At 44.0% G+C, this 144,179-nt stretch overlaps 2 protein-coding genes across 3 annotated transcripts in view; one reads left to right on the top strand and one right to left on the bottom strand.

Moving 5' to 3' along the window:
- EDEM3 (ER degradation enhancing alpha-mannosidase like protein 3) overlaps positions 1 to 46,861 on the top strand; it is a 48,438-nt gene extending 1,577 nt beyond the window's left edge. The window contains exons 2-20 of the mRNA XM_069967439.1: positions 2,449 to 2,494; positions 8,370 to 8,470; positions 15,401 to 15,440; positions 15,834 to 15,946; positions 17,287 to 17,440; positions 18,198 to 18,332; positions 21,542 to 21,647; positions 22,737 to 22,834; positions 25,672 to 25,797; positions 26,552 to 26,635; positions 26,910 to 26,993; positions 27,081 to 27,205; positions 27,600 to 27,765; positions 28,142 to 28,296; positions 28,521 to 28,674; positions 31,918 to 32,112; positions 32,774 to 32,939; positions 33,944 to 34,129; positions 40,761 to 46,861. Coding sequence (XP_069823540.1) covers positions 2,449 to 2,494; positions 8,370 to 8,470; positions 15,401 to 15,440; positions 15,834 to 15,946; positions 17,287 to 17,440; positions 18,198 to 18,332; positions 21,542 to 21,647; positions 22,737 to 22,834; positions 25,672 to 25,797; positions 26,552 to 26,635; positions 26,910 to 26,993; positions 27,081 to 27,205; positions 27,600 to 27,765; positions 28,142 to 28,296; positions 28,521 to 28,674; positions 31,918 to 32,112; positions 32,774 to 32,939; positions 33,944 to 34,129; positions 40,761 to 41,146 — 2,620 coding nt within the window. The 3' untranslated portion in view covers positions 41,147 to 46,861. The remainder of the gene's footprint in view (positions 1 to 2,448; positions 2,495 to 8,369; positions 8,471 to 15,400; positions 15,441 to 15,833; positions 15,947 to 17,286; positions 17,441 to 18,197; positions 18,333 to 21,541; positions 21,648 to 22,736; positions 22,835 to 25,671; positions 25,798 to 26,551; positions 26,636 to 26,909; positions 26,994 to 27,080; positions 27,206 to 27,599; positions 27,766 to 28,141; positions 28,297 to 28,520; positions 28,675 to 31,917; positions 32,113 to 32,773; positions 32,940 to 33,943; positions 34,130 to 40,760) is intronic.
- Positions 46,862 to 59,403: 12,542 nt separating this feature from the next.
- Positions 59,404 to 117,005, bottom strand: C4H1orf21 (chromosome 4 C1orf21 homolog). 2 transcript variants are annotated; one of them, XM_069968975.1, is made up of 7 exons: positions 116,785 to 117,005; positions 102,368 to 102,432; positions 77,102 to 77,298; positions 71,762 to 71,856; positions 63,670 to 63,746; positions 61,703 to 61,763; positions 59,404 to 59,969 (listed from the first exon to the last, which is right to left on the bottom strand). In XM_069968975.1, the coding sequence occupies exons 3-7, from the start codon at positions 77,193 to 77,195 to the stop codon at positions 59,931 to 59,933; spliced, it is 366 nt and encodes a 121-aa protein (XP_069825076.1). In that variant the 5' UTR covers positions 77,196 to 77,298; positions 102,368 to 102,432; positions 116,785 to 117,005; the 3' UTR covers positions 59,404 to 59,930. The 2 variants fall into 2 exon arrangements, with proteins under 2 accessions (XP_069825076.1, XP_069825075.1); XM_069968974.1 differs by lacking the exon at positions 102,368 to 102,432.
- Between the last annotated feature and the right edge of the window lie 27,174 nt (positions 117,006 to 144,179).

Genomic DNA, 144,179 nt, shown 5'->3' with positions numbered 1-144,179 from the left:
GTTACATACTCTATTAGGATATAGTATTAGCAGCATGTCACATGTATTGTTATTGGCTTTATGTTGGTCACAGATATCTGTAGTATAATAAATGGCCGGGGATCAGCGCTGTCAGGAGTCCTCGGGGTACCCCTGCAGAGTACAGACCCCCCTGCACAGTGCTGAAAAGGGTATTTGCAGATCTGGCATAAAGCTGATCTCATCCTCTAATTAATATATGTTCAGTATGACAGCTTCCCTGCCGTCATTGTCACACAGCGATTTCCCCCCCCCCCCCCCCCCAGGTGACTAGTCACAGGTATGATAGTTAAGATGAGGTTTGAAGTAATCCTAGAATTACTATCACTAGTCTGTGCCGTGTCCTGATAAAAAAAAAAGAAATTATTCTGGTAACGGCACCAGACACCATAGGTGAGTGAGTGAGCGGCCGCAGCCATCACTGTGTACAAGGATGGTGGCCTGTCTAGTCCAGTTCTCTTTCAGGCTACATAGTGAGTGAGTCGTCCCGGAGAGATATCACTGTGTAAGTTCTTATATAACTAATCCTTCCGCCCGTCTTGTAGCTAATTTATAATTCCAGACAAATCCCAGGAGCCAGGTAGTCGCTGCACCGTGAAGTTTCGCTGTCGGAGTCTGACTTTTTTTTTTTCTGTTTTACTTTTTTCCTATAGAAATTGTTTACAGAGGGAGAAAAAAAAAAAAAAAGAGTTCCTGGCGTCCACAGTCCACAGTCTCTCGTCCGCCCACGTGTAACTGTTTTGCAATTTTCCCAGGAATTGTAACCTCTCTATATAGTAGACAGCGCCAAAAGGGATTTAGCAGAGGGCAGTGTGTATGGACTCCACATGGGTGGGTGGGGGGGGGGTCCGCAGCAGATTAGACCAGCAGGAAAGTGAATGAGATTTTACAGATCTCACCCATGTGCCTTATGAGCAGTGCTGACCCCCAAGGACCTCTTGATATAGGGCAGGGAACCTTGGCTCTTCAGCTGTTGCAAAACTACAACTCCCATCATTAAAGCTTTGGCTGTCCATGCATGATGGGAGTTGTAGTTTTGCAACAGCTGAAAAGCCAAGGCTCCCTGATATAGTGGATAGAGCCGCCGCATCCAATCCAATACACTGCAGGAGTCAGGCACATAGACTTACCATGCAGAGTGAAGCGCACTGTGACGTGCTTCTCCTGTCCACACTGAGACCACAACCAAAACTTTTGATGTCCGTGTGATGTGTCAAAAGTTTATCTTTTAATGATACGAACACCTCTTGGTGGTCACACAACCTCTACACCCAAACTGCTTCCACATCACTAATGGTGCGTTTACACAGAACGATTATCGTTCAAATTTTCGCAATAACGATCACATTTGAGCAATAATCGGCTCGTGTAAACACATCGACCGATCAAGCGACGAGCGAGAAATTTTTCATCGCCATCTTTGAACATGTTCTCAAAACGTCGTTGGTCGTTCGCTACAATTTCGCAGATCGCTTCGTGTAAACAGTCTTTCAAAGATTCACCCTATGTGTGAGATGGGCTTAAGCGATCTTAAAAACCATCGCAATAACGCTTTTTCTAAGGAATTTTCTAACGATTTTTCTACCGATTTGTCTAAACGCTAATCGTTATAAAAACCAAATTGTTGCTTCAAAATCGTTAAACGATCGATTCATGTAAACGGACCATTAGGCAGCCGTGACCCCTTCTTATGGTCCGTTTACAGGGGGCAATGATTCACCCAATCGATCGTTTAACGATTTTGAAGCAACAATTTAGTTTTCATAATGATCAGCGTTAAGACGAAAAAATACGTTAGAAAAATTATCGTGATCGTTTTTAAGATCGCGTAAGCCCATCTCACACACAGGGTGAATCTTTGAAAGACTGTTTACACAAAGCGATCTGCGAATTTTTAGCGAACGACCAACGACGATTTGAGAACATGTTGAAAGATCACAATGAACAATTTCTCGCTCGTCGCTTGATCGTTCGCTGTGTTTATACGAGCCGTTTATGGCTCAAATGGGATCGTTGTTGCGAAAATTTGACGGATAATCGTTCCGCGTAAATGCAGCATTAGCAGTGTCTGTAACCCCCCCCCCCCCCGGTTACCTTGTGAGTATCAATAATTCATGGGTCACTATGGCGCTGGGATTGTCCATGAGAATGTCATGCAGTGGTCACAGCTGTGCACCGACTATGTCAAAGACAGGCCCTCCAGCTGTTGCAAAACTACAATTCCCATCATGCCTGGACAGCCAAAGCTTTAGCTTTGGCTGTCCAGACATGATGGGAATTGTAGTTTTGCAACAGCCGGAGGGCCTGAGTTTGACACCCCTGTGCTATAAGATGGGCAATGTGTTGATCTATGATTTGCAAGATAGTAGTGTATGTAGATAGTGCTGTATGATGACGACGGTCACAGTCATGTCTGCTATTCTCTTACAGGATACAAGTGCAGGAAATGTTTGATCACGCCTACGGCAATTATATGGTGAGTACAATGATCTTATATTAAAGCGCTTACATCTAGGTATAAAACAATGTGAATGTACAGCTAGTAAAACATAATAGTATAGGATGGTCAACCTAGAATACCTGTGTAATATATATTGTGTGTGTATATATATATATATATATATATATATATATATATATATATATATATATATATATATATATATGTATAATATTTTAATATGAATAGTTCCATGCAGTGCTACTATTCCTTGTGTCCATAGGGTTGGCTTCTGATGCCAAGTCATCTGCATCTGCATATGTGTAAAGTAAAAGAGGTTTTGCTGGTCTTTGAACATTGCATTAGATTGGCTGAAGGGGTTACGGTGTTCATGTGATTCCTGCAGCCTCTTAGCTGTTTATTAGGCACAGCTCCATACATTCTGTAGTGGATGCACCTGGTATTGCAGCTCAGTCCTGTTCACTTGAATAAAAATCTCTTACTGAGGCTATTGGACGGCTTGACAATTGTGTAGCAAAGATATAGATAATACAGTGAAACCTAGGTTCCAGAACACCTCGGTGTTCGAACGATTTGGTATTCGAACTAAATTTCCCCCTGATGTTTTGCTTGGTACTCGAACATTGCTCTGTATCCGAACTCAGCTGACAGAGGTGTTCGGGAACAGTGAGAGGCAGGAGCGGGCGGCTATTTAAACTTGCGGCTATTTAAGCTGCAGGGGGCCACCCTGTAAAGAAGCGGGGATTCCCCTCATTATGATGGGATTCCCCGCTTCTTTACAGGGTGTCCCCCGCAGCTGAGTGGAGCAGGAGCGCGGCGGCAAGTTTAAATAGCTGCCCGCTCCTGCCTCTCACTGTTGCGGGGAGCATGGAGCGTTTTTACGCCCTGTGGGCTGGGTGCTCTGCACCTGACCCACGGAGTGTAAGAACCAATTTATCAGTTTAACATTGATCCCTATGGGAACTTAAAGCTCAGTTCTCGAACTGCTTGGTTCTGGAACAGCCTTCCAGAACCAATTATGTTCGAGAACCGAGGTACCACTGTATATGTGCAGCAATGTACAGTCAGGCTGCTCATCCAGTTGTTAGCTGAAACAGGAGAGCGCCAGAGGAGAAGCTAGGAGGACACCAGGGAGATTTCTCGTCTGTCAGCCATGCATTGCTTTGATGCCTGGCGATGCGCGGTCAGCGGGAGCCGATCTCGGCTCTTCGGCCAATCATTGTCATTATTACACAAAGCTGTAATTTGCCAAATCAGTCTCCACCAGATGTACAGTTATGGCTTTATAGAATGCCTGAAGAATAGATGTTGTTCAAGCGCTGTACCCTTCGTATGGATCCCACTGTCATGTGATTAAGCAGAACCCTACGATGAACCTTTTTTACAATAAGAAATAGTACACATTTAGCTGATTCCTTAGCCTAAAAGCGACTCTGTACCCACAATCTGCCCCCCCCCCCCCCAAACCACTTGTACCCTCTTATAGCTGCTTTTCTTCCAAGATCTGTCCTGGGGTACGTTCGGCAGGTGATGCAGTTATTGTCCTAAAAAACAACTTTTAAACTTGCAGCCCTGTGTAAAATTGGCGTGGCCTAGAGTGTCTGTTCTTTAGGCCTGCACCACCCCTCCGCCCCTCCTCCCCGCCCTCTTTACCATTAGGAATGCCTTAGGCAGGAATTCTCCTAGTCATCACTTGTCTGAACACTTTGAACACTGCACATGTACTGGATAGTTAAGGCACCTGTGCAGTGTTCAGACAAGTGGTAAATAGAAGAAATCCTGCCTGGGGAATTTGTAATGGTGAGGAGGGATGGAGCCCAATTTGACACAGGGCTGCAAGTTTAAAAGTTGTTTTTTAGGACATTATAACTGCATCACCTGCCGAACGGAACCCCAAGACAGATTTTGGATGAAAAGCAGCTATCTGACAGTACAAGCGGGAGGGGGGGGGCAGTTTGTGGGTACAGAGTCGCTTTAACTCTGCTCACCTGCTGTGTCCCTTTAATCCTTATGGGCGCATAAAATGTACAGTGTTCCTGGTGAACAGAGCAGAGGCTGCAGTGATCGCCTGAGCATTACAACCTCTTACTCCGCTATTAGAACTAGGAGTCAGACCTCAACAATCGCTTACAATCCTCTAGGTCCAGAGATTGATATAACTTGTCATGTCTTTTTAAGTAGGGTTTTAGCTCCAGTGGGGCACTAGTTCTCATTGGGGAGATCCAGGGGGCTTAGGGAGTCTTACAGAATAGAAGAAAACATTCTCTCCAGTCCAATCCATAACAAAGAAGCCTAGAAGCATCCCGTCTATGACTGGGCACCAGCTCCTCAGAACACGTCTATAGGCCGAGTACCCGTCACTCCGTCCTGTACTGTGAAATCCATTGTGCGCGGTATTGTTAGTGCAGAGGGGAAAGGTGAATATCAGTGATCGGTGGAGACGTCCCTGTAACGGTCACGCTCCATCGAGTGTGTATTTCATGTGTTTATTCTTAGGGTGTTGTACTGACCGTGACTGTACAGTAATTAATTGCCGACTACGTGGTTCCACGTGCATTGTGGAGAGCTGGAGACATTTACGGGCACTGATTCCGAGGTCTCATTTGCTGATGTCTCACTCTGTTTGGCCTGGTCCTCTGCTCTCATACAGACGCAGCTGCTCTCCTCCTGGGTCCTGCTTCTCCCATGAGAGATCATGGAGGGTGTAAACGTTTTGTGATATTCAGCAGCTGAATTATTCACTTGTCAGATGCTATCATGGACTCTTCCATCTATGCCACAGGTGCCAAACTTGCGTCCCTCCAGGTATAGCAATACTACAATTCCCATCATGCCTGGAGAGTCAGAGCTGTCTACACTGTGCACCTGTATAGGCTATATCTAGCTCTAAGGGTACTATAACACAAAGCAATTTTTTATTTTTTTTGACGACTAACGATAAACAATCTTAAATGACCCAAAATCGTTCACCCAATTACACAGAACGATGATCGTTATTTATGATCGTTCTTGCGGTTGTTTAGTCATCGCTATTGCGTACGTTTTAGCTATGACTTCTTATTCCACCGAATGATGTGCGAACGATCAAACTTATCGTTTGGTCCAGATCCTATTAACTTATCGTTTGGTCCAGATCCTATTAAACGATCAACAATTTTTCGTTGGTCGTTTAATCGTTGCCTGCTATTACACGAACGATCTAACGATTTTTCTGAACGATAATCGTCCCGTGGAATAAGGCCCTAAGCCTGTGCATGCTTGTTTTAGTTTAGTGTTGAAATATTTTCAGTTTTTACAGGGAAACGATAGCACACTCTGGTCTGTCTGAGCCCCAATGCCTGGTATTTGATTACCGATGGCTGAAGAAGTTGGATGCAGCCCTAAGATTACCTAAAAACCATGGATACAGCCATAGGCCACAAGCTGTATCCATGTTTCCCAGGACTCCCTTGGTCAGCATCCAACAACTTCAGCGGTATCCAAGTTTTCCTGGCAGACTTGGTGGCGGCTGAAGTTGGATGCAGCCCTGCTAATCAAATGCTGCACGCTCGAAGTTTGCTCAACTATATTGGTTATCTGGATACTGGGACCCCCAACTTGTTTCTTAACTATCCGGAGCTTATAGGTAGTCTATAGAGTTAGCGCACTGCTTGCTCAATTTGCTGAGGAAATACGAACAGAAACAGAAAGGGTCCCATGCTCCTCGTGGTTTCAACACCTGGAAACCCTCCGGAACCATCACTATGAGGTGTCTACGGTGTGAGGAAGTGACAGGTGCCCTTTAGGGTTAACAGGTAACGACAGCGACAGCTACATGAAATGAAAGGTATGCTAATAGTTTAGTACAATAGAGCTAGTAATGTATACGGAGGCAGTGTCAGTGTGTACAGACACACAGTAGGTTACAATGGCCTCAGGTGACGGTATTTTTGGGATACAGTTTTCTTCCCTGGAGCGGTGTAATGTAAAACCACATTCAGCGTACAATACTGCTGAGTTTGCCAACCTGCGGTGTATGTCATTCACTGGCGGATCCGCATGGTATATGGCCGGTGTTATGGAGGTACTTGCACTTGGAGTCTTGTATCTATTAGCGCCCCCTACAGTACAGTATGGTACTACATGCCCTCTGCTGCCAAGAAGAGCGACACAAAAGAATGATCTGTACAGAACGCTATAGAAGCTCCTGTCCTCTACATAGAAAGTGGTTTATAACTTCAAGAAGCTCTTTCTGCCTTATACGTAACAACGCGCTTCATTCCTATCGGTGATCTACGTTTATTTTTGTAAAAATGTTGCCCGAGAGGTGTAAAAATTAACCTAGTAAAAACCACGTGTATAAACCACATAAAAAAACAGCCTGCAGAATAGCTAGGAAATCAACATTGTCTTAACACGTGTTTTTTTTTTTTTTGTTTTTTTTGTTTGTTTTTTAAGTATTGGGGATTTTTGGATGCTGTTGTGTTGTTTTTTTTTGTTTTTTTTTTCTTTTCATGTGTTTTTTTTTTTTTTCAAGTTCCCCTTCATTTCAAAGGGTCTAGGGTTATCGTAAAAATAAAAGTTATGCCTTATTTGTATGATTGGAAATAACTACCGTATTTTTCGGACTATAAGGCGCACCTTCAATTTTAGCCTGCTAAGCCATCTAGGTTCATATATAAGGCGCACCGGACTATAAGGCGCACCGCATTATAGTGTAAGTTTGAATGAACGAAAAACGTAAGTCAACTGCTGATCACAGTACTTACTGAGGCTCCTTACTATGTCACCTGCTGATCACAGTACTGTATTTACTGAAGCTCCTTACTATGTCACAGTACTAAGGGTTCCTAACTATGGTGGCCGTAATGCACCATGCAGGATAGGCAGAATTCTGCCAGCGAGTCCCTTTGGCAGAATTCTGCATGGAGCATTGTGGCCACCATAGTTAGGAGCCTCAGTACAGTACAGTGTTGCTCTATAAACTCCGGCCACTAGGTGGCGCTATTGAATGAAAGTCTATGCCTGAAGCCTATGCCTGGCCTGTATCCTGGCTGCGGAGAGCAGGGAGAGTGGGACAGAGGGAGAGCGGCACAGCACTACAACGGGAGAGTGGGACAGGCCTGTGGAGCCATGGGCCAGGAGTCCAGGTGAGGGAGCGCTGCTCTGTGCTGTGCGGCGGGGAGATGTGAGCTCAGCAGCCTATGTGAGCTCAGCAGCCTATCTGCGCCATGGAGGCCGGAGCTGTCCTGGTCCATATATAAGGCGCACTGGACTATAAGGCGTACTTACAATTTCTTAGAAAATCATAGTATTTTAAGTGCGCCTTATAGTCTGAAAAATACGGTAGGTTATCGGCGGGGACCTATCCGGAATTAAAGGGGTTATCCAGCGCTACAAAAACATGGCCACTTTTCCCCCTCTTGTCTCCAGATTGGGTGGGGTTTTGAACTCAGTTCCATTGAAGTAAATGGAGCTTAATTGCAAACCACACCTGAACTGGAGACGAGAGGGGGGAAAAGTGGCCATGTTTTTGTAGCGCTGGATAACCCCCTTTAAGGTCAGTTGTCCCCTGAATAAGTTGAGCAGTGGTGAGCAGCCTCCTCCTGGTTTAGTGTATGTGGCATGTCCACCAAAGCCGCGTTCAGTGCTCCCATAGAGGGTGACTGGACGGCTTATCGGTCAGGCTTGTTCTTTTCACTCAGGAGACAATTGCCCTCTGTTCTCTTCTCATGATCTTTGATGCCCCAGCAATCAGACTCCTTATCCTCTGTTCTAACCCATAACTTTCATCTCTAAATATTGCTCATTTTGGAATAAATTCACTTTGTAACTTGGCCGTATATGTGTGAAAATTGTAAATCTGACTGTATTCTATATGTATGGTAACACTTTCCTCTTGGCCACCCAGCAACATGCGTATCCTGCTGACGAGCTGATGCCGCTGACCTGTCGGGGTAGAATACGTGGCCAGGAGCCGAGCAGAGGGGATGTGGATGACGCTTTAGGAAAGTAAGTTATCTTATATAGTGGTAATAATATATAATTTTTTTTATGATTTTTTGGGGGGCTTTAAAAATTGATGTCCTGTCCTCCGCATAGAAAAAGTGTTTAGATGGCACTTCTGTGTCTATGGGTGGTGCACGGAGTAGGAAAGATTTCCAGCAATACTGTAAAAGTTCAGTCTCGGCACTCACCATTTATGCTTCATAATTTTATTGCAGAAAATGTCATATTCATCACAAGTACAACAGGACGTTTCAGCTGAAAACGTCTAACGCTGAAAAGTCCTGTTGTACTTGTGATGAATATGAAATTTTCTGCAATAAAATTATAAAGCATATATGGTGAGTGCCGAGATTGAACATTTTACTGTCCTCCGCATAGACCATGGATATTAGATTAGTAGGGGTCTGACTGTCCGCACTCCCCATTAATCATCATAAAGTGACTGTGGCGCTCATGTGGGTGCCCCACCCTCCTTAATGTTTGCCTCTGCTGTACTCTTCATAGGGATGAAAGTCATTGCAGGGTTGTCCCTTCAAGTGGATAGGATGAAATTGCTATATTGTGCACCGCTGCTACAGATCGCACAGCGATTGTAAGTAGAGTTGAGCAGATCTGTCAAATTCTGAACCTGAAGGCTCGCCATTTGACTTAGAATTTGGATGCCGCCCTAGGGAGTCCTGGAAATCATGGATACAGCCATAGGCCATAAGCTGTATCTTTGTTTTTCTGGCAGTCCGAGGGCTTTATCCATCTTCTGTAGCCGCGGGGAATCAAATGCTGAGCGTTCAGGTTGGGATAAATGTTTCCAAACCTGAACGTTTTGACAAATCTGCCCCCCCACACACACACACACACACACACACTTACTGTAAGAATCTGCAGAGGTGAAGACTGATCAGGCTGTGGCACCTATATGTGCGCTGCCATCAGACTCCTACTAGTAGAGATGAACCGATTTAGGGTACTATTACACGGAATAATTGCTCTTATACTGCCAATTATCGTTCCATGTAATAAACACAACAATCATCAGCTGATCGTTGATGTAGCTTTGGACCTATAATTGTTGGGCACCGACCGCGCATTGCTACGTGTAATAGTGGTGCTCGGCCGGCGGCTGATGATTTGCAAAGTGCATACATTACCTATCTATGGTCCAGGGCTTCTACTGCGCTCTGCTTATCCCTGGGTTCCGGGCACTGCAGCTTCAGAGCGGCCTGTCTTAGCTGACAGGCCGCTCAGCCAAGCACTGGCCAAGACCTGGACTTAGCTAAGACAGGCTGGTCTGAAGCTGCAGCGTGCGAGACCCGAGGAGAAGCGGACCACAAAAGGAGCCCTGGACCATGGATAGGTAATGTATGCAGTTTAAGCAAGGGCTGCAAGGACATTGGTAACGATGCAGCCCTTGTTAAACGATTATTGTGTCGTGTAATAGGCCCAGTAAAAAAGCGCTTGTCTAGCAGATCGGCGCTCATTTACAGTTATTATCGGGCCATGTAATACTACCCTTAGAGTAAGAACTAAGAAAATTGCTTTTTCTCGCAATCCGCTCATTAGCCGCCTGCCTTGTAACTCACTTTCGCTCCGTGTCGCTCCTCCCCGGGTTCTGGGAAAAGCTGGATCCAGTCCTGGGGGATACTGGGAGAAGTTTCCCAGGACTGGATCTAGCTTTCCCAGGCACCCAGAGCCGAGCAGCCCTGAGTTAAAAGGCATCAGGCTTATAAACAGACTGCCGAGCTAACAAAGCAATTAGTTTAGTTCTCACTGTAAAATCGCTCATCTCTACCTACTAGTCTAGTATTGATAGACGCTACTGAGGATAGTCAACATATTTTGAAGGACAATAATTTTTTTTTTTATTAGCTAAACTTGGATGAAAAAGTTTATTATGCCGCTAGGTTGTATGTTGCTTGGGAGGAAGTTTCTCCCCTTCTATACAGTCACGTGTCGGCCTGTATACCGCTCTGATGTCGCCTGCCCTTATTTGTGAGCAGGATTACTTTTACGTTTCGTGTCGTACTAAACTGCCCGTTCCTCACAATTACCCCCATTGTTCACGAACAGCGCTCCCCTCCTTACCAGCTGCTTCATAGCCAATTCCTCATTGTGATGACAGCGACACTAATCATAGCAATGTATAAAGAATATCCCGGCACTTCCTCCTCTTGTCGGCTTCTAGATTTTGATCCTGTTGTCATATTACAGTTAAAGGAGTAGTGAGGCGCTAATCATTTATTCACAAAATAACACACATTACAAAGTTATACAACTTTGTAATGTGTGTTATGTTTGTGAATGGCCCCCTCCCCGTGTTTCCCCCCCACCCACGCTAGACCCGGAAGTGTTGGTGCGTTATACTTACCGCATTCGTGTCCACCCCCGTCCGCCATCTTGTGACAATGACGTTGTCTTCGGGAGGCTTAGGGGGGTCGGCATGAGGGACGGATGGAGCGGTTCGGCCAGCCTCCTGAAGACTACATCATTGTCACAAGATGGCGGGCGACACAAATGAGATAAGTATGATGCACCAACACTTCCAGGTCTAACATGGGTGGGGGGAAACACTGGGAAGGGGGCCATTCACATAGATAACATACATTACAAAGTTGTATAACTTTGTAATATGTGTTATTTTGTGAATAAATGATTAGCGCCGCACTACCCCTTTAAAGCTGAAAAATATAAAACGAGATCTTGTGTGCGTGGCCCCAGGAGATTGGCCATGCCCCCCCCTTCCTCCTCTCAGACCTGTATGTCTGGCTGTAAAACCATACTTCCCACACTTATCAGCTGCTCTATGTCCTGCAGGAAGTGGTGTATACTTTCCAATATGACACAGTGCTCCCTGCTGCCGCCTCTGTCCATGTCAGAAAACTGTCCAGAGCAGCAGCAAATCCCCATAGAAAACCTCTCCTGCTCCTGACATGGACAGAGGGGACAGCAGAGAGAGCACTGTGTCAGACTGGAAAGAATCCACCCCTTCCTGCAGGACATACAGCAGCTCATAAGTATAGGAAGCTTTGAGATTTTTAAATAAGAGCAAATTACAAATCTATAGAACTTTCTGAAAGCAGTTGATTTGAAGAAGAAGAAAAAAAAGATTTTCCCTGGAGTACCCCTTTAACCCTTAGACGACCCAGGGCGTATAGTTACGCCATGGAAGTCTGTCCCCAGACGACCTAGGGCGTAACTGTACGTCCTGGGTGTTTCTCCCGCTATGAAGCTTCATAGCAGGTGGGGGCCGGCTGCAATCAGCAGCCGGGACCTCACCGGTAATGACACGCTGCAGCGATCGCGCTGCCGCGTGTCATTAACTCCTTAAACGACTGCGGCGTTTAAGTGTAAGTGACAGAGGGAGTCCCCTGTCACTTACCCGATCGGTAAAACGGACTGCCGGAGGTCTCTCACCTGCCTCCGTGCGGTCCGATCGGCGCTCTGCTGCACTGAGCCTGCACAGGCAGGCTCAATGAGCAGATCGCCGATAACACTGATCAATGCTATGCCTATGGCATAACAATGGTCAGTGTAAAAATCAAAGTACTGGATGTAAAAGTCCCCCAAGGGGACTTCAAATGTGTAAAAAAAAAAAAAAAAAAAAAAAGTTAAAAACACTAACACACAACCCCAAAACCCCTCCCCCAATAAAAGTCTAAATCACCCCCCTTTCCCATTATATAAATAAAACATATAAAAATAAATAAACATATAATATACCGTAGCGTGCGTAATTGTCCAATCTATTAAAATATAGCAAGCGTCATTGCGAACGGTAAACGGCGTACACGAAAAGAGGGAAAAAAGTGCACGGATTACCGATTTTATGTTACATTATATATAAAAAAAAAATAAGAAAAAGTGATCAAAACGTCCGATCTTCACAAATATGGTATTAATAAAAACTAGAGATCATGGCAGAAAAAATGACACCCCATTCAGCCCCGTAGGTGAAAAAATAAAACTGTTATAAGCTTCACAATAGGGTCACTTTATTTATAATTAATTGCCAAAAAAAAGGATTTCATTTAAAAAAATATATATATAACATTAGAGAATCTGTGTAACCTGCATATGGTTGTGTTCGGACTGACCTATAGAATAATAGTATCATGTCGCTTTTACCATATAGTGCATTACGTAGACACAGGAACCCCCCAAACGTTACCATATTGCATTCTTTTTTACGATTTCACCTATTTATATCTTCATAAATAATATATTTGGGGTTCCATCATACATGTTATGGTAAAATGAAAGACGCCATTACAAAGTACAACTATTCCTGTAACAAACAAGCACTTACATGGCTTGTAGATAGAAAACTGAAAGTGCTGGAGCTCTTAGAAGGGGAGGAGGGAAAAACGAAAGCACGAAGATCAAAATTTGCGCGGTCCACTGGGTCATTTTGGGCCTGGTCCTCAAAGGGTTAAACTGAAGATTTAACGAATCTGCGCTTAGTATGTTGATAAGAAAATAAACTTCATTCTCAGCGCCCCCGGCCCTAGGGGAAGATAGGTGAGAGTCTTTAAAGCTGCTGTTAGTTTCCCTTTAAATAACACATGACATACCGAATATTGTGCAGAAAATAAATGCGTAATATATAGGTAGAGGTATGCAGAAAATCAAGTTAATGGACGTGCCTAGAAGAGGAACGTTAGACATGTCTACATTGCATTGTCAACAATAAGTTTGAACACTCTAAAAGTGACAGCGCCAGACGGGCGGTCCGGAGTATCACAGATGCTTTTTTTCACAGAAACCCTATGACACGGCCCGATCACTTTCTGTAAGCGAGCGCCGACCTACTAGATAGCTGCTCACTTACTGAGCCCATGCACTTCCCGATAATCTGGCAGCAAGGTCTGCACAGACATCGTCTTGCTAGCTTTGGCCTGCTCCTGGCACTGTGTCAAGTCACAAGCCGCTCAACCAATCACCGGGACAGCGCTGCGGCCTGTCACTACAAGCAGTGCCAGGACCGGGCTGAAGCTAGCAGGATATTGGGGAGCGTGGAAAGGTACAGTATGTGGGAGTTTTTATACAAGCAGCAGACCGCCACTTTCCTCTATGGGCTTCCTGGACGATCTAGTGATCACCCAGGCAGCCCCCCGCGGCCCCTCTGCACTCACCACTCACTGCCGCCAAGTGTAATAGCGGTGGCAGCGAGCAGGGAACGAGGTGCAAACGGTCGGCCCGTGGAATAGGGCCTTAAACGATCAGCCGATGATGGTTTCATCAGCTGATCGTTGTCTTAATAATGGTGCGTTTATACAGGCAGATTTATCTGACAGATTTTGAAAGCCAAAGCCAGGAATGGATTTAAAGGGAACCTGTCACCCCCCGTGCCGGGGTGACAGGCTCCCGACCCCCCGTTAGCTGACAGATGAGTCCAACGCTCATAGAGAATGACGGAGCGCTGGACTCTCCTGTCATTCTCTATGAGCGTTGGACTCATCTCTCAGCGCGCGCGCCGGGCTGCAGCGGCTGAGATCTCCGGGACCCGACCGAATCCAGAAGCGGGACCCAGCGGGATGAGGTAAGTATAGGGGTCTCTAACGGGGGGTCGGGAGCCTGTCACCCCGGTACGGGGGGTGACAGGTTCCCTTTAAAAAGAGGAGATATCTGTCTTTCCTTTATGACCTGTTGCCTGTTTATGGTCTTTTCCTGGCTTTGGCTTCAAAAATCTGTCAGATAAATCTGCCTGTGTAAAAGCACCATAACACGGAGCGATAATTGGCCAATCATCACTATTTGTAATAAGGCACTTGCTTTGAGACTAGCCTCTGTTCACAACATGTATGGATGTACCTCCTCCAATGTATTGACCAGAGGCCAGGACTAATGTGTCAGCGTATTCCTGTACTCCTCCATTGTAAGAGGTAAAAACAAATAAAAGAAATGATAGAAAACAATATACATTCTTTTCATATTTTATTTCCTTGTATAAAAAAGCACAGGTATACGAATGTATAGCGGCCCGCCTCTTAGGGAGTCTATGGGTGGGCACAATTCTGGACAAACATCTCTGCCCTGGCGTTATGCCCATAAGGCGCGGTTTAGTGTGAGGCTCTGCAAAAGGACCCAGTCTCCCTCTGTTACTGATCTCCTAGCCCTATCTGTTCACCATCATATCTCTACAGCTGGCCTCAATAAATGGACACTTGCCCTCCCATTGTTCCATATAGCTGACCTCCATACCCTCTATAAATATTCTGTAAAACATACCTCCCTCCTCAAGTTTATCCCTACACCCAGAGGCCAGGAGCACCATGATGCTGATTTTTTTATTTTTTTTTCTCTTTAATTCCACTCAATAATGGTGAAAATGCTGGATCTTTGGACCTGCCTGTGGGAAAGGGTAAGCCGCAGCCGGGTTGCTAGTCTCTCCCAGAACAAAGGGGTCAGACAGTACAATACCACCACACCTGATCCCATGAGATGCGATGGAGCTGCCAGTAGCTCCTCTAACAGCAGCATGAATGGAGACTAAGGGCCCTATTCCACAGGACGATTGTCGTGCGAAAAATCATTATATCGTTCGAATTTAAACGATAATCGCTCTGTGTAATTGCAGGCAACGATCAAAAAATCGTTCGTGTGTCGTTGATCGTTGATTTAGATCTGAACCTAAAATTATTGTTAATCGTTCGCTATAATTACACATACGTTCGCTCAGTGTAATTGCACATTGTCCATTGTTTTGCCGGGATCAGATGGAGCAAACGATCATAGTAACGGTCACAACTAACGATTATCGTTCTGTATAATATGGTGAACGATTTTAGGTTAACGATAAACAATCTCGTTCGCTATGTTATATGGACTCTTCCATTATTGATGACTGTGTAATGTATGATATGTAATATAATAACATTCATGTGAATCTTTGTGTAGCCTCAGCCTAACAATGTAATTTTTTTTTCCAACTTTCTATAGGTTTTCCTTAACTCTAATAGATACACTGGACACATTAGTGGTAAGTGTCACTTTACCTCCTTATTCATAGCCCTTACTATGGTCTCTTATCGGGCACTGTTCACATCTGTATCAGAATTCTGATACTATGACTCTGGGCCGAATCTATATTGAGATGCCTGATAGACCCCATTGAGTTTCCACCAGGATGTATGTTGTTTTTGGTAGAGCGCCATCTTCTTGATGACAGGCTGAATGTAGATGTCTGCAGAACGCTAAAGGATATAGCCGGCTATTCACCGGACTAGTGCCATCATTGGCTTTATTGTCATGGGGTATATAGGGGGAAATAGAAATTAATGGAGGAAATCCATAAGGAGTGAAGATCAATAACCGGCGCTTCTATCAGAGTCCGTTGTAGTCTGATGTGATGGTTATTTCCCCCTCCCCACAGGTGCTAAACAGAACCCAGGAGTTTGAAGACGCTGTTAGAAAAGTTGTAAATGACGTCAACCTGGACAATGACATTGTGGTGTCCGTGTTCGAGACAAACATTAGAGTGCTGGGGTAAGTGCACAGAGAGGGGTAACCCACCGCTTGTGTGTTCTTAGTTATTTATGGAAACTAGGAATGAATGAATCAGGCCAACAAGGAATACTCGGTCCACAGGATTATTATTTTTATTTTCCTGAAATAACAAACTGTTTCATACATTCTGCCAAGAATTCAAGCTAAAGGGGTAGTTTACCAATTTTTTTTTTCTTGTTTTAGATCAACTAGTGCTAAAAAGTGCTTGAGATTTGTAACTTTCTTCTATTAAAAAAATCTCCTGTCTTCCAGTACCTATCAGCTGCTGTATGTCCTGCAGGAAGCGGTGTATTCTTTCCAGTCTGACACAGAGCTCCTGCTGCTATTTATCTGTGCCAGGAACTGACAGCAAATCCCTATAGAAAACCTCTCCTGCTCTGGAAAGTTCCTGACATGGACAGAGGTGGCAGCAGAGAGCAGTGTGTCAGACTGGCGAGAATACACCACTTCCTGCAGGACATAAAGCAGCTGATAAGTACTGGAAGACTGGAGATTTTTAAATACAAGTAAATTACAGATCTGTATAACTTTCTGAAACCAGTTGATTTGTATGCCGGAGTAGCCTTTTAATTTACCAAAAATTTATCCTTACCCCAAGAACGTTAGTCTTGGCCTTTAGATGTCACTCTTCCCCGCAGTCTGCTGACCATCACCAGAGAGAGCGAGTCGGGCTGTGTGCTCATAAGTCGTCTGCCTCCAGATGGTCTGCATTGTCCGTACAGGGTGAAGGCTTGGCTCTCATTTTAGCAGCAGCGCTTATTGTAACCCCTTACTTACTTTGTCATTTATGCTTATAGTGCGAGATTTAGCAAACATGGTGTAAAGTGAAACTGGCTCAGTTGCCCCTAGCAACCAATCAGATTCCACCTTTCATTCCGGACAGCTTCTTTGGAAAATGAAAGGTGGAATCTGATTGGTTGCTAGGGGCAGCTGAGCCAGTTTCACTTTACACCATGTTTGATAAATCTCATAGTACCTAGTAATCCCAGTGCATCAGTCACTCCTTCTCCCCCATATCCCATCTATAGTAGTGTACGGTATAAATGATCAGCCCAGCACAATGCAGATCTGTTACGTGTTTTCACCTGCAGTATACAGTATAGGGGATGATTACTCGCTGGCTGCTGTCGCCCCTTTAGTCACCTGGTCAGGGGGGGGTGTTAGGAGGCAGATTCGCACCAATATAAAAGCCCCTTTAAATAACACAATTGCGGTACGGTTGCACTATGTTGTATGAAATCTATTTTGTTTTTGCTTTGTTGGATCGAACGGTGAACCATAGTATGGAATATCAGCGTGTGTTCTTTTTCTGTTTTTAGGGGACTTCTTGGGGGACACTCGGTTGCCATCATGCTAAAAGAGAAGGGGGAGCAGATGTTGTGGTACAATGATGAATTGTTACACATGGCTAAAGAGCTCGGCTACAAACTTCTCCCAGCTTTCAACACTACAAGTGGTCTTCCTTATCCAAGAGTAAGTGTCCAGAGCCTCCTAGCAGTATGTATTATTATTATTTACTATTATTATTATTATTATTATTATTATTATTATCAATATAATTATATTAGTATTAAAAATACAATTAATAATAATTTATTAATATAATTTTTTTAAATTCTAGTTTGGACTATAACTTTATTAAAATGTTTTGGTTTTTTTTTCTCAATCAAGTTATGCTGAGTGGCAGTGATACGGCCCCCACTTCTGCCACCAGTATTTGTGTCAGGAACTGCAGGGTTGTCTAAACCCTGAAGTGCCCGCTCCCCTGCCCTGATCCAGAGCTGCAGTACAGTGCTACATAGAGAAGGGTCCATACTAAAGCCACTGGCAGAGCGAGCGGTAATAATGACTGTGGAGAGGCTGCCACATTGTGCTATAGTGACAGGCAGCCTCCTCCTGGGTATTGTGTATCCTAATAAGAAAATACAGCAAATAGGGCGTGGTACCCTTCTCTGTATAGTGCTGTGCAGCTTAGGCAGCCCTGCAGTTCCCAACATCAGAGACGCCCATGTTGCAACATTTAGTTTAGTGGCGTTACATTGCAGTAAAGTAGTAACCTGTTTATCCAGCAACATGTGAGCCTGATAATCTGGAATGCAACAAAAGTTCCCAACCAGTCACATATAATTGATATAACCTCCTGACCAGATCAGACATGAGTGTGTATAGCTAATATACCTTACATACTTCCTACAAGACTCTTATTTTACTCTTTTGTTCTTTCCTTAAGGTCAATCTGAAGTTTGGTGTCAGGAGGCCTGAGGCTCGTACAGGTACTGAGACAGACACATGTACCGCCTGTGCCGGGACCCTCATCCTAGAGTTTGCAGCTCTCAGCCGGTTTACAGGAATAGCCATATTTGAGGTTTGTCCATGCAGTGTTGTAGTTTGTATTTCTTATCTAATCGGACAATTTCTAAATAGCTGACATGGAGTTTGCATTTATAAGTTGATGAAATTAGACTAAAGCACAAGCTAAACTAAGAATAAAATGCAAGTACCACTTACTATTTAATGGGGTACTCTGGCGAAAATCTTTTTCTTTCAAATCAACTGGTGTCAGAAAGTGTTATAGATTTGTAGTTTACTTCTATTTAAAAAAAAAATCTTAAGTTGTCCAGTACTTATCAGCTGCTGTATGGCTTGCAGGAAGTGGTGTATTCTTTCCAGTCTGACACTGTGCTCTCTGCTGCCACCTCTGTCCATGTCAGGTACTGTGCAGAGCTGAAGAGGCATTATATGGGGATTGGCTACTGCTCTGGACAGAGGTGGCAACAGAAAGCACTGTGTCAGACTGATAAGAAAGCACAACTTCCTGCAGGACATACAGAAGCTGATAAGTATGGGAAGACTTGAGATTTTTAAATTACAAATCTATATAACCTTTTTTAAATCAGTTGATTTGAAAAAAAAAAAAAAAAAAATATATATATATTTTTGCGGGAAAACTCCTTTTAAGTGTGTGTGTGTGTGTTTTGGATGCTCCCAGGGGAGTAATGTGTTTAGGAGAAAAAATTTTGAAGCCAAGGTAGAAGCGAACGAGCCCATGATGTGATATAGGGGAAGTTACCCGGAAACCGATGGATAGATTCACAACACGCTGATCTGAGCTGTATAGAAAAGCGTCTCTAGTTAAATTGTCGGACACAAAATAAAAATTGGAGTGACCAGAAATGCTCTTAAAGGGGTATACCAGTATTCAAAAACTTTTAAAACTATAAAAGTAAATATATAAGTATAGTAGTTAAATAAATTCTGTTTATAACTCATTGCCTAGTCCTACGACCCATAGTTTAGTTTTAGCTCTCTGGTCGCACATGCTCAGTTGCAGCACTAGGAGTTGTGGGAGGCGGAGCTGTTAAAGTATGAAAGAGATTATGGGTATTAGGAACTAATGTGAGGGAGCAGTATATGAGCTCCATGAGAAGCTGGAGACTTGATCTTTTAGCAGCCAGGTGGAGGAGGATAGCAATACATGATGGGAATTGTAGTCTGATACCCACATGTATAGTTTCTGAAGCCATGATTAATCCTACTGCACTGGACCCTCATGCACAATATTCTTCATATATCCTTTGGTTCCTCTGCAACCATCCCACCCTGTATGCAGATGGGTGTCTCCACCTTATGTCCTATAGAAAAGATCATTATCCCTGAAGATAAACCAGACTTGATGCAGAAAATTTCCTCAAAAAAAGTTTGCTATCACTGCTCTGAATGTAACATCTGCAGTAATTCTGGTTTGTGTGACCACAAGTCCGGTGTAAACAGTGTGATGAAAAAATATAATTGAATTTTCATCTCCTGAATTAACCCCAGAAACCCACATGAGATCTGCTTCCTGAATACACTGTTTTCTGTATGACACTTCCTGTTGGTTTGAATATCACACACCTGCTTTAATAGCAAAAGAAAAAAAATGCCAGTATATTGCAGCAGAGACTATTACTAGGTTTTCCTGTTTATGCCTTTGTGTATGAAAGTTAAAGCGACTCTGTACCCACAATCTGCCGCCCCCCCCCCCCCCCAAGCCGCTTGTACCATCGGATAGCTGCTTTTAATCCAAGATCTGTCCTGGGGTCCATTCAGCAGGTGATGCAGTTATTGTCCTAAAAAACAACTTTTAAACTTGCAGCCCTGTGTCTAATTGGCGTGGCCTAGTGTGTCTGTTCCCTAGGCTTGCACCACCCCTCCGTCCCTCCTCCCCGCCCTCTTCATCAGTAGGAATGCACCTAGAGCAGTGATGGCTAACCTTGACACTCCAGCTGTTGCAAAACTACAATTCCCATCATACCTGAACAACTAAAGATATGGCTTTGGCTGCCCAGGCATGATGGGAGTTGTAGTTTTGCAACAGCTGGAGTGTCAAGGTTAGCCATCACTGACCTAGAGCAATTTCTCCTATTCATCACCTGTGTGAACACTGCACATGAACTGGATCGTTAAGGCACCTGTGCAGTGTTCAGGTGATAAATAGGAAAAATCCTACTGGTTGGCTTTCCTAGTGATGAGAAGGGCGGGGAGGAGGGGAGGAGAGACGTTGCAATTCTAGGGCGTACACACTGTAGGCCACGCCAATTTGACATAGGGCTGCAAGTTTAAATGTTGTTTTTTATTACAATAATTGCATCACCTGCCGAACGGACCCCAGGACAGATCTTGGATTAAAAGCAGCTATATGACGGTACAAGCGGTTTGGGGGGGTCAGATTGTTGGTACAGAGTCGCTTTAAGTTGCCATATTGGCTGCTTCTTCCATTCTGATATACTCCTAATGAACTCGCTCTTTGGCCTGCATTTCCCATGGTTTCTCTGATTTTGCAGTGAAGTTGCATTTCATCACACTGTCCTTACTAGTTAGTGATGGATCAGTGATATAGACTTACTGTCCCATAATTCACACTATAGAGTCTCAGTGTATCCCTATAAGATGCAGCAATCAGCCTGTCCCCTTGTGATACATGTCTCCATGTCAGCTGTTACAAGCAGTGGGAGGGCCCTGTGAAGCTTCACCTCATAGGAATACACTGAAGATCCTACTCACAGGTGGACAGGGAGAGCCCAGGAGCTTTTTATAGCCCAACCGCTGCTTATAGAGCAGAGTGGTGGTGGTCTGTAATCTTGGACAACAATCTGTCAACAAGGGAAGGGAAAGAAAGAGAAGCATATCATGAGAAAGAGGCAAGTTTTCTACATAAATGTATTTGCAAAAATATTTTTCTCAATGAGCACTATGAGTATAACTATGTTAGTTGAGATGGGACTATTCCTTTTTTAGGAAGCTTGCTTGCATGGGATACCTATAGAGGAATAAGGAAGGGAGGTGTCAGGAAGGATTTGGTAGGCCATGATGACAGGAGAGAAAGCTCTGGACGTGTGTTGGTCATGTGTCCCAGCAGCCATAAAATGTGTGGATGGAACTGAGCTGGGATGAAACAAATGACACTGCAGCTGGTTTGCATTATATGTGTGAATAAATGCTGGAGGACTATTATTATTAGTAGTTATTATTCTGATTACTGAAATCAATAGATTTGTAGCACTAAATCATTTATGACTTCTCTTTTTGTAACAGGAACACGCACGAAAAGCCCTGGATTTCATCTGGGAGAAGCGGCAGCGCAGCAGTAACTTAGTGGGTGTGACAATAAACATTCACACGGGAGACTGGGTGCGTAAAGGTAAGAATGAAGTACAGTATTCTAATTTTACTTGTATTATTATATTCTGTATTAGTTAAGATTAAGCATCAGAGGTCAAAGTTACATTATTATCAGGACAGTTTAGTACAGGGATGGGGAACCTTCGCGTCTCCAGCTGTTGCAAAACTACAACTCCCATCATGCCTGGACAGCCAACGCTTTAGTAGGTAAGCCAGAGGATATGCCATTTATGTCTGATAAACGTCCTACCCATGTGACTTTTAACTATGTCTAAAATGTGGATTCTAATATGAATACCATATCAGCCAATCACAGCTCAGCTTTCAGCTCTGGTAAAAGATAAGCTGAGCTGTAATTGGTTGCTTTGGGCAGCTTACGCCAGTGTATATTTTCCACCCTTTGAAAAATTAGCGCCTGTGTATTTTTAAAAGGAAGTTATCTGCCCAAGACATAACTTATAACTTATATATTGATATTATAATATTAATATATAAAATTGGAGAGTTTTCACAGCATTCTGCCTTGTGCTGAACAATGCCACAAGCAGAGGAGGAGACTGAATACTGCTACTTTTGCAGCCTTTTCCTATAGAGCGATGCTCTGCCGCAGCTTTGGGCGGAGCACTTTTAGGAGGGCTTTGTTAGACAGCTGAGGGTAAGCAATGCATTCTAGGAATTGTCGTACTGCTTAGCCAGGAAGCACAATATCTATCTGATGTCGGAGCAGAAATATAATACTAATAGATGTTTAGTGGTTTTAGAAGTAGGACAGACGCATAAGCCATGCTATATGCTTTTATAGAATTTTTAACTATTATAATAAACTGACTTTGGAGTATCCCTTCAAATATCCTTAGGATCGGCCATCTATATTAGATTGGCCAGGGTACTAGCTCCTGCCATCCCCACCCATCAGCTGTTTGATAAGACAACTCGCTGCACTTTTACATGGGTACAGACAGACATGCTGAACATCCTTAGTGTCTCTTATTACACCACTGTGGATATTTGCCTATTTTTATAAGACTAGATCACTTCTGTATATGTACTGCAGACACAGCACTATCTTCGTGGATGCATCGTTTAAAATTTTATTTTCTCTTTTAAGACAGTGGAGTTGGTGCCGGCATAGATTCCTACTATGAGTATTTACTGAAGGCGTACGTGCTGCTCGGGGATGACAACTACCTGGAAAGATTTAATACAGTAGGTGGATAGTCTACAGTAGGTGGATAGTCTGTAGTCTGTGTGTGATAGATAGATAGACAGATAGATAGATAATACATACACATATTTATATATATATATATATTTATATATATATATATATATATATATTATAATTATGTATGTGTGTGTGTGTATATATATATATATATATATATTTTTTTTTATATATAATTATATTATATATACTGTATTCTCTCTGTATAGTGATATACAACCTCAACATGCATGCACCTCTATAGACATAAACTTTTTATACAGTTTATATAATTGGTGATTCCTGTTACAAAGCATCTTATCTGTGTTTATTTCCAAGTGGGCTGTGGGGGGGCGCTCGCGCGTTGCTCCTTCTGGATTCTGCTCTAGCAACATTTGTTTATAACCTGAAACTTTGCACTGATCAGCTCCTACCTTCTGTAGGATAGGGCTACATGATGAGGAGCCTCTGCTTCGCTCGCCTCTATTACTCATTTAAGTGATGGAGTCGAAGGACCGGGAACGGCCGTGTAACCTTAGCTTTATGCTTATCCCAAAGTATCTGAGGCTTTACCCGTTGTTACTTGATCATATAAAGTTTACCAACCAAAACAATGAAGCTTCAAACAGACACAAAGGGGTTATCCAAGTATCAAAGCTGATCACCTTTGTAATTGTCTGATCCCGAGTCCAACGGTTAGGAAGTCCGCTGATCACTGTGGGTCCCGTGTCTCCCTGTATGTATGGAGCAGTGGTGGATGAGCTCCATTCATTCAGTTGGACCCCCACTGATCAGGCATTAAAGGGGTACTCCAGTCAGGAACTGCGCGGATGTTAAAGCGCTGCAAATGAGCGCAGTTCTCACTGATAAGTGCTTGTGTGCTGCCACAGATTGCTGCTGATCAGGTAATGTGAAAAGACCCTTAGTATCGGCCAAAATACGGCCAATCAATCGTGTGTCAGATTATTTGTTTAAGCATTTAGATTATGATGCCAGCATTAGAAAGAGTACAATGTGGACAGTACATGGTGCCTTATCGTACTATGCACATGTAGTTTTAGCCAAACAGAATTCAGACTGGCAGACGGTGGGTAGTTTGCCAATAATTTTCACAAAAAGATTGGATGAGATGGTCAGAATCTGCTATATTGGCTGACTTCTGTTTTCTGTGTATGGCAGGGGTGGGGAACCTTTTCCCTGTCGAGGGTCAGTCGGGCATTAATAAAATAATTTGAGGGCCACATACTGTGCTCGGTAGTTAGTAGCGTGGGTTTGCATCACCCGGGGCAAGGCAAAGTATTGTTCCCCTAATGCCCCTGCTATTGTTGTTAACACTCTGTGATACCTCTAGTACCTGATGCGAATCCTTAGTGATGCCCGGTAGAAAGAGTTAATCCCCAGTGACGCCCCTGGTAGTCCTAAGAAACACCCAGTGACTTCCCTGGTCGCTGATGTTAACCCCCAGTGATGCCCCTGGTAGCTCTAGTTAACCCCTTATTGATGCTCCAGTTAGCTCTAGTTAACCCCTTATTGAGGCCCCTGGTAGCTCTAGTTAACCCCTTATTGAGGCCCCTGGTAGCTCTAGTTAACCCCCCCAGTCATGCCCCTGGTGGCTCTAGTTAATCCCCAGTTTCCGTCTCAAATAAAAAAAAATTAAAAATACCACTCGCCTTTCCTCCGCTCCCACGCTGCCCAGGTCCTCTTCTCTCCCCTCTAGCCTGTGCCCGTCTTCTCCTGCAGGCGGTGTGCGATGAAATGACGTCATCACACGCGGCCCACAGGAGAAGGAAGACATTCACCGCTCTGGTGGGGAAGGAGACGGTACTCACAGCATCCTCCTGTGTCTGGCAGCCATCAGACACACAGGAAGATACTGTGTATGCCGGCTCCTGCCCCACCAGAGAGGCGCACGTCACAGGAGAGCTGCAGGCCGGAGGTTCCCCACCCCTGGTGTATGGGCAGCTGTAGACTCCAGTGTTACACTGTTCTCCGCAGGTATCAGGGATGTCTCTGCCAGGAAACATTACTTATCTTATTCAGCTTTCATTTCTGGTGATCATACACACACAAAGTGCTATGGAATATGTTGCATAGCTGAACCTTATTCTCGCTACTTACCTCCATGGACCATACAATAAGTGATATATAGTGTATGTACAGTCATATGGCCCACCTGTTGCAAAACTACAAATACCATCATTCCCAGACAGCCAAAGCTTTGCCTGTCCAGGCATGATGGGAATTGTAGTTTTTGCAGCAGCTGGGCCGCATGTGGGACACCTGTGGCATAGGAACAGGCACTCCTGTCAAAATTACTGGAACCCCTGCTCTGTATGGAATCTACATATTGAGCAGGAGGTATATGCTTTATGCCTCCTGTTCAGTGGGCAAGGCTCAGAATTCTTGTGTTAGTGTATAAGGAACTAAGGGGGAGATTTATCAAATATGGTGTAAAGTGAAACTGGCTCAGTCGCCCCTAGCAACCAATCAGATTCCACCTTTCATTCCTCACAGACTCTTTGGAAAATTAAAGATGGAATCTGATTGGTTGCTAGGGGCAACTGAGCCAGTTTCACTTTACACCATGTTTGAAAAAAAATCTCCCCCCAAATGATTATGCGCATCATTACCACTTACCTCCCTGTAAGGATCATCACTGCTTATTGTAGAGGGGCAGGGACTCCGGTCAATGACAGGTGTCTCAGTTCCAAGTAATAATCGTACTCACCTGCTCCCTGATCCTGTCACAATTTTGGCACTGTTATATTTATAAAGATTATGATTAATTTCTAAAGCTGTTTTAGTAATACCACTGTCTAACTACTCTCTCAATGTTCAGCATTATGATGCCATTATGCGGTATATAAGTCAGCCACCGCTACTACTTGATGTTCACATACACAAGCCGATGCTCACAGCCCGCACCTGGATGGATTCCCTTCTTGCCTTTTTCCCTGGCTTACAGGTATGAATTGACACATGAGGAAACCACATTGTAAAGTCCGACATGTAATATATGGGTCTGCTATTCAGGAGACCCTTATGTCACCCTCAGAGTTGCCCAGATAGGTCTCCTATGCATCTTTGGTGTGGTATGGAGGACACTGATGTCAGGCTGGGATCTATGGGGGCTGCACATGAAGGGCTTATACCCCTGTAGCAGTAGAAGAGTGGGAGAGGATGTATATGACCATACACATACATACACACATATATATGTGTATATATATTTATTATTATTATTATTATTATTATTATTATTATTATTATTATTATTATTATTATTATTTTATTTTATTTTTTTCTTATATAATGAACTATGTACAGAACCTTTTATGGCTTACAACACATTCATCCTTTTTCATTAGGGTCTTGTTAATAAACAGGTTTTTTTGGGGGGGACTAACCTTAGGGGAGAGAGGCCATTTATATCCAATCGGTGTATATCTAACATCTGACACCGATCGGTGGATGTGGCCTCCTACACAAAGAAGACTGTCATAGGCAGACAGCTCCATATATGGTGTAGTGGCCATGCTGCGGTACTGCAGCTCCCATTTACTTCACTGGTGTCCAGACCTTTTCCTGCTTCATTTTTTTTTTTAATTCCTGTATGTCCCCATAGCTTTTAAGGGTTAAACCCTACGAGTTTACACTAGTGAACCATTGTATTTGTTTTGATGCACTTTTTAATTTTTAATTATTTTTTTTTTTTAAAGGTCTTAAAAGGAGACATAAGACCCGCCATAGAAACCCATGAAATGTTGTATCAGGTCATAAAGAAACACAACTTCCTGCCAGAGGTAAGTGCATGGCTGTGTATCACACAGAGTACACGTGTACTGGTGCTTCATTAGGAGAAGCTTTTGAAAGTATACGGTCATTTTTTCTGCCCCCTTTTAGTGTGTTCTTTATGTTTGTTTACCTGATGAATATTGATTTTCTTATTCTAGTTTAGATATTAGTATTGGTTTTCTAGATTTGTATGCCATGAACTTATTTCAGCTGAAAATATAAGCTACTAGTCAGCTATGATGTGTCCACGTAATGAGGGTTATATTTCTATACATGTTTCAGGCCTTCACAACGGACTTCAGAGTGCACTGGGCCCAGCACCCCCTAAGACCGGAGTTTGCAGAGAGCACCTACTTCTTGTATAAAGTAAGAACTTTGACCAAGTATTGCTAAGAATTTTGAGAATTTTCTGTATGACTTTTTTTATATATGGATTTTAAACATTTTTTAAAGGCCACCGGTGATCCGTATTACCTAGAAGTGGGCAAAACAATCATTGAAAATCTGAATAAATACGCCCGTGTCCCATGTGGATTTGCAGCTGTGAAAGATGTGAGAACTGGAAGCCATGAAGACAGGTAAGTGTGTATATGTTATATAACCCTCGGATATACATTGTATTATATTGCTTTATCCCACAATTTTACATTTGGTGGGACTTCTCCTTTAACCTGTAGAGATTTTGCATGGCTGCCCTCCAAGCACAGGTATGAGATGGATACACTTTATCATAAGATAATTTCACCTAGAAATGTAATATGGCCCATCAGTGAGACTGTAAACACTACAGACATTTTTCTGTGAGTTCTGAGTTTCTGAGAAATTCCTACACATTCAATTTCTGTTGGCCAAGAAAGCCGTTCCTCCCATTCTCTTTGTAGACATACTTGGTTAGAACAAGCGGACATGTGTTCTAAGTTTCTTTTCCGTGTTTTCTGAATTCCGCCGCTTACTCTTTACCTCTTCTTCCAGGATGGACTCCTTTTTCCTGGCAGAGATGTTTAAGTACCTGTACCTGCTGTTTTCTGAGAGGGAAGACCTTACCTTCGATATAGAGGATTACATCTTTACTACAGAAGCTCATCTGTTACCACTATGGTTGTCCACAGCAAATCACACACAAGGGAAGAAAAACAAAGTATGTGTATAATGAATCCTATCATTACCTTTTATCATTGTATTATTCATGTAACTGTTTACCTGTCAAACATGGCTCATGGGTATAAAAAGAGGGTTACTGTCCCTCCGATTTAGTATTTCAGGGTTAGCGAACCTTAACTTTCCCACTTCTGAATGCTCTGGAGGGCACTCTGCTGCCGATGCAGCTGTCATATATAAAATAAAATTTAAAAAAAAATGTCCAAAAAGTCACCAATAGGTGGCGCTGTAGCCATGCAAATTAGGGTTCCTTGGTGGCCGCATATTACATCTTGATTTTTTTTTTTATTTTTTTTTTTACATTTATCAGTGTGGTTTTAACTTTGGGTTTGTTTCTGATATGTTTTCTGTTCCAGACCACGCAGTACACAGAACTCGATGACAGCAACTTTGATTGGTCCTGCCCAAATACACAGATTTTGTTTCGCAATGATCCTTTGTACGCTCAGAGCATCAGGGAGCCCTTAAAAAATGTGGTGGATAAGAACTGTCCCCGCACCACTTCACGAATGTAAGTATATTATGGATCTGCATCCAGTGTCGTTTTTCAGACCGCTGTGGGTCCACCTACTATCTAAAAAGTCACCATGAGGCCACATGGCATTGTATATAGACATACCTGTTTCCTGAAATGAGGGCTCTAAGGAATTTTAAAACCTGCTTCTTATTAATTTTCATTTCACATTTAAAATTATTTATAAATCATAGAACTAATTTGGAACTTTAACCTTTTAGGGATGAGATTTCCAGCAATGGGAACAGGCCGCCATTACGTGCCAGGGATTTTATGGCCAGCAACCCAGAACATTTGGATATCCTGAAAAAGATGGGTGTGAGTCTGTTACATCTGAAAGATGGAAGAGTTCAGCTTGTCCAACATGCCAACCAGGTAAGAGTATGGTTATAAAGGGCTGATGTAATTGGGGGGGGGATACAATGCTCTGCTATAGTCGCTTGATATTTTATATGTATTAAAGGTAGGGCTGGGCGATATGGGCCAAAATCAATATCGCGGTTAATCGCACATGTAGCCACGGTAACTATAACTGAACGATAATTTTAACACTCCCTTTTTGGCAAACCACACCCACTTGCTATGAAAAACTGGCAATATCAAAAAAACTAAAAAAGAACTAACTGAGCATGACTATACAGGCGGGGATAGGGGTGTATGACTATACAGGGGGGCAGACAGGGGTGTATGACTATACAGGGGGGGGGATAGGAGTGTATGGCTATACAGGGGGGGATGACTATACAGGGGGGGGGGGCAGATAGGGGTGTATGACTATACAGGGGGGCGGACAGGGGTGTATGACTATACAGGGGGGTTGACAGGGGTGTATGACTTATACAGGGGGGCAGACAGAGGTGTATGACTATACAGGCGGGGATAGGGGTGTATGACTATACAGGGGGGGATAGGGGTGTATGGCTATACAGGGGCGTATGACTATACAGGGGGGGGGGGGGGACAGGGGTGTATGACTATACAGGGGGGCGGACAGGGGTGTATGACTATACAGGGGGGGGCGGACAGGGGTGTATGACTGTACAGGGGGGGAATAGGGGTGTATGACTATACAGGGGGCAGATAGGGGTGTATGACTATACAGGGGGGACGGATAGGGGTGTATGACTATATACAGGGGGGACGGGTAGGGGTGTATGACTATACAGGGGGGCAGACAGGGGTGTATGACTATATACAGGGGGGACGGGTAGGGGTGTATGACTATACAGGGGGGCAGACAGGGGTGTATGACTATACAGGCGGGGATAGGGGTGTATGACTATACAGGGGTGTATGACTATACAGGGGGGGCAGATAGGGGTGTATGACTATACAGGCCGGGATAGGGGTGTATGACTACAGGGGGGCAGACAGGGGTGTATGACTATACAGGGGGGGATAGGGGTGTATGGCTATACAGGGGTGTATGACTATACAGGGGGGCGGACAGAGGTGTATGACTATACAGGGGGGCAGACAGGGGTGTATGACTATACAGGGGGGGATAGGGGTGTATGGCTATACAGGGGGGGCAGATAGGGGTGTATGACTATACAGGGGGGGGCGGACAGGGGTGTATGACTGTACAGGGGGGGGGAATAGGGGTGTATGACTTTACAGGGGGGACGGATAGGGGTGTATGACTATATATACAGGGGGGACAGGTAGGGTTGTATGACTATACAGGGGGGGGCGGACAGGGGTGTATGACTATACAGGGGTGTATGACTGTAACGGGGGGGGGACAGGGGTGTGTGACTGTAAAGGGGTGTGTGGGCAGGGGTGTATGACTGTACAGGGTTGGGGCGGACAGGGGTGTATGACTGTACGGGGGGGGGCGGACAGGGGTGTATGACTGTACAGGGGGGGGGGGAGATAGGGGTGTATGACTATACAGGGGGGCGGACAGGTGTGTATGACTGTACAGGGGGGGGCGGGATAGGGGTGTATGACTATACAGTGGGGCGGACAGGGGTGTATGACTGTACGGGGGGGGGGGCGGACAGGGGTGTATGACTGTACGGGGGGGCGGACAGGTGTGTATGACTGTACAGGGGGGGGGATAGGGGTGTATGACTATACAGGGGGGGGTGGACAGGGGTGTATGACTATACAGGGGGGGGTGGACAGGGGTGTATGACTATAGGGGGGGGTTGTATTACTATACAAGGAGGTGCATGCTGGGACCTGCAGTTCCCTCAGTAACAGTACAGGGCTGTAACATAGGAGGAATAAATGGGCTGCAGCAGGCAGAATGCCACACACAGTAATGTCTCCTATAACTTATCCTGCCTGCTGCAGCCCATTCATTCCTCCTATGCTACACTCCTGTACTGTTACTTAGGGAAGTACAGGGCAACCGCTCCCAAATGCTGCTCCTCCAGCTCTGACTCGCCGGCGTCCCTACACACACAGGAAAACATGTGCAGTGTTTGCCGGCCGGGTGTGTGGGGGGGAGCCTCGGACGGGAGAGGTGGGGGGCCCTCGGACTGGACTGGACCGATGGGGTGGGGGGCATCGGACGGGTGAGGTGAGGAGCCGCAGACTGGACCGGACCGGTGGGGGGTATCGGACGGGTGAGGTGAGGAGCCTCAGACGGGCCCGGACGGGTGAGGAGGGCGGGCGCTTGGACGGGACTTTGGGGGGCGGGGCATTCTTACACTGCTGCTTGTCCACCACCTCCCGCTCTGATATTAGTGCCCCTACACATAATGTACAGCGCTAATGCCGGGCAGCGCGCGTGTGTGCGGGGGGTGCTCTCACAGGACGGGCGCAGGGAGGGGGCACTGACAGGGAGATAGAAAAACAAAAATACCACAGATACCGTCCTGGCTAAGTTGAGGTCGGTTAACCGACGCGAGTGACGGTATCGGTATTTTTGCGGTATACTGCCCAGCCCTAATTAAAGGGGTTGGCCACTTTATAGTAAAATAGTTCAGTGTACAGTATTAGTAAGTCTGCTCAATGTATATACTGTCCACCTCATAGAGCTAAAATCAGACTCCCCTCCTCCAGGCTGTGCCGTCCTGCTCTGTGACGAGTCTGTCCATAAGATGGCCCACATGGAGGAGCATGTGACCATGCCCCGCCCCCCAATTGTCCTCCATAGGCATATACAGGCTTAGTGATGGACACTGGGAGGTGGGGCATGGTCACATGCTCCTCCATGTTAGCCATCTTATAGACAGATTCACAACAGAGCAGGACAGCCCAGCCTGTAGGAGGGGAGTCTGATTTTATCTCTTTGAGGTACACAGGGAGTTGCTGTCAGTATATACAGTGAGTACACAGGGAGCTGCGCTCAGTATATACAGTGAGTACACAGGGAGCTGCTGTCCGTATATACAGTGAGTACACAGGGAGCTGCTGTCAGTATATACAGTGAGTACACAGGGAGCTGCTGTCAGTATATACAGTGAGTATACAGGAAGCTGCTGTCAGTATATACAGTGAGTACACAGGGAGCTGCTGTCCGTATATACAGTGAGTACACAGGGAGCTGCTGTCCGTATATACAGTGAGTACACTTACTAATACTGTACACTGAACTATTTTACTACAAAAGTGGCCAACCCCTTTATCATTGCAAATAAAATATAGATAAATGTTTTCTTTCAGGCCGCCAGCTCCATAGATGCAGAGGATGGTTTGCGTTTTATGCAGGAGATGATTGAACTTTCCAGCCAGCAGCAGAAGGAGCAGCAGCTTCCTCCACGTGCCGTGCAGATAGTGTCCCACCCCTTCTATGGGAGAGTGGTATTAACCGCAGGGCCCGCACAGTTTGGAATGGACCTATCCAAGAATGTTGCAGGAGTAAGTATTACAAATGTACTGCTAAATACTTGGTAGGCTTTTAAAGTGGTACTCCAGCGGGGGGGCTGAGGGAAACGACATCCACTCACCTCCCCGTTTCCAGCGGCGGGTCCCGCATCTCGGCGCTCCGGTCCACGGTTCCCGGCCGCTTCCTGGTGTCTGACGCGGGCCCGAGACGATACGTCTCAGGTCCGCTCAGCCAGTCAGTGACGGAGGCGGGATCCGTTTCAAGTCCGCTCAGATCCCGCCTCTGTCACTGACTTGCTGAGCGGACCTGAGAAGTCACGTCTTAGGCCCACGCCAGACACCAGGAAGCGGCCGGGGACCGGAGCACCGTGATGCGGGACCCGCCGCTGGAAACGGGGAGGTGAGTGGACGTTGGAGTGGAGTGGAGTACCCCTTTAATATTTGGCACTAGTTTACAACTTGAGGGTTAAATGTGCATGAGGGTTTCTGCATCCAATATGTTTATGTTCACCTATAGGTTTGGGAGATAAAAATAAAGTATAGATAATGGTCTCTGAATGTTTTCATCCCATATTTAGAGATTAGGTTCGATTTGCTGGTGGTGAGAATTGGAACGTACTGAATAAATAACAGATGCAATAATAAACTATCATTTTATTATGATCCGTCTCACGATAAACCATCTTTATTACAGTGTCGGGGATTTGTAGCCAGATCGGAGCCTTATAGCGGCTGCTCGGAGGTCACCAACCCCGATGCCATTAAAGGGAAGATCGCTCTGATGCAGCGGGGTCAGTGCATGTTTGCTGAGAAGGCCAGGAACGTGCAGAAATCGGGGGCCATTGGAGGAATTGTTATAGGTAGGTGTTATAATTTTTCATCCGCTGATTTGGAAGTTGTTAAAATCTCGGTTAAGAAACGTGTCCTATATCTCTTTTATTGGAATCTGAAGTAAGTGTTATCTTCTTTCATACTCATGTATGATAAAGGCAGTGACTAGTAGGGGTAACAAACTAGTTTACTGTATCAGGCTGTCTTAGGGTACTATTACACAGAACGATAATCGGCCAAATCGGCTGATCGTTGATATAGGTTAGAACCTATATTTGTCAGGTTACATTTACTGTAAGAGCAGTGAGACTACAGAACTCTCTGCTATATGAGGATTCTTGAAAAATACAATATTCCTTACTTTGGGTACTAGGTTTCTAGTGATGTTGACGCAGGGAATTATTCATATATACATATATATTTACTCTGGATGAACATGGTATATTTATAGTTTAGAATTGATGGTTTCTTTTTTCATTGTATCTTCTATATAGCTATAGCAGGGGAACAGTGTATTCAGGACCGTGCTGGGAGCGCTGGGTACAGAGTGGGTGTATAGTACATTACAGACCTTCTCAGCACAGTAAATTCTGCTATATTTCACATATTTGCTAAAACAGATGGGTACTACAGGTTAACGTGAATGCTTCATAGTCTCTCCTGGTTACATATAGCCTTTAGTTTATTAGACCGCCACTAATACTGAATAGTCACATTATTCCAGGACATGAATTATGACAAAGAAAAAACGTACTGATATATACTCTGTTCCTCAAAGTAAATCAGATCTTCTCCTATAAAAAGTTTCCAGACTGGACTATTTCTTATATGTAATAATCCACATTATAATTTCCAAAGGGTCACTGGTCACCACTGGGGAACAAATAAGCGTCTGTTTTCTGTATTTACACTGAACGTTATGTTCTCATTATATTCCAGTACGTGATCGTACAGATCTATCATGCCCCTGACGTCCTCCTCGGCCTCCTGTACCTCATGTTCATTATCTCTCTGTGTTTTCTTATTTTCACAGATGACAACGATGGGAGCAGCAGTGATACCGCTCCGCTCTTCCAAATGGCCGGGGACGGGAAAAACACAGATGACATTACAATCCCCATGCTGTTCTTGTTCAGTAAGGAAGGAAATATCATTCTGGATGCAATACGTGAATATCAAGAAGTGGAAGTTCTTCTCTCTGATAAAGCCAAAGACAGAGGTATCTAATCATGTATATACAGTATATAGATCAGAACTGCCTCCAACTATGCCGCCATGGCCGTACACTTCACACTGATCAGGCGGTGCATCGGGGATATACACTGGGAGACTGGCAGAGAGCTGTGTCAATGCTTACCACAGGTAGGGAGTGTGAGTACACCATGATGGTATATGTTTACATACCTTGTGGCTGATATCTCCATGTATACCTCCGACACACTGGTTAAATGCCTGTCAGCATGCAGTGCGGGAATGATTGACAGGCAGAGAGACCGCTAACATTTGCATGTAACTTTAGGGTGGGCCCTCAGTCTCCACTGTACTGGTGGGCCCTAGGCATCCTATTCTGGTACTGCTGACAGCTACTCCACCCAAGCTCCATCCATACACAGGAACTGGGCTCAGCCAGTCAAACATGTTAACAATGGGAAAAGAGGAGGCTCTGGAAGTGGCGTATCTTGTCAGTGAGGTCTCTTCTAGAAGGAAGGAGCTGTCTCTAGTGCGAACTATAGGTAGCTGACCTAAAACTCCATGGCCTCTATGTTAAAGGGGTTATCCAGCACTACAAAAACATGGCCACTTTCTTTGAGACAACACGTCTCCAGTTCAGGTGCGGTTTGCAATTAAGCTCCATTCACTTCAATGGAACTGAGCAGCAAAACCCCGCCCAAGCTGGAGACAAGAGTAAAGCTGTCTCTGGAAAAAGTGGCCATGTTTTTGCAGCACTGGATAACCCCTTTAAAGGGCTTAGAGGAGAAATTGTTCCTGTTGGAATCTGAGTTAATCGGTCAGGAGTAGAGATGAGCGAACCTCCAGCATGCTCGAGTCTATCCGAACCCGAGCATTCGGCATAGCGGGGGCTGCTGAACTTGGATAAAGCCCTAAGGCTATGTGGAAAACCTATCCATGTATTAATGTTTTCCAGACAGCTTAAGAGCTTTATCCAACTTCAGCAGCCCCCGCTATGCCGAATGCTCTGATTCGGATAGACTCGAGCATGCTTGAGGTTCGCTCATCCCCAGTCAGGAGGAAAAGAATAAGAAGCCGCCTAGACATCCATGTACATATAGAAATTACCTGATCAGTCCTATATCTGCAGTGTGGTAGACAGGACAGTGTATTCAGCAATAGATATAGTTGTGGTGATTTATGTTTTACTGAGATGACAATTTACGCTAGTTGTTCCAGAACCCAGGAGTGACAGTAAGCAGCCGCCCGGACCACCCGCACAGCATGGGTTTTATTCAATAAATAATCGCTGTTTACAGGCAATGCATTACTTACAGCGCTGACCCGCGTCACAGGACAAGAGATCAGTATACAGAAATTTTTACTTCACAAAAAAAAAAAAATCCAAACTTCTGTAATAAAATGTACTGAGCCGTTTATTAAAGAGCAGGCTTTATTAGGTGGATCAGCATCTCCTGAGGGGCAGCAGTTTGACACCTGGCAAACACAACAATCACTGAGCTCGGGGAGATCAGTGGAAAAGAAAAATCCAATAGAGTACTCATTTAAGAGACTACACTGATTGCCCCCTACAAAACTTGAATATGCAAAGAGGGGGTCTGTGGAGCCTCAGTTGCGAGTCTCAAAACACGGGAATAGCCAGATATCCCTCTCTCCAGAGAAGGAAGCCTGTTGCCAAGAGGTACCTCCTAGTGTGGAGAGCACCAAACCACCCTGATACGTAGTCCCTCAGGTCCTCACTCTGTTGCGAGCATTGGGACCAAAATAGGGAAACACCAGGATGGCCCCTATAAGTCAAAGTCTAACTCTGTTGCGAGTGTAACGACATAAGACAAGGGTTACCATGGCTAGGCATCCATCCACAGACAGCTGTTTCGGGGTATTTGCCCCTCGTCAGTGCAGGATTCGGGCTACCAGGGGCAGAGGCATGTAGAGAGGGATATCTGTCTATTCCCATGTTTTGAGACTCGCAGCTGAGGTTCCACGGACCCATTCTTTCCATATTCAAATTTTGTAGCGGGCAATCAGTGGAGAATCTTAAATGAGTACTCCATTGTTTTTTTTTTTTCACTGAGCTCAGTGATTGTTGTTTTGTTGGTCTATTTATCATTGCCCCAGTAGCCAGAATCCTGCTCCACACTGACGAGGAGCAAATACCCTGAAACAGCTGTCTGTGGATGGGTACCTGGCCTTGGTAACCCTTGTCTTATGTCGTTATACTCGCAACAGAGTTAGACTTTGACTTATAGGGGGTCACCCTGGTGTTTCCCTATTTAGGTCCCAAAGCTCGCAACATAGTGAGGACCCGAGGAACTACGTATCAGGGTGGTTTGGTGTTCTTGGCCTTGGCAACAGGCTTTTTTCCTCTGGAGAGAGGGATATCTGGCTACTCCCGTGTTTTAAGACTCGCAAATGAGGCTCCATGGACCCCCTCTTTGTGTGGACCCTATATATATATATATATATATATATATATATATATATATATATATATATATATATATATATATATATATATATATATATATATATATATATATATATATAAAAAATTTTCATTTTTTTTTTTCATTCATTGCAATTTTCTCAAATTGCTCTGAATATTTAGGCCCTCTGTTCAGTCCTGTAGGTTACACACACACAAAGCTATGGCCTCCATGATAAAAATAAAAAATTAAATAAAAAATAAATTATATATTTCTTTCTTTGTTTTTGCTATCCATTTTTACCAAGGAGGCCATAGCTTTGTGCACCCTACAGGACTGAAAAAATAGTATATTATATATATATACACAGTAATAATATACTATTTTTTCAGTCCTGTAGGGTGCACAAAGCTATGGCCTCCTTGGTAAAAATGGATAGCAAAAACAAAGAAAGAAATATATAATTTATATATATATATATATATATATTATATATATATATATATATATTATACTATATTCAATTCTCTTTATTTTTTTTTATTTATTTTTTTATTTTTATTTTTTTGCCAAGGACACCATAGCTTTGTGCTCCCTATTTTTTTTTTTTTTTTTTTTTTTTACTTTATAATAACTTTTTTTACCACTTATAATGCCTGTGTTTATTAACATGGGAACCTATTGGTACACATACACACATGGCCTGCGGGCAACAAGTGTCTGACATTGGCCACTCACATTCTACCCCCTCCTCTCTATATACCAAGCCATTACACGGGTATTGGCCTAATTGACAGAATGTCACACACATTTCAGCCATGTTGTGACTATTTCCATTTGTGGATGAAGTTTGTTCTATTGAACAATATTGTGTTAATAAATTTAAATCTCTAGTTTATGTTCCCTGTGATCTGTAGCCTGGTCTTCATTTCTATCGATGGATTCATATTTCTTATTTTTACAACAATTTTCAAATAACTAATAAAAACCTTCAAAAACTTGGTCTATTATATCTCTTTAAGGCCCTATTACACGGATCGATTAATCTGCCAATAATTGTTCCGTGTAATAGAAGGCAATGATTAGCCGACATGAACGATATCGGCTGATCGTTGCTGTCGTTCGTCTTTCAACATGTTGAAAGACAAACGACTGTGATAGCAGCGATCTGCTCCATGGAAGCAGACCGCCGCTATCTTCTATGGGCTGCCTGGAAGATCTAATGATCACCCCTGCAGCTCCCCGTGGCCCCTCCTGTACTTACCCACTCGCTGCCGCTGCGTGTACTAGCGCCGGCAGCAGCGAGCGGAGAACAAGGAGCAAACAAGCACTGACAGCGCTTGTTTGCTCCTATATGTGGCCCCGTGTAATAGGGGCTTTACCCTTAATCGGATCATAAAAGGGGTGATAGTCTGCAGAAATGGTCTAAACGGGTCTTTTTATCCTCCAAAATCACTGTTGAATCCCCAGCTTTCTTTAGGAGATGTAGGCTGCTAGGTAATCACATTTACTTTGTTCACCATGTCTCTTACTTTTTTTTAACCTGCTGCACTTGGATTTTCAGCAACTATATTTAAAGGTAAAATAGTTCCAAACTACATTATTGAAAGCAGTAAGTACTGGCCCTTCTATGCGACCTAATACTTTGAGCATGAGAATTCCGATTGTGATGTACACACGTGCTGCATGTTCATACTACTTCACACCATTGTGGATTCTGGATTTTGTCATTAGATCTTATAGAGAGCAGACTTTGTTGTCTCGTCCTTATGTTGGATAGATTGCATGTTAAAGGAACACTAGACAGAAAATATCCCAACTCTTCCTCCCTTGTACCATTGGTTCTAATTTCCTTTGAAATAAATAATGGAATCTTCTCCCTGTGTCCGAGGAGAACAGTCATGTTACTCCTCCTCCTCCTCCTCCTCCCTGCCCTGTGTCCCAAAAGATCAGTCATGTTACTCCTCCTCCCTGCCCTGTGTCCCAGGAGATCAGTCATGTTACTCCTCCTCCTCCCTGCCCTGTGTCCCAGGAGATCAGTCATGTTACTCCTCCTCCCCCTCCTCCTCCCTGCCCTGTGTCCCAGAAGATCAGTCATGTTACTCCTCCTCCCTTCCCTGTGTCCCAGGAGATTAGTCATGTTACTCCTCCTCCCTGCCCTGTGTCCCAGGAGATCAGTCATGTTACTCCTCCTCCTCCCTGCCCTGTGTCCCAGGAGATCAGTCATGTTACTACTCCTCCTCCTCCCTGCCCTGTGTCCCAGGAGATCAGTCATGTTACTCCTCCTCCTCCTCCCTGCCCTGTGTCCCAGGAGATCAGTCATTTTACTCCTCCTCCTCCCTGCCCTGTGTCCCAGAAGATCAGTCATGTTACTCCTCCTCCTCCTCCCTGCCCTGTGTCCCAGGAGATCAGTCATGTTACTCCTCCTCCTTCTTGCCCTGTGTCCCAGGCGATCAGTGATGATGTTGCTCCTTCCTGTCCTGTGTCCCTGGAGATTAATCATGTTACTCCTCCTCCCTGCCCTGTGTCCTAGGAGATCGGTCTTGTTACTCCTCCTCCTCCCTGCCCTGTGTCCCAGGAGATCAGTCATATTACTCCTCCTCCTTGTCCTCTCCTTCTGTTTGTAGGAAGACGAGTGTTTTCTGTATATGTTTTTGTTGCATTTCGTCGTCAACATAACACAGGTCAACAGCATTTTTGGGGCCAAAGATATTTCAACGAATTTAGGGTAACTTTGGGGTGCTGATTCTGAATATGTTATCAGTTTTGCCAGATTGGCTCAAGTTTTTGAGAATTTTCGTGAAATGTGTAAAAAAAAAAAAAAAAAAAAGACGTAATTTGCTACACGCGCATTAACTTTATTGCTATTGTCATGAATAAAATAAATTTTACAAAGTAAATGTTGATTTTAGTTTATTTTAACTAGTTTTAGAAAGTAATCTTCAAAAATGAACGAGACATGAAAAAAAACTTGAGCCAATCTGGCAAAACTGATAGCATATTCAGAATCAGCACCCCAAAAATACCCCAAAATCATTAAAATATTTTGGACACCAGTAAATTTTTTTTTTTTTTTTTTTTTTTTTGTTGACCTGTGTAATTGGTGCCTAATTGATCTTGTGGATTCCGTATTCTATGCAGGATTTCTACAGTCGTGATCATTTCAGGAGCATGTAGAAAATCCTGCAGTCTGACAAACCATACCAGCAAACATATCTTTCATTTACTGTTTCCTCTTATTTCTATGTTTAGTGTTCCTTTTAAAGGGATATTCCTATCTGACAAGGTTAACCCCCCTTCCCACATCCACATGATAGGGCAGTGATGGCCAACCTTGACACTCCAGCTGTGGCAAAACTACAATTCCCATCATGCCTTAACAACCACAGATATGGATTTGGCTTCCAGGCATGATGGAAATTGTAGTTTTGCAACAGCTGGAGTGTCAAGGTTAGCCATCACTGTGATAAATAAATGATCGCATAGGGTTTGACCACTGTGGGCCCCCACGATCTCGAGAACTCCGGTCTCCCATTTGAATGTAGCAGCTGGATACGCAGGTGCACCACCTCTCCATTCACTCTCTATGGGAGCACTTTACTCAACGGTCTCCGACTCCCATGCGGAACGAATGGAGCAGCTGCGCTCATGTGCATCCCCACTTCCAACAGGAGGCTTGGGGTCTCTGTTTTGTGGGAAGCCCCAGTGGTCAAACCCCTCCTCAGTCAGCTAGTTATAAGATCTCCTGTGGATAGGGGATAACTTTGTCAGATGGTTATACCCCCTATTAGTATAGTAACTTGTGTAAATTGGTGATTTTGTGAAAAGTACTTTCACGCCCTTCAGGCCATGTTACTCATTTCTAGTTTTATGTACTAGAGTCTGCTACTCAAACATGCTCAATGCTGATCTTTGGGATTTGAATACCGGTGACTGAAGAAGTTGGCTGCTGCCCTAGGGAGTCCTGGTAAACATGGATATGGCCTATGACTGTATCCATGTTTTCTTGGACTCCATAGGGCTGCATCCATCTTCAGCCACCGGTATTCAAATGGCGAATGGTTGGGCTTTAATTGCGCTCATCTCCACTTGCCGTAACATCAGGACTATTTGGTAAGTTTTCCCGAGCAGAGTTGTTTTTTTTTTTTTTTTTGCCTAGTCCTAAAGAACAGTTGTTCAGTTGTGTTAAATCCTCTCCGAGAACATATATTTATATCCCCTTTATTTTTTTAGATTTAGAAGGTGAAAATGGAGAACAGAGATCTTCAGAAAACGATTCTCAAAAACAAGTTTCGAAAGAACAATCGATACCTCAAGAGGAGCTGGTGAACACACAGGACCCTGAAGGTGATTCCTCACCCATATCTCAGTTTGATGTTCTCCAGTCCTTGGATAGAGACCATCCTCCTAATCCTACAGAAGAAGATCCTTTACCCGAAATTAAGCCGCCCCACGGTGAAGATAGTCATGATTTTGTAGAACCACAGACTCAAACAGAAAATCCTGGAGAATCCGAGGAGGAGAGGTGGGACACTAAAGTTCAGCCAATAGAGTCTATATTGGCCGATTGGAAAGAAGATATTGAGGCGTTCGAATTGATGGAGAAGGATGAACTATGACCAAAAATATTTCTCAGAACTCCTATATACATTTTGGAAAGGTTATTACTCGCCTTCCCTAAGGGAAAGAGCTCATGGTGAACAGCTAACGTGAAGGAGAATACTCGGCATCGTCTTATGTAGATTATCGGTGGATGCGCAGTCTCCTGGACATGTCCATTTCAGATGTCCTGATGGATCCTGTGACTCTTCAGCTCAAAAAAAAAAAATTCTAAGAGTAAAGATGAAATTTCTATTTTTATGATCTACTAAGGGCTTTGTTTCAGTAAGAAAGTGAATGCCTATACTGATTTTTTTTTTTTTTGAGAACATTCTCCATTCCCTTCACTAAATTGAAACCTAATGTGGGCTAGAGGGCGGGCTTAGATTTATTTATTAAAGATTTTTTGCGCATAAGAATTTCACAGCCGCATTATAAGCGTAGTCGGGGTTTATTATTAGTTGTGGACCTAAAATACTTATTTATTACTACAGTGAATTGAACCGTTGCGATTGCCCAGCGAGCAGTCTTTGGACAACCATGCAATAACAAGTAGCTGTACTAGACGTGGAATATAGGGACCAGATTTTTCTCATAATCGCCTTTTTAGCTTATCTGTTCATTTGAAGCCATATTTTAATCTCTTACCGCAGGTCACGAAATTCGCTTCCTTCATACGTTGGCATTTTGCTTGTCCTTCTTGAACGACATACAACGCACTTTGGTATTTTGAATACTTGAGTCATATAACCTCCAATAAATACCTTTGTGTAGGGGCCGCGGTGCCATTTTAAAGTCACACAGGAGAGAAAACGGGAATGTCGTTATTGAAGAGTATTAGAAACTTTTATGTACGGGCAGGGAATGGTTTATTTTTCAGGTGTTCATCTTTATATGTTTACATGTCCTCTCCAGGCTCTAGAAAACATCATGTATGCGTAGCATTGCTATTAAAAGAACGGTGCCATCCAGGTTTTCCTATAAATGTGAATTCTTTAGCCTGTTAGGTGGTGGTTGTATACTGGTTCTCATTGAGGAGATCCACTATGGAGACTGGTTCTTGTTGAGGAGATCCACTATGGAGACTGGTTCTCGTTGAGGAGACCCACTATGGAGACTGGTTCTCGTTGAGGAGACCCACTATGGAGACTGGTTCTCGTTGAGGAGACCCACTATGGAGACTGGTTCTCGTTGAGGAGACCCACTATGGAGACTGGTTCTCGTTGAGGAGACCCACTATGGAGACTGGTTTTCGTTGAGGAGACCCACTATGGAGACTGGTTCTCGTTGAGGAGACCCACTATGGAGACTGGTTCTCGTTGAGGAGATCCGCTATGGAGATTTGCAAGCAGTGCTTCTTGGGTATGCAAATTAGCTCTGCTGCAGACGGATGAAACCTCTCTAGTGCCATCTATGGGTAGCTACACTGTAAATCAATGATCAATTCACTAAAAACTCCTGAAACTTGACTAGGGATTTTAGCCAAATCATCCATCTGTTGATAGCTGAATCAGACTTCTTCCCCCTTTATAATACAGAAGCAGTTACTGGTTGGCCAGGTGAGAAGCCTTTGAAAACCTGTACCTTCCCGAAAATTGCATAATTGTGGGGGATCCCACAGGTGTAAGGAGTCTTAAAGGATTGCTGATTGGGTAGTAACTTAAAGGATCACTTAGGTTCACTGCCAATAGGTGGCACTAGAGAGACTGCTTTCTTCATTCAGGGGGAGGAGCTAACTTGCCTCCTCACTTCAGACTATTGAATACGATGCTGCAGTTATGTAAAAAGTTAGTGATTTTGATAAGGAAACTTACATTTTTTATTGGAAGTTGTGATATTATATGTAGTATAAATTTTAAACATAACTGCACATAACCTGAGGGGTAAAGAAGCATGCGGTACTGCAAATCACCCAGTCTCCTACTCATGTTTCAGTCTCTCTGGGGTCTAGTCAGTGACTGTGTTTCCTCGGAACAAAAAGTTTTTGTTTTAAAACTTCTCTCGGAGAATGAGGACGATTAGAGATGATGCAATTCGAGTCCACTTGTTATACATTTGAATATCGATGGCTGCAGAAGTTGGATACAGCCCTATGGAGCTTGGGAAAACCTGAATACAGTATCCATGTTTTCCAGGACTCCCTAGGTCTGCAGCCACCGATAATCAAGAACCCTTGACATGCAGCCAAGTCCATTTTACGGTTTTCTTTGGATACGTTTTTTTTTCTAATGCATCTTCCAAAATTAGCAACAAATCATGTTTTTTTTTTTGTTGTTTTTTTTTTGGGTGGGGGTGAAAATTCATGCAAAGTAATGCATTTCCTTTGGCGCTCCCATAGCAAAGCTTTCCTCATCCACTGCCGGTCTGTGTACACTCTTCCTCCGGTGATGACATGCCAGTACTTGTAACCTATGATGGCTTGTCACCATCATTGGAAGCATCACCATGGGAGCACCAGTGAAAAGGGTTACTTTTTTAATTATTATTAGTATTATTTTAGGTTTTTATATCTACCCCCAAGGTGGTAACAATGGAGAATTTTCTTTGATATGGCGACTCTGAAACCGAATTGATTGCCTATCGGAGATGTCGTTTTATAGTGTAACTATAGCTAACACTACATGTACTATAACTTCAAACTTAAACAGCCAAATCTTATAATTTTCCAGTTCACATGGGACCCCCTGCATTGTACGCACCTTCCCCCTTCATCTTACACATGTCACCTTCACGTGATCTATCCTTCTCCACTCAAAGCCCACACATTTCCGAGCAATCCGTCATACGTACATGTCAGACCACGGGGGATTCCAGCCTCCCACTCGCTCGTGCATCAGTTCATGCCGCTATTTAGATGCTATTGTCTGACATCTGCATCTCACCTTGCATCTTGTCAAGCGTTAACTATTTAGCGGAAAGGACTGGAGATGAAATATTGCTGATTATCCACCAGTCGAGAAAAAATTATCAAAAACTTAGAAAACACCCAGATGATCAAAAACAGCATAAAATATGCGATCGTCTTATTTAATATATCATGTTTTTCTATACTATCTGCAGAGATGAGCCCAACTGGAGCATGCTAGAGACCGACCGTTCAGCATTCGATTACCAGTGACTGAAGAAGTTTGATGCAGCCCTAGGGAGTCCTGGAAAACATGGATACAGCCTATGGCCTATGACTGTGTCCATGTTTCCCTACACTCTTTAGGGCTGCAATCAACTTCAGCCACCGGTATTCAAATGCCGAACGATCGGACTTGAGCGTGCTTCAATTGCGTTCGCCCCTATCTGGTATTGGAAAATTTTTGAGAATCGTGCTGGTCGATGCTGGTAACATTGGAAATGGAAATAAAGGAGTTTTACTGCATTTATTATACATGATGTCTTCCACTTTTCCCTCTTTTTCTGGATACTAATGTTTTTGCATGGTGCTGTTGAACTACCCCTATGCCCCTGCATACTGTTAACGTATAGTGTGCCGCACAAGCCTTGGTTCACTCTTGGTGGCTGCAGTCCACCATTCACACTTGCGATAGTCACCATGTCTAGATAATGGATTTTCCTTTTTTTTTTTTTTTTTTTTGCCTGCATTTAGCATGACATGAGTAGAGCCACCAGGTCAGCCTGCTTACAATTGTACATCAATCAATATAGAATGCGAGACTAATCCTAGATTTTGTTGCGCCGTAACGTTTTATTTCCGAGGTTTTATTCGCATGCACAACGCAATACCTTTTTATTTCCCTCATTTCTTATACTACAGATTGCATTAGCGTAAAGGTTTATACTGTACATGAAGCTTGTTACTGCCACTAAAGCCAGTCTTCAGTACTGCGTGTGTGTGTGATATTGTCTATGTATGTCCTATCGAGGTGGTGAAGTAATATGAATGGGTTGAGGTTGAAGAAAACTCTTACCTACCTCAAATGGTTAAATTCCAGAAAGGTTAATGTTAGCTTTATGTATCTTAATTTTTTTATTGTTCACATTGCAGTTTAAAGGGGTTGTAGCGTGAAGCAAATTTAGTAAATCTGATGTGTACCACATATATAGTACAAATGTGCTGTTTTTAGTACTGTACTGTTCTTCTCCCCCATGGATCTAATCCCTTTTCCTGGTTTCCTCCTTGAAGTGTGACCCTGCTGTTGCCATGCAACATTACACACGCTTTCTAACAATAACAATACCCCTTGCTTGTAGACTCAGTGGAGGCCAACTGCCAGTACTTCCTGGATATTCTGGTTGAACTGAGCATGCCTGACCACCTTAGTGGGTCGTAAGCAATTGGAAACAGGTTATCACAATAATGCAGGCACATGGGGGATTAGGAAGTCTATATCTTATACAGAACTTTATCAAAAATGTTTGTACACTTGAATTGTGTATGATTTCACATAATGCATCAGTTTAGACCTAGTCTTCTAAATGGCACGACCCCTTTAAGAGGATGACAAGTTAACTAAAGCTGGCCATACATGTAGACCAGCCGACCGTCTTCTGTATATGGTTGTCTCCCAACTATCTGCTAATAGCAGATGCTGGGAAGAGAAGGATCAGGCATGTTGGAGTTCAACATTCCTGATCCTTTTGTTCTGGGGGGTAAGAAAATTGCCAACAGTGGTGGTCGGCAGTGGCTTACTCCTTTGTGCTTCAAGAACACATGAACGTCTCCAGCCCACAGCTGTTCTACGCGTATGACCAGTTTTAGGCTCTGTTCACTGTAAGGGTGGTATTACATGGGACGATTTTTCGGCAATTAACGATAAACGATCTCAAACAACCGTTATGACGAATGATCGTTCACTCTATTACACAGGACGATGATCGTTACTTATGGTCGTTCTTGCGCTCGTCCTTTCGTGGCTGATAGACCAGGGGACGACGTGTTATTGCACCGAATGATTTGTGAACGATCAACGATGAAAATAGGTCCAGAAAATAGGTCCAGATTCTATCAAACGTCAACAATTTCTCGTTGATCGATTAATCGTTGCCTCTTATCATAACGAAACTATTATCGTTTAAATCCGAATGATCAAACGATAATCGTCCCGTGTAATATTGCCCTTAGGATCGGTCATAGGAGCAGCACAATGACATACCGGCATACAGGCAGAGTACCATACCTGTAGACTGCTTTGACCGCTTTAATTTTTTCAGAGTTTATGATTATGACTTTGGTGTCACCAACACAGGTGTGAACAGAGTTTTACAGATTGATTTATTTCTGTTCTCCTATAGTAATATGTGATACACAACTGTATTCCGAGTGGACAGCCCCCTCTCACAATGAAGCCGGCTAGGTATCTGCTTCTCTGATTCTCATTTCCCCTTTCCTGATGATCAGCTGATCTCACTAGAGAAAGCCGCCTGGAAAGGTAGCTTTACCCAGTACCTGTTGATATAAATGGGCCACCTTGGTCTTCTCTAGTCTGCCGGATCTGCTATTTCTTGACGTCCATTCGGATCCTGAGCAGAAGACCACCCCCCTTCCTTTTTTTTTTTTTTTTTTGTCCCCATAGCTAGGGTTAGCTGGGATTGGCAACGCCATTTAACCCCTGAGATATGTAACATCAATTGAAATACATGACGAAATTTAACAAACCTGAAATAAAGTGTATTAATCCAAATTTTCTGATTTACCTTCAAAAGAATCAAGTGTCTGTTTTGTTCCGTAGCCGTATGTCACGATAAGAATCCTGGTTTATTAAAAACACACTATTTAAAAAAAATTACATCTGTGTGATTATTTTATTTTTATTTTTTTACTCACCCCCCCTAATTCCTTGCTTTTGTTTGTATTTGTAAAAATCTATTTTATTTCATTAAAAGAAGTACTATGCGTTTGAGTCCTTTGCTATTTGAAATCAGGAACCTGGTGAGAACTTTGAGGTTTGAGGTGTCTCCCCTATTGATACCCTTTGGACAGACACATGCATTTCCTATTTGATCGAGCCTGAACAACCCTTTAAACAAGGGTTTCAACTTGATTTCATTGAAGTGAATGGAGCTGAATTGTAACACCACACACAACCTGAGGACAGGGGTGGTGCTGTTTTTGCAAGAAAGTAGCTCTGCTTTTTTTTTTTTTCTAATCCCGCATAATCCCTTTGAGGTTCGGAGTCCAGTGGGCTGTCCTAATCAGTGAGTGCCAAACTATCTTTGCATGCTAGTATAGGCTTAGGAGTCCAGTGGGTGGTCTTAATCAGTGGGTGACAGCTCTCTCTATGCATGCTTATACAGAGAAGGATGTCAGTCATGGGAAGTACCACCCACTGGACTCCTAAGCATAGAACTAAAATATACTTTAATCAAGAGGTTACAAGATATATAGTTTTGTGTTAAAGAAAAAAAAATTCTTTATGTATTTGCTCCGCTCTTCCTGCGCAATAACATAATGCTGATAGATTGGACTGCGTTATGGCCACAGGTTCCCGTAACACTTATTTTTATTGGTAACATCACTATTCACTTGGATTGTAATTGGTATTAAAGGGGTTATCCAGGATTATAAAAAAAAACCTGATTTCTACCAGAAACAGCGCCACTCTTGCCCACAGCTTGGGTGTGGTACTGTAGCTTGGTACTGTTGAAGTTGTAATACCACACACAACCTGGCGACAGGGGTGGCGCTGTTTTGGAAGAAAGCAGCTGTTTTTTTTTCTATTCCTTTTAGTTTTTCCTGTACTATAGTTGCCTTTTTATCGAAGACGACAGCATGCATTTGTTGTCCTGGGCTCGTGTAAGCCGCTGCAGACCTGAATCCTAGAAATAAAACAAAGACTGCCGCAGATCTCTTAGGATGGATTTAATGCGTAAATCTTGTCGTTTCCCATTGCGCTGAGTTGAATGTTGGCTGGCTGAGGGGGTGACTTGCATTACAGGGGTCCCTGGGTAGTTTTGCTGTGCCTTTTACTGATTCCTCCATGCTCCCCCACCCGCCGGCTCTACGGCTTAGCAGCACTTTGTTCCGTTCTTCTTGCGTTGGCAATAGTGGCGTCTATTCAAGCCCTTCTTTCTAGCGTTATCTTGAGAATAGAATTTTTAGATTTAGTTCTATTTGCATTCTCCACCACCTATAATAAGACTATAAGACCCCCTCACCTCCTAAAGCCTCTGTGTATGTGTGTAATTTGATTATTATACCTTTGTTTTTAGTTTTCACCTTTTTATATTTTATAAACAATAGGCATTTTGTTTGGCAAAGAAAAAAGTTAATAAATGTACAGTGGCACAATCTTCTGTTATGTACTGTAAGAGCCTGGTTTTAAAGTGTATATAATCCTTGTGTATATATAATTGTGTATTTGACTTGATTGTAAAGATTTATTAAAGTACTGTATATATTCTAAAACCTGGTGACCAAAATTTTTTCGTTGTCTTCCCGGTCATATACGGAATTGCTGAAATGTACATGGCTTCCGGATTGTTGCATCAACAGTGTAGCCCTGTGAGCTGTGTGGTTTACGTTAGGCTGGGTTCACACTACGTTTTTTGTTTTTTTTTCATCCATTTTGGCAAAAAGGCTGACTCATTTGTGTGAATCCCTATTGATCTTTTTTCCATTGACTTCCATTATAAAAGAAGGATCAAAACGCATGTTTTTTTTTTTTTTTTAACGTACACAAAATACCCAGCTGACCTTATTTTTGTGTACGTAAAAAAAAATGCGTTTTGATCTTTCTTTCTTTTATTTTATATAAATATATTGAAAGTCAATGAAGAAACGGATGCATACACATGCATACAGAGTTCATCCGGTTTTTGCAAAAATTTATGAAAAAAGTGTGGTGTGAACTCACCGTAATTAAAATTTTAATTTTTTTTTTTTTTCCCTTCCTCCCCTTAAATGTATTACTTTTTTCTTCTTTTAAACTTAAACATTTTTAGAAACTGACAGTTATTTGAATTATGGCACTTTACTATCTTTTTTTAACATTTTCCTTAACTTTTTTTCTTTTGTTACAAGAATTATAGTAGATACTATTGATTCTATTTGCAGGCAGTACCTGTAGATTAGTCATAACGGCCACACAGAGCCCTTTGTTTAAATGCAGCAGTTAGCTTTGACAGCAAAATAAAACAGAACCTGTCATCAAAAATAATTTTTGACATTGATCATAGACTACCACTGACGGACAGAGATATGGCCAGTGAGTGAATTGCACGTCTGCTGCAGTCTCTTCCCTGATGTATCTCTGATAACATGTCAGAAGTTATTTTTAAAGATAGGTACTCTTTAATGAGAACAGGTACGTCATGGTCTCTCCAGGGATTAAAGAAGAACTCCGTCCAGGACACCTTTTTTCGGAGCTCCTGGGGAGGCGTTGGGTAAAAAAAAAACATGGCTCCTGCCTGAATATTGCCGCTCTGGTCCTTGGTGTATGGTCACTTTCTGGTGTTGATACAGGACTTGGGTCACAATGTGGCAGGGACGTCCAGTGGCTGTAGAGGAGTCGTCCCGTCTCTGCCGCTGGATAGCTGAGCCACGTCACATCCTGGGGACTGGTGCGGCGGTGGGAGGGAGACGGGTAGAGGTAAGTGAGTGTGTTTTTTCACCCACCCCCTCCCCTGGCTGTTCTGAAAAAAATGGGACCTGGACGGAGTTTTCCTTTTAACGTCTATGAGACATATGCAGATGAGCATAGACCTGCATAGGCTGTAAAAGTGACCGATCGGTGCAATGTGATCCTGGAAGTGCAGATCGGACACCTGACGATGGTGCAGTTATTGTTCTAAAAAAAAACAGCTTTTAAACTTGCAGCCATGTGTCAAATTGGCGTGGCCTAGAGTGTGTGTGCCCTGGGCTTGCGGCGTCCCTCCTTCACGTCCTCTTTATCATTAGGAATACCCCTGAGCAGGATTGCTTCTATTCATCACCTGTCTGAACACTGGACATGTGTTGGATCATTAAGGCAGTGTTCAGACAAGTGATGATTAGGAGAAATCCTGTCTGAGGCATTCCTAATGGTGAGGAGGGGAGGCCGTGCAAGCCTAGGGCACAGACACTGTAGGTCACGCCAATTTTACACAGGGCTGCAAGTTTAAAAGTTGTTTTTTAGGACAATAACTGCATCACCTGCTGAACGGACCCCAGGACAGATCTTGGATTAAAAGCAGCTATCTGGCGGTACAAGAGGTTGGGGGGGGGGTGCAGATTATGAGTAGGGTCGCTTTAAGGGGTTAAATGACCATTTTTCTGTGATTTAGACGTAGATGGAAAAATTGAGGAGAACGCCATGCAAATTATCTGCTAATTTCATTTTGCCGATGAAATAATGTGACTAGTGATGTTTTGCCGTAGCAGCAAACCTTTCTCGTTGCCAATGTTCTTAGCCTAAGAAAGGCTGAGCAGGAGCTTAGAGGATCAGCTAATCCAGGGCTTCTTAACTTCTTTCCACTGGGGTGTCACTAGTCATTGAAACCCATGCCAAAATTTAAAATTGCCATCAGTTTGTTTTCTTTTGTTGCCAAAAGAGTCAACTATGTTTCTAAACCAAAAATCGATATGCATCAACCATAGCTTAAAGGAGTTATTACGATTAAAAAAAATCACAGCTACTTTCTTGCAGAAACAGCACCACCCTGCCCTCAGGTTATGTGCAGTATTATAATTCAGCTCCATTCACTTTAATGGAACTGGGCTGCAAAAATCACCCCCAATCTTAGGACAGGAGAGGCGCTGTTTCTGTAAAAAAGCGGCCATGTTTTTCTAAGCTTCGACAACCCCTTTAAGCATAGACTTGTATGTAATGTTCATTTTAATGCATCACCCTGGAGAAATAACGCACAGACCATACGCTTGAAGAAAATTTATTTTTAAATGAACCCCTTTAAAACAATATGGAGGACCAATTACATTCGCTTTATAAAAGCAAAACACGTACGTTTCTTTATGAGATTTTTCATAAGCATTAACATTGTCTCTTGTCATTCAATTACATCTTTATAGACCGTAATCTCATTTGCCCGTGTTAGTAAAAATCTATTAAATCAAGTATCACAGTGCAGTTTTACAATACAGTTTTGTACAATCTACATATGGAAGAAGATCGGAATACAAAAAATTTTACAAGAATAGATTTCATTGAGAACCGAACAGATTATACAAACTAAAGGTTTTATGATGGTGGTCTAGTATGGGGGGGGAGTGAGTATGACGGGTTGACCAATGAGCCTTAAAGGAACCTGCAGAGACTGGACAATGTACAATTGGTATTACATACTGTAGATAGTTTTATGTTTCGGCTATATTTACAGGGTATTGGTAGATCTGACCACACACCACTGGATCACATCTCGAATGTCCGATTTCACCATTGACTTAGAAGTCAATTCGCAGCCCTCAAATTGTTGCAAAACTACAATTCCCACCATGCCTGGACAGCCAAAGCTTTAGCTTTGGCTGTCCAGGCATGGTGGAAATTGTAGTTTTGCAACTACTGTTGAGCGAACCAGGCAAAACTTTTTGAATCTGCAAAGTTGGCCAAACTTGAGCGCTCTACGTTTGATTCCCCGTGGCTACAGTTGGAAGAAGTCCTAGGGCTGCCAGCAAAACATGGATACACTCTGGCTGTATCCATGTTTTACAAGATTCTCTAAGGCGGCATCCACCTGTATCCATGGCCGGTCAAAAAGAGCGTTCAGGTTGGTCTACCATTGACGATCCCAAAAATTTTGACTAGTTTGCTCAACACTTTTTGTATCAGTTGGAGGGCCGCGAGTTTGACTTCTCTGATTTAGATGAGCATGGACTTGTGGTGTTTAGTGCAACTGGTCTCTGTAGTCAAAAAGATACCTAGACAGCCCCTTAAAACAGTATATTATATACACAGAGGTCTCTTTATACAACTACAGCACTGCCATATGTCCGAACAAAGAACCTTTATTTTAATTTACTTTCTTATTATTGCTCAGATGGTAAGTCATCGAAACCTTTGCGTCACCCTGAAATGAGTCGGGGAAGGTGCAGTACATACTCCAACTATGTTCTCATCGCAAATATAACATCTGGACTTGAAATTTACATATTAGCATATAGAATATATAATTACTAGATCATTTATATAAACTTTTGCCAGTGTTTCTCATTGAGCCAGTCTGTTTCATAACATTAGTAGGAGTTGTTTTGGGTAGGATTAAAGAAAGTCCTCCATTCTTGGCTTTTCCCTTGGGCAAGACAGTTGATGAGTAATTGGTGGAGGGCCAACTACTAGGACCCCCTGCCAATCACAAGAACAATATACATCAAAATACAGGGCAATGCCGATGTTGACTGTATACCATGCCATAGCCATCAACCAAATGTGGTCTACCAGGCTCTTGAGTACAGATGAGTAAACCTGCCAAAAATCCAGGTTCGCACAAACCTGAGCAATTAGCATTTGAGTCCTGCTGCCTGGAGAAGGTGGATGCAGCCTGAGGACTATGATTGTATCCACATCATCTGGCTGCACCTACCTTCTCCAAGCAGCTGCACTCAAATGGCAATTGTTTCGGTTCGCGCAATCCCGACCTTTCGGCAAGTTCACTGATCTCTCCTCTTGAGTAGAGATGATCAAACAGAGGAAAATCTTAGGTTCTATAGAACTTGAACCTTGTTGAATCTTCCGCATTTGATTCCTGATACCTTCCCGGTCCGTGGAGAAGTAGGAGACAGCCCGGGTACTGCCTGTAATTCCAGGATACAGCCTTTTACCTAAGCAGAATTCCAGGCGGTACCTGGGCTGGCTCACGGATCGAGAAGGCATCGGGAATCAAATGCGGAAGGTTCAACGAGGTTTGAGTTCTATAGAATCTTAGAATTTCCGCTGTTCGATCATCTCTACTCTTGAGCACCGCAAAGTGCCTGTGACACAGGCCAAATGCGGTGTAGTTTCTTAATGCCGTCTACTAGTGTTATACAGTGAAAGTGTAGCTCAGTTTTCCCGTTCCTTATGGAATATATTACAATGCTCAAATTGTAAATGTAACATAAAACATATGTGAAAAAGCAGGACTGCAGCAAAAGAAAGTACTAAGCCCTACAACTGCCCTGAGAATTCATCAGCACATGGTAGGTTAGGGGGGAGTCTGTGGTTGGAATACATTACAAATAAAGAGACCCTAAGAACTGCCCCAGTCCCCTCCAGTGTAGATAATTTGGCATACAGTAAATTAGTTTGGTGTAAAGAAGTTTTCCGACCATGAAACCGATTTTCAACCGTCTAAAACTTTTACACGGGCCGACTGTAGACAAGTATTCCCAAAAACGCCTATCTGGCCGATTATCGCCCTGTGTAAAAGTGGCAACGGGAAGACACCTGCTCATCGACTTATTGGATCTATTGACTGGTGGTAAAATCTATAATTGTCGGCCGCACATCTCTCTGTAAACAGGAGAAATGCGGCCTTTAACACTCATTATCGGGCTATAAGTCTCCTATCTACAGCGATCATTCGTACAGCGTCGGTGCCTTGTACAGGCACTGCAAGTGAGCGCCAATCTCACTGATCGGCACTCGGCCCCGTATAGGGCTGTGTAAATAGTTTTATCACCTTTCTTTATTGTCTTTCTTCCTTTGTAATGTGTACCTCATAATCAACTTCCTGTAGTTGCTGTACGCTCTAAGGGTATGTGCAGGTTCATCCTTTGGACGGATGGCAGAATCCGTCTGCGCATAGAATGGAGTCTACGGCACAGGCGGAAATGTGAGCGGTCGCCAAAGTCCTCAAGCAGGTGCGAGCCACAGAATCTGCGACAGGTTTTCCATTGTGATTCCGTAGTGTGCACATACGCTAAGGCAAGAGTCACACGTCCATGATATATGGTCCGTAAGTTTCTTGTATATCATGGTCTTTCCCCGGTCCGTGGGGAAGGAGGAGAGTGCCAGGATACCGCCTGGAATTCCGAGATTCAGCCTAGGTAATGGGCTGAATCCTGGAATTCCAGGCGGTATCCGGGCACTCTCCGGGCAATCAAATGTGGCAGGTTCGTGAATGTTTGAGTTCGATCAAACCTAGGATTAAGACGTCACCTCTATTGGGACTCCCTGCATTGTAATTCATTATGATGCAGTCAGCTTCCGAACAGCTAGAGCTGTACACTACTGACCTGACATGGCCATGTCAGGTCAATAGCGTAGTGGTTGTTTAGGAGCTCATGGCATCATAATAGATTATACTGCAGGAAGTCCCGATAGAAGAGAAGTGTTCTGTGTCTGTGATATACAGCGAGCATACGGACAGGCCATATATCACGAACGTGTGAATGCAGTCTAATGGTCCTTTTACACGGAACGATTGATCCTTCGTTTTTGCGCGATAACGATCGAATTCGAACGATAATCGTACATGTAAACGCAGCGAACGATCGAACGACGAGCAAAAAATTCGTTCTTTTTGATCTTTCAACATGTTCTCAAATCATCGTTGATTGTTCGCAAAAAATTTGCAGATCGCTCAGTGTAAACAGTCTTTCAGTGATTTCACCTATGTGTGAGATAGGCTTAAGCGATCGCATAGCGAATTTTCCGTATGATGTATTGTTCCGTCTAAACGCTGATCGTCATAAAAAAACATTGTTCATTCAAAATCGTTAATCGTGCGATCGGGCGAATTATCGCTCTGTGTAAAAGTACCATTACACTCTCTCACTATTTGGGAACCTCCTGTGGGTTAAGTTGGTGGAGTTATATTCAAGAGCAGTGCTTTTCAATTCCAGTCCTCATGGCCCACCAGTAGGTCATTTTTTGAGGATTTCCCATACAAACACCTGTGATAATACTTAGCGCACTTATGGTGCATTTACACAGGCAGATTTATCTGACAGATTTTTGAAGCCAAAGACAGGAACAGACCATAAACAGGAAACGGGTCATAAAGGAAAGACTGAGCTTTCTCCTTTTTTCAAATCCATTCCTGACTTTGGCTTCCAAAATCTGTCAGATAAATCTGCCTGTGTAAACGCACCATTAAAGTATAATTATATCACCTGCAAAATACTAAGGAAATCCTCAAAACACGACCTGTTGCTATGAGCACTGGAGTTGAGAAGCACTGGTCAAGAGGATGTAATGAGATTCAAGAGCTGGCTGAATTCCTAGTTAGAGTGTAAAGCAAGAACAGGAAGTCAGGACAATAAACCGGAAGTAGGACAATGACGACAACAGAGATGACTGTTTGCATTAAAAGTAGAAGAAAAGCATGATAGAAAGGCAGTAAAATAAATTTACCATTATATTTTAATTTTAGACAGTCAAAAATAGGTTTCATCTTGGGAAAACCACCTCAATATCATGACGTTTCACAACAGGTATGCTGTCTCCCTGTTGGACGGAATTGATAAATCTGTAATATTACTGCCTCAGAGGCTCCAGGAGGCAAACATCCTCTCAGTAGATGCCAAGCCTATCAGACGTTGCAGAACGCACTGATCTCAAGGCTTTGACTGTCTGTCTGTTTCCTTTTATTGTAACTTAAAATATTTCTATAAAAATATATTCACCTCATATACACAATGTCTATCCTCTCCAAAGCGTACATCATAGATGTGGACGTGTAATTGGGGGGAAAAAAATATAAACATGTGACAAAAATAACATTTTTCATAGCCAAATTATAACTATATAACATGTTCTGTTTGTCACAAAACCTCTCTGTTACATTGTACAATCTATTATATATATAAATCTATAGCATTTGCATATTTCTAAACATTGCACTTCTCATTTCATTGACACCCTCCTTCTACTTTGTGGTGAAATTACATTTATTAGACGTAGAGAAGCTGGAAATGGATCATGTTGTAATGAGGATAAGGAGGGTAATGTGGGTGATCGCTTGGGAGACATTTTATTCCAATGGTAAAAAAAAAAGTCTGAATTAAATCGGCCGTTAATATAACCATTAAAGTGTCACTGCCACAAAGACCTGGGACGTGTCAAAAATTTGCTTTGGCTGGGGTTTGGTTGTTCAGACCCCCTCTGGAGACAGGAAAAGTGCTCAGCTAAGTGCTTCTTTCCTGATTTCACTGCATTACTCAATTGACTTTCTATAGAGTCCGTCCAGGCTCATTCTAGAAGTTCATAGGGGTCCCAACCAATCAAAACTTTTGACACGTTTCTATGATATGTAAAAAGTTTTTGTGACAGTAGCTATAGAGAGGTTTTCCTGTAGAGTGACTGGCATGCCATTGGTTAAATTGGGGCCAAATTAAAAAAGTCTTCCTAGCACCGATGTAAGAGGTGGCTATACCATTATTGTTGGCCACACACCATTTTCGTCAGGACTGGCCAATAGTGTTGAGTGAATTTGCCGAAGGTTCAGGTTTGGTAACATTCGGCATTGTACTCCCAGCATCTGGTGAAGTTGAATGTCGCCCTTTGGCTGTATCCATGTTTTCCAGGACTCTCTAGGGCGGCATTCAACTTCTTCAGATGCTGGGAGGCTTGCTTGAACAAACGTTGCCAAACCTGAACGTTTAGCAAATTTGCTCAACAGTATTGGCCAACCATTTGTGTGTACGTGGGTCCCAACCTTTCCCAATGGCAGATGTTAGGAGAAAGGATTGGGCTGTCCAATTGAGGGGAGATAAGATGCCACCAGGGACATCTGGCAACCGCCTACCTGCCCAACACCTATTCAGAACTTGTGCATGCTTGGCCGAGACTAGAGTCCATGCAGATGGGGAGGAATAGTCAGGAACAGTTGTCAGCCAAATGATCATTCGACCGACCAGACCAGATACTACAACGTTAAAAAAATTAGAAGACTTAAAAGGTGCTTATCTCTTATGGAAGGGGTCCATTTGCAATGTTTTATACACCACATTATACTAAATAGTGAAAAGTACATACTTTTTAAGACAGGACTGTAACTTTTCACAGCATCATCAAAAGTTTAAATTACTAGTGGTAGAGTAGATCTACCGGCCTCTTACCGTATGGAAACATGATGACTACACAATCTACTTACAGATCAGGTCCATAGATTTGGGTCAATTCAGAATAGGAAGACCTTTCCTATGCAAGATATCGAATGGCCCCAACAAGTGAATTACAGCGAGGTGAGTGGGATCTGTCATCTAAGGCTTAATTATTTTTGCTCAGTTTTCTCAATTCAGTTAGATGTCAATTGATGTCAATGGGAAATGTGCGTAGCAATCGGCACGGAATTTTTGAACTGCTATTTAGCTTAAAGAGCCACTGTCATATTTTTTTTTTTGCAGAAATCAATAGTCCAGGCGATTTTAAGAAACTTTGTAATTGGGTTTATTAGCCAAATCTGCCATTATCTGTATGTAAAAAGCCTTTTCCCAGGTCCCCCCCTCCTTCCTCTTTTTCATCCACTCTGAAAAATCTGAAAATTGTGACTTGTTGCAGGAGACGTACCCTGTCTGTTCTAGGGAGAGGGGAGGGGGGAGGAGGAAGGAGGGAGTTAGCCGGCAGCAGAAAGCAGATAACAGAGGATTACAGGCACGGAGCTGGGTGACAGCTGTAATCCGAGCTCAGACAGGTCACTGGTGATGGTCAGAACAGATAACGGGTGAGGGATTTGTAGATTAACTCTTTGTTGTCCTGTTTTGGTCTTTTCTTTAGCTCTCTCCATAGGAGAACAATGAAGACAGGGGGGAGAGCTTCAAACTGCTTTTTCATGATAAAAATGCATTTTTCGGATAATAAACCCAATTACAAAGTTTCTTAAAATCGCATGGACTATTGATTTCTGCAAAAAAAAATTTCACGACAGTGACACTTTAAAGGGTTTGGTATTAATGCTATGGTGGTATTAATTGGGACAATTTTTTAGTGATTAACGATAAACAATCTCAAACGACCACCATAACAAACCATCTTAAATCATTCACCCTATTACACAGGACGATGGTTGTTACTTATGGTCGTTCTTACGTCGTGTTTCCTACTAGGCTTCATCGAACATCTGAAAAATCTAGGTTCGATCGAACTCGAACCTAGCCGGACCTTCCGTATTTGATTGCTGAAGCCTTCACGGTGCGGAAGGAGGAGACATCTCGGGGACTGCCTGGAATTCCGGGATACAGCCTATTACCTAGGCGGAATCCCGGAATTCCAAGCATTCCCCGGGAAGTCTCCTCTTTCCGCACGGACTGTGAAGACATCAGCAATTAAATGCGGAAGGTCTGGCAATAGTTATAACACTGAACGACGTTCGAATGATTTGTGAACAATCAACGATGAAAATAAGTCCAGATTTTATCAGACTATCAATGATTTCTCGTTGGTCGTTTAATCGTTGCCTGCTATTACACAAAACGATTGTCACTTAAATCCGAACGATCAAACGATAATCGTCCCGGCCGTTAGACTAGCAGGGGCCCGACTCACGCACCCCTGCTGATCGACTGTTTGTAGGGGCTGCACCACTACTAAAAGTACAGCGATGCAACTATGAATGCTACTAAGTCCCGATACATATATGGCCGATGCATCAGGCTCTAAAACTGAGCACACATATGGTTGTCATCCGGACTTTTTACAATTTTAAGAGCGGAGTAGGAAAATGGACCAGTGCGATGTAACCCCTGATACGCCAGATGGGCAACTATGGGATCAGCTCTGGCACCAGCACATCCAGTGTTTGTCTACCATGTCAGAGGGAAACTGAGCAGGATCATCGGGTAATTGGGAACAGGCCCTAAACATTGAAGAGGCTGCACCACTCGCAAGTGTGTGGAATGCTGGGAATTATATGCCCACCAATCTTATAATAGTGACGGTCTATCCTTGGGATTGGCCATTGACATCCGGCTGAATAACCCCTTTAAATACAATATTTGGCACCAGTTGGTAGTGACTTCTTGAGTGCCAGTTTTTAGGCACTGTGGTCTTTTTATGTTTTTACAAGACCATAGATCTGATTCTTGAGGATGAAAGTGGATGCCATCATAATGCAGTAGTGGGTATGCCGTCATAGGCTCTGACCTGTACCGGGTTTACGTACAGATGGAGCAGCCCCTGGTATGAGATGAGATAGGTGCTAAATATTCATGATTTATTTCTTAAAGCTAGATTTTTAATGCAAATTTACAATTATGGAACGGGATTGTTATAAAAAAATAAAATAATAATAATAATAATTTGGATATGGCCACATGGAACCCAATATGGTAATTTGGTATCTTACAAGTCATACTTGACTTGATGTAAGGAAATCTGGCTTTGGACACCAATTCCACGTTAAGGAGGCTGTCGCCATGTCTACATTATGCAACATTCATGGACAAGTCTTTCCATACACAATGAAAATGCACAAGCAACATAAAACACAAATGTTTATTTTAGTAAAATAAAAATATATATATATAAAAATGGGAAAAATATTCAAATGGACATGGACACTAATATGTGCAACGAACCGCAGACTGAATGTCACCATAGTGTAACGGGAGAGGACATAATAGGCAGGTATCCCCCAACATTACTTCTGCCACTCGTCATCTCTCCAGCAGGGCGGCGCCCTCTTACTGTTCGCTGGGCTAAGAGTATCTAAATACCAATCTGGAAGCATAAAAAACAAAAAAAATCTCCTGCTACAGTATGTCAGCTCATTTTCAGATGTCAAGCAGCCATGTTTAAAGAGAATTATAAGCCATTGCTAGATACAGTATTGTAGTCTTCATCGACAGAACCTTAGATCGGTATAGTTCGCTTTGAAACATTGCATTTTGCTGCCATGTGATTTTTGTTTTCAGATCTCCTGGTCATAGGTTGTTTGATAGAAAATATCCAGTGGGTAGTACATCATAAAAGATATTTACACACTTTCTACAGGAGATGACGCTCATGTGATGTCCTCCTCTTCTGAGCAATAATCGCGACCCTTCAAGACAAACAGTAAGAAAACGGTTTCACGTACGGGTTACTAGGAGATACTGATCGACATATTGTAAACCTATTATACCAGCAATATGATTCATGAGCTTAAATGCCATCCAGCTGTGGATGTCGTAATGGAGACAAGAAAATAGGTTATCATTAATTATAGTGATATTATGCTAGCGGGATTCGTCAGCTTTGCATTGGCCTTTTTTATTATGTGTTTGGTTAGAACTATGTTAGAACATAGCCAATAAAGTGAACATTAATACAAAAAAAAAAAAAAAGTGGTTTCCCTGCAGGTTTCTGGGGAAGGGAGACACCTTCTTCCTGTGTTTTTGGAGAAGAGAAAGAAATGAAGCACAGTGTCTGGAAAGGGCCACATTGGATGTGACTCCCTCTCAAGCTCTGAATATGAGGAGACTGGAGTAAAGAGGAATGTGACAGGAAGGACGCCATCAGATTGGTCTTATGTCCCACACAAACAGCTGTATGGTTATCATATGGCTTATTGTGACCAGATATATGGGACTGCAGCCTGGCTGTGAGACAGACCATGCACCTCTAATAATGTGACTGCAGCCTGTGAGACAGACCCTGCACCTCTAATAATGTGACTGCACCCTGTGAGACAGACCCTGCACCTCTAATAATGTGACTGCAGCCTGTGAGACAGACCCTGCACCTCTAATAATGTGACTGCACCCTGTGAGACAGACCCTTTACCTCTAATAATGTGACTGCACCCTGTGAGACAGACCCTTTACCTCTAATAATGTGACTGCAGCCTGTGAGACAGACCCTTTACCTCTAATAATGTGACTGCAGCCTGTGAGACAGACCCTTTACCTCTAATAATGTAACTGCACCCTGTGAGACAGACCATGCACCTCTAATAATGTGACTGCAGCATGTGAGACAGACCCTGCACCTCTAATAATGTGACTGCAGCCTGTGAGACAGACCCTTTACCTCTAATAATGTGACTGCAGCCTGTGAGACAGACCCTGCACCTCTAATAATGTGACTGCAGCCTGTGAGACAGACCCTGCACCTCTAATAATGTGACTGCAGCATGTGAGACAGACCCTGGACCTCTAATAATGTGACTGCAGCCTGTGAGACAGACCCTGCTCCTCTAATAATGTGACTGCAGCCTGTGAGACAGACCCTGCACCTCTAATAATGTGACTGCAGCCTGTGAGACAGACCCTGCACCTCTAATAATGTGACTGCAGCCTGTGAGACAGACCCTGCACCTCTAATAATGTGACTGCAGCCTGTGAGACAGACCCTGGACCTCTAATAATGTGACTGCAGCCTGTGAGACAGACCCTGCACTTCTAATAATGTGACTGCAGCCTGTGAGACAGACCCTGCTCCTCTAATAATGTGACTGCAGCCTGTGAGACAGACCCTGCACCTCTAATAATGTGACTGCAGCCTGTGAGACAGACCCTGCACCTCTAATAATGTGACTGCAGCCTGTGAGACAGACCCTGCACCTCTAATAATGTGACTGCAGCCTGTGAAAAAACCCTGCACCTGTGACTGCAGCCTGTGAGAAAGACCCTGGATGTCTAATAACATGACTGCAGCCTGTAAGACAGACCCTGCACCTCTAATAATGTGACTGCAGCCTGTGAGACGGACCCTCTACGAGTGTGGAACATAAATTACAGCTGACAGATTCCCTTTACCATTACTTTGTAAAATATCAGATTTGCCTTCATTTACCTTTTCAATTTTTTCATCCAGCATTCTGAAAAACTCCTGCTGACTTTCGGAGATGTGTATGCTGAAGGGGGGAAAAAAACAAAGAAATTCTCAATGAATACATAGCTTATTAATGGTAATAAATCACCAATTTACATTACAACAATCGGTAAGCAGAAAGCAACTAAGAAGATTTGCATACTATATATACTACCAAGACAAAAAGATGTGGGCCCTTTAACCAGTTACGTATAGTCAAGCCGTGTAGGACCAGGTTCTGGAGATTTTCACTATGTGATAAATGTACTATATACAGCTGGTAGATGATGTGCCAGAAAACTTCATTGCTGGAATGTAGAAAAATAATGTCCGGCGTCAGATCACCAGTAGGAAACGATTTTCAGTATAGATGAGGGCAAGTGGAGTTGGATGCCACTCTAAGGGGCCTATTCCACCGATTGATAATCGGCCGATTCGGTCGATTAACTCGCCGTGTAATGAACACAAAGATCAGCCGATGACAACGATTATCGGCTGATCGTTGATATATGTTTGAACCTATAATTGTTGGACGCTGATCGTGCATCGCTACGTCTAATAGCGGTGCATGGCCAACGGATGACGATTTACATTACCTATCCGACTGCAGGGCTCCTCTTGCTCCTCTTCTTCTTCCCGGGTCCTGCGCGCTCCAGCTTCAGAGCGGCCTGTCTGAGCTGACAGGCCGCTCAGCCAATCACTGTCCAGGACCGCTGTGGGCAATGATTGGCTGAGCGGCCTGTCAGCTGGGACAGGCCGCTCTGAAGCTGGAGCGCACGGGACCCGGGAAGAAGAAGACCGCAAGAGGAGCTCTGCAGCCTGGATAAAATGTATAAAGCTTAACGTGTCACTGTCGTTAAAATTTTTATTTCAGAAATCAATAGTCCAGGTGATTTTAAGAAACTTTGTAGTTGGGTTTATTAGCCAAAAAATGATTTTTTTTATCATGAAAAAGCAGTTTGAAGCTCTCCCCCCTGTCTTCATGGTTTTCCTATGGAGAGAAAAAGTAAAAGCAGCAAAGAGTTAATTTACATTCACGTCGTGGGCTCTCTCCTCTGACAGTCACCACTGACCTCTCTGACCTCTAATTAGGGCTCTGAATAGCCCCTCCACTGAGCAATCCTTTGTTCTCGGCTCTCAGCTGTCGCTAATCTCGCTCCTCCCCCCTCCCCTCTTCATAGACCAGACAGATCCGACTGATGAAAAAACAGTCGAGATTTCCTGATTCTGAGGAGTGGATGACAGAAAGGAGAGGAGGGGGGACCTGGGAAAAGGCTTTATACTTGCAGATAATGGCATATTTGGCTAATAAACCCAGTTACAAAGTTTTTTAAAATCGCCTGGACTATTGATTTCTGCAAAAAAAATTTATTGACAGTGACACATTAAGCAAGGGCTGCAAGGACATCGGAAACATCGGGCCGTGTAATAGGCCCAGTAAACGAGCGCCGATCTAGCAGATCGGGGCTTGTTTACAGTTATTATCGGGCCCCCATCGGCATGTGTAATAACACCCTAACACTGCCCGGAAAACATGGATACAGCCCTAGGCCTTAGGCTGTATATATGTATTCCAGGACTCCCTAGGGCTGCATACAACTTCTTCAGCCACTGGTAATCAAATGCCGAACTAACGTGCTTGAGTTGCGTTCATCTCTAATCTGCAGACTTTTTTTGCAACCAATCTCACTGGATAAAGTGCTAGGAGATCTCGGGGTGTGATACCGGACTTTCAAGGGAACCTTTCATAATTTTTATGCTCCCCGAGTCAGAGGAAAAATGAAACAGAGACAGGGTGTAGGATTACAACATAGTAGTCAATGGGGTGGTCCCGGGTGGCTACTCTCTTGGACACTCCAGCCTTGAGTAACACGTCTCTCTGTGTATAGAAAGAGATTCGCTGGTGGGCCAGGAAGCAGCTGCGGGGACTAATTGTAGACGTAACTTACTTTATTCGATGATGATTCCCCGGCCCCGGAGCTTCAGTGTTATTTTTAGGTCGAACGGTATGAGTGGCGCTTTTCTCCTACGATACAATAAATACAATTGTACTCAGAGATATTGCAGTCATTTGTAGGCAGAAACATTCAGTAACCGTCACGGTCACACAGTTATAGGCAAAAGCGCAGAAATCAAATCCGCAAAGGACTTCGAGTATAAACTGGTTATATTAGGCACAAACTAGAAACGTGCCGACCAAAGATGATTAACATAATACACAGGAAAACTGAGCTTATATTCTACTAAGCAAAAAGTATATAAAATGCTCCTATATGATATAGCAACAAATTCCTTCACTCCACAACTGGGTCCAACAGGTCCAGGTAAAAAAGCAAGGCAAAATAAAGTACTAAAAATTTATTAAAAAACGACACAACGCATTTCGAGATTGCACCGATCCCTTTCTCAACATGATATAAACCTTAATATGAGTCTTAATCCTGACTGACTTGTGAAACACGTCGTAAGGTAAAAAAAAACAAAAAAACAATGGAATGAGAATCAGGCTATTTTCTGGGTTTATCTGAATTTTTTTTTGTACACATCACATGACATCATGGGGGCTTGGCCGGGGTGGGTCCCTTCTAACTTCAGCTTGTAGAGCTCATACTTTCTATAAGTTTAGTATTTCCCACAATGAGGAGAACCTGTAAAATCAGGGGGGGTCATCATCATGAATAGCCAGCATGATGATCAGGACCCACAAGCACCAAAACTGTGCAGAACCAAGTCCAGAAGAATGTTGGCCCCACAATAAAGCTCTGAGAATTTGTCTGAAGTTCTTCCAGATGATGTAATAGAAGTTTAATAAAAATACACACTAATACGACAATTACGTGTTTTATGGGTAAATTCCTTCTTCATCAGACTGGCATGCTCATGAGTCAGTGACAATATCCCAAAGTGTGCTAATATTATAAAAAGGCGGAATATTGCAAATCTTAAGCGCACTCTGGTTCCTCTGAACCCGGACTCTCAGCATTTTATTACAGGTGGCTGAAGAAGTTGGATATAACTTGTGGCCTATGGCTGTATCCATGTTTTCCAGGACTCCCTAGGATGCATCCAACTCCTTTAGGTCACCGGTATTCAAAAGATAAGAGTCAGAGTTCAGAAGAATCCGAGCATGATTGAGGTTTGCTCACCTCTACAGAATATATTTGGGCCAACTTGGTAGACATGTTCGGGATAATTAACATCTATCCAACAATTACCTAGGAACCACACCTGATGGGAATGCTGGATGCACTGCATCCAGCATCCTATCTGCTACTCTACCCACTGCATCCAGCATCCTATCTGCTACTCTACCCACTGCATCCAGCATCCTATCTGCTACTCTACCCACTGCATCCAGCATCCTATCTGCTACTCTACATGGTCAAATGGGGCATGGCGTTGACATGTTTTGCTTTTTCATTTAGTACAACCAAGCTGGAGGGAAACTAAGTTGGATTTCTAGACTTATGTGACCCTTTCCTTTAATAGACACTGTCTCTAAATGTAACTTTTGACATGACATGTCAAAAGTTATGGATCAGAGTGGATCCTGCTGAGACCCCCTTTGACCATAAGATATAGCTGCGGAGACTGTATGTGCAAAACTATATACTACATGTATACAGGACCTCCACCATCTATATACTAGAGGTATACAGGACCCACAAACTATACACTACAGGTATACAGGGCCCCTTAACTATACACTACAGGTATACAAGACCTCCACCAACTATACACTACAGGTATATAGCACCTCCACCAACTATATACTACAGGTATACAGGACCCTAAACTGTACAGTACAAGTATACAGGACTCCCAACTCTACACTACAGGTATACAGGACCCTCAAACAATACACTACAGGTATACAGCACCTCCACCAACTATACAGTACAGGTATACAGGACCACCCAACTCTACACTAAAGGTATACAAGACCCCACAATGATACACTACAGGTATATAGCACCTCCACCAACTATACACTACAGGTATACAAGACCCCCCCAACTCACACTACAGGTATACAGGACCCCCAATGATACAATACAGGTATACAGCATCTCCACCAACTATAAAATTCAGGTATACAGGACCCCCAGACTATACAGTGCAGGTATACAGGGCCTCCCAACTCTATACCACAGGTATACAGCACCTTCACCAAATATATACTACAGTATATAGTGGTATATAGGGCCCCTGGTGATTTCCCCTTAAACAAAAAAAAACCAAGGGTATAGATTGGCCTCCTGGGCACTCTTGAAACAAATCTAATTAACACACTGATACTTTATACCTGGGCAGCGTCGGGTACATTTTCTAGTTGAGAATATTAACGGACTGCACGGTTGACCAGGATGTTTGCTCGTAATAGAAGATGTGCAGCTGTCATATGATGTAAGCAAGATGAGGTAGGTTTATTTTACTGGTCCATACTTGAAAACAAGACTTCCACACTGGGAAGCTCAATGGGGGAGATTTATCAAAGGGTGTAAAATTTAGACTGGTGCAAACTGCCCACAGCAACCAATCACAGCTCAGCTTCCAGCTCTGGTGGAAGGAAAGAGGAGCTGCGATTGGTTGCTGGGGGAAGTTTGCACCAGTCTAAATTTTACACCCTTTGATAATTCTCCCCCAATGTGTTTTGTTCTAACGTCATCATTTTTATAGAAACAGTTGGCGGTCTCACGCGTGGCGGTCTATACTGTGCCCGACTGCACATACATTGCCTGAGGTATTTTAGAGAAAAAAAGTTAATTTTTCAGAGACCTGGAAAATACTATGAGAGATGTTTCCAGGGTTATGACTCGACCTTAGGAGCTATGTTTCCCATCTAACTTTGCGGCAACGACTGACAATATGCCGATAATTACATCTAGGTCTCATTTCCTTTCATCTCTGGCTCTTATAAAGCTCTTTTCTTTACGTGACCTCAATTAACCTTCACCGGCTTTTGATGTCTTCACCTTTCTTTTCTTGCTGCTTTGGTCAAAACCACCATTGCTCCAAACCTTGTGCTTTAATCCTTAAAAGCCGGAGTCCGGTAAGGATTACAGAGAACCTGCTCAACCGGGGAAGGAAGATGTGCTGAGAATGGAGAAGAGTCCTTCGTTTAATAGAACCTAAAGTTTTCACCTTTTTCATGAAGTATGATAAAGCAAGGCCCAGATATAGGGAAAGGACCAGGGTTCGAGTCCCCGGGGCCTCCACTAAAAATAACACAGACGGCAGTGGTGACATTCACACTTGCCGTCAGGGAACAAGCCCTGGACTGTAACTTTACTTTTAACTGTATCTGCATCTTTAGGCTATGTTCACACTACGTAAAACTACTGAGGTAGTTCTCGCCGCAGAACTATGGCCGTAGTTATGCGGTGTGGAACAATGCCTTATTTTCAATGGGATCCCAGCCGGAGCGTACACACATTGTATACGCTCCAGCCGGGATCCCATGCATAGCCGGAAAAAACTGACATGTCAGTTTTCTGCGGCCGGAATTCAGTGAATTCCGGCTGCAGAAAGCCCTGTCAGTTCACACAGTGAAGTGAGCAGCTCCGGCCGCTCGCTTCACTGTGGTCTATGGGAAGCTCTGATGCGGGCGCGCGCTGATGCGCCCGCATCAGAGCTCCACGGCCGGAAAGATCACCCGGAGATGATCCGGCTAGAGACTGTTAAGGCTGTTCCGTGAACATAGCCTTAAGGTGCAAATACAGTGAATACAAAGGCCTGCTCTGGGTGTGTGACCCTTTCATCCCCCTCAAGACGTCTTGGGGTGAAACATGTCAGGCTCTGGGGTGGAGGTCATAGTCATAAGCTAGTGGTTTGCTTTTTTCTATGTCTGGTGAGATTTACTTTTATTTGTTGGTTTTTTAGACCTGTGTGAATTGATGCCTATGGTGTTTTATTTAGGGAACTAGATCTTATTTCTAAATGTATAAATCTCTCTCTGTCATATATAGTATATACACACACACACACACACACACCTTATCTATTGCCGCCTTTGAATTGCACCAGTCACTTTATTACAGCATATGGCACTTATACGATTGTTGAATTTATAGTCAGTGACCATGACCACCATCCCCCCTTGTGTTTTTTTTTTTTTTTTAACGTTTGAGAAATATTAAAATTGAGATTTACGACATGATATGTCTATTATTCCCTTACCTTGTGTTATGGGATTTTTATAGGTGTATGAGTTATAGTTTTGTATCCCAAGCAATGAGTTTTGTGTTATTGGATTTGTAGGTGTTTACATGTCTATGTCCTATGCCAGGGAAATGTAGGGTGCAAACCTAAAATAGTTTGTGGCCAAGATGGCGGAATAGATGGCAACCCATTGGGGGAGATTTATCAAACATGGTGTAAAGTCAAACTGGCTCAGTTGCCCCTAGCAACCAATCAGATTCCACCTTTCATTCCTCACAGACTCTTTGGAAAATGAAAGGTGGAATCTGATTGGTTGCTAGGGGCAACTGAGATAATTCTACTTTACACCATGTTTAATAAATCTCCTCCTCTATTGTGCCTGTCTGTATTATACTGCCAACTGTAAAAGCCACAGTAGGCCAGCAGAATAAGATGTTCTGTGCGTGGTGGGAATGGGGATAGGTAAGTATTACTTTATTCATTATATGGGGGGCATAATTATTATTGGGTAGGCCACTATGTGGGTCAAAAAAGGAGTCCGTGGAGCCTCGGTTGCGAGTCTGAAAACACAGGATAGCCAGATATCACAAGCCTGTTGCCACGGGGTGCCTCCAGATGGGGAGAGCACCACACCACCCTGATAGGTAGCCCCTAAAGTCCCACTCGGTTGCGAGTATTGGAACATAAATAGGGAAACAACAGGGTGGCCCCTTTTGTGTCAATGTTTAACTCAAGGTGTGAGTATTGTGACATGACAAGGGCTTGCCAAGCCAGGAATCCATCCACAGACCGCTGTTTCGGAGTATTTGCCCTTCGTCAGTGTGGAGCAGGATTCTGGCTAGTTGGGTCACTATTAGGCTATGTTCACACAACGCATTTTTTCATATTTCTACGGCCGTTGTTGCCAATTGCAACAATGGCCGTAGTTAATACGAGAAAATACGTTGGTCGGCAGTCTATGGGATCCCGTCCGGAGCGTATACACTTAGTGGCGCCGCAAACAACTGACATGTCAGTTTTCTGCGGCCGCTATTCAGTGAATAGTGCCCGTAGGAAACCATGTCAGTGCACACTATGGAGCGTGCGGCTGCTCGCTCCATAGTGTGCTGAGGGGTGTTCTGATGCGGGCCGTGCTGATGCGCCTGCATCAGAAGTCTGAGTGGGAAAGATCATCCGTCCGGGACTGCAGTACCGGCCGGGATCATCTTTGCAGAGACCGGCCGGGTCACGGAACGGCCGGTCTTTTATGCCATGTGAACATGGCCTTACTCTGCATCATATAAAGTACCCACTATTACAGTCTGGGGGTACAGTGAAGAAACTTTGTCACCTCTAAAAACGCCCTCTACCATCCCTGGTATATATAACAGTTGTGGCACATTTGGAAATCAACTAAGAACACCAAATAAATGTGATTCCCTATGTGTTAGACTCAGGTATAGGATATATACATGTACATGCAGTTATTAGAACCTGCAGCTACCTACTTTATGACGTTCCAAAGGGCATCGTCCATTATCACTACTCTCGGGATAGTGTAGATAGTTCTGAATCTATCACCCACCTACAGATGGTTTTATCATATTTCCTTTTTTTTTTTTTTTTTTTATCATTCATTTACCATCCTCCTCCCGTCCAATGTTATTAAAGGGGTACCCCAGCGAAAATATTTTTCTTTCAGATTAACTGGTTTCAGAAAGTTATATAAATTTGTAGTTTACTTCTAGGTAAAAATCCCAGGTCTTCCCATACTTATCAGCAGCTGGATGCCCTGCAGGAAGTGGTGTTTTCTTTCCATTCTGACACAGTGCTTTCTGCTGCCACCTCTGTCCACATCAGGAACTGTCTAGAGCAGAGTAAACCTCTCCTGCTCTGGACAGTTCCTGACATGGACAGAGATGGCAACAGAGAGCACTGTGTCAGACAAAAGAAAACAACACTTCCTGCAGGACATACAGCAGCTGATAAGTACTGGACGACTTGAGATTTTAAAATAGAAGTAAATTACTAATTTATATAACTTTCTGAAATCAGTTGATTTGAAAGAAATGAACATTTTTCCCAGAATACCCCTTTATTAGCCAGCTGCCTGACCGTACTACAATAGACTTCAAGCAGAATATTTAGTGCCGATTGAATAGAGAAAGACCTATGCAAGTGAGAAGGCATTCAAAGGAACATCTTCACCTCCATGTCAAGAACCCTGGATCTCATTGATCTTTTTCCACTTGTGACATCATTGATCCGATGCCATTGAATGAGGTCACTGGCTCTTACAGAATGGGTCACATCACATACTCACATTGCTGCACACACTGCTGACACATAACACACGTGCCACTAACACAAGGCACGAATGTAACTACGCATGCCACTCACAAAGTTATGTGTCCGCTCATCCCTCCTGTCTGGCACCGTCCCATATAAAGCTTTTTTGGCTCCCAATCCTAATGCCTGGGTGACACTGAAAATCTTCATGACCAGGACAAGCATATCAGGTCTTACTAAGCAGAATGTCTAGCAAAATCAAAGTATACCTATTATATTAACTATATAACCAATGCAGGATTTATCTTTCATTCTTTACTCTTTTTAAGGCCCTATTACACAAATCGATTATCGGACATACATGGCCGATAATTGCTAGGTGTAATAGGACATGTTAAAAGACCACGATCAGCCGACATGCACTATGTCAGGTGATCGTGGTTATTTAACATGCTGAAACAGCCGATCATGACAGCGATGGTCTGCTGCGTGTCACTCGGTGTAATAGGAGCCACCGTTAACTTCAATGGGTAGCCCCTCCTACTGCTAACCGCACCCCCTTCCCTCCCCCACCTTCTGTCTCTGTGTGTAATAGCACCGGCAGCGGGCAGGGAATGACAGGTCGGCATTTGCTTCCCCCTCATTATCTTTGCTGTGTAATAGGGCATTTAGCTATTGTTTGGAATTATTCAGAATCCCTGCACACACTGAAAAGACTGAAAAAGAAATACACACACAGTTCTCTTGCTGAATACCACATAAATGTGTATTAGATCTCAAAAGTCTAGGGGGAAGCGAGCGCGGACCCAACAGGTCGGCGCTCGCTTCCCCCTCATTATCTTGCTGCGTAATAGGACCTTTAGCTATTGTTTGGAGCTATTCAGAATCCCTGCACTCACTGAAAAGACTGAAAAAGAAATACACACACAGTTCTCTTGCTGAACAACACATAAACATGTATTAGATCTCAAAAGTCCATGTCTGGGAGCCCTACTTAATGAAATCTGATTTATACTATTGTAAACACTGTGCTATAATGCCCAATAGGGGAGCAGATGATTGTACACAATACTGAGGGTCAGAAATCATGAGAGTGCCCAAAAGAAAGACCCCCCCTGCTAGTTCATTACAAGGGGGTAAAGAATGATCAACGATAGGGTTTTTACCCTACATACATGGTGGTTTAGTCTGAAAAACCACTTGACATTGCACCCTCTAAGCCTTCTTCACTGATAATGGTCATAGCCCAATGCAGTAAAAAAAAACAAACGAAAAAAACAAACAAAAAACAGTGAGACTACAGACTGGTGGGTTTCCTGCCTTTACGTTAGGCCCAGGTCCTCTCATTCTGTTGGGACAGAATTCCATAAAAAAAATAAAAATAAATAAAATTATATATATATATATATATATATATATATATATATAAAATTCGTGTAATACGGCCTTAAAAGGAGTAAAGAATGAAAGATAAATCCTGCACTGGTTATATATATGTTATTGTTGATCTTAGTCCATGTTCCACCATCTTACCCTCTCATCTCTATAATACCATGCTACCAGTAGGAACTCTGCAGCTGGATAGTCACAGTCCTATGAATAAATGCCTACCAAATTTTCTTGGTTCTTCTGAACAATTTTTTGCTCCTCTTCTTCCCCATTTTTCATGTACTTGACTTCTTCGACTGGTTTGATCCTGTATTCATCTGTTGGGATAAAATACAATATATTATATATAGCGTTAGTTGTAGGTCGGGTGCTGGAGAGTTTGTGTTTGTTCTTCTACGGTGGCAGTGCTATATAACAGAGTCACGATGGATACTTTCTCAGATTAATCCCATTGGAGCAGGAATGGAGTCCCAATCCAGTGTGAACCTATATTTATTATTCCAAGTTTTGCTAAAAGTTCAGTTCGGTACCGAACTAAACTTTTTACAAAGTTTGGGACGAGTTTTTAAAGTTGGCAGCTGCACAATAAAATACACATTAAAAAAAAAAAAAGAAAGTATGCTAACCATCCCCCTACTATGGGTCTCTGGCTTCTCCAGTCTGCTCAGCCAATCAATGACTGAGACGGGACAGAGACACAGCCAGTGATTGGCTAAGCAGGCTGTTGCTCCATAGACAAGAGTGATAACCTGCTCAGCCAATCACTGTCTGTGGTGCTGTCTTGTATCAGTCAGTAATTGGCTGAGCGGGCTGCAGGGGACACTGGAGAAAATAGACAGCGGGGGAACAGCTAAATGCCTGCAATCATTTAGCTGTTTTAGTGCAGTTTGTTTAAGGTTTGGTTCAGACGGACCCCAAACTTTGCCTCAAAGTTTGTCTAACCTGACAAACTGAGCTTTAAAAAGTTTACTCTTCTCTATGTTTATCCCAGGCAGGTTTAAATTCACTTCCTGTAAATTTACCAACCACCTCTGCTGGAAGGTTGTTCCAGCATCTACTACTCTTTTAGTAAAGTAATATGTGAACATAGCACAATACTATAGAGACCCGCTAACAAAGGCTGCAATAAGCTCACAGCTGCAATAGAGTTGGGGGGGGTTCTCATTGAACGCATATAATTTAAGAAATGGCTCCTTCTTATAGATCACCAGGACTCATAAATATCTCGCTACCGAAACCCCCGGCATTAGATGATATTTGTTCTCTTATGGCTAAGAACATATTTGAAATTCCAGACGGTGCAAAAACCAGAGGAGACATGATAGACGTTTCTAGATATAGCCTGATATTCTGCTCTAAATGTCTATTAGGTGAATATTAAAGCAGTTCATCACCATGAAATATGTAACTGAACAGAATGATTTGTTCTTAGTAAGCACCAGAAAAAGCAAGCAATAAAAATCCACCGGCAGAAAAAATGAGAGCACCATGCAAAACTAGCACTAGGCAACCTAACAATCTAACCTAGGAAAAGGGAAAGAAGAACAGCACGATAAGAAGAACTAATATTATATATATATATATATATATATATATATATATATATACACACAAACACACAAACACGTTGAGGAAGGCTTGACGCCGAAACGTCCTGTTTTTTACCGCTGTAAAAAAATCTGATGAATTTTCTATAATAAAAGATTTCTGGAAGCATGAAAATGGTGAGTGCCGAGATTTGAACTTTCATGATTCTATAGGAATTTTTTCCTATTACGAGCACCACCCTCGACACAGACATGCCGCCCAAAAGGAATTTCTTAGTGTTTTGCATGATGGCTGCTGTGTGACAAACATTTTGTTTTCAAAGAATTTTAAATAATTTTTTCAAATTAAGGATATACAGCACAAAAGCCCAACATAGGCTGCAAGAGAAGGCCCAACAGGGGCCAGGTAGGCAAATACCACATAAAGTATTGGCAATGTCCACATAGAAACAGCGCATTCAAGCACTCGTAAAAGAAGTCCCACTCCCAAACTACAATCGTAAATCACAGCTGTAGTAATACAGACTTCCACTAACTTCAACTTCATAACTCGGAAAAAGAGAGTACAAAATTTAAAAAAAGGTCTAAAACACCAACCACATAGAACATCTACAAATACACCACACACAGACCCACGAGACAAAGACGGGGGGTGGGGGGGTAGGGCAGGGGAAGGAGGGGGGACAAAGCCAGTGAGCCTGTCCCCAATCCCCCATACCAATTAAGCAACTCTCCCAGTAGCCAATGTCGGATCCAAATATAACATCCAGGGCCGTCAAACCTTAAGGAACATTTCCTCTTTATCATTAAGAATCGCATGGAGTCGGTCATTGACCATGATCCAATTTACAATTTTCAACGCATAAGAAGGCAACATTTTAACATTACATTGAGTTAGCGAGAATAACATGTTAAAAACCCTCCTCCAGAACCTTTTAACCTTCACACAGGTCCACCATGTGTGATACATCGTCCCCTCTAAACCACAGTTTTGAAAACAATTAGCTGAATAGTTAGGAACCATTTTTGCTATTCGAGCAGGGACTAAGTACCACCTCATGAACACTTTATAATTGGCTTCAACCAAGGCAACATTGATGGAAACCTTAGCTGTATTCATAGCCATATCCTGCCATTCTCACGCAGAGAAGGATAAAGAGAGATCGCGTTCCCACTGGGCCATATATCTCAGCTTGTGTGACAAACATTTTGGAAGCCACTTGCCAGACACCTTCCTCATATTTAGATAATCATGAATTATGTACCCAATTTTTTCTTTGAAAATGTTCTGAGGCTCGGAGATCTTCAAAGCAGAAATTCGCCCATCTTCCAGAACCAAGTCATGGATGGCATATAAAACGGTCACTACTGAAGGTCTGCCGAGACAGTCTTCATCTTCGGTGTGGAAGTTGCCATTTTTTCCATTTTGCAGCCCAATCGACTACGAGGACACTTGATGCCTAATGTTTGTACAATGTCTCTTTAAGTGTCTTTGGACAAGGCATGGCCCTGTTCTCCTTTGCAATGAGATCTGCTGTAGACTCTGCCACGTCTCTTTATTACTTGGATAACATGAGATCAGACTAAAACTTTCATTGAAGTGGGAAAAAATATTAAAATGGCAAGGCCAAGGACTTATCAACACCTTCTCAAACATTCATTACCAAGATCCCAAGGTCTATGCCCATCACAGGCAGCTGGGAGAGAAGGCACTTCTGTGCCATGACACCATTTAAATAAAAAGCCAGGATACAAATGATTTAGTCTGAATGGCAAGTACTAGAATATAGGGTACTGACTGCAGGCAAGAAATTACTTTTAGGAGGCATCACCGTGTACTGTCTACACAAGAGACAGTTGCCCATAACTTTATGGGTGGACACAGATAAGAGGAAAGCCTTGGTTTACGATGAGGATACCGTGAAGACAATCTAGTCTCTTCCTCTCCTGGACACAGCACAAGCTAAGCCCCACCCCATTTCCTGTGTTCCATCTTCACAAGAGACAGTTGCCTGAAACTTTATGGGTAGACACAGATGAGAGGGAAGCCTTGGTTTTAGGGATGGTCCGAACCTGCCGAGGTTCGGGTTCGTACGAATCTGAACTCTCGGCAATGATTCCCGCTGTCTTCCACCTCCATGGAGAGGTTGGATACAGCCGGAGGACCACCTGGAAAACTGGGATACAGCCTATGGCTAAGGCTGTATCCCAGTTTTCCAGGCGGTCCTCCGGCTGTATCCACCCGCTGCACGGAGCGGGCAGACAGCGGGAATCATTGCCAAGAGTTCAGGTTTGTGCAAACCCGAACCTCGGCAGGTTCGGACCATCGCTACTTGGTTTACAATGAGGATACTGTGAAGGATGCAAACAGGCTTAGCTTGCATGCAGACAATCTAGTCTCTTCCTCTCCTGCACACAGCACGAGCTAAGCCCCACCCCCATTTCTTATATTCCGTCTTGGCCTCTGTTCAAATGATTGGTGTTGCTCCAAGCTATCATATATTTATCACTATTTCTATAGAAAGGTGATGAATGTTGTTTTGTTGGACAATCCCTTTAATTTATTCCATTTACAAGAGAAAGAAGTACTTTTTTTTTTCTCGTTATTCAGTTTAGTTTTGCTAGTTTTATTAAGGTAAAAAAAAAAAAAGGTGCGACATAATATCCTTTCCTTACCGTTGGCATGGTACACAGTGTCTCATATACTCTAGTGACTTCACATGAGCCAAGTATAAGCCATCTGTCATCCCAACACTACAGAAGCACCTGCTAAGCAGAGTTCTAAGTGACCTATGATGGCACCAGATTCCCAGGAGTTAGATAATGTATGTGGGTCAGTAACAGGAACACAGTTATACTGTAATTTATGACAACCTCTCATCTCCCTCAGCATTGGCGGTTAGTGTAAGGCCGGACTTATAATGCACAGTTCACAATATCTAACTGGAAGCATGCAAAGAGGATTACGTAATGCAGCAAATATAATAGATGATTTTCCTAGACCACCACCGGTCCTGAGCTTGAGTCTTCCAGCACTATTCTGTTGCTTCCAACAAACAGCAACTTTAAAGGAGAAGTCCGGCGATTTTTAAAATCTAAAAAGCCGGGGGGGGGGGGGATTGATTACAGGAACTAACTCACCTCTCCCTGTGCCCGCGGTGAGCAGTGGGATCGGTTCCAGGACCCCAGGCAGAAGGAATTTTCCCGCAAGTTGTGATGACGTCACAACTCGGGGGGGGGGGGGGAGCCTGTCCCGGCTGATGGACTGGCTGCTCAGCCAATCAGTGACTGGAGCGGCGTTCTGCCCCAATCGCTGACTGGCAAATTACATGACTATGCAAAGATTTAACCGGCTATACATTTTTCCCATAACCCGTCTCAACACAAGAGAATGCTGGCACTACACAGACACACAAACTCTAATCGGCGCGCTGACCGCAGCTGTAGACCCTGCAAGTGACCTGCGTTGCTCACCAACAGTAACAATAGTCAGTCAAACAGTTCGTTTAGAGAAAGGTGGCGTGGCACTCACCGGACTTCTTACTTGCAAAATCAACTTTATTCCATGAAAAGTAGGGTCATGGACGCTGACTGCTGAGTGGCTACAGCAGTTTCGCACACATGCGCAGCGCACTTCCTCTGGCCGGAGGAGAAACACTGTGCATGCATGCAAAACGGCTGTAGCCACTCTCGTCAGCGTTCATGACCCTACTTTTTATGGAATAAAGTTGATTTTGCAAGTAAGAAATTGTACTATGAGACGGCAGCCATACAGGTTATCAACCTTAGGTTTAACGTCCCATTTCAACTTCCTTTAATAAAAAGAAACTAAATTTTTAAATCTTAAATGTTATTTCATTCAATGTTCCTAATATTACGACTACTGTAATTTATGGAACAATCTTGATATTCTCAATTCATTTGAACTTCGGAAATAATGTTCTGAACAAGATTATCATAGAATTTTTTGGCGTTTGTATTTAGCGATTTATGACATTAGCCCATAGGCGCTTACCACAGAAGGCGTCCCCGTTTTGGTAGCTCTTGCCGTTTTGGGTATCTTCATCGTTTTGCACTGTAGATACATGCTTAGCTGAAGCACATCCCATATTTATTCAGTCAGCTCCGGACTGACTGCTTAGAAAAATCATTTCTAGTGAAAACCTTTCAAGTCAGGCCAAGTACTCAAAGATGTATCCACCATTGCTGAACCTAAAGGAAATAAAAAAAGATATAGAAATTTAGTGTTGACCCCTGACCCATGTTGTCTTATAGCAGGGATATGGAACCTTTGGCCTGCTAGCTGTTGCAAAACTACAATTCCCATCATGCCTGGACAGCCATGGCTGTCCAGGCATGATGGGAATTGAAGTTTTGCAACAGCTAGGGGGCCGAAGGTTCCTCATACCTAGTTTATATAATTACATTACAAAAGTATGTGAATCCAAACATAGGCTAGGTTCCCACAATGTAAGAATATGAGCAAATAACAGCCCTTATTTTAAAACCAAAGGCATTACTATTTGAATGATGGGCGTAATTTTAAAATGATGGCCATTATTTGTCACTATATGCCATCTGTCCAATAAAAATGTGTGTATGAGCATAGCCATAGACAAACAGCACATGGAGTAAACCTCCACAGTGCAGGGGAAAAAAGGTGAATTATCTGAATTTCTGCATTGATTACTAATAAAATGTAGTAATAATAAAAAGGCTATGTCCACATAGCGGGAAACCGTGTAATGATATACGTGGCAGAAATTCTAATGGTATTTTGACCGTTTGCAGATTACCCTTATTAAAGGGGTGTTCCAGAATATTTTTTTTTATAATCAAGTGGTGCCAGAAAATTATACAGATTTGTAATTTACTTCTATTTAAAAATCTCAAGTCTTCCAGTACTTATCAGCTGCTGGATGTCCTGGTGTATTCTTTCCAGTCTGTCACAATACTCTCTGCTGCCACCTCTGCCCATGTCAGGAACTGTCCAGAGCAGTAACAAATTCCCATAGAAAACCTCTCCTGCTCTGGACAGTTCCTGACATAGACAGAGGTGGCAGCATAGAGCACTGTATATTACTGGAAAGAATACACCACTTCATGCAGAACAAACAACAGCTGATAAGTACTGGAAGATTTTTAAATAGAAGTAATTTACAAATCTGTATAATTTTCTGACACCAGTTGATTAAAAAAACATATTTTTTCCCTTTAAATGGGGCCCCGTGCCTCATATTTCTTATACTTAAGAGAGAGGAATATGGGGCAGATATTTTAAAGGAATGGTGAATAAACCACGGCCACAATTCAGAGTGAACTACAGTATATATTAGCATTGAAAACAACAGCACACAAATATAAATGTGCATGTTAAGCATATACAGAAGTCTATAAAGTAGAAAACAATCATATTAGGTGACCATAAATCTATGAGCCGGCTCCAATGACATGGCATAACTCAATATGGCATCTATGGCTATGGCTGGGATGCCTGTGGCTCAGTTACTCTATCTAATTAATATATGGTATGACGTGCTTAGCTAACCATGAAGGGAAGCTGCAGAAATAGGACACATGGAAGAACTGGATGTCAATCACAACACCCTATATTATCGGGAGAGCTCTCTCACTGCCAGTGCGGACAGTTATTATGGCAGAAAGGACCTGTACGGAGACAAACTTAGTTGGTTTGCAACGTCCAGTATAATTTATTTAAGTGTCGTGATGACATTAGACATGGTTTTTCATCTTGAGTCAAGGAAGTAGTTAAAGTAAAAGAAAATTTCAGCCTGGAAGACCGTACACACATAGGGGGATTCCGGACCTAGAAAAAAATGTTAGTTGGAGTGCTAGAGAATGAATACTCACCTACCCCCCATCCCCCTTGGATGTTGCTCCATTGGTTCTTACTTCCTATTACATGTTTGGCCAGTTCCTGAGGGGACAATGGGTCACAGGAAAAGGCAGTGAACAACAGGGAACTGGAGTCATCCAAATGGCAGGGGATCAGGGTAGATGAGTATGGTTCCTTTTTTTACTATATATCACCCTGACTCGCTTTCAATTTTTTTTCCCTAGAATATCCAGAATATTTCCAACCTTTGTATAAATATCGATAACGGTCTTTATAGGGGTAGGTGCCCATCTGGTGGATTTGCATTACACGTCTCCATTGGGTGTGATGTGGATTGCTATAAAAATTTGTGCAAAATCTGCAGGTGTGAAGATAAGCCTTCATATGAACCCAATAATTATAGTCAAAATAACCCATCCCATCTTATAACCAGTGACGAGACACGTGACCCATATAACAGATACTGCATGTTAGGATCTGTAGACATCTACATCATGGTATCCATCATGAATGGAAGAGTGCCGAAACTGTATGATAGACGCCATCGGTAACTGATGTACCCCAGTAGGCTCCATTTTGCATGCAGTGCTATTGTTCCCATTAAAATTTATATGATTTGTGATGAAGTCAGTGATTTAGTAAGCCCAAGGGAACAAAGGAATTGTGGTCAAAGAACAAGGTACAAACTGATAGACGTTACAGACAATTTTTCTTGAGATCTCCTACACACAACACCAAGATTAGAATTCAATATTAATAAGGCATGGCATGCAGAGGGATATTCATCACCATCAAGCTGAGTCCTCTATTCCCCGGTCCATATGTCGGAAGAGACTTTAGTTTGATGGAGAAGAGAGGAGAATAGCAAGAAAAAAAAATTGCAGGATCAGTCCCTATGTCAACGTGAAAACAACGGTCTTCAAATTATAAAATTTGCTTGCTTTGTTAGAGCATTATTAGATTATTACTTTGTGGTGTTGATGCCAAGAGTGGATTTTGCTAGATTTGCCCTAATTTTTTTTCTTCACTCCATTGAAAGTTAATACGCCAGAAAACTGTCAAAATTACTTGCTGACGTATCCCGATGTATTCGTGTCTCGATGCCACAGATCGTGGCGTAAACCCTGCCTTAGGCTCTTTTGCAGTGGGGACTCCCTCATGTGTACTTCCCCCATATAGCTATGACAGATGCCGCTTTGTAACATTCATCATACATTGACTTCTATGGAATAAAAATAAATACCATGGTATATTTATTTGTATGGAATAATGCACATTGTAATATTCTATAAAAAAAACCGTAATCCCAGATGGAAGCTGCCAGAACTGAGGCCAAGTGACGCTTTACTTGCCTCTGTCAGGTGACTTGGGTCTATGGGTATGTTTGCTGTATATTGCACAGTAGAGTACACAGACCCCACTACACACGGTGTGAAAAGAGCCTAAAAATCAGAGAATGGGATTACTAGACTTGGTAGAAAAAAAAACAACCAAAACGATACCTTAGACATAACAACAGGTAAGACATGCTGGGAAATAAAAATTTTTTCCCCGAGACAAGAGATATTCATCATGCGGAGGGAAGGTGATTGAGTCATCTGTTTAGTAAAGGATTCTTTACAGTTTGCTTAATCAAACTACATGGCGGTCTACCCAAGTAGTAGTAATGGCAGATTCAATAAAGGGACAGATACTCATCCACTAATAGAAGGTTTGAAGTTGATGGACAACATAGTAAATTTTTTTCAACTTAAAGAGATTGTACGCAGAGTAGAAGGTAAATCATGGCTTCTGATCCCTGGCGCTAACATCCTGTCTTCTCATGGAAACCTTTTGAGATAGGAGGGGGCAAGTGTAAGCTCCAAATATTGCATGTGGGTGAAACCATGCCCCATGACTAGAGATGAGCGAATCTCGAGCATGCTGGAGTCCATCCGAACCCGAACGTTCGGCATTTGATTAGCGGTGGCTGCTGAACTTGGATAAAGCCCTAAGGCTATGTAGAAAACATGGATATAGTCATTGGCTGTATCCATGTTTTCCAGACAACCTTAGAGCTTTATCCAACTTCAGCAGCCACCGCTAATCAAATGCTGAACGTTCGGGTTCGGATGGACTCGAGCATGCTCAAGGTTCGCTCATCTCTACCCATGACCGATACACCATAGCTGCCCAATGTGGCAATAATGATTGAAACTTACACTCACCCCTTCTGCCTTGGGTATACAGTGGTTCCGAGACACGGAAAGACAAGACGTTAGCACCAGGGAGAAGAAGGCTTGAGTCGTGTTTTGCTCCACTTACAACGTCTTTAAGAAACAAAAAGTAAAAAAAAAAAAAAAAAAAGAGATAATCCTACATTTCCCATCTAAACAGCAACGAGTCTGAAAGTCTTTAGAAGTAGGAAGTGAAGTGTGAAGTCTTCCCTTTCCAAATATTATAAAGTATCTCCCCTCCGAGCGCCAGGGGATACGTTAATTTTAATATACATTTCCAAATGTGTTACGCTTCTTAATTTTTGAAGTACGACCAAATCGCTGACATTTGTATCGTTTCACATCACCAGCCACAATTATTTTTAGCAACAAAATGCAAATTCATTCTCTTAAAAACTCCCAGCTGTCTTTGCAATTTTAAAGTGTGTTCTCCATCCTCCTTCTGATGAGCCCACACAGTGACGCAGCCTATGGGAGCTAAAATCAGTCTACATTCTGTCTTCAAGTCTGTGCCAATAAATGTTGTTATGGTAACATCTAATTCATCACTGGTTATCAGCAACACTCCCAAGAGAAGCGGAATAAAAGGCTTTCTTATAGAGTGTTTACAAGTCATGGCTACATTATAACGTGCCGAATTCTTACATTCCAGATATAAGTGGTACAAGCGGTTGAGGATGCTGACCAAATCAAACCAATGGTCCATTACCATCATCCAACATTTCTACAGCAAGTCATAGAAGTCTAGGGAGCCAAGATTTAGAAGGTTTTGACCAGGCTGCAAACAAAAATAGGAGCAGGGCAATGGCCCGCCTCCAATGCACATTAAAAGAACGTCACTGAGTCGGGAACTGGGCAGCGTTTCAAAAAAAAAAAAAAAAAAAAGGACCGCGCCACCAGGATAACGTACCAGGTGGTGGAGTAGAGAAGTAAAGTTTGAAGAGTTCCAGAGTTTGTAGGTTAAGATCTCTGTGGTAAACATTATCTAAAGATTGAAAAATACCCCCTACCCACAGGATGGGGATATCTAGGTGATGTCTATCTGATTGGTGGGGATCCAACAGCTGGAACGTCTCCATGGTGGCTCTGAAGATAGCTCAGCGCTGCACACTAACTCTTTCAGATCAGATACTTTCCCCCGTCTTGTGGATAATTCATTTAAGCCCAATAAATAAGCTAATATGGAAGACTGTGGTCCAGTCTCAGTCTAGCAAAAACACACCCCAAAGCTAACATATAACTTTGATCTCATGGAGATGGGAGGAGAACAATAGCAAGAAAAAAAAAAATGGAGATGGGCCATTCCGACCTGCTTTAAAATTACATCTCCCCATGTAGTAGGAAGTGTACCCATACACTTCAATGGGTCAAACATGCCGGAAAAGAGGGGTCAAAGGTTTTTGTCCCCATGTTTTAACCATTACGTAACAGAATCCAGATATGATATACTATAATGACAATTTACCTTTTTATGAACCGTAGCGGAACACGACCTACAGAAGATGCATTGTAAGGATCGTTACGTAAAATGTCTACACGCCGTTTCCTGTCCATGCTCTGCCCTCCACAATCAGATCATAGTCTCTAAACTGTGAGCACACGGCACGGCTTTCTTACGCTCGTCTTCCCAAGGGCAGAAAATATGCCAGACATTATTCCACATGACACCGGCGTCATATGTTTGATTGCCTTTTCATGCAGGGGTCATGCTGTATCTACAGACCCATGTAAAGCTCTGGGCACACGTAGTAAATGTTTACCGCTCTATTCTGCCTCTGGACGCCTGCCAGCGAGACATGGGCTTCACAGAGCTCTGTATTCATTTCTATTAATAGCCCTCTCCCTCATCTACCATCCTGTTTAGCGTATGATTTGCTGAATACAGGATGAAACAAAGTTAACTACCCTGCTCAGAAGAGAATTCTTCAAGGTTACTCAATAAACTCTTAATCGGCATTATTGGTAAAGTGAATTTCCGTAATGTAATAGAACATAAAATGATTCATTCCCACCCATTCTCTATTTCTTCGGAATCTTACAGAGACGGCTCTTTGTCTGCCTTGCCTTTAGTTAATAAGCCTGGAACATTAGATTTTTTTTTACAAATCTTTTTCAGATCAGATTCTGAAGGAATACGGCAGGAATAGTAACTTGTTGCTATGATGTAGGGATAGTCATGTTTAAATTATATTATACTAGGAATACAGATGTGTCCATCCTTACCTTTCTATGAATTAAGATAAGGATAAAGATTTCTCATGGTACAAATTCAATACAGGATAGAGATTAGTAAAACTCTTAAACAGGCCACTAGTTGGAGACATATGGATGCATACAGCATAAACAACTCCCATCAGAGTATTGTGAAACCATGTTGGTCATCTTGGGCCATTGATCTCAGTATGTGCTGAGCTAACAGGAAAGGTGAGGATGGACACATCTGTATGTTCAGCTATATAGAATTATGGTTTGTGTTTGTATCTTACCAGTGAATGATAGGCCAGCAAGGATTGCCATACTGCAAATCTCTGTGACAATGTCCTTAACAATAAGCAAAAGGCGAAAGCTTATGATTAGAGATGAGCGAACCTGGAGCATGCTCGAGTCCATCCGAACCCGAACTTTCGGCATTTGATTAGCGGTGGCTGCTGAAGTTGGATAAAGCCCTAAGGCTATGTGGAAAACATGGATATAGTCATTGGCTGTATCCATGTTTTCCAGACAACGTTAGAGCTTTATCCAACTTCAGCAGCCCCCGCTAATCAAATGCTGATCGTTTGGGTTCGGATGGACTCGAACCCGGTTCGCTCATCTCTACTTATGATGCAAACTGTCAGCTCTTCATTTTCCCACTTTCTGTCTAGTGTACATCATGGAATGGCCTTCCTGTTCTAGCTGTACTCTCTAGCTGAGAACTCAGCCAACTCTAATCTTTCCCACTTCACTTTAAGTTGGCTTGAGAGGTATCGAACCATGCGATGCAAATTATGCATAACAAGAGGTTTGAGATGGGTTAGCCTCGAGTCAGCTTGGGTCCATTTGAACCTGAGCGTGCAAAATTTGATTACCGGTGGCTGCAGAAGTTGGATTCAGCCCTAAGGCTGCCTATGGTTTTATCCATGTTTTCCAGGTAGCCTTAGGGCTGCATTAAACTTCTTTAGCCACCGGTAATCAAATGCTGCACAGTCAGATTTAATACCTATAGGATATTGAAGAAATTTTTGGTGCAAAAAATAAATAAATTAATGCATGTCTGCAATGAGACAAATGCACCATCCCCAGAAAAATGCATCAAAAGGACTGCTAACTCAAAACTCACTAATAGGTACAAAAGTAATAAAAAACAACACAAAAAAAGTAAATATTGGAATACAATATGAACCAGTAATACCACAATAGTATGGGGGGCAGTAAGTACATAACAAAAAAAATATATATCCCGATTAAACACCAAATATGTTATCCAATATAAAGTACATGGGCGTGGACCCAAAGACATATCAGCAGCAGTATAAACAAATGGAGTGAGGACACAGTGAGAAGTTAGTTGGGGTAAAGATCAGAAGCAATGTGAGAAAATATTATTTGACTGAAAGAGTAGTAGATACCTGGAAAAAACTTCCAGCAGAGGTGGTTGGTAATTCTACAATAACAGAATTTAAACATACATCTATCCTAAGATAGTAAGAAAGAAAATACTAAAAGGGCAGACTAGATGGACCCAGTGGTCTTTTTCTGCTGACAATCTTCTATGTTTCTATGAGCGTGCAGATTCAAGGCCTGACGTAGTAAGAGGAAACAACAGATAATCACATGATCTGTGAAAAGTGCATAACAATACCACACAGTGGAGAACGGTACCACATTTCCTATGAAAATGATCAGTATCCAAGGTGCAAGCTCTCCAATACAATTACAATAGCAAACCTTATATTTTTATTGCGAAAATTGGTGTCCCCAAAATAACCAGGAATACCCGGTAACACCCACTTTCGGTTCAGGATTGCATAAACTACAATTGGACAAGCCCTTTAAATTGTGGATTGTGCAGTAAAACGGTCCCTTTTTTTTACCCCAATTTTAGAAAAAAAAAGGCAAAATTGGGGTAAAAAAATTGGGCATAGTGTGAGCACACCTATAGGTCATTAAAATAATTAATTTCAGGCCAATCTAAAGATACTGAAATGGTTCGCCGACCATAGATTTGGCAATTTTTGAGGGTTTATACTTAGCTCACAATAGTCGGCTTCCTGTCAGACAATTAATGTTTGCTTACACCCAAATCAATTTACTATATAAAATATCAGAGTCGGCTTCCTCAGGAAATTACACTATACAGTTACATGCAGCCAGTGCAAAAACACTATATGAGAACCCAACTGTGTGCACTGTGATACCTGGCCGCTATCTAACATAGCTGGATACAGATTGCATCTTGTTTGGTCTCCTATTAGTACCTGCAATAAGCGGATAAGATTTTAAATTGTATTTATTCTGCTTCCCAAGATCATTAGAAAAACAATTGTGGCCTACATTCACACTGCCATATACCATCAGCCATAACATTATCAGGTAGAACCCCAGATATCACCATTGAGGTGCTACATGTCACAGTAACATCTACATGATGCCAGGACACTGCAGAACATTGCCCATAACACTGTTACTGCCGCCATCTTGTCTTCTTCCCATAGTGCATCCTGGTGCCATCTCCTCCCCAGGTAAGTGACGCACACACAGACACTGCCTTCTAGTCAGTAGGACGGCATATGAACACTGCGGTCACTTATTGACCTCCCCATTGTCATCTCAGTGGTACCACCAATTAAACCCTAATAGTGCTGGCTTCAGCCTGTTTTGCTTTAACTACCCCTGATAGGAAGTTGTGTAGTTCTATGTGGTGTTGTCTCAGCTTAGTCCTTCTCAAGGCTGCCCTTGTGTGATGTTACCATCTAGGACCAGCACCTACGTTACCATCACCCTTCCATAATATATATATATATATATATATATATATATATATATATATATATATATATATAGAGAGAGAGAGAGAGAGAGAGAGAGAGAGAGAGAGAGAGAGAGAGAGAGAGAGAGAGAGAGAGACATATACATCTTTATTGGGGCATTTAGGGATAAATTAGATGTGTGTAAAGCATATTGTCTTGTGATGAGTTATGCCTCAGCCAGAGGAGCAGACAAGGAATGAATACAGCAGGTGCTACTGACTTCCTGGCTGCAGAGCAACATCCTGCTGTCCAGATAAACATGAATATAACCTATGGTCTATGGCTGAATCCATGTTTTTTAGGCAGCCTTAGGGAGGCATCCAACTTCCTCAGCCACCGGTAATCAAACGCCGAATGACTGGTCCCGAGTTGCGCTCATCTCTTTATATTAGTTTTACCTGATCTTGGAGTGCCCCTTTAAACAAGTACCGTCATAGTTTCATAAGCTCTACCGCCGTCCGTAGTAAATACTTAATATCTGTTTATATTAAAGTAAATACAATCTCAGGCTGTACATTTTCCAGAATGTAACAGCGACCGGGTCACCGTATGCACAAGCGTCAGCAGATGATAAAATCCCAGTCTTGCACTTCTCGAGCGTTAAACCATACACAGCAAATACAGAAGGGGACTTCATGATGCGGCAAGAGAACAGATTGTGTCTACACGCCGGCCCCGGGTTAGGGTTGTGCATTACAAAACGGTTCAAAAAAGGAGAAAACGATGACTTATGGGAAAAAGACTGGTGTGAGAATCCGGTAATAGAGCGTCGGGTAAGGAAGGTTACGCTCCAGACGATACTAAGATGGAGAACAGATCTACGTTTCTAAATGGAAAGCCAGATAATATGTTGCAGCTTTGCAGTCATTAGTGCTTATGAGTCATGGTGGTGTATGCATTTCCCACCATTAGCGGAGAGATATTGAAGAGGGTCATGGCTGCCACCAACAATAACAACAATAATAGTAATAATAAAGGCATATTTCTTCGTAGAAACAGCAGAAGTCAATTTTCCCCGTTGGTTGTTAATGAAATCCTTCTGCTTCTGCAAACAGCAATGCCTCTGGGATCGACAACTTCCCTCCGACGACATTGGCCCGGCTATAAATGTCTGGGGCGTATCAGGGGACTTATCCGTAAGACAAAAAGGAGCCCCGAGCCAGGAAATTCATTGGATAAGCAAATTAAGCATCCACCAAAGGGATCGGCAAAGTGAATGAGCTCACTAGAGATGGCAGCAGTTGGCAACAATGTGCTCACGTCTATGTGAGTGTACGGCTGCTGCCTGAGCACTCAGACCAAACATAATGCAGTAGGCCGGGTTATATGTCAGGATGGCATTCGTATGGTAATACAGTTAAAACAACACTGTATCCACCAACCCAACCCACCAAACTTTAAAAATGCACCCACAGCCTTGGTTAGAGCCAAAAATGATCTTTTAATCTGCAGCGCTGTGTCCTAAAGTGTCTGTGCCCCAGGTCTGCACCGCCTCTCCTTTCTTTCTCCCCACCCTCCTCATCATTAGGAACACCCCAGGCACAAGTGCAGTTTAGACTAAGGCAATGATTAGAAATCTTGCCGGGGTGGTGTTCATAATGAGGAGGAGGAGGAAGAAAGGAGAGGCATCACAGACCTGGTGCACAGACACTGTAGGCCACACCAGTTTGACTTCCCTGCTAAAGATTAGAAGATCATTTTTTGCTCTAACCAAAGCACTGGGCGCATTTTAAATGACACGACTGGTAAGGATTTACTCTCATCAAGTGGACAGTACTAGCTGTTTGGTGGGGTGGGTTGGTGGATACAGAGTCACTTTAAGTCATGCATATTTTTCAGCAGATATAAGGGGAGATTTATCAAACATGGTGTAACGTGAAACTGGCCCAGTTGCCCCTAGCAACCAATCAGATTCCACTTTTCATTTCTCTCAGACTCTTTGGAAATGAAAGGTGGAATCTGATTAGTTGCTAGGGGGAACTGAGCCAACTCTACTTTACACCATTTTTGATAAATCTCCCCCATAGTCTGTAAATTATTATTGTTGTTGCAGCAGCAGATTTGGCAGAAAAACAGTATAATTGAATATATAAGTGAATACATATATGAAATATATGTAATATATCTTATCAGAAAAAAATGCCTTCTTTCTCGCTCCTCCCCCCCCCCTTCTTAACTTATCAGATTCTCTGAAAAATCAAGACCTCACTACCTTCTTTGAGAGAGGGACTATAAGCTCCTTGAGAGACCAGCTGCATGCTGCCAGTAGAAGTCTATGGAGTAGAGGGCAGAGGAGAGAAGGGGAAGGGGCTGTAGAGTCTGCAGCCAATAAAAACACAGACCATGTACGGGGTCCTTAGAGAGAGGGGCAGATTTCCTCTCCCACAGAAGCTGCATGGTCAGAATGTAAAGGGTTATGGAAAGCAAAGAGAAATAAGTGCCAGACATTTCGGCTATTTAGGAGGGGGGGGGGGGGGTTGCAAAATCAGATGTCATAATAGGAAACCTATTTTAAAATTTACTATGGGGGCCTACCTTTTTCTAAGTCACTGACTTTTACTGAGTGTTGTATTCACAGCTTACACTTCTCAGCACTGCTCTATAAAGTCCACCATGCTTCTGCTTGTTAGGGTGTACTATAGAGATATACAGCCCCACCTTTGTGTGCAGTGTATAGGAGACATCATAGCAGCTAGTCTGTGTCCACTGTTTTAGGGACAACTGTCCTCAGCTTTATGGCTATTGAGAAATGAGAGAAAGGTTTTTATTTACCTTCTAGGAATAGTGTGGGTTCTGAAGACAGACTGGCACAGCTTGCAGTTACACAGTCCAGAATCTTTCTTCCTCTCCAAAATATAGCAGTATCTAACCCCCCCCTAACTCTATGTTCTGTCCTGCTTAGTCTGTTACTAGAGACAGAATTTTCCTAACAACAGACAGTGGGCAGACTATTGTGGACTAGGGAGACACCCAGTGGCCTGCCCAGATTTGAGATATGTTTTTCTGGGTTAAATAGTCATTTCTGGTAAATAATATAATTAGAAACAATATTATTTCAGGAATAACATAGACTATCATGTTTGAAATGACACTGACCAGTTAAGAATCTTCACAACTGTATCACCAATTACTACGGTCACAAAAGTAGAAAAACAAAAATAACGTAATTCCGCAACAATCACGCAACAGACACCAACGGCACCTGGGGCACCCCACTAACCTATAATGAGATGTCAGGCTGTGATGTGGCGTCAGGCTGTGATGTGGCGTCCTTCATTATGAGAGGAATACTAACGCTGCGCCATTCCTATTGATGGAATCTGTATGGAGGCTCCAAACAGAACCTACAAAGGGGTTAACTTCACCTACATTCAGGAACATGATCAGGGATCCCATCAAGCGAACAGTCTCTACTTTGTTAAAAAGAAATAAAAAAAATCTGGCCTATAGCCAAAAATCTGTAATGTCTCCTGTGGTACTGTATCCAAGCACAGCGTATAATATGTGGAAGAGGCTACGCTCGGAGATGTATCGTTTTCTATCACACGATTCCGTATTCTTATGTAAAAAGCTTCCGGTGATTCCTGACTCCTTCGCCCACACACACAGCGGATTGACAGCTTTTTCATGTACGGGTTTGTAGTCAGGGTGAGCTGTCAATCACCAGTGAGTGGGTGGGGGGAGCAGGACTCTCTATGGGCCCTGGCTGCGTGTAAACAGTGTTCTACATAAAGTTATAAAACTCAAACTCAACGTCTCCCCCTCTATGCTGTACTGCCCACCTCGTATAGGGGAGCTGTCCGATTAAAAAGAATCTGTTATCACTTTCATTGGGGAACGCGGCTTCTACCCACCTTACCAGTCTTCATTGATAGAGATATCAATCAAGACCGACGTACCAGGCAGAAGCCTCTAAGGCGACCTACATGACTCTGGGGACCACCTATATGACTCTGCGGACCACCTACATGACTCCGGGGACCACCTACATGACTCCGGGGACCACCTACATGACTCCGGGGACCACCTACATGACTCCGGGGACCACCTACATGACTCCGGGGACCACCTACATGACTCCGGGGACCACCTACATGACTCCGGGGACCACCTACATGACTCCGGGGACCACCTACATGACTCCGGGGACCACCTACATGACTCCGGGGACCACCTACATGACTCCGGGGACCACCTACATGACTCCGGGGACCACCTACATGACTCCGGGGACCACCTACATGACTCCGGGGACCACCTACATGACTCTGGGGACCACCTATATGACTCTGCGGACCACCTACATGACTCCGGGGACCTTCGGGGCCCTATGGATGGGGAGCTTGTATATAGGTGGGTAGGAGGTAATATAAAAGTGCAGTGCCTAAGGTGAATTATAGATATGTGATATAATGTGGCAATAATGTAATATAATATAAATATCAAGGTTGGCCCACTGTGTATTTGAGTTCGACACCCCTGATCTATGGTTCAAATCGAGGTTCATGTTAAATGGATTTTTAAGATTTTTTATATACATATTTATTTTTTATGATCTGAAAATCTTGCAGTTTTCATTCTCAATACTAGGCCTAAAATGAAGCGGAGACTTCCTCTTTTGTACGTGATGATAAGGAGGAACATCTGCCATAAAGTAACAGCTCAGGCTAGACGGTTGCTCTCATAATAATGTAGGGGGAAAAAATAAATAGACAGACAGATAGATAGATAGATAGATAGATAGATAGATAGATAGATAGATAGATAGATAGATAGATAGATACTTTATATAGTGACTAGAGATGAGCGAACCGGGTTCGGGTTCGAGTCCATCCGAACCCGAGCTTTTGGCATTTGATTAGCTGGGGCTGCTGAACTTGGATAAAGCTCTAAGGTTGTCTGGAAAACATGGGATACAGCCAATGACTATATCCATGATTTCCACATAGCCTTAGGGCTTTATCCAACTTCAGCAGCCACCGCTAATCAAATGCCAAAAGTTCGGGTTCGGTTGGACTCAAGCATGCTCCAGGTTCGCTCATCTCTAATAGTGACCTTTATACCTATAGTGACCTTTATATTACAGAAAATTAAGGATTATGAACAAAAGTGTGCCAGCCAAGTGCATGAGGACATGACGCCCATACATACATACATACACACAGACATACATACATACATATACACACACAGGCATACTGTACATACACGGACATACATACACGCACATACTGTACATACATACACAGACATACATACACATACTGTACATACATACACAGACAAACTGTACATACACAGACATACATACACATACTGTACATACATGCACAGACATACATACACATACTGTACATACATACACAGACATGCATACACATACTGTACATACATACACAGCCATACATACACATACAGTACATACCTACACATATTGTACATACATACACAGACATGCAGTACACACATCCATCCATCCACAGACATGACCTTCTGCCCCATTACATAAAGAGTCAGACAGAGGCTTGCAGCCTGGTACAAGTGAATGGGCAGTAGATAAGAGGCATTTCAATCAGTAAGCGGGTTAACATCTTTACTTACATGGCGCAGATTACATGTACTCGCTGATCAAAGACAATTAGTCCAGACGGTAAGAAAGTGAAGGATAACAGGATGAGCTGCACATGGGGTTTAGAGGATAAATTACATCCAGCGACAGAACACAATCATTTAGCAATGCCATCATTCACATACTGCAGCTGGAGGGGCAGCATGGTGTTAGGAACACGTCCATTGCAGCCGCAGCAAATATTCCTGAAATAACACGATATAGAAGGAGGAGGAGGACGCGTCTCTCAGTTCTCTGTGGTTCCATCCAGCGTTTTGTCTTTTGCACTGGACACTGGAGCTTCATCCACCCAGCAGGTCACCCACAAAGAACCGCTATGGCGTGTGTATAATTGTAGGTTCTTATTTATATAGTTAGGTTTTTATCACACAGTTTATTTTGGGCTTAAAAAAAAATTGCTAAAAAATCTATTTTTGTTACATGTAGATGATTTCTAGCATTATGTTGTAGTAATATGCAGGTTTCTTGTGGCATTTTTAACCCCTTCAAGACAGAGCCCGGATGTCGGGGCCAAATTAATGCAATGTTCCTCCCCGCCTTCTAAGAGCCTTTTATTTTTCCACCTACAGGGCTGGCTGGGGTGTCATATTTTGCGCCATGATCTCTAGTTTTTATTAATATCATATTGGTGTAACAGAACTTTTTTTTTTATTAAAGTCAATCCTGGTGTTTTTTATTTTTCCCGTTTACGCCGTTCGCCGTTATATTTTAATAGATAGGACAATTCCGCACGCTACGATATGTAATATGTTTATTTATTTTTTATTTTAATTTTTATAATGGGCAAGAGGTTATATTAAACTTTTATTGGGGGGATTTATAAGGGTTTTTTAAATACTTTAAAAAACTTTTTTCATTATACTTTTTTTTAAAACACATATTTCACAGTAAGGGCCCTATTCCACCGGACGATTATCGTTCAGATTATCGTTAAATCGTTCGAATCTAAACGATAATCGTTCGGTTGAAATGCAGTAACGATTAACGACCGAACGAGAAATCGTCGATCGCTTTATAAGACCTGGACCTATTTTTATTGTTGCTCGTTTGCAAAACGTTCGCAAATCGTTCGCATTGAATAAGACATCGTTTGGTCGTTCGCAATAGATACGAACGCAATAGCGAAGAAATACGGAAGAAGAAACTATCGCAATTACGATCATAAGTAACCATTATCGTTCCATGGAAATGAGTGAACGTTTTCAGGTCTTTCGCAATAGCGGTTGTTTGAGATCGTTAATCGTTAACGATTATGCTAACGATAATCGTCCGGTGGAATAGGGCCCTAAAACATGCAATCAATAGCTTGCATATACTGATGAATGCTATGCCATAGCATAGATCAGTGTTATCGGCGATCTATGCATAGAGCCTGCCTGAGAGCAGACTATACAGATTATACAGACTATACTACACAGATCGCCGATCCGACAGGACGATGGTAAGTAACTTACTTCCACCCGTTGGTACAATCGATCGGGACCCCCGCAGCCATGCGATCACTCAATGACAGGAGCTTGTCCTGTCACCGAGTACCTTAAACGTTGCTATAGATCACGGCGTTTAAAGGGGTACTCCGGGCTGGGGTAATTTTCAGTGTACGGCCGGAGAGGGGGTGGATATAGAAGGCACTGTTCACTTACCTCCCCGGTTCCAGTGGTGGATCCTGGATCGCGCCGCCCCATTCTCCCGTCCGGCTGCCACTTCCTGGTCTGAGCTGCGGCTTGAGATGTGACGTCTCAAGGCAGCTCAGCGATTTAGCGGTCATAGCAGAGTCCCGCCTCGGCCGCTAAACGGCTGAGCTGCCTTGAGACGTCTCAAGCTGCAGCTCAGAGCAGGAAGCGGCAGCTGGACAGGAGAACGAGGCGGCACGATCAGAGACCCGGTGCTGGAATCGGGGAGGTAAGTGACCGGCGCCTTCTATATCCACCTCCTCCCCGGCCGTACAATAAAAATGACCCCAGCCCGGAGTACCTCTTTAAGGGGTTAATGGTAGGCAGCTGCGGGATCGCAGCTGCCTGTCATTACCCTCGGCTCCTGGGACACTGATGTGTGCGGGGCCGCTCTCAATGCAGCGGTCCTGCACACATCAAACCCCTCTGCTACGCAGGAATGTATGTGTACATTCCCACTGCACGGGGTATGTGCAGCAGGAATGTATATGTACGTATTACTGACGTGAAGGGGTTAATAATAATAATTTTGAAAGTATTATTTATAGTCCCAACTAGGGATGGTCCAAACCGAGTTCGGTTCGGGTTAGTACGAACCCGAACTCTCGGTAATGATTCCCGCTGTCTGCCCGCTTCGTGCAGCGGGTGGATCCAGCGGGAGGACCGCCTGGAAAACTGGGATACAGCCATAGCCATAGGCTGTATCCCAGTTTTCTAGGCGGTCCTCCCGCTGTATCCACCCGCTCCACGGAGCGGGCAGACAGCGGGAATCTGTTGCCGAGCATTCGGGTTCATACGAACCCAAACCTCAGAGAGTTTGGACCATCCCTAGTCATTAGCACTTTAAAATGAGGAGGGTACATGTACAGCCAGAAATCAGACATTACAGTCATACTATGCTATGTTGTCATTTAATGGCAAATACCGGCCATTTCAAAACAGCAGCCTTTTTGTTTTTCAAAATAGTCTTCTTTCCCCAGTTCTGAGCTGCTGCTTTCTGCTGAAGACACTAAAAACTGTGTGTGAGCTTTTCTCTCTGTCTGCCCCTTCTCCCCCCTCCCACCCAAGATGGCTAATGTAAACAAGTCCCTATCGGCAACTTCTTTGTAATGCTGGAAGGGATAATCACAGTGAGTTCATCAGCAGCTTGACCTCAGATTAACCCTCCTGGCATTACAAAGAATTGTTATTGTTTTCACCCACCCCTGCCTGGGCATTGCCAAAAAAGGGGTCCTGGACAGAGTACCCCTTTAATATGCTCATGGGTGGTCTGACTGCTGGGATCCTTATGATCTTGAGAACCCAGCAGAATGGAGAAGCAGTCATGCTTGCACACCGCAGCTCTATTCACTGTGGGCCAAGTACAGTAGTTACAGTATAAGGCCTCATTCACACGTTCAGTGGTTTTTTTTGGGACGCAAAACCTCCCACTATTTTTCCTCCATGATTTGTGGGAAATCATCCGTATTTGCAACCGTAATTGCATCCGTTTCCTAAAATGTGAATAGTACTAGTTTGCATAAATTTGATCTGTGTTTTTTTTTTTTACGGACGTAACAGATGTGACACCCGCGACACCAGTAAAAAATCCCATGGACTTCTATGGTAATCTGTACCGCAAACACAATCCACACGAGGATATGTCCTTTTTTCTTTTTTTTTTTTTTACAGAAAGGAATACGCTTCAAGATTAACACGGACTGTGGTAATTTTTTTTTTTAATTAACCACTTGTGAGCCAAGGCTATAGTAGTTACCATAGCGCACGGTGACATTCCCGGCTTACTAGTTCTTTTCTTTGCCCGTGTTTTCTCTAGTTATCATGTGGCGTTCCTCAAAAATGTTCAAATAAAGTAATAATAAAAGGTAAGAGTCAAGAAACAGCTGACGGGGTAACAAGTAACAAACAATTCTGCGTGTTCGCTCCTGTACATCTCCTTAGGGCTCAAATTCCACAGCGTATCTGATCCCATTCTGACTGGCGCTGACGGAGTGCAGGTAAATACAGAGGGTGTGAACATGTAAGTGAAAGGTAAAGATAGCGACGCTTCGGGAACATTGTGGCCATTTGAACTTGTATTCTACTACTAATAAACATCTATCGGTATTATGTGGGCGGAATAGGGATTTCCGAGACACTAAGCTGCCAGTACATGAGTAGATGAACCTCTATGGGTTTAGAGGATGAGTGATGGTTAATAAAATCATCCATCTTTGTGTCTGAACACAGGGGTCCAACCTCTGGGACCCTTCACAATCTCAAGGAACTCTCCCAGCTGAATAGAGCTCCAGGTCGGCGCCTGCACCATTCATTCTCTATGGAGATAGCCGAGTGCTGGACTTGGCTCTCCTGCCACCTTATTCAGCTGTGAGGGTTGGGTTCCCATTCTCACAAGGACCCTCTGTGATCCGACACTTATACACAGTATGGGGGAGATTTATCAAACTGGTGTGAAGTGAAACTGGTGTCTCTGTTGCCCCTAGCAACCAATCAGATTCCACCTTTCATTCCTCACAGACTCTTTGGAAAATGAAAGGTGGAATCTGATTGGTTGCTAGGGGCAACTGAGCTAGTTTCACTTTACACAATGTATGATAAATCTCCCTTGATGTTTTTAGTTGCTTGAAAACACTTCCCAGTACCTAGTTTGTGTCTACAACCGACTTCCACTGATAAAATAATTATTCCAATAATTATGCTAAAATTTTTGTAAAATTTTAAAGTTTTTTGAAGGTCCTTAACTGGTCAAAAATATGGAAGACATTTAAACCTTTAGAACAAAGGATCCGACACATTGGAATTCAACATGTCCAGTCCTTCTTCCCCCAACACGTACAAGGTGTACATTCGCGAAACATCTCAAAAACGCAAGATGGACGCCTGGTCTTACTAAAATAAGTGGGCAGAGTCAACCTGTGTTCAATATGGATGCCCACCTTAAGTGACTTACTGTTGAGACCCCCAGGGGGGGATTTACGAAGACCGGCGTACAAGTATGCCGCTCTTATATTAGGCCCCGTCCCCTTTTCCCCGGCAGCATTCTTGCCTCTTAGTGAATTCGGCCGGCCGGGTGCCCGAATCTGCGCCCGGCCTACGAAATCTACACCTGCTTCTAGCAGGTGTAGATTTTGATCATGATTTATGCCTGCGAGCAGGCGTAAATCATGATAAATGAGGTGCGGGAGGAGGCCACGCCACCTCCCCGCCTTATCACACCCCCGTAAGCTCTGCCAGCCCGCCCATCGGCGAGCGGGCATACGGGAGGCGTATGCCAGGGAGAAGGGGCCAATTTGCACCTTCTCCCTGGTGTACGCCTCGGGCGTATTTTTCATAAATGTCCCCCCCAGTGTTTACTAGAACAGCAGCACTAGTTCAGTAGGGAGGAGCTCATACACCTGAATTCCTGGTTTATTTGACCGTGCACATATTATGAATAGGGAGCGGGTGGTAAGTCGATGCCAGAAGACACCTCTGGTGGCGGCTTATCCTGAGAAGACAAAAAGGAATGGGCATGTTGAAATAATTCTGCTATCAAGGACAGAGGCCAGAGGTTCTCATACACTTTACAAGGTAGGCCAGTCCTCCCAAAAGCCATGAGTCCGGCTGACTTTTAATGTACATAGGCAACTTAAAGGGGAGCTTCAATGAGTTATTGTATTGAAAGATATTGTACATTTGTATAACTAGAACTTAAACAGAAGTATGTAAATTACTTCTATTTGAGAATCTCAAGTGTTCCAGTACTTATCAACTGCTGTATGTCCTGCAGGAAGTGGTGCGTATTCTTTCCAGTCTGACACAGTGCTCTCTGCTGCCACCAATGTCTATGTCAGGAACTGCCCAGAGCAGGAAAGGTGTTCTATGGGGATTTGCTGCTGTTCTGGACAGTTCCTGACATGGACAGAGGTGGCAGCAGAGAGCACTGTGTCAGACTGGAAAGAATACACTACTTCCTGCAGGACATATATCAGCTTATAAGTACTGAAAGACTTGAGATTTTTAAATAGAAGTAATGTACAAATCTGTAAAACTTTTTGATATTAGTTGACCTCAAAGAAAAAAAAAAATAGCCGGAGTTCCCCTTTAAGGCCTCAGGAACCCAGCTGTATTATATCTATGTGGTCTAGACTATAATGTGGCACCTGTTCAGGGACATGTAACAGCTAGTGTGCGCTCATATCCCTATAGGTTTTTTTCTGTGAAATTATGTATAAACCACAGAGTACAGAGTCTTTGCTCTCTATAATTAATGTTTTTAGTGCATATTAACTTCATATATATATATATTGCACCTGGCAGGCTGTACGGTAACACATGGAAGTCATGCCCCGTCATTCGCCGTGCGTGGTTGCAGCTGTAACGTAATACAAATATTGAGAATTACAAATGCATCAGAAATAAATGCCGTCTAAATATCGTCTTGATGTGATGCAGATATCCATATGGTGTTATAAGCCCACAATGCCGAGAACAGTTTTACGGAGGCAGCTCCGTAAAGGTCACGTGGGCTCACAAATATGTACGCTCCAGGCAGGCAAGCCAAAGTGTATGCATAACCTTTCACTGTAGATACATGTAAACATATTTACTAACAGCCGTTACTCAGGAATAGATTATAAGCGCCCCCCCCCCCCCATGCTCGTTACTTGTCGAACATCATGGCGTCACCTATAGGATGTGTCCATTCTAGAGGCATGTGGGCTGCCGCAGTACCCTAACATTACCATGCAAATATAGACGACAGTGAAGGCTCCGAAACTTTAAACTTCTGCAGTTTGTGAAAAGCTACAATTAACTGAAGAAGGAAGATATGGAAAAGATGCAGCATCGAGTGAACCCCACTGTGAGATATAAAGCAGGGAGAGGTCGGCCTGACACTCTGTGCCCACGGCTGCACATGCTGAAGGGGCAAAAGATGGGATGTAAAAATAACTTCTAGATATGGAGAGAGAACATGCCTGTGCATTTATCCCAATATCAGAACGGGTATATTGACGACGTATTCTGTTCTTTTTGTAGGAATGTTATGGCTGGGCACCATCTCTTATTCCTTGCTTCTCTGGGTAAGGCTGGGTTCACACTGCGTTTTTGCAGTCAGTTTTCTTTCATTCATTTTATGCAAAAAAAAAGCGTGAAAAAACAGATTTTTGTGCATGCATTTTGATCATATTGACTTCCCATATTAAAAGAAACGGATGAAAACACATTTTTTTTAAGTAATGGAAGTCAATGGAAAAATGGATCAAAACGGATGCACACAAATACATCTGTCTTTCATCCGTATTGTCATCTTTTTTTTTTTTTAAATGGATAAAAAAAAGCAGACTACCAAAACGTAGTGTGAAACCAGACTTATGGTCCTATTACATATGACATTAATACCGTAAACGAGCGCCGATCTGTAATATTTGTGCAGCCCTTGCCCAAACAGCAAATACTTCACCTGTCCAGGGTCCCGGCATTTTACTGTGCTCTGTATGCGTCCCAGCATACCTTGCGATGGTCCTGGCCAGTGATTGGCTGAGCGGCCTGTCAACTCAGACAGGCCGCTCTAAAGCCTCAGCATGTGGTGCCTGGACGCATACAGAGCGCAGGAGAAGACCGGGAGTGTGGACAGGTGAAGAATTTACCGGCCGCACATGGCTATTACATGTAGTGATACACAGTCGGCGGCCGATGATTTTAGGTCTGGGCCTAAAGAAATGACCAACTATCGGCGGATCATTGTCTCTATTACACGGAGAGATAACAGGCCAATTCGGGTGCAGTAGGGTCCTTATTCTGACTCTCTGACCTATTCATTGCCAAGGTGTTGGTAGTGTGTATTGTCCTTTAAACAATGGGCAAAGCTCTGTGGCTTAGAGAAGGCTCTGCACAGACAAGGCAAGTAACTTTCCATGTTCGGAGGCATATACTATACTGGGTAACTGACCTAATAAATCACCTCCCGTGGCCCAAAATAGAGAAACACGCAATACAATCCTGTTAAGTAAAGGGAATCATTATCAGGCAGATTGGTCAATGTGGTTGAAAGATGATCCTTACAAGCCCTTGTAGACAAGTGCACAAGGTTATTTTCTATCCTGCACAAACAGGCTGCGTGCCGTCATGGCTGGACTGCGATCAGGTCACCCAGTTCTGTGATCAATAAAAATCTGCATGTAAACAAGATCTGTCTGTATAAGATATTATAGGAGAGACTTATCAAACAGCAACCAATCAAATTCCACCTTTAAGAGGACTAGAGGGGTTAGTTAGCCCTGCAGTTCCCAACACAAATTTTGGTGACAGTAGAGGAGGCTGTGTCGCTCCTTACAGCTGCCAGTCAACAGACGTACATATGTTCATAAAAAACTATACATTTTAATAACGTTATATTACAAAATAATATAACTTTATTAAAGCAATGAAAAAAAAATCTTTAGTTTTTAGAGTACCCCTTTAATGTACGGCCTCTCCCTGCAGTAATACCAGGGGCGGATAAACTTTACCATAGGCCCCGGGCTGTTCACCAAGCCTGGGCCCCCCCACCCCACTGTAACTATGGCGGCACTAGCCTGGCGTTCATAGTACAGTATAGATAATGTCATGATGTCCTGATTTGTGCAAAATTGGCATAAAAAAACGGTGACTTTTGCAAATCATGGCGGAAGTGTAGCCAGGAGACAGTACACCACTGAAAGTATAAGTCTTTTTGAGTGGTCATGGGCCCCCCAGGAGCTCAGGGCCCCGGGCTGCCGCCCAAACGCCCCTATTATAATCCACTACTGAGTAATACTATAATAAATAAGAACATACTCACCCCTCCTTGGTCCCCCACTATTGGTCCTGGCTGTGCTTCTGCTTTTCCAGCTTTCAATGATGTCCCACTCCTCACTTTGCTAATTACAAAGACGAATGGGAGAGCTGGAAGTCATTGCAAGCTGGAAAAGCAGGAGCACACCCTGACCGGGACTGGAAGATACGATAGGGGAGAGAAGAGAGGTAAGTATGTGCTTATTATATAAACGCACCGACATGCTGCAATGCAGTACATAAAGTTTTACTTTTTCCTGTAAAACCCCTTTAAATTTATTTATAATTTTCTTCAATAAACAACAGTGGAACAGTACAACAGTGAGCTGTAAAAAAACAATGCTCTAGAATCGTGAGCATTTCATGGAGAATACAAGTGAAAGGATAATAGACGGATCCTCTATAAGCTCTGAGACATTAATATTGTATGGACAGATGAAGCTCTCTGGGTATACAGCTCATGTTAGTCATTAGAGTTTACCAGCATCGGGCTATTTTTCCCATTGTAATAAACTCATCCGTCTCATATGTTATAGCCAGACATCATAATAGTGACATGGTGGTATATGTATATGAGTTTTGGCAGCCATAGATCTATAAGTTATATTCCTCCTGCCCTTCGCACCATGGTGCACTCTTTGTTCAGCCGAGAGTACATGTATTTTCAATGGGAAACAAGTCGCTGCCAGACACCTCTGGTGACAGGTTTTGTCTCTTGATAACAAAAAGTATTGGCCATTGAAATATTGAAATTCAGCATGGCTGGTCTGTCTCTCTTCCGCCCACATGGCTAATTTTTCATTTCCACAACTGAGCTGCAGTAACCAAGCTCAGCCACTACACAGAGAGGGCTTTAACCCCTTAAGGACCGGGCAAATTTCCATTTTTTTGCGCTTTTGTTTTTTCCTCCTTGTGCTTAAAAGGACATAGCACATTTTTTCACCTAGAAATCCACATGTGCCTTTATTTTTTTGCACCACTAATTGTACTTTGCAATGGCAGACTTAACTTTTACATAAATTTTGCTGCCCAACCAGAAAAAAAACGATCTGTATGGTGAAATTGAAAATAAAACTTTTTTTTTTATTTTTTATTTGGGGCGGGGTTATGGGTTTACGCTGTTTGCCCTAGGGTAAGACTGACTTGTTATGCATGTTCCTCAAGTTAGTACGATTACAACGATATCTAACTTGTGTAACTTTTATTTTATTTGATAGCTTTTAAAACATTAAAACTTTAAAAAAAAAAAAAAAAGTTCCTTAAAATTGCTCTATTCCCATCCTTATAGCGTTCTTATCCTTAGGTCTATGAAATGGTTTGAGGTGTCATTTTTGGTGTGTGATCTGTACTGTCTGTACCTTGTTTGCGTATGAGAGACTTTTTGACCACTTTTTATTACAATTTTTTCTAGATTTGATGCGACCAAAAATGCGCAATTAAGCATTTTGGAATTTTTCGCGCCTACGCCGTTTACAGTGTCAGGAATATGATAAATTAATAGTTCAGGTGATTATGCACGCAGCGATATATAAATATATAAATATATAAATATGTTTATTTTTATTTGTAAAATGGTAAATAGGGGTGATTCAGACTTTTATTAGGGGAGGGGACTTCTAGTATTACTACTCTGATCTCTCATTGAGATCTATGCAGTATAGATATACTGTATAGATTAATGAGATTGGTGCTCTTAGCTGCAGCAGCCGAGAACAATGGATTGCCAAGCCGAGATCAGCGCCATTACGGCATAGCCCCCCGGCCAGCTCAGATGCAGGGACCGCTCCTCTGCAATCGCGACGCGGGGGGGGATGCTATCCCGCCACTAGACCACCAGGTATGGGGGAAAAAAGCCTTTTAAATGCAGCTGTCAACTTTGACACCTGCATTTAAATGCCTAATTAGCGGGCATGGTGATCAGACCGTGCCCGCTAATTGCCGTGGTCGCGGGCTGCAGATAGCACCAAGGATCACGGCAGTTCAGAGCGGGGTCGCCGAGCAGCCCCCCTCTGAACACACCTAGCAATACCAGGGCATACATGTGCACCCTATGTCCTTAAGGAGTTGAATAACAAAAAACAAAGAAGAAAGCAAGTACTCACCCGCCCCCAATCCCACACCACTCCCGGTCAACACTATGGCCAGTGACTGGCTCAGTGGACCTTTCCTGTGTATTAAAAAAAATAAATAAATAAAAGAGGAAAAGTGTTCGGCAGTGGGAAAGGGCATTGTGCACTCGGCACTGTTGGCACAATCAGGGGGAGGTGAGTATGTGCATTGCCTGAGACATTTTTAAATATTACAGTAATTCTCCAACATTTGCCTTTAACCCCTTGCCTTCCCTGACAGGTTTTTCCCTATTTTTCTAACTTGACATGAATAACTTTTTTTTTACATGAATAATTTTTTTTTTTTTACTTTTTTTACACTCGAAATCCCGACATATGTCTACAAAAAGGGGTTAAATTCCAGGTACGTCACTTTACAGAAAGGGGTTAAAGATTCATTCATTTAGAGATTTACATTCTAGAACAATGATGAATTTGTACGAACTCCATGAAGGGAAAATGGATCTCCTCATGGAGGTGAATAGACACCATGGCTCAATATACAATTATCTGACCAGAAATATTTCCTGGTACGCTCAGCAGGTAGGAAAAACACGTCGCTCCCCTCACACCGGGAGCGATGGAAACGCGTCAAATCCCACAGATTTCCTCACAATTAAAAATGATCTGATCCAATCCTATTTGCTATATAATCCGCCACAATTTAAGTCTATTTAGGAAAAAAAAAAAGATTTCCATTTAAACACGACAAAAGCCATTTTATGTTAAGCTGTGGAATGATCCATAAGAATAGAGCCAGCGAGGTACAAATATTAAGCGAGCAGCGTTTCCTGACCTACATTTCAGACGTAGCATCTGCGCCCAGCAGTTAACTCAACACACGACTCAATATCAATGAATTATTTAGTCGGCTATATGGAGCCGCTCATAAACCGGAACGCATTTCATTAGGTTATTAATTGTCATCACTTCTTACATGGTGTGCCTCCCTATTGCAGCTGGATCACAACTAGGAGGAGGCTCGGGGTGAAGGCTTTTTTTTATTTTTTTATTTTATTTTTTACTTTTTTGGAACATTTCCCAACGACTGCCTTTTTACAATTCTCAGAGAGACCCGGCACCATTACCGCCCCGTGACGTCAGATCTGCTCTATATAGTCCTGGCCGTTCTACACATTTATAGCCGCTCTAGTCAGTTCCTGTCACTCTAGGCAGTCCTGGGAGCTCTACACAATCCTGTCCACACTACATATACCACAGGTGTCATACTCAGGCCCTCCAGCTGTTAAAAGACTACAATTCCCATCATGCCTGGACAGCCAAAGTTAAAGCTTAGGTTGTCCAGGCATGATGGGAATTGTAGTTTTATACCGGCTGAAGGGCCTGAGTTTGACACCCGTGCACTACACAGTCCTTGACGCTCCATACAGTCCCTGACGCTGCGTACCACAGGTGTCAAGCTCAGGCCCTCCAGCTGTTGCTCAACTACAATTCCCATCATGTCTAGACAGCCAAAGCTTTAGCTTTGGTTGTCCAGGCATGGATGAGAATTGTAGTTCTGTAACAGCTGTTAGGCCTGAGTTTGAGGCCCCTGCTGTACACAGGTCCAGATGCTCTATACAATCCCGTACGTTCTATACAATCTCGGCTGTTCTATACAGTCCCGTACGTTCTATACAATCTTGGCTTCTCTATACAGTCCCGTACGTTCTATACAATCTTGGCTGCTCTATACAGTCCCGTACGTTCTATACAATCTCGGCTGTTCTATACAGTCCCGTACGTTCTATACAATCTTGGCTGTTCTATACAGTCCCGTACGTTCTATACAATTTTGGCTGCTCTATACAGTCCCGTACGTTCTATACAATCTTGGCTGCTCTATACAGTCCCGTACGTTCTATACAATCTTGGCTGCTCTATACAGTCCCGTACGTTCTATACAATCTTGGCTGTTCTATACAGTCCCGTATGTTCTATACAATCTTGGCTGTTCTATACAGTCCCGTACGTTCTATACAATCTTGGCTGTTCTATACAGTCCCGTACGTTCTATACAATCTTGGCTGCTCTATACAGTCCCGTACGTTCTATACAATCTTGGCTGCTCTATACAGTCCCGTACGTTCTATACAATCTTGGCTGCTCTATACAGTCCCGTACGTTCTATACAATCTTGGCTGCTCTATACAGCCGTGTACATTCTATACAATCGTGGCTGCTCTATACAGTCCCGTACGTGCTATACAATCTTGGCTGTTCTATACAGTCCCGTACGTTCTATACAATCTTGGCTTCTCTATACAGTCCCGTACGTTCTATACAATCTTGGCTATTCTATACAGTCCCGTACGTTCTATACAATCTTGGCTGCTCTATACAGTCCCGTAGGTTCTATACAATCTTGGCCGTTCTATACAGTCCCGTACGTTCTATACAATCTTGGCTGTTCTATACAGTCCCGTACGTTCTATACAATCTTGGCTTCTCTATACAGTCCCGTACGTTCTATACAATCTTGGCTGCTCTATACAGTCCCGTACGTTCTATACAATCTTGGCTGCTCTATACAGTCCCGTACGTTCTATACAATCTTGGCTGCTCTATACAGTCTCGAACGCTCCATACAGTCCTTGCTGTTCTGCACCAAACGTACTATTTTCCAGATACAGTCAGTGCATCTGGAGAATAGACTAAATAATCTTTTACTCATACTTTTCTCCTGTTACGTTACTATCTCAGGGTTGTTATTTTGCTCTTGTTTATTATATCATCTCATTCAGTATAATTCACAGACCATGGTCTTATTGTGCTGCTCATATGTTTTGCCTTGTGACCCAATTTCCCCTTTCCAGCACAGTATCACATCGAGGACCTTCCTGGAACCAGCGCTGTGTGATAGTGTGTAACGTCATTCACAATAATAAGGTTTTATACTAATGCCTCATTACTTGTATTAGATAAAGAGTTCCCACCATGCAAAGGGAAACTCACACGTTCAGAATTCAGATGTTCTTGGAATCTTCTAAAATTCTAAATTTTCGAATAATCTGCAGTACTGTTTGAAAATTTCCCCAAAAAATCTTGGCCACCTCTATATATATTGGTATGTCATCATAGGAATACATGGCAACCTTCACAGCTGATATCGCAACTCATTTATATACCCGCTGACTTTCATGTTGCGGTCAAGCAGGGACAGGTCACAGCCAGACCGCCGCTACCACCATTGGATGAGATGTAGCACGTGCAAGGTTATGATCTTATGTCACCTAGCCAAAAGTCATCCTGTAGTGCTAGCACAATACAGCTTCTAACTGAACACAAGGTATACAGAAGCCATGGCAGTCTCATAGAGATACATAGAGTCATAGCGCTCCGCTTTCCAAGGAAAACAGAACAGAAACGTAAAGGGGTTTACCAGTGTTAGAAAAACATGGACACTTTTGTCATCAGTTTGGGTGCAGGTTTTGCAACTCAGTTCCATTGAAGTGAATGGAGATTAATTGCAAACCACACCTGACCTGGAGACAAGAGCGGTGCTGTCTCTAGAAGAAAGTGGCCATGATTTTGTAACACTGGATAACCCCTTTAAACTCTGTCAGAAGGTTTATGCTGTCCTATCTAAGGTTAGCATAACCTAGTGAGAGAGAAGCTGAACAGAATGATGTATCACTTACATTGTTCTGTGCAGCTGATTCAGAGATATCCTCCTGAATTATGTGCATGAGCCCAGTGGTCCTGGATATTCGTGAGAAGCAGAAAACTCCACCCACCAGCTGCTGATTCGGGTTCAGATCGACTCGAACCCGGTTCGCTCATCTCTAGAAATTATGGCTGTATTATGTAAATTACGGCTGTAATTTGATAATGCGGCCATAATTTGACGCCAAAAAGATTGCTGAAATACGGCCAGAAAAAGACATAGAAGGAGATTTATCAAACATGGTGTAAAGTGAAACTGGCTCAGTTGCCCCTAGCAACCAATCAGATTCCGCCTTTCATTCCTCACAGACTCTTTGGAAAATGAAAGGTAAAATCTGAGCCATCATTACCAGCTGCAGCTCTGTATATTTTGTACTGCAGCTGATCTCATTGAACTGACCTTGTGTAGAGGAGCAGTTGCCCGTAGCAACCAATCAGAATCACGCTTTCATTTTTTTAAAAGGCCTCTGAGAAGTGAAACCTGGAATTTGATTGGTTGTTACAGGCAACTTCTCTACTGCACAAGGTCTGATAAACCTCCCCCTAAAGGCCTAGTGTAGTGACATACTGTATCAGTACAGGAGCACGAAGATTGATAATGATACATTGGGGGATATTTATCACACTGGTGTAAAGTGAAACTGTCTCAGTTGCCCTTAGCAACCAATCAGATTCCACCTTTCATTCCTCACAGGCTCTTTGGAAAATGAAAGGTGGAATCTGACTGGTTGCTAGGGGCAACTGAGACAGTTCTACTTTACACCAGTTTGATAAATCTCCCCCATTATGTTGGGTGTTCCACTTTCTGGTCCGTAGCACATCATCCCTGCATGGACCATAATCACAGAACCAGTGAATGTCCCTCCTCAGGGCCTTTTTATACCCACAAGCTTAAGCGCTCATTTAGCAAACGACAATTTTTTAATTTTTTTTTCTTTTAAAATGATAGGCGACTAGACTAGAAGATAAATCGCTAAGAAAAGTCGTTAATATGATTGTAAATATGAATGTAATTGCTTTCGTATACATACGTTGAAAGATTGCAATTTGCGAACGACTGTTTAGATGAAGCGATCTGCGGAATATCACCGAACGACCAGCATGGATTTTAGGAAACGCTGAAAGACCACAATTAACGATTTACCGCTTGTTGTTTGATCGATCGTTGTATTGATATCAGCAGAAAAGCGTTACATTTTGATCGCCATTTTTGAACGATAATTGCTACGTGTAAAAGGACCCTTAGTCACTGAAAGAAGAAAAAAACCTGTCTGTAGCCGCTCGCCTTAGGGTCATGTTTCACACAGCAGAAAAATTTATACAAAAATGCAAGAAAGAGTAATGCAGCAAAAACAACCCAAAGTTCACATATAGAGAATACACCGCAAGACAAAGCCCATAGTAATATACAGATCCCGGTGCAGATCTCTCTGCAAATCAAAGCACCAGATGCCAAAAAAGCCAAGTGGTGAGACCACCCACAACTGCATTAAAAGTGTTTTTCTATAGGAGTGGTCGTCTTAAAGAAAATGGCGACTATACATAATGCATGGTGGACTGAAAATCTGTCACATGAAATCTGGTCTGGATAAGAGGGAGGTCTACTGAACAGTCTACACTCAGCAGAAGCATGGATGACATTATAGAACAGTATTCAGTAGTGTTAGGAAAAATCCAGCACTGGGGTGACATACAATATTGACTAGAAGCTGCTGGAGCCTCCTCCTTGTTTCTCTACAGCCCATTGCTGCCCTTCTACCCTTTCCATAGACTTCTATGGGCAGCTGTAACCTGATACTTCAGTGAGATGAATAATGAGTGTGTGTGGGAAGGGGGAGAGACTGATAAGTGGAGAAAGAGGCATTTTTATCTGATAAGATACATTACAAAACTTATAATTTATACCCTGTTGATTTTTGGAAAGATGGTGATCACTTACATGGTAATGAACACAACATGGAGTCATTGCAGTTTTATACTAGTGAGTCAGATGCCTTTGTATTACATCATATAAGGGAGATATTCTGTCCTAGAAGTAATGTTTAGAATAGAATGCCTCCCAAATACTGCGTGTAATAGAGCATGCCACATTTTTATTGGTTCATATGGAATCCTCAGTCTTCTATACGTATTGTATTCATTTTTCAAACACAGGGGTGTGCCTATTTAATCCTTGAGAGGAAGGGGTTAACACATAGTTCTTATCTCCTCTGCTCCTGTCAGTGCAGTCTCTTGTTTTATGGCTTTACTTCTCTGACCTCTAACATGTGTGACACCTCTGCTCCTGTCAGTGCTGCTGCACAGATCAACCTCCATATACTGCTGAGCACTGGAGCTGAATTTTAGCAGGTCAGACATAAGCAGTGAATCTTACAGAGGTGAGGGGGGTCTCTGGACCCCCTGATGTATGGGCCCAGCCCGGTCACATGCCTTAAACTTTCTTGTATATGCAACCATCGACTAATACAAGCGCACAGATACATGCGAGAACGTTGTGTTGTCTCTGGCTTATTTATGCACAGACACAAGTACGTTGTTATAGAGCCTCCCGCTCTGTTTATCTTTAGAAACTTGGACAGAGGACGGATTCGAAAGGAAATGCGGAGGAATGTATCACAGCTATTTCGCTCGCAGACTCTTATATTAAATTTACAATAGATAATGGTATGAAAGTTACTCCCCAGCCTCCCAGACGAGGTTATTGAACTGAAAATATTCTCTCATGTCAGAAATATTTTTCTTTTGTGCAAGTGGATGTTACATGCAGCTTAGTAACAAAGTTTTGCCTTGGTTCCCTATTAGTTGTATTCTTAAAGGGGTATTCCACTCAAACATAACTTTTGATATGTTGCTGCCCATGGTGAGAATAATAATACATTCCATACCTGTTATTATCTATTCAGTGCTGGAGACACAAAAATCTGTGTGTAAGCTTTTCTCTCTGTCTTCCCCTCCTCCCCCACCCTTCTGAGACAGCTGATGTAAACAAGTCCCTGACAGGTTGTATCTGCAACATTTCTTTGTAATGCTGTGAGAGTAATCACATTGGGGGACTTTTTTCCCTGGCAGGATTTACTAAGAGGTGCACACATTGAGGCATTAAGACAGAGAGAACAGCTCACACACAGATTTTTGTGTTTTCAGCAGAAAGCAGCAGCTCAGAACTGGGGGAAGGAGACTAAATAGATAATACGTTTGGAATGAATTGTTAATCTTACCTTGGGTGGAATACCCCTTTAAGAAAAAATGTAAAAAAAAAAAAAAAAAAAAGTCTCTTTTTTCCTATAGGGTATGTGCACACTACAGAATCCGTGTGGATAACTTCAGTGGATTCCGCTGCTCATCCCCTGCCCCCCATCCTGCTTGAAGTTCCGCCTGTTCCATAGGCTCCATTTTATGTTCGGGCAGATTCCGTCATCCGCCCAAACAATTGACATGACGGGACGTTGCGGCAACTGCTGATTGGCTAATAGTGAAGATAGAAAATCCCCCTGGGGACCAGACTGTCATTTTGTAATCCTGCGCTTTGCCAAGCTGGGGGCACCTGGTTAAATGCTCGGGTCTCCTATTGCCTTCAATGGGGCTCATTGCGTGAATCAAGAAACATTTCATGCATTCTTGATTTTTTTTTAGCAAACAGCGAGAAAAACTTTTGTGTTTTATTTTAGGATTTAGTATTCATTTAGGTTTAGTGTTCCTTTCAGCAGCACCATGGAGAGGAGTAGGTGGTTGCCTGAAGCATCTTGGGGGAGGGGGTCAGAGTAATATTCTGCCTCAGAATTTCCTTGTATTACCAAATAGAAAGTGTGTCTGAGCTCCTGATAACGTGGGAGTCCCGAGGTTGCGTCAGTTTGGAGAAGTCACGCTGTGGGTTATACAGATAATGTGGTTTTCATGCAGATTCCACAGCAGAATCACGACAGCGGAATAGGTTGCAATTTAGTTAAATTAAAATTGAAATTTAAATGCAATTTAGTGGGGCCATTAAAAGCAATGGGAAGTCCAGCCTATAGATGCATGGCTTACTATGTCTTTATTAATTTTATAATTTATAAGTCATTACTCTTCTGTAGTGTTAGTATTCTTTATCTGAATGTAAGAAAGGGCAGCAGATCCTCTTGGGATAGAGAACGTCAAGCAGTTGACCTCCCTGAGGCCTGGGAATTCACTTGACCACAGTATTTATTGAATAAAGTGTGGAGAGCCCCCAGCTGATCCCTGCACTGGACTCAATGTTAAAGGGGCTATCCAGCGCTACAAAAACATGGCCACTTTTCCCCCTCTCGTCTCCAGTTCAGGTTTGGTTTGCAATTAAGCTCCATTTACCTCAATGGAACTGAGTTTGAAACCCCACCCAATCTGGAGACAAGAGAGGGGGAAAAGTGGCCATGTTTTTGTAGCGCTGAATAACCCCTTTAAGGTCCCATACACTTTCGACTCAACCGAACATGCCACTTACGACGGATTCGGATGTCAGTCTAGCGTGTAAGGCTACAGATGATATCGGTGGTGATAGGGGTCAGCCATGATGAAAAATCACAGCTGACCCCTTTGTTCAGAAAGAGATGAGCCGCAGCGATATTGCTTTCACTGAGGATTACCCCTCCCCTCTCCATAGTCAAGGCAGGAATGCTTGGCCATGCCAAACGTTCCTGTGTGTGGGGAGGAAGGGTGGCTGGCAGGAGAGATAACCGACGGCCAAAGGTCGTTCGGCCGTCAGTTAATGAAGGTGTATGGAAGCCTTTAGGCCGTGTCCACATATGCATTCCAAATGTGCTTCAAATACAGTGGAAACAGCACCCCAATTTCTTCACCATTAGTCACATGATGTTGTCGGGAATATTAGCAACATTTCACTGCTATTGCTGGAGAAATGGGAGAATAGTTTCTACCGCATTCAGAACGCATTTCATGTGAATATGTGGAAACACAGCCTAGGGTATATGTAAACTACGGAATCCGCGCAGATAACTTCCAGCAGATTCCGTGCCTGCTCCCCGCCCGTCTCATAGACTCCATCCCATGCTCAGGCAGATTCCGCCATCTGCCCATAGAATCGACATGTCAATTGTTTGAGTGGACGGCGGAATCTGCCTGAGCATAGAATGGAATCTATGAGACGAGCGGAACTTCAAGCGGGAGTGTAGAGGGGGGGCCAGCAACGGAATCCACTAGAAATTATCTGCGCGGATTCCCTTACCATCTATACAACAACTAATAGCCCAATCGTTCTCAGGATGGGTTGCAAATCCTTATCAAGAACTATGCAACCATTCGGCCAGTCATTTTGGATATTTTTAGGCCAAAAGAATACTTGTAGCTGCCTGATGCCGCTCTGCAGCCCCTTCACCAGTCTCTCAGGGGCATCCAGCTACGAGCCCACTCGGCTAGGTTTTCTGTAGAGATGGGAAAAGCTCGTGCACGCTCAGGTTCGTCCGAATGCTTAGCATTTGAGAACCGGTGGCTGAAGGAGTTGAACCTTCGACCATTAACAGAAGGAATGCATTTCAACAAACATTATATTAGTACATGACACTATAAACGTAGACCTGGCTCAAGTACACTTCTACGTGTTATGTACCACCACCAATACCTTCCCCTCCATCATAGGGCCATAATGGACAGGCAAACCAAGTTCTGTACCACTACCCTCCCCTCCATCATAACATCATAATGGATAGTCAAACCAAGTTCTGTACCACCACCAATACCTTCCCCTCCTTCATAGCACCATAATGGATAAGCAAACCAAGTTCTGTGCCACCACCGCTACCTTCCCTTCTGTCATAAGGCCATAATGGACAGGTAAACCAAGTTCTGTACCACCACCAATACCTTCCCCTCCTTCATAGCACCATAATGGATAAGCAAACCAAGTTCTGTGCCACCACCGCTACCTTCCCTTCTGTCATAAGGCCATAATGGACAGGTAAACCAAGTTCTGTACCACCACCAATACCTTCCCCTCCATCTTGGCACCATATTGGATAGGCCAACCAAGTTCTGTACCACCACCAATACCTTCTTCTACATCATAGCACCATAATGGACAGGCAAACCAAGTTCTGTACCACCACCCCTACCCTCCCCTCAATCATAGTGCCATAATGGACAGGGAAAATATTTAGATGAAATCTAAGGCTCCTCTTGGAAGTTCTGCCCACCATGTCATGATGTATTTTTCCACTATTTTGTACACATCCTTACAAATGGACAGTAAAAGAGAGGCCATTGTGGATGTCTGAAAGAAAAGATTAGTGAAACTTAAGCACACTTGGGTTCTTCCAAACTTGAATGTTCTACGGTGGCTGAAGAACTCTAGGGAGTCCAGGAAAACATGATACAGCCTATGGCCTATGGCTGCATCCATGTTTTCCAGGCCAACTTCTTCAGCCACCGGTAACCAAAAGCAGAGCATTTAGGTTCGGAAAAAGGTTCTGAAGGTTTTCTCTTCTATAAAAAAGAAGGAATCTCATTGGTTGCTGGCAGATGAGCATACCCAGTAAGCATAGTAGGATACGGCATCAAAAACAGCAGATCTGTCCAAAGACGTTACCAGGGAGTCAGGACCTAAATCCAGTAACCAGAGAGGTAATCTCATAGTACATCGGGAGCTGAAGGCATGTTCCCCTATGCAGTATCTGGGTGTGCTTCACTACAGGGCGTGCTTCACATATAGGTTTCACTATTGGGCGTGTGTACAAAGTTTCTGCTGAACATACATTCATAAACCAACACAGGTGGGAAAAAAGGAAAGCCCATACACACAGCCAGGTTATGTACTGAACATTTACGAAGGACTGTCACTTTAATTCTCCTGTGTAAGTGATAAATCAGGAGAAAATTACCACTTACCAATGTTAAATATTATTAATGTATATAAATCAATGCCCCCCAAATGTTTTTTTTTTTTTTTTTAAGGAAAACACATCTGTTTTCTACCAGAAACAGCACCGCACCCATCCTCAGGTTGTGATTGATATTGAAGCCCTGTTCACTTCAATAGAGCTTAGCTGCAATACCACATGTAACCTGTAGACAGGTGTGCCGCTGTTTCAGGCAGAAAGCGGATATGTTTTTCTAATCCTTGACAATCACTTTAACTGCATTTCTCATTCGATCATTGGGGAGATTTATCAAACATGGTGTAAAGTGAAACTGGCTCAGCTGCCCCTAGCAACCAATCAGATTCCACCTTTCATTTTCCAAAGAGTCTGTGAGGAATGAAAGGTGGAATCTGATTGGTTGCTAGGGGCAACTGAGCCAGTTTCACTTTACACCATGTTTGATAAATCTCCCCCATAGTTTTGTTTTAAACCGGTCTTTATAAGATTGGAGCAAATTGCGCCAATCTGCGCCATCAAATCTGCTGCAGATCCTGTATGTGTGAACGCATCCTTAGGCCATGTTCACATGGTGTAAGAGACCGGCTGTTCTGTGACCCGGCCGGGTCACGGAACAGCCGGTCTCTGTCCGGACCATCCCGGCTGGTACTTCTGGCCAGATGATCTTTCCGGCCGCATGGTTCTGATGCAGACACATCAGCGCGCGCTCGCATCAGAACCTCCCACAGCACACAATGAAGCAAGCGGCCGGAGCCGCTCGCTTCATTGTGTGAACTGACAGGGTTTCCTACGGCCGCAATTCACTGAATTGCGGCGCCGCACGGGATCCCGGCCGGAGCGTATACGATGTATATACGCTCCAGCCGGGATCCCATCGATCAATATGCAGTGTTCACAGGCGTACAAAGTACGGCCGTTGTTGCCGATGGAAGGAATTGTTAGTCTCACCATGGGCAGCAACATATCAAAAGTTATGTTTAAGTGGAATACCCCTTTAAGCGTGATAATGAAAATGTCCATTTAATGCATGTACCGATTTAGATATTAGTGGACTGATGGATTGTACGTGCAGCTGTTTACTTGTATCATAACTTTGGCGCATCTAAACTTGACTAACTTGATGTTGCAGCTATGGGTCGGCTTACTTTACACCAAAATTGTGGTTGCATTTTGGGCTCTGTCCCCTTAGCTGCTAAGGATCACCTAGCAGTAGATGCAGTGTATTATTCTTTTTTACAGCATTTGCGGCTGTATTCAGGTTCACACGGGTATAATACAAACACATCTTTACATCTGTATTCCGGCTGCAAGTCGTGACCTGACAGCAGATCTGATGACCTCAGCTGACAGCTGACAGAAACGCGTCTGCATTATACATGTGTGAAACCGGCCTAAGGCTGCATTCACTTCATGTCATACAAGTTTATTGCTGGTACATCTCAAAGAGGAATGCTGACATATACCGTGGCGTACTAACAGCAGCCATAGCCAATAACTATGAATGTTGTTACTGGCTGACAACATCTGGGCCTCTAAAATAATTGGGGCTGCTGCTAGGCAGCCATGGTATATGTTGGCGTTGGTGTAAATAAATGCGACCCCCTCCCCCTAATGTCGCTCTAAGGCAGGTAAAAGGAATCTTCGACCCTCAGCTGTTGCTAAACTACAATTCCCATCATGCCTGGACAGCTAAAGCTGAGCTCTAGCTGTGCAGGCGTGATGGGAATTGTAGTTTTGCAGCAGCTGGAGGGTCACAGATTCCCAATCCCTGCAGTAGGGGATGTGCGTCTGACAGCAGATCAAGTGTTTGCTCATTTGTTGGCCCTACCCCACTGGGTGATGTCTACCCGATTGGGCAGATAATCGACCCATGGAATAGAGCCTTAAAGGGCATATCTAGAGAGTAGGAAAGGTCCTACCTCTTCTGCTCTCCAGGGCTTCACGTCCTCTCTCTGCCTATCTGTAGTGATGATAGACGAGAGGGGGGCAGGCAGTGATCAATAGCTGATCAACGTTATCAGTATCGCATCGACTTCAGGCAGCTATTGAACATTGTGTGTGGGCGTGGTTTTGCTCATTTGCAATGCCCACAATACACTCCTACCCCTCGTCGGCGGAAGTGTCAGCACGGATGGGCAGACAGAGGAAACGGAGCGCTGGAGAGCAGAAAAGGTAGGACCTCTCATTCTCTCCAGATATCCCCTTTAAAAGTGACTGTACCACCAGGCCCAGGGAGAAGCACTAGAGGCGGGCCGACCCACCCTTAGTGGGAGGAAACCCTAGCCCCTCTATGATAGGGTTCCATTGATTCTAATGGAGTCACATCATGGAGGGGCTGGAGTTTCTTCCCACTAAGGGTGGGTCGGCCGCCTCCAGTGCTTCAGCCTGGGCCTGGCGGTACAGTCACTTTAAGGTTATGTTTACAGGTGCAGATCAACTGCAGAAAATGCTCAGCGATTCTGCACCAAAACAAATGAATGTACATCCAATCAGTTGCAGAAAATCTGCAGCACACTTGAATGTGAATGTGAATGTGAATATATCCATGTGAATGTGAATATATCCATAGACTGCTTCCAGACAAGACTAATACAGATGAATTTTTGGGTCCATATTATGGCTGCAAGTCCCAGCTACGGAGCTAATGACCCGAAATGACAGCATCCTAGATGGATCCCTGCGATAGATCCCTGTGGTGACGCCGTCAGTTCAGGTGATTAGATCTGCGGCCAGGTCAGGACTTGCATCTGTGATACACACACAAAACACCACCTATAAGACACTAGTCTAGTAAAGGACTATGTCGAAAAAAACAAAAAGTACAAAAAGTTCTTGCACCACGCTGTTGGCACCAGTCATCCTGCCGGCAGGCACACGGCTCTTTATAGCCTTATAATATACTATAATGAACAGGTATATAAATTTAATGACATCACATAGAAAGAAAACAATATATTCTTGAACCTAACAGGACAGGCGGCCATACTTCCCCAGCTTTGCTTATATTTTAGATTATATTGCACAAGTATATAATAAAACAACCTAAACTTGTATCCCAACCCCCCTTAAACAGGAGGTCACGTAGCACTGACAGCCATCAGAGACCGCTGTCGGTCATCGTCCCTTGCGGCACCGAGCGGAGGAAGAGTTCATTAGTCTTCACCTTCTGCCCTATTGTACTGTAGTCAATGAAAGACAATTCATCTTAGGAAATGCCAGTGTGTTTATATGCAGAAGACACATCCCAGGCTATAGGAACAACACCCCCACCCCCACTCACTACTACTTCCACAATGCAGCGTAACATTTCACAGCTCACCTTACACCACTATAAAAATAAAAAAATAAAAATCATAACACAATTTATAACAGGAAATTCCCTTTATTCCTAAACAGAAAAAAAAACAGGAAGAGGAGAGTCTACGTTTTATCTAGAAGGGGAAGTTATGGATCTTCCTCATGGCAAGAAGACAGTTAACTCATCCGGTCGGGGGGAAAAAAAAAATGTATATTAGCAATTCACGAGAATAGAAGCCAAAGTTCAACCAGATGCAGAGAGGGCAAAAACTTTAAAACCTAGAAAGCGGAAAAAAAAAAATAATAAAAATTCTAGACTGACGCCCGATATTGATCTGTAGCGATGGAGAATTGTTAATGGAGAAGCATGCAAAAATATATATACATATAGGTATAAATATGGATGCTTATAAACAAGCAGCCTGCTATAAATAGAGCGGAGCTGGGATATGCAAGGAAGCCAATATTCCCTGTCTGACAGGAGACTGCAGGCCTTTTTTTTTTTTTTTTTTTTTTGTGCAACCTCCATAGAAATAAACAGCAGACAATAGAAATCACAGCAGGAATTCTTATTCGTCTCCCCATTGACAGTGTCTCCCTTACCTTTCAGCCCAGATGCTGCTGCCACTAGCACCGCTGCTGTCGTTGCTGTCACCACCACCACCGCTGACGCTGTGTTCAACAATGTATTCCCCCCCCCCACCAAAAAAATAAAAAAAATAAAAAACAGCAATGAGGCTGGGATGAATAGAGGTTTAGGGTGAACGCGGCTGAAGAGAAGTGTAAAAGCTCCTTTTTGCAGTCGCTCAGCAGGAAAAGAGAAGAGAGGAAAAAAAAAAAAAAAAAAAAAAGAACAGGAGAGAGAGGAAAAAAGGGAGGGGATGGGAGGGGTGAGAGACAGCTACTCATTTAGACAGCCGGTCTAGCAGGCCTTCATAATGCTCAGGCACAAAACACAGCTGTGGCTTAAGGCACAAACCTTCCTTATCCTCGCCTGCTGGCCCTCGCCTTGTCGCCCGTCTTCGGAATCCTTCGGCTTTCGGTTTGCTACGAAAGAAATTCAAAAAATTTTCAAAAATGAGGAGGATATTACGATAGAGAAAAGCTTCCGGGGCTGTAAGGGTTAACGGCGCTGCGGATGCTAAAGATCACTGGGACTTGGCACGTCTGGTTTATGAGGCTATAACGCAAGTTTACTGACACAGGTCTTCACCGGCAGTATACTGGGGGAATAAGGAGACGTGCCGGGGCTGCGGCACGGCCGTCCGATCGGCTTCACTGCTCCGTGACGGGTGGCCGGCGGGGTACAATAATTTTCTATGACGTTTGCTTTTAAGGAAGAGTAACTAAGGGTATAACGCACGATGATAGATATATATATATATATATATATATATATATATATATATAGAGAGAGAGAGAGAGAGAGAGATGTAATATGGCCAGGGTCATGAGCAAGAACAGTACTTTTATATCATTATTATTATTTAAAGGGGTCATCAAGTATTAGAAAAAACATAGCCGCTTTCTTCCCAGAACAGCACCACTCTTGTCCTCAGTTTGGCTGCGGTATTGCATCTCATTTAAGTGAATGGAGCTGAATTTAAAATATCACTTACAACCTGAGGACAGAGGTGGCGCTGTTTTTAGAAAAACACTTATTTTTCTAATTCTGGATAACCCCTTTAAGGCGTCACTGTATAGTGACATATATATATGAATCAATAGTATGTATAATGCATCTCTCTTCTACGTATTCAACCCACTGGTTGTGGCTTATAAATACCACTGTGTGATCACAGGCTTATGGTCCTTTTACACGGAATGATTTATCGTTCGAATTTTCATGATAACGATCAAATGACGCGCGAGAAATCATTTTGATCTTTCAACATGTTCTCAAATTATCGTTAGTCGTTCGCAAAAAATTCGCAGATCGTTCAGTGTAAACAGTCTTTTAACGATTTCACCTATGTGTGAGATAGGCTTAAACGATCACATAACGATTTTTCCGTACGATGTATCGTTCCGTCTAAACGCTGATTGTTATAAAAAAAACATTGTTCATTCAAAATCGTTAATCGTGCGATCGGGCGAATTATCGCTCCGTGTAAAGGTACCATAAGTCTAACACACTCCTAGTCTAACAAATACTGATGTGGGGCAGAGAGGGTGACGTGTCTGTTTGAGGAGACAACCATACTGGTATATTGTATCTTATAGGCCATGCAATGCTAGGTGGGAAAAGAGATGCAAAGGCTAGGTTCACACTGCGTTTTCAGCATCCGTTTAACGGATCCGTTTTTTTTAACGTCCAGAAAAATAGGGTCAGCAACGTTTTTTGGTCCGTTTTGGTCCGCCAAAAAAAACGGATCCGTTTTTTTTTATAATGGAAGTCAATGGAAAAACAGATGCACACAAATGAATCCGTTTTTTGCAATCCGTTTTTCATGCGTTTTTTGCAAAAAACGGATGCGTTAAACGGATGCTGAAAACGCAGTGTGAACCTAGCCAAAGCAGCTCTCCTCCGGACTAAAAAGAGCTGGCTCTCTAGTGCCACCTACTGGAGATAGATGCAGAGGGGTCCTCTTCTTCTAGGAGAAGATTTGAGCTTGGCTCCTGTTTGGGGGCTCTTTAAAGCGGTTATGCAAGATTTGTGAAAACATGGCCGCTTTCATCCAGGAATAGCGCCACACCTGTCCTCACTTTCTGTGTGGTATTACTCGGCTTCATTCACTTGAGTAAAACGGAGCTGCAATACCCCAAATGAACTGGGGACAACAGTGGCACTGTTTCTGGAAGAAAGCATATGTTTTTAATGTCTGTATCTGTGTTTTCATGGGCTTCCTTAAGGCGGCATCCTACTTCTGCGGTTGTGAGGAATCAAACACAGGTTTGGCTAACGTTGCCGAATCTGAACATTTTGACAGGTTTGCTCAACACTATTAGGGGTCTGACCCAGCGCACCAGACCATCAGCTGTTAGAAGGGGGCGCAGTGCACCTGTTGTGAAACAAATGTCACCCTTTAAACAGGTGATCGGTGGGGGTGCTTGGACTCCACCCAATCTTATATACTGTAGATGGCCTATCCTGAAGAAACTATATAAGGCTGGATAGCCCCTTATGCAGCCCTGCAGTTCATGCCAAAGTCATTGGTGGCCGCAGAGGGCCTGAGCCACGGCCACCCATTACCGCTGCTACTCCAACTAAAAACATCAAAAAAATAATAATAATTAAAAACATGTATATACATACAGTATATCTGCCAGAATATCGGATAAGTGCAGATTGTAACAGATAAGCACAGAAGTGACTTTTAGTAAAGTACTTTGATAGTTTTGCTCATGTCTGTTACATTTCCCCTATAGCTTAAGGTGTCCCCCCTCCTCATCCTCGTGTGATGACATCTTCCTGACTCAGTGTCTGTCATTCTTCATCTATTAGTGTCCATGATGACTGAGCTCACATACAGGTATATCAGGGGAGACAGCAGGATGTGGTTGGGGTTTGGGATAAGGTGTATTGCTTCCAGTGTAACACATTCAGGTTCACAGATTTTGTGTGACTGTCTATCCTGGGGGGTTATGGTTGGTGATAGGACTGAATCTCCTTGATCATGACCAGGCTGATGGATTGCCCGCTCAGCCAGTCAGTAACTGGGGCAGGACACCGCTGCAGTCACTGATTGGCTGAGCGGGCAATTCTTTAGCTGTGTCGTGATAACATCAGAATTCGGGGGAAAATAAGTTCCGGCGGGGGTCCCGGAGCCTGTGACATGTTGCTGTGGAGAGGTAAGTAGCACTTGTTTAGTATGTTCCCCCCTGACTGTTGGCAAATTATAATTTTCTCCAGACTTTACCTATATGTTCCTGACCACCGCTCTCAGCTATGACCGGGCTGAGATGCTAGCTGGGTGGGCAGGACCTCAGCGAGCGGTAAGTATAATTTATTCCCTCTCTACTGTCTTCCTCTGAGGTCATACATTTCTCCCGGGCTTGGATTGTCCCTGGAGACGTGTAACTTCAGCGGGAGACGTAGAAAAGCCGAGCTGATTCAGCTAAGCACCGCTGCCACCCAACACTGTTCACCCCCGCGCCAAACCAGGAAGCGAGCGGGGACACAGCGCTGCCGATTTGAATTTTCAGCAGGTGGGACAACCCCATTCAGGTGGTCACTGTGGTTTCCAAATGTAATTCCTAACATATGTAGAAGTCATCTAATTTACCAAAAATTATCCAGAGAAACAGCTCTAAAGACCTGGCCACTAGGTGTCCCCCTTCTATGCAGTCTGCTGTCCACTGTCTGTTGTCAGGGGGCTTTGAGCAGCAGAGAGAACTAGACAGAACACAAGCACTGGGGTGGGATTTACCATGTGCTATGTTCAGGAGAGGGGAAAAGCTTAACGAACAGTGTTGAGCGAACTTGCCAATCTGTTTCTGTTCGGCAACATTCTTCAAACCCAAACGCTCTGCATTTTCCTCCTGGTGGCTGGAGAAGTTGGATGTCGCCATAGAATGTGGCTGTATCCATATTTTTCAGGACTCCCTCCCTAGTGCAGACACCAGGAGTCAAATGCTGAGCGTTCAGTTTCAGAGAGTGTTGCGGATTCTGTTGCTAAGAGCCTAGGAACTCTATCTCGCAGCATGGTTGTCAGCAGGAAATCCTCAGCATTCCGCTCATCCCAGGTAACTCGGTGGTGCGAAGACCCAAAGGTCAAAACACTGGCACAGATATTCTCTTCTTCTTTTACGTATTCTTCTACCTCATCCTCCAACATCCCGGCAGAGCGCAGTACTACTTGGGTTGGGACTCTCATGACATCCTCCTCTCTGCTCCTCTGATTCTTTGTATCTCTCAACACGCAACTCAGTCAGCACGACTGTACTCTTCACTGTGTCCCTATCACATATCTGGTTGCTGTATTGTCAAGTGTATTATCAAGTGTTTTCGCAAGAGAAAATCTGTATACTTTGCTGCAGATAAGTACTTTCCAAGTAAAAACGAGATTATTTATGGTAAAGAGACTCAGTATACTGACACAGTATACACAGACTCCTTGGGACATTTCCCCTTTCTGTGGTGGCAGTTCCAATAGTCCGGGAGGGTCACTACACCACTCCGGCTTACCGTGATATCATCCCATGGGACCCTGTAGCAACCCGGCAGGACACTGACCACAGGGGAATAAGGTAAAACCGGCCCTTTAAAGTAAAAGCAGGTGTGCCACCCAACAGGCACTGGCAGGGGCGTAACTAGGATTCATGGGGCCCCATAGCAAAAAACTGAATGGGGCCCCCCCTTGCCCAACATCCTCACCTGGCCCACCCAGCTGTAAGAACGAAGAAACGCTGCGTCGGGCAAGATAATTACTGTATGTGTGGACGCTCTTATGGCTGGAGGTACACAGCTGCCTCCGGCAACGTGTTGTGAGCCCTACATGTACCCATATGGCCGCTAGTGTACTGTGCCACCGTCTCCCCCTTGTGTACCCTGTCATCATCTTATCTGTTGCAGAACTACAACTCCTATTATGTGATGTAGTCCTACATATTATCCCACACACCATGCTGGGGGATGTATTCCTGCATATTACCACACCATGCTGGGAGATGTAGTCCTGTATATTCCCACACACCATGCTGGGGGATGTAGTCCTGTATATTACCATGCACCATGCTGGGAGATGTAGTCCTGCATATTACCACACACCATGCTGGGAGATGTAGTCCTGCATATTACCACACACCATGCTGGGAGATGTAGTCCTGTATATTACCACACACCATGCTGAGAGATGTAGTCCTGTATATTCCCACACACCATGCTGGGGGATGTAGTCCTGTATATTACCATGCACCATGCTGGGAGATGTAGTCCTGTATATTCCCACGCACCATGCTGGGAGATGTAGTCCTGTATATTCCCACACACCATGCTGGGAGATGTAGTCCTGCATATTACCACACACCATGCTAGGATATGTAGTCCTGTATATTCCCACACACCATGCTGGGAGATGTAGTCCTGTATATTCCCACACACCATGCTGGGAGATGTAGTCCTGTATATTCCCACACACCATGCTGGGAGATGTAGTCCAGTATATTACCACACACCATGCTGGGAGATGTAGTCCTGCATATTACCACACATCATGCTGGGAGATGTAGTCCTGTATATTACCACGCACCATGCTGGGAGATGTAGTCCTGTATATTCCCACGCACCATGCTGGGAGATGTAGTCCTGTATATTACCACACACACACCATGCTGGGAGATGTAGTCCTGTATATTACCACACACACACCATGCTGGGAGATGTAGTCCTGTATATTACCACACACCATGCTGGGAGATGTAGTCCTGTATATTACCACACACACCATGCTGGGGATGTAGTCCTGTATATTATCACACACCATGCTGGGAGATGTAGTCCTGTATATTATCACACACCATGCTGGGAGATGTAGTCCTGTATATTATCACACACAGCATGCTGGGGGATGTAGTCCTGTATATTACCACACACCATGCTGGGAGATGTCGTCCTGTATATTACCACACACCATGCTGGGAGATGTCGTCCTGTATATCCCCTGCTATGAACTGCCAATAGGGCATGATGGGGGTTGTAGTTCTGCAACTTGAATGTCCACAGACTGCAAAGTTACAACTCCCACCATGCACTGTTAGCAGGACATAGTGGGGGTTGTAATTTTCTGGGGGTAATCTCACCTGTCCTGGTTCCTGTTTCGTCCTCTGGTCCTGTGTGTCTGCTCTGCCCGCCTTCCTCTTCTCTCTGGTCTGGGGGGATGATGGTCTAAGTTTGGGGGGGTGATACAGGCTGGGGGGGATTGACTCTGGGACACTGCGGGGGTGGGGATTGGCTCCAGGACAATGGGGGGGGGGGGGGGGGAGTTGGCCCTGGGACACTGTGGGGAAGGGTGGGGGTGATGCTGGGACACTGGGGGGGGGGGGGGGAATTTGTCCCTGGGACACTGCGGGGGAGGGGGACTTTGGGGACACTGTATGGAGGGTGGGTGCTCCTGGGGACAAACCGTGGGAGGGGGGCGGGCTGGGTCTGCTGGGGACATACTATGTGGTGGGGGGGGGGGGCTGGGGCTGCTGGGGACACACTATGTGAGGGGGGGGGGGGGCCTGGGGCTGCTGGGGACACAATATGTTGGAGGGGGGCTGGGGCCGCTGGGGACACACTATGTGGTGGTGGGGGGGGCTGCTGGGGACACACTATGTGGTGGTGGGGGGGGCTGCTGGGGACACACTATGTGAGGGGGGGAGGGGCCTGGGGCTGCTGGGGACACAATATGTTGGAGGGGGGCTGGGGCCGCTGGATTAGGGTGGGGTCGCAGGACGGGAGCCACAGAGGGCACTGGACCGCCGGTCGGGGGACGCAGGAGATACCGTACGGGGGCGGGGCCGCAAGGTATGCTGGATGGGGGCGGGGGCTGCATGTTATACTGGACAGGGGGACGCAGGGGATGCCGGACGGACGCAGGGGACGCTGACGGGGAGGGGCCTCCGGACGGGGGACGCCGGGCACATTGCAGCTGGGCATTTGCAGCACCCGGGAGGCCCGCTCAGCGGCCGGTTGCTGCAAGTGTCTGGTCAGGGGGCCCAATCCATTTCAGAATCGGGCACCGGGCCCCCTGATGCGGCGGGCCCCATAGCAACCGCTACGGTTGCTATGGCGGTAGTTCCGCCACTGGGCACTGGTGTCACAACATAAAATCAGTGGGCCCGGCTGTATCTCAGCCAACCACCATAGAACTGGGGTCACACCTTACCATCTAGGAAGTGACCGGCCGTACCTCCACACCAGGGGTCACCACATATGTCCACAGTGCCAAAGTAATCTCCCCTCCCCCTCTCTTTAGCTTCTCAGTTGTGCTTAGATTAACCCCTTTCTTGCTGCTACTGCTGTTCCTTCCATATCTGCTGACAATACACCCAGCCAAAACCAATGCATCAGTAACCTCTTCTCCCACTTCACACCATTCATAATTCTTTTCTGTGTGAGGCTGGGTTCACACTACGTATATTTTAGTCTGTATTGTGGTCCTCATATTGCAACCAAAACCAGGAGTGGATTAAAAACACAGAAAGGATCTGTTCACACAATGTTGAAATTGAGTGGATGGCCGCCATATAACAGTAAATAACGGCCATTATTTCAATACAACAGCCGTTGTTTTAAAATAACAGCAAATATTTGCCATTAAATGGCGGCCATCCACTCAATTACAACATTGTGTGAACAGAGCCTTTCTGTGTTTTTAATCCACTCCTGGATTTGGTTGCAATATGAGGACCACAATACTGACTGAAATATACGTAGTGTGAACCCAGCCTGAATCATCAGCCCAGCTCTATGCCAGGCTATTCAGTGCACTTTCACCAACACTACAGTATATCATTTGATAAAAGACATAGCACAGAGGAGTATGTGCTGTGCCATGTTTAGCCACACAAGTAATAGAAAGGAACAACCTGTGTGTGTGTGTGTGTGTGTGTGTGTGTGTCTGTGTGTGTGTGTGTGTGTGTGTGTGTCTGTGTGTGTGTGTGTGTGCTACTGGCAAACAGCCCAGCTCTGGTCCTGCCCCCTGAATTGTACAGAAGAGGGAATATCTGTGTACCATGGAGGGGACTCTCAGGGGCTCAATAACAGCAGTGACAGAACTAAAATCACCTGCCACCGCTCTGAAGGGTTAATGTAACCAAACTATGCAGGTATTTATAAAACTTGAAATGACAGGTACACTTAAGGAGGTCAAAGAGTCACTTCCAATACAAAGATTTATGGCATATATCACTAGCATATACCATAGCACTAGGAGGGTCCCACAGAGTTTGAGACGGCTTCTTCTGTATTGTTTCTTGTACAGCAGAGCTCTCAGGCTCCCTTAGGGCTGGTCCTGATCAAAGTACAATAATGGTTGTAAAGTGTCACCTGGTAAAGATGAGGTAACAACTGTGATAACAATAGATTTTCTACCCTTAACAAACATTCAAAAACCAATGTAGGTGCACCCGCATATGATTAGAAAAAATACAAATTTTATTTCTATTTTCCATGATTCCACAAAATACGCGACAAAAATTAAAAAAGTTAAAAACACTTAAAAATAGCCAGAAGGGGTAAATCAAACAAAGAAGCAAAACATGATACGCTATGCTTTAAACCAGATAGCTATAATGTACGTGTAAAATGCACGTGCTGTGAAATCTATAAAACATAACCAATTATATATAACCCAATAAATCACCCAATAAATTCATGACATGATTATCCCTGATACACAAAGAATACAAATAATACATCAAAATAATACCTAAATCAAGAGAAGCGTGAAAAATAGTGGTAAACAATTCACATATAATAATAGTCACCCAGGACGCTGTATGCTATACCGGACCAGACCCCATGCGTATCGTCACTCCCAAGTGGTGACTTTAATTATATTAGAGCTATCCGGTTTGAAGCATAGCGTATCATGTTTTGCTTCCTTGTTTGATTTACCCCTTCTGGGTATTTTTAAGTGTTTTTAACTTTTTTTGTGAAATCATGTAAAATAGAAATAAAATTTGTATTTTTTTCTAATCATATGTGGGTGCACCTACATTGGTTTTTGTCTGTTTATTAAGGGTAGTATTATTAAAATTAAAACAGAAGTAGCATCCGGCTAAACATATTGCGTGGAGTGGTTAAAGGAGAAGTCCGGTAAAAAATTTTTTTAAGGTATTGTATTGCCCCCCCCCCCCCCAAAGTTATACAAATTACCAATATACACTTATTACGGGAAATGCTTATAAAGTGCTTTTTCCCTGCACTTACTACTGCATCAAGGCTTCACTTTTCTGGATAACATGGTGATGTCACTTCCTGGATAACATGGTGATGTCACTTCCTGGATAAAATGGTGATTTCACGACCCGACTCCCAGAGCTGTGCGGGCTGTGGCTGCTGGAGAGGATGATGGCAGGGGGATGCTCACTGTCCCCCCAGTGCCCTGTGTCCCTCAGTGTCCCTCTGCCATCACCTTCTCCAGCAGCCACCACCAGCACAGCTCTGAGAGTCGGGTCGTGACATCACCATGTTATCCAGGAAGTGACATCACCAGGTTATCCAGGAAGTGACATCACCCTGTTATCCAGGAAGTGACATCACCCTGTTATCTAGGAAGTGACATCACCATGTTATGCAGAAAGTGAAGCCTTGATGCAGTAGTAAAAAGCATCAAAGGGAAAAAAAGCACTTTTCCCGTAATAAGTGTATATTGGTGATTTATATAAGTTTTGGGGGGCAATACAATACTTTAATAAAAAATTTTCACTGGACTTCTCCTTTAAACTCCCTATGCTTACAAATAGGATTAACAATATATTTTCTTTCAATTTCAAGTTTTTCTTTAAAATTTTCTGTGTAACTATATTATACTAAAGCTTCATTCACAAGGATTATGTATGATTATTATTATTATAATAATTATTATTATTATTATTATTATTATTATTATGACTTATATATGATGGTGTATAAAGCCTTAAAGTGCCATGCTGAGGAACACTTTATTTTTTTCCACTCCCTGACATTATCATGAGGCTTGGCAAAATAGTCTGATAAGATATCCACAGGGTAGGTAATCAGTCACTGATCGGTGGGATGCAGACATCCGCCACCTCTGCCAGTCAGCTGTTCGGCGCCTGCACTGCACAATGAATAGGGCCAGTCCAGATGCTGTCGGCTTCTATTCAAGTGAGCAGAGGCTGAGCTGCAAAAAATAGGTCCAGCTAAAGCCCAGGTGTCGAGCTCACGGCCCCCCAGCTGTTGCAAAACTACAATTCCCATTATACCCAGACAGCCAAAGTTTAAAGCGGCACTATCAGCAGGTTCTGCCGGGAGAACTTGCTGATACGCCACAGAAGCCAAAAACCTTAGGAGTAGATTGATGCTAGAACCGCTCCTCTGCGTCGCTGCATTGTTCTTAAATTCACTAATTGCCCCTATGCACATTTGGGGCTGAAGAGCATTTGGGGCGTCTCCTGGGTCCGGGAGCACCACTCCGTCCCGCCCAGTCCGTCCCCTGTGCCTCCTCCCCTCCCGTCCAGCTTGCCCAGCCAGCCTCCTCCTGTCCCAACCAGCCGCTCTGCCAGCTATGCATATTCATACATGCATAGTGTGTCTTGTAACTGCGCCTGTAAATCGGGTGTCCTTACAAGCATTCTATCCCCATTCCAGCGTGCCTGTCATCTGCCACCTCACCTCCGGGGATCTGTGTTGCCGCAGAGGGGTCTGATGAGGCCTGTAATCCCAACCGAACACAGAAATGTCCCCGCGCGCTTCCTGCAATCACCATGGCAACCGGGAACGCTTCTGTGCTCGGTTGGGATTACAGGCCTTATCAGACCCCTCTGCGGCAGCAAAGATCCCGGGTGTTCTTACAAGCATTCTATCCCTATTCCAGCATGCCTGTCATCTGGCCCCTCACGTCCGGGGATCTGTGCTGCCGCAGAGGGGTCTGATAAGGCCTGTAATCCCGACCGAGCACGGAAGTGTCCCCGGTTGCCATGGTGATTGCAGGAGGTGCGCGGGGACGCTGCTGTGTTCGGTTGGGATTACAGGCATCATCAGACCCCTCTGCGGCAGCACAGATCCCCGGACGTGAGGGGCCAGATGACAGGCATGCTGGAATAGGGATAGAATGCTTGTAAGGACACCCGATTTACAGGCGCAGTTACAAGACACACTATGCATGTATGAATATGCATAGTTGGCAGAGCGGCTGGGCAGGACAGGAGGAGGCTGGCTGGGCAAGCTGGACGGGAGGGGAGGAGGCGCAGGGGGCGGACTGGGCGGGACGGAGTGGTGCTCCCGGACCCAGGAGACGCCCCAAATGCTCTTCAGCCCCAAATGTGCATAGGGGCAATTAGTGAATTTAAGAACAATGCTGCAGCGCAGAGGAGTGGTTCTAGCATCAATCTACTCCTAAGGTGTTTGGCTTTTGTGGCATATCAGCAGGTTCTCCCAGCAGAACCTGCTGATAGTGCCGCTTTGAAGGGGTATTCCACTCAAACATAACTTTTCATATGTTGCTGCCCATGGTGAGACTAATAATTCCTTCCATACTATTCAGTCTCCTTCCCCCAGTTCTCAGCTGCGGTTTTCTGCTGAAGGCACAAAAACCTGTGTGTGAGATTTTCTCTCTGTCTCCCCCTCCTTCCCCCTCCCTTCTGAGACGCCTGATGTAAACAAGTCCCTGGCAAGCTTTATCTGCAATTTTGTAGTTTCTTTGTAATACTAGGAGGATTAATCTAAGCTCAAGTTGCTAATGAACTCACTGTGATTATCCCTCTGGCATTACAAAGAAGCTACAAAGTTGCAGATAGGGACATGAGCCACCTTGAAAGGGAGGGGGCAGGAGGGGGAGACAGAGAGAAAAGCTCTCACAGTTTTTTGTGTTTTCAGCAGAAAGCAGCAGCTCAGAACTGGGGGAAGGAGACTGGATAGATAATAACAAGTATGGAAGGAATTGTTAGTCTGACCATGGGCAGCAACATATCAAAAGTTATGTTTGAGCGGAATACCCCTTTAAACTTGTGGTAAATCGTAATTTTGCAACAGCTGGAGGGCCTGAGCTAGAGATATGTTTCATGGCAATCCCCATGGGCCAAAGGACACAATAGACAGGATCTGTTCCATTCAGATGAATGAGAAAGCCTGTGTGTGATGATAAGAAGGAGACTGCTGGGAAGTTTCAGCTTAGTTTTAGGCCTTGCGCCCAGAATGGAAACTACAAATTGTAAAATTAAAAAAATAAATAAATAAAATCACCAAAAATATAACATGAAAACTTTCCCTTTAAGGGAATCATGGCAATGAGCAGCCTGTGTGGCGCATCGAACAGGAAAAACGTAAGTAACATAAGGTTATAGCTATGGGATTTCGCGAGCACAATTACTGTATCTGCTCAGCGGCGGCTCCCTTCAGTGTAGGAGTGACCCAAAAATAGCATTCAGGGCTGCAGGGAATTTTTAGTTTCAGTGTTTCCAATTCCCAGTGGATTCCTTCCAGACCTGTCAGCATGCTATGTTATAGACTGCAGTGCACTATGTGCCGCCCAGCTGAGAACAGATCACACACCGAGTTCTCTGCCATATCTTATGAAGAACAATACAGAAGTGAGAGCAGCAAGCTTAATATTACACAATGTACCTAAGATATATCTAGTAGAGATGAGCGTACCTCCAGCATGCTAATTCAGTCCTCATTCTGTAGATGTGTCTCCATGTATTGTATGACACTATTGTATTGTATTGACATTATTGTAACAATACTAGTGGGTCAATAAGCTGCAGAATTAGTCCTCACCTACAGCAGCTCCCTAATAATGGACTCCTATACTCAGATGCCCCCAGGACTTAATAGTAGAACAGAATATGAAGATAAACCAGCAACTGCTCGAGATGAACACAAATCCAGCAAACGTTCAGCATTCGATTACTGGTGGATGATGAAGTTGGATGCAGTCCCAGGGAGTCCTGCATGCTTAGGATGATATATAAACTGCACAGAGGAGCAGGGACTCTTATCAAAGACTGACTCCTCTACAGTAAGCAGTACACTGTTAAGGCCATATTTAACTTAAACAATTGTCAGCCTTACTTAGCAGATTACCAGCCATTCAGGGTGGTAATTGTTTAGTGTAACAGCTCATGTTGAAAAGCTACGATCACCCGATATACACTATGTCGGCTGACCGTGGTCTTACAACATGCTCAGCACGATTTGTGGTAGCAGACTACCACTTACTTTAATTTATAATTACTTTACTACTTTAAAGCAGCCCCTCCTGATGCCCCCCCCCCACGCAGCCCCTCCTAATGCTTCCCCCCAAACACGGCCCCTCCCGATGCTCCTCGTGGCCCCTCCCAATGTTCCCCCACCACAACGGCCGCCTCCCCCAATGCTCTCTGCGGCCCCTCCCATTGCTCCCTGCCGCCTCCCCCAATGCTCTCTTCAGCCCCTCCTGATGCTCCCCGTGGCCCCTAGTGATGCTTTCCACGGCCTTCCTCTCCTGCTCCTCCCTGCTCCTTGTCTGTGCCTGTAATAGCACAGGCGGTTAGTGAGGAACAAGGGGCAAGCGGCTGCTGCACTGACAGGTCAACTCTTGCTACCCTCGGAACATAGGGCCGTGTAATACGGCCTTTACACATAGATCTGGATTGGTTGGAAGCTTGGGATGATAAGTGGCAAACAAGGTTTAAATGCGAGAGGGGAAACCTATGCTTCGATTATTTTTTGCAGTTTTTGCAGTCCGTTTAGCAGATTCATTTTTAAGTGGTTACTTTTAATATACAGAAAAATGTGGTCAACCACCACCTAAGAAAAGAAAAAAAAAATATTCTTGTCAATCTATTTTCTTTTTTTTTTTAATAATGGAAGTCAATTAAAAAACGAATCCGAACAGATGGCCCACAATTGCATCCTTTATTGGATCCGTTCCCCCCCAAGAAATGGATACGTTACACGGATGCTAAGTATAACAAATAGGATAACACAGAAGATTTATTTTCTTGCTGCTCATTTATTGCTGTTATATGGCACCAACATGTTCCCTGCACTTATATGTCCCTGTCCTCACTGGAGCCTATAATCTGATTTCCTATCTCCCTAAGGGTGAGGCCACACAGGACGGCAACGACACCTCGGAAGAAAAAGACGGACGCTGGGTAAACACTAGAGGTGATGGAGCATGCTGGAGTCCAATCGTTCAGCATTTGCTTACTGGCGGCTGAAGAAGTAGGATGCAACCTTAGGAAGTCCTGGAAAACATGTATATGGTCAGAGTTGAACGTGCTTGAGTTGCGTTCATCTCTAGTAAACATCAGTTGTACCTGCAAAAATGTTCATTATTCATAAGCTGTGCAATTATAGGTAAATGACACACTTATTTTTGAGCACATATGGCAGCACGTATCCAAGCTCATATGGCAGCACGTATCTGAGCACATATGGTAGCACGTATCTGAGCACATATGGTAGCACGTATCCAAGCACATATGGCAGCACGTATCCAAGCTCATATGGCAGCACGTATCCAAGCACATATGGCAGCACGTATCTGAGCACATATGGTAGCACGTATCTGAGCACATATGGCAGCACGTATCTGAGCACATATGGCAGCATGTATCTGAGCACATATGGTAGCGTGTATCTGAGCACATATGGTAGAGTGTATCTGAGTACATATGGTAGCGTGTATCTGAGCACATATGGTAGCGTGTATCTGAGCACATATAGTAGCGTGTATCTGAGCACATATGGTAGCGTGTATCTGAGCACATATGGTAGCCACTTATGACAATGAAGTATACAGGACGGCAGCTGTTTTATCTGTGGCCCTGCCAGATGCCAATGACCTGTCCAGTTCTCATGCAAAGAACTCATCATATACTGTATTGTTAAGCATACATCCATAATGGACCCGTTCATTGTAGTCCTCAAACAGTGAGCAATCAGGTGAAAAAGTTACCTGGCACATACAAGGTCCTGAACACTTAACAAGACATAGACAGCTTCAACCATACTCGACGAACATTTTGCACAAAACAACTTTTTCCAGGGTCCATTATGGACATATGCTTAACATGCATACGATGTGTTCATTGCACAGTGCTCAGTGAGTTGTTTCTTCAGTGTGTTCGGCTAGATACACTGTCCATGTGCCTTGGTTCAAAATGAAGAATTTTTTACTTCTTACCCCACTGAAGTGCCACATGCCATTCTACTCTTGACCCTTTACCGTTTTTTTCCTTATTCTGTTGTCATCAGGCTACCAGTTTTTTACGTGATTTTCTTATATATTTATTTTTTTTTGTCTATTTGTGACTTATACGTGTTTTATATGATGTGATTCAATAATTTTTTTTTTTTCTTACCTTTTCCTATACGTCCATTTTTGGTCCATTTCTGCTCCGGTTTTGGTTTGGTGTGTTTGGACGTGGGAGGTTTACTGTTATTTATTTTGGGCTTTTTTGTTTCATTACTTTTAGTTTTGTCTAAACCCAAACTCTCAGCATTTTATTACTGGCGGCTGAAGAGCCCTAGGGAGTCCTAGTACACATGGACACAGCCTTATGGTGCGTTTACACAGGCAGATTTATCTGACAGATTTTTTAAGCCAAAGCCAGGCACAGACCATAAACAAGGAACGGGTCATAAAGGAAAGACTGAGATTTCTCCTCTTTTCAAATCCATTCCTGGTTTTGGCTTCCAAAATCTGTCAGATAAATCTGCCTGTGTAAACACACCATAAGGCCTATATGAGTGTATCCATGTTTCTGCATCCAATTTCTTCAAATGCTTCCAAGAGTTCGGGTTCGGATGTACCTGAGCATACTCGAGGTTTGCTCATCTCTTCTAGGAAATATTGGCAAATATATTGATAACTGACAGTAAACATGAACTAAAACCCACAAGCAGAAAACATAAAATAAGCAAAGTAAAACACATTGAGCATTTGATCATGGGGTATCGTAAACCCAGCAGAAAAGAACTATCTCCTGCATCTGTTTAGGAAACAAGGAGGGTAAGTATCCATGAAAAACAATAAAGGAACGACAGTAGGACAAGCTATAAAAGACAGGGAGGTATATAGCAGTATATATTACTCTAGAGCTCACTGACACATGGGTAGACTTCTAGTCTGATTTATATAGAGGAAAGTATGTAATAGCTGAGAGACTATTAGACAATGTAAATCTCTCATTGAAAAGAGAATATAGATCTCCAAGGTAAATGATCCAATTACTGCGGAGGAGCGGCGAGATGGAGACGCTTGTTTAGTATCAGACAAAGCTCCCGGCCCAGATGGATTTACTAATGAATTCTCTAAATCCTCTATACCCTGGAGGGCAATCTACCTATCTATTTACCGAGAGGACAGATCGGCACTCCGGCTATACAGCCTTTACAATGGATTATGTGTACATGAATGCAAAAAATGAGAATTGAAAAACTGGCAGATATAGGACAGTTATACAGTGGGTTACCAATATGGGTGGAACCCCCAAACTCTGGTACAAACCCTGTGTTTCCTCTGGCAGGCTCTCTGATCCAAGACCACTAAAAAGGAATAACTGGGGTTAGATGTGGATATGGACAGGGGCAGGGGTCAGCATGTTCTTGCCAAAAAATGAGAATAGTGTTATTCAATGCATAAGAGACATGTGATAATATATTCTAGCGCTGGCACAAGACAGTCCTGGCAGATACAGAATTAAAGGGATCTGATTTTTACTGATCTGATCCAGATATTGAAACATTCTTTTTTTTCTAATCAGTTTCTATTTTCTGAATGTAATTTTTTTTAATTCAATTTTTTGGTATGTTATTATGGGGGCGGCCATCTTTCCCCATCTGTTTTAACAGCACTTAGAGATATGCTTTACGGCAAGCCCCATGGACCATAGGGCACAGTGACCTTTATAGAGGTCATTTCAGAGGGACGGGTTGTCACGGATGGGCTGCGGCTATCTCCATTTTCCCTTTGCTTCAGCTGTGGGCGCCGTGTCCCGGTTATTGGAGTGTGGGCCTGCCTGCTGCCCAATGCTCCCACAGGCTTCCTTACCAGTCCTCGCTCCTGCTCTTTCACCTTCTCAATGGCATAGGCTTCCTGTGGCATGTGCGCAAGCTCAGTAAAATTTAAAGGACCAGTATGTCCTCAACTGGTTAATTACCTGACAGTCACCTGTATATATATCTTGCCCTACCCTCTTCCCTTGTTGGTACTTCTGTGTTCTTACCCCATTAAAGTGGTCCCAGCCATGTTCCTGTCCATTTCACTGTCCCCTGCCACTGTTCCTGCCCGTGTCCTGTCCATTTCACTGTCCCCTGCCACTGTTCCTGCCCGTGTCCTGTCCATTTCACTGTCCCCTGCCACTGTTCCTGCCCGTGTCCTGTCCATTTCACTGTCCCCTGCCACTGTTCCTGCCCGTGTCCTGTCCATTTCACTGTCCCCTGCCACTGTTCCTGTCCGTATCCTGTCCATTTCACTGTCCCCTGCCACTGTTCCTGCCCGTGTCCTGTCCATTTCACTGTCCCATGCCACTGTTCCTGGTTATGCCCGTCAATGCCGCTTGCTGTTGCACCTCGCCCACCATTACAAGCAAGCCAAAGCAAAGGTAGCTACCTGGAGGTCATCTGCCACGGCAAGCTCAACCTGCTTAGTGGTGGGCTCTGGTGAAGACACAGACCCAGTACTGGTATGAGAATCGCTAAAAATCTCCATAAAAAATGGCGGTCTTGGCATACTATTTGCAAATAGTGTGAACCATCCCACCATGATAAGGTGGCCTCATGCCCTGGATGGACCCTGCATCCGTGTGCGCCCGCATCAGAACTCCCCACATCACACAATGAAGCGTGCAGCCAGAGCCGCACGCTCCATTGTGTGCACTGGCAGGGTTTTCTGCGGCCGCTATACATTGAATAACGGTTGCAGTAAACTAACATGTCAGTTTCTCGCTGCGCTGCTAGGGATCCCGGACGGAGTGTATACTATGTATATACACTCCGGCCGGGATTCCCTCAGCCTGCAGCACTACGTAAGTTCCGTACTAATCACGGCTATTGCAACAATGGCCGTGATTACTGCGGAACTTACATTGTGTGAATATGGCCTTATACATGTTTGGTCCCCCATTATCTGCCCATATCCATATTGTGTAGCCTATTGAGTGCTGTATGTTCAAAGGCTGAGTTAGTTGACTTGATGCTTTAAGAAGAATACAAGAATACTGCAGCACAATGGGCTCTGTCCCCCATCACCACTGACCATCGCAGCATTGTATATGTGTTTTTAATCATATGATCCACTTACTGTGACGCCCCCTTTACAATCCATCAATGCAGTGGTCGCCCTCATACTGGCACCAAGTGCCCATAGTCATCCCATAGTTTATATAACAATGACATCACTTTCCCCATCTGTCATGGAGTAAACATGCTGTAATCACTGATGATGTCATCACCACCTTCTTATACCTCCCAGTCATCTGCATAACAACTACTATATATAAGTGTTCTGTAACTCAGAATAAGGTGATGATTTCCTCACATGTTGATATGGAATACTATTACTCTATAGTTGTTGTTTGGAGTAGGAAAGTTGCATTAAAGGGGTACTCCAGCAAAAAAAAAAATCCTCCAGTACTTATCAGCTGCTGTATGTCCAGCAGGAAGTGGCATATTCTTTCCAGTCTGACACAGTGTTCTCTGCTGCCACCTCTGTCCATGTCAGGAACTGTCCAGAGCAGGAGATGTTTTCTATGGTGACTTTCTACTGCTCTGGACAGTTGCTGATATGGACAGAGGTGGCAGCAGAGAGCACTGTGTCAGACTGGAAAGAATACACCACTTCCTGCAGGACATACAGCAGCTGATAAGTATGGGAAGTCTGGAGATTTTTTAATAGAAGTAACTTACAAATCTGTATAACTTTCTGACACCAGGTTATTTGAAAGAAATAAAAATCCCCCTTTAAATACTGAATAAAAAGTGCCTCTAAATTTATAGAACCTAAAATATTGACCCAGTCTAATCACTGCTATAGATCAGGAAGGCAATTGTGAGTGCAAAGGTGCCAATCAATAGGAGATACTTTAGTAGTCTGCAGGGCGTCTTATCTAGAAAAATCTATGGTTTTTAGGGTCAGGGACTGCTTGGGGATTTGGATTTAAAACAGTTTTCAATTTTCTAGTAATAATCAGAGTTTATTCTCCCAAACTCTGGGACATGAGATCATCAGGGATCTGAGCTGGACATTACTGTAATTGATGGCATCTAATATGTCAAGTGAGTGTGATGGGGAAAACCCTTAAAGGGGTTCTCCAGGATTAGAAAAACATACAGTAGCTGTTTTTTTCTTATGCAAACTCCCGTCCATAAATTGCTTTTAGTATTGCAACTAAAATAAAATAAAGTGAATGGGGCAGAGCTGCAATACCACACACAACCTGTGGACAGGTGTGGCACTGTTTCTAACTCCTTAATCCAATTTTCGTTTTCGCACTTTTTTTTTTTTTTTATTTCAGGTGGTTTTGTTAGCTGTTCGCCCTGTGGTAAAACTGACATGTTATCTATGTTTCTCACGTCAGGACAAGTACAACTATTATGTGACTTTTATTCTATTTGACTAGTTTTAAAAAAGTAAAACCCTTTTTTTAAAAAAAAACAAAATCTGTTTAAAATTGCTCTATTACCGTCCTTACGGGGGGTTCACACTACGGAATCAGCATGGATAAGTTCCAGTGGATTCCGTCGTTTGTACCCGCTTACGGCGGCGCGCATATCCGCCCGTGACATAGATACCCTTCTATGGCCAGGCGGATTCAATTTTTGTTAGCCAATTCTTTTGGCAGACGGCTGAATTGGCCCGCCTATAGAATTGAGTCTATGGCATGGCCAGAGATGCGCGCCGCCGCGAGCGACGGAATCCACCGGAACTTATCAGTGCGGATTCCGTAGTGTGAACCCACCCTGATCACGCTTTTATTTATTGGTCTATGGGGCTGTGCGAGGTGTCATGTTCTGTCCGTACCTTGCTTGTGTATATGCAACTTTTTGATCACTTCTCATTCCAATTTTTTCCGGATTTGATGTGACCAAAAATCTGCAAATCTGCACTATTTTTTGGCGCTTACACCGTTTACCGTACGAGATCAGCAATGTGAGAAATTAATGGTTTAGGTGATATATTTATTATTTTATTTATTTCTCTGTTTTTATTCATAAAATGGGAAAGGGGGGGGGGGGGTGATTTAAAGTGCCCCTGCCGTTATAACGTTCAGCATCTAAATCAGCAGGGGATATTTAATTTTCATTCATTATTTTTGTCTGTACCCCCTTAGAGACACCAGGACATATGGGTACATGATGGGTCCTTAAGGAGTTAAATAAACAGCTGTATTTTTAGATAAGTGTTCCCACAAAAGCCCCATTCGCCTCATAACTGGCCAAAGTAAAAATGGAACTTTGACAAAAGTTGAAAAAAAAAATCTTTTTTTCCCCTCTAAATTAACTGGCGTGAGAAAGTTATACAGATTTGTAAATTAATTCTATTTAAAGGGCTTGTTCATAGAAAAATCTTTCTAATTAAAAAAAAAGTACTTATCAGCTGCTGTATGTCCTGCAGGAAGTGGTGTATTCTTTTCGGTCTGACACAGTGCTCTCTGCTGCCACCACTGTCCATGTCATGAACTGTCCAGAGCAACAGCAAATCCACATAGAAAACCTCTCCTGCTCTCCTCTTCCTGCAGGACATTCAGCAGCTGATAAGTACTGGAAGACTTGAGATTTAAATTACAAATCTCTAGCACTTTCTGGCAACAGTTTTTATTGTGAACTACCCATTTATAATCTCCAGCCTTCCCTTTCTTATCAGCTGCAGGAAGTGGTGTATTCTTTCCTGTCTGGCTCTCTGCTGCCACCTCTGTCCATGTCAGGAACTGTCCAGAGCAGGAGAGGTTTTCTATGGGGATTTGCTATTGTTTTGGACAGTTCCTGACATGGACAGAGGTGGCAGCAGAGAGCACTGTGTCACACTGGAAAGAATACACCACTTCCTGCAGGACATACAGCAGCTGGTATGTACTGGAAGGCTTAAGAAGTAATTTACATATCTGTATAACTTTCTGACACCAGTTCTTTCACTTGGGTACCCATTTAAACCTATATTTATTCACATATTAGATGATAATAAAGGAAATTATAGAAGTGGGCGGACTAGATGGACCAGATGGGCCTCTTCTGCCGACAATCTTCTATGTTTCTAGTTTACACGGCAAGACACAACCTGTATGTGATGTGACAGAAGATATCATCCATCTTGCCACCAGCCATCCATTTAGCCGCTATCAGATCCTGTGAGACGCTTCTATAGACGGTGAAACATCTGAGATGACCCCAGGGCGATAACTAGCAATGGAAACTCACTAAGTGGCCGATACTGTTAGCGTTTCATGGAGTGAATGAGGCAGGTGGAGCGGGGATAATGTTATCGTATGAGAAGGAGAGCAGTATGTGCAGACACGTTGTATCTGAGAACCACAGCCATGGAGAAAGAGGAGAAGACAGGCTTTATATCTGGGCCCATTGGAGATTTATCAAACATGGTGTAAAGTGAAACTGGCTCAGTTGCCCCTAGCAACCAATCAGATTCCACCTTTCATTCCTCACAGACTCTTTGAAAAATGCAAGGTGGAATCTGATTGGTTGCTAGGGGCAACTGAGCCGGTTCTACTTTGCACCAGTTTGATAAATCTCCCCCTATGTCTTTTATTCCAGTGTGCGAGATAGACAGAGAGTCGGGAACTAGTCATCTGGGCCGTGACTAGTCTCTGGCTGTCAGCGCGCTCTGCAGGATGATTGACAGAAGAAGAGGCCAGTTAGAAGCATTTTTTCTGTCAATCATCCTGCAGAGAGCCATGACTAGTAATGGCCCAGATGACTAGTTCCCGGCTACTTGCCTGTCTGGAATAAAATTTCAGCAGCTAAAGTTTCTACAGAAGATCTCGACTGGTCACCTGCTAAGTTGTTCCTGGTGACGCCACTTCTATGGTGGTTGGTCGGTGGTGTATAGCTCAGCTGATGAGAATGTAGTCGTGACGGCAGCGCTGGTTCAGCACACAGGTGTGATGGTATACCTGCTTTTAGTTTTTTGGGGCTGGCTATGTTGATCCCCAATGGTCGGTGACCCGGCGGGCTGTGATGGGTACCTTGGGCTCTTATCATGGTGGTCCAGAGTGGAGAGATGACCAACCCGGACTGTTGGTACCGCCACCCACAGAAAGGGGAAAATGACCCAAGGACGGTGTAGCCTGCATGTATAGGTGCTGGTTCAATTATAGATAAACTGATCTTTACTGACAAGTCTCTTGTAATACAGCATAATAAGGTAACTAGTGGCTTCTGAGGTACAGACTTAACGTCACTGAATCTGTGCTGAGAGATGCTGATGTGCTGAGGAGAGTTCAGAGAAGTGGAGAGTGTCACGGCCGCGCCGTCGTCCCGTGCTCCGGGCCACCGCCGCGACCTCTCTCTGCCCCATGCAGCCGCCGGGGTCCTTGTGCAGGGACCTGGCGCTGCTACCTGTTCGGCCCCGAGGGGCGCCTTACCTCGCCCTGCTCCTGTCTCCGTCTGTGCCGGCCGGTGCGCGCGTCCCCGCCTCCTAGGGCGCGCACGCCGGCTGTCTCAGATTTAAAGGGCCAGTCCGCCCCTAATTGGAAGTTGCACTAATCACTCCCTATAAATTCCAGCCCTGCCCCACTACAGGTGTTGGAGCCTCTGCATGCTTCCCATAGCGTTTGGCCCAGCTCCCTGTTGTTCCTGACCTTAGTCCTTGTTCCTGTCCGCAGTCCTTGTCCCTAGTCCCTGCCCGCTGCCTTCCCATTGTTCCTGAGTCCTGTCCGCCACCTGCGATCACGCCTACAGACCTCTGCCTGCACTATCTCCTGCCTACTGCTCCTGCCACGCCTCGCCTGCCGTCACTAGCAACCAAGCCAGGTCTAGCGACCTGGGGGTCGCCTGCCACAGCAAGTCCATCCCGCCTTGCGGCAGGCTCTGGTGGAAACCAGCGGCCCCTTAGACTCCGCTCCCTGGTGAGGTTAGTGCCATCGCTAGTGACGGTTCAGTGGATCCACTACTCTAGGCGTTACAGTAGGCGCAAACCATGGATCCTGGCGAGGTGCCTGATCTCCGTGACGTAGCCAGAGTGGTCGCTCAACAGGCTCAACAAATCCAGCAACAGTCGCAGCAGATCCAGCAACTGACTGCCGCCTTACAGCAGCATACTACAGCTCAGCGCTCACCACCTCCTGCAGCCTCTTCGAGACTTCGACTTGCTCTCCTGAGTAAATATGGAGGCGATCCCAAGTTGTGCAGGGGATTCCTGACTCAATGCACCATGCATATTGAACTCTTAAAATTATCAGTTTCCCACCGAGCGCTCTAAAGTGGCTTTCATCATCAGCCTATTGGAGGGTAGAGCTTTGGCCTGGGCCACGCCGCTGTGGGACCGAGATGATCCTGTTGCTGCCAATCTCCGAACCTTCCTGGCCGAGTTTCGCTCCGTCTTTGAGGAACCTGCCCGTGCTTCTTCATCTGAGACTGCTCTCCTCAACCTCTCTCAAGGGAGCTCCTCTGTTGGTGACTACGCCATCCAGTTCCGCACCCTGGCAGCTGAATTAGACTGGAATGAGGCCGCTCTAATAGCCACCTTCAAGAAGGGCCTATCCAGTCGGGTGAAAGACGTGCTGTCCGCCCGCGACCTCCCTACATCTCTGAACGATCTAATCCTACTGGCTACCAGAGTCGACAACCGATTTTCCGAGAGAGAGGAGGAGGTCCGGCAAGAACGGCGACTAAGCCTGCCCCGTCGCCATCACCGCCTAGCACTGGTTTTCCAGAATTCTGTTGCTCCTGTACCCCAGTCGACTCCTGAGGTTCCAATGCAAGTAGAACGAGTTCGCCTGACTCCTCATGAGAGGGCTCGCCGACTAGAGCTGAATCTCTGTCTCTATTGCGGTGGCTCTGATCACTTCCGGCAGAGATGTCCCCAACGTCCTCAGTGTCCGGGAAACACTTGCATCTAGGTCCGGTAGGAGAGGCCTCCCTAGGTGTGAATGCCACCTCTCCAAGATTGTCTATGCCAGTTTCCATCCAGACACCCTCAGGACAAATTCACCAGACTACTGCCTTCATCGACTCCGGGTCTGCGGGCAGTTTCATTGCAGCTACCTTGGTCCAAAGATGGTGGCTACCCGTGATCCAGCTAGCCCGATCCCTGTCTATCTCCTCGGTCACGGGCGAGACTCTTGCTGAAGCTGTGCTCTACCAGACTGCACCTCTAGTCCTCCAGGTGGGCGCTTTACATCAGGAGACGATCTCCTTCTACGTCTTGCGCCATTCCTCTTCCGACATCCTGCTGGGTCTACCTTGGCTGCAATTACATACCCCTAAGCTAGACTGGAGAACCGGGGAGATTCTCAGTTGGGGTCTGGACTGTCCTAACCGGTGTCTGAAGCTTCCTCAGCCCAAGAGCTCTGTGACGTCACCTGACTCTGTCAAGCCTCTACCCGGCCTAACGGCAGAATACCAAGACTTGGCTGACGTCTTTTCTGCCAAAGAGGTGGACTCTCTACCCCCTCACCGGACATATGATTGTCCCATAGACCTCCTTCCTGGAACTTCTCCTCCACGAGGTCCGGTGTACCCTCTCTCCGTGCCCGAGACTGAGGCCATGTCTTCCTACATCCGGGAGAACCTACAGAAGGGTTTAATTCGCAAATCCACGTCCCCTGCTGGCGCAGGATTCTTCTTTGTGCAGAAGAAGGACGGTTCTCTTCGCCCATGCATAGACTACAGGGGCCTAAATAAGGTGACAGTCAAGAATCGATATCCTCTTCCACTTATTCCTGAACTATTCGACCGTCTCCGTGGAGCCAAGATCTTCTCTAAGCTGGACCTCAGGGGAGCGTACAATTTAATCCGTATTCGTGAAGGAGACGAATGGAAGACCGCTTTTAACACCAGAGATGGGCACTACGAATACCTGGTCATGCCATTCGGCCTATGCAATGCCCCAGCGGTTTTCCTGGAATTCGTTAACGACATCTTCCGAGACCTCCTCTATGTCTGCGTCATTGTCTATCTTGACGACATTTTGGTATTCTCCCCTGACCAGCAGACTCACGTGACACAAGTACGTCAGGTCCTACGAAGACTACGGGCCAATCATCTGTACGCCAAGCTAGAGAAGTGCGTTTTCCATCAGCACAGTCTTCCGTTTCTTGGGTATATCGTCTCCGACCAGGGTCTACAAATGGATCCGGCCAAGCTCTCAGCTGTTCTCCAGTGGCCACGTCCTGTGGGACTCAGAGCTATCCAAAGCCTCCTAGGATTTGCCAACTACTATTGGCAGTTCATCCCACACTTCTCTACCCTGGTCGCACCCATCATGGCTCTCACTAAGAAGAAGGCGGATCCCAGGCATTGGCCACCTGAGGCCGAGCAAGCCTTCACTAGCCTAAAGTCAGCCTTTGCTTTTGCTCCTGCGCTAGTTCGCCCGGATGCCACCAAGCCGTTTTCACTTGAGGTCGACGCATCTTCAGTAGGCGCTGGAGCCGTCCTAGCGCAAAGGGACGCATCAGGCAAAACCCGCACCTGTGGGTTCTTCTCAAAGACTTTCTCCCCTGCCGAGAGGAACTATACTATTGGCGACCGAGAACCCTTGGCGATTAAGTTGGCACTGGAGGAGTGGCGTCATCTCCTAGAGGGAGCTAGGCATCCGGTAAATATCTACACGGACCACAAGAATCTTCTCTACCTCCAATCGGCCCAACGTCTCAATCCCCGGCAGGCCAGGTGGTCGCTTTTCTTTTCACGTTTCAACTTCGTTATCCATTTCTGTCCGGCTGAGAAGAACGTGAAAGCCAATGCTCTCTCGCGAGCATCTGACGTCATGGGACAAGAGGACTCTCCTCGCCACATTATACCTCCCGATCGCCTAGTGCCAGTCGCCACATCCACTCTTCAAAGATTGCCTCCCGGTAAGACCTATGTGCGCCCTGCTCTTCGAAGACAGATCTTGAAATGGGGTCATTCCTCTATGGTGGCCAGGCTTCTGATCTCCCGCCACTACTGGTGGCCTAGCCTACTCCAAGATGTCAAGGACTTTGTGGCTTCCTGTACCATGTATGCCAGAAACAAGTCCTCCCGTCAAAAACCTGCCGGCCTACTTCAGCCCTTGCCAGTTCCAGACCGCCCCTGGTGCAATATAGGCATGGACTTTGTCACAGACTTACCTCCATCTGCGGGTAACACTGTCATTTGGGTTGTTACTGACCGCTTCTCCAAGATGTCCCACTTCGTGGCTCTTCCTGGACTACCATCAGCTCCTCGCCTGGCCCAGCTGTTCTTTCAGCATATCTTCCGCCTACATGGTCTTCCTCTTCATATAGTGTCTGACAGAGGCTCACAATTTGTCTCCAGATTCTGGCGTGCTCTCTGCTCTCAACTCCAAGTGAAGCTGGACTTCTCATCGGCCTATCATCCCCAGACCAATGGGCAACTGGAAAGGGTCAATCAGGTCCTTGGCAATTATCTTCGACACTTCGTCTCCGCTCGCCAGGACAACTGGTCCAGTCTGCTTCCATGGGCGGAGTTCTCCTACAACCATCTGGACTCGAGTTCCACAGGCAAGTCACCCTTCTATGTGGTCTATGGGCATCACCCTCATCCTCCTCTGCCTCTCTCTCCATCCTCTGAGGTCCCAGCCGTGGAGGAATTGTTATCTGACCTGCAGTCGATCTGGTAACAGACTCAACAATCTTTGCTCAAGGCATCTGACCGCATGAAGGACCAGGCGGATAAGAGAAGAAGACCTGCCACAAATTTTCTCCCAGGTGACAAAGTCTGGCTCTCGGCCAAATATGTCCGACTCAAGATTCCCAGCTACAAGTTGGGTCCTCGATTCCTCGGTCCTTTCTCGGTGCTAAAACGCCTCAACCCTGTCACCTACAAACTCCGCCTACCCCCTACTATGCGGATTCCGAACGCCTTCCATGTTTTCCTCTTAAAGCCAGTGGTCCTACACCGGTTCTCCAATAAGTCTTCATTCACTGCTCCACAAGCCGTCTCTGACGATGTCTACATTGTTAAAGACATTCTGGCCATGAAATCTCTCAAAGAGAGACGGTTCTTCCTAGTGGACTGGAGAGGATTTGGTCCTGAGGAGAGGTCCTGGGAACCCGAGGCTAACATCCTGGACCAAGATCTCATCAAGAGGTTCCTGCAGGCAAGAAAGAGGGGGAGGCCAAAGGGGGGGGGGGGGGGTACTGTCACGGCCGCGGTGGCGTCCCATGCTCCGGGCCGCCGCCACGACCTCTCTCTGCCCCATGCAGCCGCCGGGGTC

The sequence above is a fragment of the Dendropsophus ebraccatus genome, chromosome 4 (assembly GCF_027789765.1).
Source record: "Dendropsophus ebraccatus isolate aDenEbr1 chromosome 4, aDenEbr1.pat, whole genome shotgun sequence".
NCBI classification, from domain to species: domain Eukaryota; kingdom Metazoa; phylum Chordata; class Amphibia; order Anura; family Hylidae; genus Dendropsophus; species Dendropsophus ebraccatus.
The sequence above is the reverse complement of the archived record's forward strand: the minus strand, read 5'-3'. Positions and strand labels throughout refer to the sequence as shown.

Bases quoted from the DNA above. Each gene is read 5' to 3' on its own strand.
- C4H1orf21 (XM_069968975.1), bottom strand. From the start codon at position 77,195: ATGGGATGTGCTTCAGCTAAGCATGTATCTACAGTGCAAAACGATGAA. The intron at 71,857-77,101 runs GTAAGCGCCTAT...TTATCCCAACAG, and splicing joins AAACGGGGACGCCTTCTGTG to ATGAATACAGGATCAAACCA. The intron at 59,970-61,702 runs GTAAATGAAGGC...TTTGTCTTGAAG, and splicing joins TGGATGAAAAAATTGAAAAG to GGTCGCGATTATTGCTCAGA.